This window comes from Pelodiscus sinensis, chromosome 25, assembly GCF_049634645.1.
Source record: "Pelodiscus sinensis isolate JC-2024 chromosome 25, ASM4963464v1, whole genome shotgun sequence".
Lineage (NCBI taxonomy): Eukaryota > Metazoa > Chordata > Testudines > Trionychidae > Pelodiscus > Pelodiscus sinensis.
In genome coordinates, this window is record NC_134735.1 from 9,860,981 (window position 1) to 10,003,249 (window position 142,269).

The window sequence follows — 142,269 nt, forward strand, 5'->3', positions numbered from 1 at the left end:
TAGTAGCCAGAAAAGAGGAAATTGTGAGGGATTAAAGATTTTGTAAGTTTTTTTTTTTTTTTTTTTTTTAAATATCCACACAATCCATTCTTCAAGCAAAAGGTGCTGGGAACAAATCAGAGCAAGTTACCCTGTTCTTGGGATGGTGGGCTTGGTGTCTCAGACTATAGACCTTTGTTTCAGAACACAAAATCTTCACTCTTTCAACATTTTCACAATAAGCCCTCACATAGTTTCTACATCAACTTGTATTTTCTTCTTTGCCAAGGAGATTCTGTAAGCTGCATTCAGTCAATTTGATTCTCTTTCAGCCTTCAATATAGTTCTGCAAGAAGAGCCTCAGTTAAAGTACTCCTCATTTCACTACAGCCACACACTTCCACACCCATTGGGCAGTTCTGTTCAAGGAAGAATGCTTTTTTTTCATCCTGCTGTGTCTGTTGTTGCCATGATGGTACAAGAAGTTTTTAAAAAGGATGTTTAAAACCTTAGCCTGAAATTGCCCATGTGACATTAAACATTGCTCAGACTCTCTCCAAATTCTAAGAAAGGCCAATTTGATTAGTCTAGTCCCTGCTACCCAACTGTGTATTGAATAGTGGCAGAAGTCCAACACTGAAGACTTCAGTCTCCTACAGAGACTTCCATTTTGTGAATGACCTAATTAAATAGTATTTCCTGTTATTGCTTCAGTTTTTCCTTGCTCATTTTCAGCCTGAAACTTAATTTATCCCAGGCTCATTCCTTTGCCAAAATCACTCTTGGGGACTCAGCAGTCCTAACAAGCTGAAGTGTGGTTACTCATTCCAGCAAGAAATTAAGACAAGGGATTCAATTTAAGTAAGAGCAGGACCCACTGATTCTATAGCTTCAAAGACACAAGAACACTTCCAAGGTATGTCACATGCATGATGCTCAAGAGTTGTGGCTGGTTGAATGGCCCAAGAAATGGACCAGTGTTTGCTTTTCACAGTTATTAGAACTCCCAAGATAACCTTGCACATGCAGAAGTGAGAATTTTCAGCTTCACTGCAACTTTACACCATGTCTTTGATGTTCAATAAAGATCAATTACTGCCATTTCCAGGGGCATGATAATTTGTTACTCTGGAAAGCAGCATCTTATTCTGGCAACAGCACTAGAACACAATGTAACTTACATCCCACAATGAACATAGTTCTTATTAAATAAAATTCATCTGGTTAATAATGGCTAATAGGCTGGAAGCCCTGTGAATGTACTCCTGCCCCAGGCACATGTTTCCAATGCCTCCCCATCTGCCATATCCCTTCCCAATCCCCCAGGTCTCTTAATAAGCAGTTGTGCAGGACACTGCCTAATTGTGTGGTTGTTTCATGATACAGAGATATGACTTGCAGAGTAAGAGGCAGTTAATGAAGCATGACACGCTATTTATCAGGAACACATGGCTAAACTTAAGTGAGGAAGAAGGCTCAACCTATGGCATGAATGCAAGCAATCACTTCCACTAGTCTGATGCTATATTGTTTACTGACTAAGGCACATACAGGAATCTTCATCATTGAAGATTCCAAGAGCAGGTTAGACAAACATCTGAAAGGGACAATCACGACGGTGCAGTATCCTTCATGAGTGGAGGGGACTGCACTTGGTGACCTCATGAGGTTCTCCTAGTTTTATGATACTACACCACGAACTGCAGCTCTTAACTCAATTCACCCCTTCTCCAAAACAACTTTGTAATTTGTTTCTAGGTTTAATTTAGTGCTAGATCACAGCATGAACTAATGTCAGCCAGGTGTGTTTACGCATAAAAAGCATTAAAATGAGTATGTGACGCAAGTGTGATGCTCTCTCCCACCAAACCAAGATCCATGGCTGGGCTTCAAGTTTAGAACTGCATGTTGTACATGAAGAAAAAACTGCGAACTAAAGGCACTGGTTATGTAAAATTTAATAAAAGCCCCAGTTATTGTTTATGTTTAAATTTTTTGTGCTTTGATCTCTGTCCCTCTGAGTCACTTTTCTTCTTGTTCCGGTTTTTATTTTTCACGTTGTGAGTTTCATAGTATCGGACCCCAACTTTCTTGGTGTGCTGCTGCCTCTCAGCTCTTCTCCTCTGCAAAGAGACAGGCACATAGTAAAACCAACACATTCCACAGAGCTCTTTGGTTTGGCTTTCATCATATTGTTCATTTTCAGGTGAAATGATCAGAAATAAATTCTTCACCATGAGCTTGAATAAGATATTGCGTATAGATTTTTCTTGCACAGATCTCAAAGTGCACAGCAAAGATGGGTAAAAGATCATCCTATTACACAACAGCAGAAATGGAGGCTTGGAGATCCAACAGGCTTGTGTAAACTTGTGGCAGAGCCCACATCAGATCACCTGGCTCCCAGTTTTATTCCCTATCAACTGCAGCAGGTTGTTTCTCATAGCAAGGCCTTGAAGGGAGATTTGATACATCAGTCATTGAAACAACTGTGTTTAAGGCCTAGAATTGCATGAATGGGGTTGATATTTATGTTAAATCTGGATGGTCCTTTCAGGCTTTACTGCAATACCCAGGAAAAAACAGCTCTAGAAGTTATAGGTGTGGCGGTGAGGACTGACCACACAATAGAACATCCATTGCCTATTGCCTTCTGAAGGCCTATTCAAGCCCCCTTCTCTCAGCGCACAGACACCTGTACTGACATCAGTAAGACAGACCATCCAGAAAGGAGACTTCACCCTTTCAACCCCCTTCTCACAGATGTAAAGCAGGCTGCTCATCTGTTTCCAGGATGCCTGGTCACTTGTGAGCACAACACTACTCTTACTGTCTGCTAGCCATGTAGACTGACCATGTAGATTACCAAGCATTGTGCATTGGTCACCCCAATTGAACACCACTTCCCAAGACCATCCCCAAAGCTTCAACATTCAGGAAGCTGAAAGGAGCCAAAGCATCCACTCCCTGCCCTCTGCAGCTCCGATTAGAGGTGGTGACACTTACCTCTTTGGATGTAAGCTTCTTGCAAGGCTTTTTACCCTCCAGGGCATCATCAACCTCCTCTTGTATTTTCCTTTTCTTTCCCTTTTTTGTGCACCCTTAAAGTAGTATTTTAAACAGTTAGAAACACCTTCCAGCAATGATCTCTGTTTGCATAGGTCAAGGCATCTGGTTCCATGCCAATCCTGCCTTTCAGCATGTGGAACAATGCCAGTGTTGAACCAGCCACATTTTAATACATATGGTCTGTTTTGTCAGCAATCTATTTGACATTTGCTATGATAAAAGCTGCTATTAAAAGGACAGACTTTTGAAGCAGCTGTGCAAGATTCAATTTAATGGGACCACCTCATGCACATCCATAACATGTCAGGGTCAAATCGCCATCTGTTGATTTGAAACCCTGACTCCTGAATAGAGTTCTCTCAGTGGCGACTGCAAAGAAAACAAGATCTTGGAAGTCATCAGCACAAGGCTCACCATGTTTCCCTGGGAAGGGAGACTGCTAGGCCATGACTATTGCCAAGCATAGGGAGTGCTATGCGAGCCATTCATCACTCCATCCAAGCCTGAAATACACCAAGACTCTTCCACCAGCCCTTAGCCCTCATTCACACGGCCAAAGGAGGCAGAACATTCACAAGCGGGACAAACCCAGTGACAGCTGACAGCACTGCAAGGAGCCCTCAAGTCACATTAACTCCTCAGCAAGTTTTAAATAGTTTTAGGGAAACTAGGGACTAGAAGTAGTTCCTGCACTAAGACCGGGAGTATCACTAGACCTTTTCTTATTACCTGTGGTCTCTGGTTCTTTGGTTTCCTCTGACTTCTGCTCAGATATTCTGAATACCTTTTCACTGAGCCCTCTGGGGATTCTGCAACAGATAAAGCAGGGAGACATTTTCATGGGATTGTATTAGTCCTATGCAGCACCATGGTATAGGTCTCTCCCGCCTATAAACAAACAGTGCCCATAGTGCCCAGCAGAAAGCCACTTTGAAATTAACAGTCTCATAACCAATTCAAACAAGGCTGCATGATACCCAAACTGTGTACAAAGTCATGGTTTTGCTGCGGCATTCTCAGCCCTCTGGGTAAGACCCACAAAGTCCATTACTGCCAGATAGCGTAGCCTGTCCAAACTTATCTGCATGCAAGAAAACAGCAAAGAAAGTAGCACAAGAGAGCAATAAAAATTATTAAAGCTCTAGAAAACATAGTTCATGAGGAAAGATTGAAAATATGAGGTGTGTTTAAGCTGGAGAAGAGGAAACTTAAGGGGGACAACAGTTTGTAACAACCTTTTAGGTGCTTTAAAAGAGAGTGATAAATTGTTCTTCTTAACTGAATACAGGACAACAAGTAATGTACTTACATAGCAGCAAGAAAAATTTAGGTTAGATTTTAGGAAAAATTTCCTTTCAGGTAATTAAACACTTGGACAAGTTACCTAGGCAGGTTGTGGAATCCCTGTCAGGTTTCTAAGAGCAGGTTAGACAAGACACCTGTCAAAGATGGTCTAGAACTCTAGATAAAACTTCATCCTGCCCTAGTTCATGGGACTGGACTAGATGGTCTATTGCGGTGCCTTCCAGTCCTGGATTACTAGGATATTATGAAGGGACTCCATTAGCAGCTCTGAGAACTGTGTTAATTCCGCCACAGATCCTAGCAGCCTAAACACCAGCAAAGCCATAAACTTCAACCATGTTCAGGAAACAGATGCTCAAATAATCTTGTCTCCAGGGCTGGTCACCTTGTGCAGTGCAAGGAGAATGAAAACATCAACCCTGGCACCAGAGAGGAATTATAGGTGGTGTCTACTGCCCCAGGAAAAACTAGTTAATCCCAGTTTAAGGAATTTTCAGGTTTAAAAACTTTTTTTAAACTGCATACTGCATTAGTTAGTTTTAGTTACACACTGAAATGGTGGTTACATAAGGCAGATTCAGAGATTACTTAGGGTTTACAAATAAAGCGTAAAACTGCAATGGATGTTATAACGATATATGTAACACTAGAAGATTTACCGGCATTACTCGGGTCCCTAACTCAGTTTTTGTTTATCTTCATTTAAATCATTGCTCTTGGGTGGGGGCTGAGGACAAGAGGATCAGTATGCAAGCTTCTCCAGGACAACCCCAGCCCTCTCTCACCACAGCAGCCAGCAATATTCCTGTATGAATGGGAATGCAGGAAGCTGCAGTCCCTCCCTTCCGCCCCAAACAAATCCCTACCTTGCTTCAAGTTATGGTAAGAGGAAGCTGAATACCAAATTCAGTGGTCCCAGGTCTTACCATTTAGGAGTTTTAGAAGAGAGAGGAAGAGAGAGAGAGAGACAGACAGACATATGGACAAATAGACTCGCTTGCTTGCTCACAAACTCTCTCAGATATATAGTAGATCATACTAAACATAGAAATGTCTGTGCTATTTGATTCAGTATTTTCCTCAAGGAAAATGTCAGGGTTTGTTTCAGTTTTCAATATCATATGCATTCCAAAAAAATATTTAGCAACTGGGTAGTTTTTCAGTAATGTCATTAGTATATTGAAACCCACCCCCCGCCCTCTTTTTTTTTTTAAACCCCTACCAGTTTCCTTGTTTAAACTGCGTTGAAACCAGAGCCCTGTCCTAAACCAGTTTTTCTGGGCAATTGCCAACCCTGCTCCCATCCCCTTTGTCATGCACAATGTTGGTGGGAGACCTCCAGATATCCCTGCAGACCTAGTTATGCCAAAACTGGGCCAGCATTATCTACCAGCCATGTCTCAGGGATGCATGCACGTCCAGGGGATACATTAAGCTACAACCACTGTCCTTACTACATCAAAGATCAAACAAGATTTCAGCGTTAACTAGGGATGTTAGAGAATAGCTGACCACTCGACTATTCACTCCCCCTGCTTGCTGCCTGAGTATAAGAGGCAGCGGGGGTGCAGGTCGGGGGGAGGGGGGGAGAGGGGAGAGAGAACAGGAGATGGTGCTGGGGAGAGCCCCTGCTGCCTCTATTAGAAGCAGGTGGGGGAGATAGGGGAGGCTGCTGCAAATTAGCCTTTGCCTGTGAAATTCAACTAAGTAAATGATTAGTTCTGAGAAAAGATTATTCAATTAAGGTGAATAGATTGCCCTACAACAGAAATCCAAACACACAGAAGCAGCTGAATAAAATGTGACTGAGTGAACCCAGTAACAGGACTGAATTCAGCCTGGTGTTTTCTCTGGTACAATTCTTCTCAAAACTGAACAGAATGCGTTACCTTACTGCTGAGAATCTCTTGGCTTTGGCTTTGTCCAGGAATTTTTTGTATTTTGCAATTTTTTCATCCAAAACTTTAATAACTGCCTTGGCGCCCTCCCTGGCACCTTCTCCACGGGCACTGGAGTCCTCTTCTAAGTTTTGTTGCTCTTCCTCCTCCTCCTCCTCCTCTCCCCCAGAAGGATCACTGTCCATTTTGTCAATATCTGAGGTATCTACAGGAACCAGGTCTTCTTCCAAGAACTCAGTTGCCACATTAATCTTCCCGAAGTTCTGCCGGACGCGAGACATGAGTTGCTTCATTTCTGTCTCTGCTTTGTTCTCCTCTTCTACTGCTTCCATGTTCAAAGCTACAGGCTCCGAGCTCTGCTCATCACTGTCAGGTTGCCTTGGCGCTGGAGCTACTTCTAAAGATGAGGGCTATAAGCAAGAGAAAGGAAGGTGAGTTGCACCCCAGGCATTTCACCCTCCAGGCAAGATCTTAACAGCCGTGACCTCATTACATTCAAATGCACTTTGACCAACATTCTGTACCAGATCATTCATGTGACCTGTCTTCCCGCCATGCTGTTGGGTAGGGACAGGCTAGGGCAGTAAACTGACTCAAAAACAATTAGTATAGTCAGATAATTTGCCTTCAGTTACCACGTCCTATAGACGGTACCCTCTCTTTTGCATATCATAGCAGTTCACATTAATCTACATTCCTCAAAAAACAAGTAGTCCTGAAAGAGTGCGCACAATTCCAGAAACTCCATCAAGGGTCTCAGGTCTATATGCTGTGACTGACTATATATGCAACCCCCTAAAGAACAGCTAGTGGTAAAAATATCTACTGTTGCTACTGATTGGCAAAAACTTGAAACAATCCAAGAGTCACTGCAATCCAAGAACTACTGAATAAGTAATTCATAGGCTATTCTTCAGATAAGGGCTTTAAAGGGCCATTTGAAATACAGTGAACTTTCAAAATGACATGGTTTTCCCAGGAAAACTCTAAGGCAAGGTGGATTGTGCACACAGCCCCTTTCATTGGTAAGAACTCAGCCTTTTGAAGCTTCATCCTGAGGAGCCCGTTGTCAATTACCTATTCCCAGATCAATGTTCCAACTCTCATAAAGAAACTAGCCAATTAGCCTGTCATAAGACAGGATTTTCAGGTCTCTCCTCCACATCCGTCTTCTCTCCTGAGCCTCCAGTCTCTCGCTCCATCTCTCAGAGCTATTCTCCGCCTCCTGCCTCCCCCTCTCTCTCAGCTATTCTCCGCCTCCTGCCGCTCTCTCTCTGTCTCTCTTTCACTTCTCCTCCCCCTCCTGCCTCTCACTCGGGGGACCGCGGAGCCCAAATGGCCGTTTGGGCTCCGCACTCCCTGTGCTGCATGGGGGGCACGGAGCCCACATGGTCGCTCCCACGTGGTAGCCTGGCTGAGCAGCGCAGAAGTCAGCCGAGCATCACAGCGGGAGGTGAAAGGGGGGCGGGGCAGTGACGTTCACAGCCAGGGGGCAGGGCCTAGAGCCGCTGTCACGCTGCACGTCACTGCCCCACCCCCCCTGCGCCTCCCGCCGTGGCACTCGGCTGACTTCTGCGCTGCTCAGCCAGGCCGCTGCGGGGGAGCAAGCGGCGCAAGTGGCCGTTTCAGCCCCGCACTCCCCATGCAGCATGGGCCACCCAGAGGGAACAGCCAGCATTTCGGCGTTACAGACTCTCAGACACTGGGCTACTTTAGAAAGAAATGACTCTCAGACCCACGGGGGTGCCTGTTCTAAGCTAATACCTGTTCAGAACTTGTGACCACAGCAAACCCCTTGGTGAGGGTTGAAGGACAAGTTACTTGCCAGAGCCCGCATGATCTCTGGTAAGGTTCTTCACATGCGTGTAGGTTATTTTATTATTTTTTGTGTTTTCTCTTTAGTGCTTTTATCTTAAGAAATAGTGTGCTTATCTAGAAAGAACTGTGTGGTAACTTAACGGTGATAAATTATGCTGTTTATAGCCTCTGCAGAGAAAAGCAGAGCAGGCCTTCTTAGGCAGCGTGACTTGGCCGGGAATTGACAATGTAGGCAAGGGAACAATACAGCCTGGAAATACCCTACTGAGGAAGGAGAGATGCAGATCCCCAGGTCAGAGAGGTGATGGCCAAAGAGGTAATTGTCTTGAATGGTTAATTACTACAAAAGTTCTAATCCTATGCACAAGTTTAAACAAACAAATTTCCAATCATCTCTTTGGAAAAAGAGAATTTATTTCCACCCATATTAAATACCAGTTAATGCTGTGAAAGTTACCAAAATGTCTGCATGTTAACCAATATAAACCATCAAAAAACGGGTCAGGACATTGCTATATTCCTACTACATGCGTTTTCTCAGGTCTATGAATTCAAAGGAGCATTACCTGAAACACTAAGGGAAAGCCATCCTTAGCTATGCTAGTGAAGCTACTAAGAATAGAATCATAGAATCCTAAAACTGGAAGGGACCTCAAGGTCATCAAATCCAGTCACTTGCCCTTATGGCAGGATCAAGCACTAGATGTCTAGATCATCCCTGACAGATGTCTGTCTATCTTGCTCTTAAATACCTCAAGTGATGGAGATTCCACAAACCCCCTAGGCAATTTATTCCTTGTTTAAACCACTCTGACAGTTAGGAAGTTTTTCCTAATGTCCAACCAAAACCTTCCTTGCTGCAATTTAAGCCCATTGCTTCTTGTCCTATCCTCAGAAGCCAATTTTTCTCCCTCCTCCTTGTAATACACTTTTAGATACTTAAAAACTGCTATCATATCCCCTCTCAGTCTTCTCTTTTCCAAACTATACAAGCCCAATTCTTTCGGTCTTCCCTCATAGATCATGTTTTCTAGACCTTTAATAATTTTTGTTACTCTTCTGTGGACCTTTTCCAGTTTGTCCACATCTTTCTTGAAATGTGGTGCCCAGAACTGGACACAATATTCCAAGTGAGGCCTAATCAGTGCAGAGTAGAGCAGTGAGAGTAGACTTCTCATGTCTTGTTCACAACACTCCTGTTAATGCATCCCAGAATCATGTTTGCTTTTTTTGCAACAGTGTCACATTTGTCTCATATTTAGCTTCTGGTCCACTATGACCCCTAAATCCCTTTCATCAGTACTCCTTCCTAGACAGTCACTTCTTATTCTGTATGTGTGAAACAGCATGCAAAAGGGAAATGGGTTACCTTGTCTGCAGGAATAGAAGTGTTCTCACCTGAGGACCTGGTTCTGCATTCGGTGGTTTAACGAAGAATGGTATACGGCCTCTCTGCCAGTCATTAAGGACCATTTTGCTCACGGTCTGCATGTCAGGTTCTCCACCCTGGAACAGCACAGAAATGATTTGTGTCTGCTCTCGCTATGGGAAAAGGTAACCTCTTCCACATCACCTCAAAGTAACTTGGTGATTTGAATTCCCAATGAAGAATATGGGATTTTACATGAACACTCACTACTCACACATGGTTACACAGAGCTGTAAAGATTCAGTGTTTTAATCTGGCTCACCTTTAACAGTTTTCCAGTCCTGAAGGCTAGTTTCTCAAGGAAATCCTCTGCATTTTTCCAGGTATCAATTTTGTATGTCTTGCTGATGTACTCTGGCTTTGCTCTTTCAAGCACTGCACTAATATGGTCTTCTGGGCTTCTTATTTTTTCAACTTGAACCTAAGAACGAGGGAGAAACAAAGGGCCAGCCCCTGTGAGCATCCCTGTAGGTCAGACCAAATTCAAAGTCTCAGATGCTCTGGGCAAGCACAATTGTGAACTGATTTCAGCCCCAGTAGCTCCTCTCCAACTTCCTCCTGCCATCTACAGTGGAAACTCTTCGAGCTTGATTTTAAAAGGAAAAGTGGCAATTTTTTACACTCCATTACTGCAGAAATTCTACTAAGTCCCAAGCAATGCAGAGATTCTAATGAAAGATCAAACACGTGCCACAGATGTATCACGCTGGTTCAAATGCATAAAACTGCTCTTTACTCTGCACATAAACTAAGATATCACATGTGCATACTGCTTGAGCTCCTAGAACTCTACGCCATCCTACGGTCGGACCAAACAGCATGGTTCCTGCCTCATCCCCTTTCTGAAGTCTGCTATGTGTACAAATCGCAAGCTACCCCTGGAGTGAGTGAAATCAGCATTCACGTCTTTTCAGCTGGATCAATAGCAGGATAACACAGGCCTTCCCAGCATTGTCTGCAGACACTCACCACTCCCTTCAGCACAATGTCAGTTTCTGTGTCTCCCGATGGGTAAACTACACCCGGGCAGTCGATGAGGAAAATCCGCCGCATCAAAGTGATGTACTGCCAGACCTGAAAGAGATCAAAGCTTCTCCTGCTTTACCCTCCTTCACAAGCAGCCTCAAATTCTGCATTGTCAAGGTATGAAGCTTCCCTTAAAACAGGCATAGCTGCTGTGTATGTGCAGCTCATGCACCTGAGGGACAGACACGCACAGCTAAGGACACGTGGCCTGCTATTGCTCATCCCCAGGAAGCTGCGCACTATGTGGAAGTCCTACCTTTGTTTCACCTGCAATGGGGGCCACATTGCAGACCTTCTTGGATCGTAATGTATTAATCACTGAGCTCTTGCCAACATTTGGGTAGCCAATGAAGCCCACACTGATCTGTTTCTTGTCCATGTGCAACTGTTAAGAAAGTACACATATTTACAAACGCCTTGTGTAGGAAAAACGTGGTTGTTATTAAAATTCCAAAACATGGATTCTCAGCAATTGATTTTAGAAATGGAAAGCAAATACAGTCCCAAAGCAGACCTGAGCACAAGGACCAGGAAGAGGGTCCCCCTAATAAGAGAAATGTATCACAGCTAACAGGCCTTCAAAGAACTCACTTCAAGGAAACAGTCCATAACCCTTGCTTGAAGAGTAAGAAATGAATCATTTGCATTTTCAGCTGTTGAAAAGCTACTCACTGATGTCTTAAGTTACTGATTTGCAAGGCATAAATGAGCCTCAAGTATATTCTTCCCCTCAACAGCTATGTCTACACTGCCCGTTTTGCGCAAATATGCAAATGAGGTAAAGCATGGAATATTGCCACGCATCATTTGCATAATTAATGAGGGTCCATTTTTGCACAAGAGCCGTTCTTCCTGAAAAAAAAAAAAAGTGTGGATGAACGGCTCTTGTGCAAGAAAGGGTTTTTGTGCCAAAACGGAGCCTCAGTAATTATGCAAATGAGGTGCGGCGATATTCCACACTCTGCCTCATTTGCCTATTTTTTGTGCAAAACGGGGGCAGTGTAGACATAGGAATACATGAATATGTTGGCTAAGTAGTATTAATGGGAGTTTATTGAATGCCCTAGAGATAACACCCTCTGGCTAGTAGGTATCTGGGTCAGACAAGGTTTTGAGCCTGCCTGGGTTGTGCTGTACAATTCTCAATATTCCTAACAGAGAGCACGCACATTCCAATCACTCCTCAAATGAGGGCTCTTGACACCTACCGATATGGATAGCTCAGTGTCTAGGCTGCTACAGAAAGACGTTTTCCACCCTGAAGCCAAGAGGGAAAAAAAAACAAAACAAAAAAAAACAAAACCCTGTTACGTACCTTTCCAAACTGCCGTAACAGTTGTATGAAGGCTCCTTTGCCAAAGGGATTTGTGAGACTAGCGTGGAAAGCAAGTGTCGGGTAATCCTGGGAGAGGACTGCAACCCAGCGTTTCTAGAGAGAAAGCACACAGATGAGCGAGGAGGCTTGTGCTACAGACCCAGAGAAGCAACAAGCTTATTTGTGGTAAAGTGCAGCGATTTAGCTTGATCACACAACTGGGTTTTAAACAATCTTCTAGGAATTTAAAGATCTTTTAATTGTTTTCTCAAATCCTACAGCAAATGCTTTAACTTCCATTTTATACATTCATGACAATTCTCCAAAAATGTTTCATTGCTAGCTAAACCCAATTAGCTGATTAACTAGCTCTTAAGAGGGCTAACATTTAGCATGAGAGGGGAAAACCAGAACGGTTACAACCAGTTAGAGGTAGTGGAGTTTGCGGCTGGTAACTTGATCAGCTAAATACAACTTGGGTGTATTTGCAGTGTAACTGTTACTTCCATGGCAGGAAGTCCCAGAGGAGAAGCTCCCACTGACCAGTTACATCGTACCTGGTTTGACAACAGTAGCATAAGGACCGGCACGTGAATGAGAGCAGAGGCTACAAAAAACCCCAAAGAAAATCCAAGGCACTGCAGGAAGGACAGTACTTACGGTGGCCCAAGTAGGGACAAGGTCACATTTGTTCAAGACAAAAATGAGATGTTTCCATGGTTTCTCCTTTTTGAGATAAGATTCGACATGTGGAGAACGAGTGCCTACAGGATCTCTAGCATCAAGAACTTGCACAATAACATCAGACGAATCAATCACCTGAAAATCCATGGAGAGAGAGAGAGAGAAGTTTGGACCTTCAGGCTGAAAGCTAATGCAGCACTTGGGGGAAATGGCCAAGCTAAAAACCTTATGATTTCCCTTGCTCCATGTGCAATTCACACGATCTCTTTGGTTAGTCAAACTAACATCCAAGGTGTTTACTTTTCCCACTGAAACCTTGGCTGATATTGAAATTGTTCTGTATGTACAGACTGCCATGTGCTTCCTGTGCACAAGGATGATGTTGTGGCAGTTTGGCTGCAAACACTTCAAGGAAAGGCTCTAATTAATTACCTTATTAGACAGAATCAAAATGATGCTGCATAAAACTAGAAGAGTCACTTTGATTTTGTAAAATTCACACTCAAGCGTGGCACATAGGCCATACGATCAAGTTCCTTTACTGGCACTGTTTTCATCAATCAAGTTGAAGAGCAATCGTTTAACAGCAGAGGCACTAGTAAAAACTTGAATGGAGTACAAACTAGAGATGTTAAATTTAGATTAATTGGCTAATCCAATATTCAATGCAATTTGCATCGACTATTCAATCAGTCGATGAGGGCGCCTCTGTCTTCAAGGATAGCAACAGCCCGAGGCGCAAGAGTTGCGGGAGTACAGGGCAAGTCAAGCAGTCCCCCACTGGCCCCATGCTCCCTGAGGCATTTCAAAGCAGCTGGCCCTGTGCTGCACGTTGTGTTTCAAAGCAGCAATGCTGTGTGAAGCCCAGGGTCTGGCCCCAGGCTCCTCACAGCGCTGCCACTTTGAAGCATGTCTGATAAAGGCAGCAAAGGGGGTGGGGAAGTGACTAGTGTGTCGACTATCGAATAAGCATTTATGGGATAGTCGACTAGTCACTCGCATCCCTAGTACAAATGCAGTTCAAATGCAAATTTCAAAATCCCTGCTGCCATTTTATAGATGAACATGATGCAATAAATAAATAAATGAATAAAATTTCTTGCATCAATATTAACACACAAGAAACAAGTGGAAACCTGCAGTCAAGTCAGCTAATTACCTTCAGCAGGGAGCAGAAATTTTATGGCTTGATTCAGGCCAAGTGAACTTGTCTCACACCTATTTTTGCATTTTTGGCACCCATTTAATTGAAATCTGTTCAGGTTGCCTTTTCAGTCTCAGCACCTTTACAAGATCTCTCTGAGGAGAGGAGGCTGTATGAGTTATAAGCTGCATTCACAACCTCAGAGCAAGAAGCAGATGAGCAACGTCACATTAGTTTAACAGTCACTAGGAGATCTCAGAGGGGCAGCCGTGTTAGTCTGTAACTTAAAAACAAGGAGCAATCCTGTGGTACCTAAGGGTATATCTACACAACAGCATTGTTTTGGAGCAACGGACAGTATTCCAAAATAACAGTGTGCATTTATACTACAAGCCTTTATTTCAAAATAATGTCAAGCTGGAGGACTTCTTATTCCGACTTATGGTAACCCTTATTTGATGAGGAGTGAAGGAAGTCTAACGAAGAGTGTTCTTCCATCAACTTCCTGCAGCGTAGACAGAGCCAAACGCTGAGTTAAGTTACTTTGACTTCGGCAATGCAATTAACGTAGCTGAAGTTGCAAATCTTAACTTGACTTTGCCCTGTAGTATAGACATACCCTTGGAGACTAACCAAAATATATAGAATTATGAACTTCATCAGATGAATTGGAGTAGAAATAACAGAAATCAAGATTTTTTAAAATATATGTATGTACACACACACAGAGCAGAAGTACCTGTCAATTTTAGGACCCGTTTTAATGAGGCTAATTAAATGGACTGGAAGTGTCCCACACATAACTTTAAGAGGATAAACATCTGGTCCTGATATAGATGTAGCCATGGCTCTTTCCCATTCCTCTTACAGTGTGATTAGTGGGATTCAGAGGGAGCTGAAGAGCAGAGCTTTCTAAACTCTGCCAGAACACTGGAATTTGATGTTTTAGCCTCAACAAACTTGACACCATCTGAATGGTTTATCTTTGGTGAACACTCAAGAAAGGTTTCGTCTTACCCCTGACTTGGTTATGTGCTTATGAGATCTGTCTCTCTATGGTAGGAATTCAAGTAAATAAAGACTGTGGGGATCTCTATCCTCTCCCATTTTTCCCAGGTTCTAGCTGCTGTTGCACAGCGGTCCCAGATGTCGTGATTAAGAGGGGTCATGTGGCAAATGAAACAGGCTGATGAGAGAGCAGGCACACAATCAACTTATCTGCCACCCTTCCTTCTAAGGGAAACGATCACTTATGTTATGGCTCCAGTGAGTTTCAACCATGGGAATGCCAGGGAAGTAGGGATGTTAGGTATTGGGCAATTGAATAGAATTCACACAGTCACTTGACTATCAGAGGCAGCAGCATGGGGTGCCAGGTGGGAGCTGGTCTGCAAGGAGAGCTAGTTTGAAAAAACAGCTCCCATGCAGACAGAGGCCGCCGCCACCCTGCGCTGCTGCTGCCTCTGATACAGAGGCAGAAGCGAGGGGTGGCAGCAGCCCCTGTCCGGGGGGGGTCCGAGCTCCCTGCGTCTGAGGCTGCTCTGCCTCCCACGGAACAGCCTCTGTCTGAGGGGAACTCAGACTCACCATGGACAGGGGCTGCTGCCAGGGACCAGCTTCTATCTGCAGCAGGCCCAGGTTCATTGCAGACAGAGGCTGCTCCATGGGAGGTGGAGCAGCCTCTGTTCTACAGCAAGCTCAGGCCCGCTGGACAGAGGCTGCTTCATGGCAGCCTCACCTACCCTGCCCCTGTTCCCCCTGCTGCTGCCTCTGAAAGAGGCAGCAGTACAGGAGATGGGAGGCAGCACTGGCTCCTGCTTCCCCACTCTCCACATTGCTGCCTCTGATACGCCTAGGCTTATCGGTTAATCATATATTTTACTACATGTCAACATCCCTACGTGGGAGGGGGTGTACAGCAACATTCATGTCATCCTACCCATCAGTGCCTGGGTTGGGGAAGTTAATGATCCACCCAGCACACCAAATTTGGTGATTAATTCTGGCCACATGCCACCTGAGGCATGTTGTACATATGCTATGAAGAAGTCCATACTTGGTTTTTACCATCCAGCTCCATCAACAAAGGGTCTTCACAAAGCCATCCCAATCACTGTTCTGTAGAGCTACTAGTTTGCACAGGCATGTGTACTGCTGCACTGGGCTGGGTGATAGCAAATTTAACATCTGTCTCAGCGTCTGCACTTACTTTGTAAAGCTCACCCCAGATTCTTTTGGACTGTCCCTTCTTGTAGATCTCCTCACGTGCTTCATCTCTAAGAAGTGGATTATCAAACATACGTCAGCAGCTGAAATACCTGGATGATACATTCTCTGACATCATCTACACATGCAGGAGATGAGGCCAAAGTGAAAAATACTTGGGTTTTAGACTGTCCTGATCAGCCTAGGAATATGCAGAAAGAATACTTTTAAAGAGGTTACAAACGGATATGCCTTTTTATGTGCCTGTATTTGTGCACTTACTGGACTCCTATTACTCTCACGACACCATTGGTGGATATTCAAAGATGCTACATCATAAGTTATACTTGTAAGTAGAATGGTTACATGCACACAGAAGCAACCACTAGGGTAACTATGCAAGCAAAGAGACAACAAGAGAAAAAATCCAAGTCAAATATCGACCATGATGGACACTTTAAATAGTCTAAGTTCTCCTCAGCCTCTTGTATTCTGTAGCTTCTGCCCCTCCCCTCCAAAAAAGTGTGTAATACTAGGAGCACAGTGGACACTTTCAAGGGTAAAGCTAAGTTGCTCTGTCCTTTTTACCTTACTCCAGTATCTTCCATCACCAGGTCTCGGTCCTTGCCCTGGTCGTAGGTCCCTACAGAGGCCTCAGCATTCTCCAGCAGAGACTGCACATCATTTACAGAAAGATTAGGTCTTTTCCTTTGCGATTTGGGGCCAAAGGTCGTTTCAAAAGCTTCTGTGTCAAGAATGTGGACTTTGGAATTCTGAGGGAAGATAGGTTGGCAAAAAGGAATAAAAACATGCCTTAACATTGCCATGGCTCAAAACATACAACATACTACAGCTGAGTTACGTTCCAAAGAGCCTGTCACAACAAGAGTTGTATGCATTTTCCGTGTGAGTCTTGAGTTTTTCTTAACTCCCTTTGAGAAATACGAGAATAAATATTTTAATAAAAAGCAAAGCAAACAAATTGTGTTACACTTGCCAAAGAACTGTGTTTTAGTTCTTTTATCATAAACTTAGTCAAATATGTTTAAGACTACAAGGATGAAAATTAAACTGTTATCTTTGATCAGTCCTTTGTTTTTCTAACAAGTGCACAAATCTCGCCAAATTCACAGATTCTGTCAAGAATAATCATGCTCAAATTCATAGTTTTATTTTAGACCAACTACAAATGCCAATATTTTCTTGGAAATGAATCTACTTCATGGCTGAAAAGAATCACTCATTTTCAATGTGCATTTTAGTTTCAGATAACATTTCCCTTAATTTAGGTAAAATTTTTTATTAGATGCACATGTAAAGTCTTTATATGAAAAACTCTAGCAAGAATCCAAAATAATGGATAAGAGAAACTTAATCCTAACTAAAACTTGATGTGCCTGAGAGAAAGTTATATGCACAAGAATTTTTGACTCAGAATAAAAAGACTCTAATTTGAGTTAGGCTCTAACATGCAACAGGAGGAAGAAGGGTGAGACCAGCACCCTCAAGAACTCATCCTCAGGTTCTCTTTTGCCATCACAAGCACTAGAACCAGAGACAGTATGGGAACATGCTGCCACAGCCATCCTACCCTGTGGCATTTTAACATTAACTGTTTTAAGGCAAATTTCCTTCCAAAAGAGATAAGTCCCAATGGGTAATACAGACCTTCTTATTGGTTACAAGCAGCTAATACACTTGTTTCATTTCATTCATATTTATTGTACAAATCTTCCCAATCCCTAGGAAATATTCTAGTGCAGTAACCCACTCGAAGTACTGCTAGCACCAGCCTGAGTTCACAGCACTGTAACCCACCAAGAATATTCAAGGGCAAAGAAGCAGCCCAACAAGAACCTAGCCCCAGGCCTTCTCGTGTCGAACAGGGAACCAAACTCTTACCAATCACCGAACCAAGAAGCCCAGCAATACAACCACCTTTGCCTGCTCATAAGCAGGAGCCCAAAGCTGCATTTAACCTGAAATCCAGAATATGGGGTATTGATTTACTCTCTATTGCTGACTGAATATGAGGCAATATCTGTGCCTTAATGTCTATTTTGTGCTAGGAGGGAAGTTATTTGAACTTGTTTGATTAGTGTGTCTGGTTTCTGCTAACAGAAACACTACTAGTAACTACTCTGCGAGGGTATGTCTACAGTACCACCCTAGTTCGAACTAAGGTGGTTAATGTAGGCAACCGAAGTTGCAAATGAAGCCCGGGATTTAAATATTCATTTGCATCTTACCAGGCGCCGCCATTTTTAAAGCCCCGGTAGTTCGGACTCCGTGCCCGCGGCTACACGCGGAACGGAGTAGGTAGTTTGGATTAGGCTCTCTAATCCGAACTACCGTTACTCCTCGTATCCCGGGCTTCATTTGCAACTTCGGTTGCCTACATTAACCACCCTAGTTCGAACTAGGGTGGTACTGTAGACATACCCCAAGGCATGTGAAAAGTGCCCCACCAATTTCGCTGGTAAATATCAGAAGTGGCATGGCACAGCCAGTTCTGAGAAAAGTGGTGATAAGGACTTGGAGTAACCAATACCTTATTAGACAAGAGGGCATCTTGCTAGTAAAATTTACACCCTCGAACATGCTAGATCTGTATTCTGTTAAATACATTTATTTTGCTTTCCTCTGTTCAAAAAGCCAAGTGCAGTGTATTAAGCAGAGCTGTGAGCTATAGTGTAACTGGTAAACTAGAGAGTAGTGTTCCTTTGGGAACAGAGGATCTGGGAATTCTGCGAGTGTTCAGTAGATTAGGGGCTAGGAACTCCAGAGGGACACCAACAGGACTCAAGAACGTGAGCACATCTATGCACACATGTGAGCACATCTCTTTGCAGGTTTGCAATAGACTGAGAGGCTGTGGCTGATGAAGTCAGGGAGCTGACCCCGGCAGGCAGACAAGACTCTCTCACGTTAAGAACAGGTGGTAATGAGGTGCCTCACTGAAACAAGTATTCTTGGGGAGCGGCACGTCCTCAGCTCAAAGTACAGACATACCTGAAATCAACATCAACACTTTCTGCAGCACTCTGTACTTTCCCACCCAAATACTGATAGCAAGATACACTGCTTAGCTTAGGGGTGGGGAACCTTTTTTGGGCTGCTGACCCACAAAAAAAACCAAACAAATAAATAAATCAGTCGGGAGCCGCACACAAGTGAAAAAAAACAACAACATACCGACAAAATAAAAAACCAAACCCTCACTGATGTGGCACTTGACTGAGAAGGAGAAAGACAGTTCCCACATTCTCCTTGAACACCAGAACCTTGGGGGGCCCAGGCTAGTAGTTTTTGCCTGCTCCACCCCCATGGGGGGATGGTGGGAAGGCTGGAGCACCAGCGTGGGCTCCCCAATGCTGAGGGAAGGAGGGAGCCCCCGCATTCAGCCCCCAGGTTTTAGGTTTCCCATCCCTGGCTTAGCTTATGACAGCCCGAGAGAGTAAGCTGCTAGGAAACCTCAGATCACTGAGATTCCTTCAGGCTGACACAATGGTACCAGCAGGCACCCAAAGAACTGCATCCATCTTTCCTCCACCAGAGAAGAGACCTTGATACAGACTGGGGGAGACAAGTTTGCCACCATAGGACACCACACAGCTCTGCACCAACTGAACAAATGCAATACGGCCACTCATAGATAATACTCCAGAAAACAAACCTAGGAATTAAGGCTCCTGCCCAGAACCATCTTAAGAGGTCTTTTGTGTGAGGAGATGCACAATACTCACATGAGGTGTAATTCGATCATGGAGAAGTGACATCGGCAGCTTGCTTTGCTTCATGACCACTTTGTATGGATCCTTCATAACAGTCTCCATTTCCTCTTGGAATTTCTGCAGGGATGACTGCTTGATCACACGAGTATTTCCTGGTATGGAAAAATAAACTTTGCACCTTCACATGTTCCCACACTGGGCAGAAAGCACATGCAAACCTAGTGTTTTTAGACTTCTTTTAGGAGTCAGAGTTGGGAACCCATGCTCTGAAAACGAGTCCTCTTTAAGGCATCTCATGTTGGGCCCCCAAAAATCAACCACCACATTAGAATCTTTTGGCTAGTGGATTTTGTTCCCCAAGTAACAGGGTCATACTATCCACATCATCCTTAGAATACCTAAATTACTATTATTTAAACCTTGCTGAATTGTGAGATAGAAACACTCACCAAACCATTTAATATTTGGTTCCACTCTTGCCACTGTTCCTGGTGCCACTGTGGACTGGTACTGCAAAGGCCTAATCACTTTACCACGATTGTTTCTAAGAATGAAAAACGAGAGCTTGTGTAAACACATAAGCAGCAGAGCCACACAGCAAGGGTCATAGTTCACGCCTTCCAATACAAAATCCACGTGATGGTCTGTCTGAACGAAAGGCCCTAAGGAAACAGATGCTGTATACAAAAGGGCACTTTTGCCGGCAACAGTACTGTTTGGAATGGCAAAATAATCTTTATAACTGAGACAACAGAAGAATTTAGGTCAAGCAGCATGTTCTCACCCAGACTGGAATTTCACCAGGATGCCGGGGTTATTCTTGCAAATATGCCACAGGGCCCTGTGTGACCAGGATATCAGTTTGCCATCCATGTACTGACCAGGACCAAATCTGTTCAGTTTATGGAGAAAACATATGACCTCTGGCTTTAGGGCAGCCAGTTTTACTGCACAAGGCATATTTGGAGGGAGCCGTTATGTCTGGCAGCATGTGCCAGTGTCAATGGAACAAGCGCACACAAACATTTGCTCCCGCAATGAACCTTTCCTCCCACATAAAGTCTATCAATACCAGTGAACAGCTGGAAACAATAACTGCCTATGGCTCATAATCAGATTAGGAGATGTCTGGGTTACCCAGGCAGGAGACAAGAATAAGAATTATCAATGAGTCTTTATTGGCATGCCAAGATATACAAGTGCTGCCAAGCCCCATGAGGTTAGGGTGGTGAGTTGGGAACCATCTAAGAGACCTGCTGGAGAGTCACTCCTGCTCCACTGGTGCAGGAAAGCGGTGGTTCTTCAGAGCACAGGTCTGTCTGTGTACCTGAGGGTCTTGACTCAAGGCTGCCACCTCGAAAGTTTTTATTCTGGGTTCAAATGCACAGGCAGGATGGGGACGCTAGAATTCCCATTGTCCTGGCTCCACTGCAGTGGCCACCCACTGGAGATACTCAGCTGGCCCACCAGGACAGCTGCCAGCCTCACCTGCGCTCCTTCTGCCGGTACATGTTCAGCCGCCGGATGGTCGCCCTGTCCCGCACATTGTGGCCCCCAGCGCCCAGCACCCGATCTAGGGAAGCAGGGCAGAGTCAGTGGACAGTGAAAGGTCTCACTGGGGGGGAATGGGCCAGGGTGAGGGTCTGGGGGAGGAAAGAAGGTGGTAGCACTATGGGAGGGGGCGGATGAGAGTTGTGGCACTATTGGGGCGTGCAAGGGGTAGGGTTGCAGTGCTGTCGTGAAGGGAGGGGCGAGGACTGTGGGGGAGGGTTGTGGTGTGGGGGGAAGAAGGGGACGGGGTGGAGGCGACAGCTGGGGGGGGAGAAGAGAGGACAAGACACGGGCGGAGGGCACTGCCAGGGGGGAGGGCAGGAGACCGCCACAGGAGGCAGCACTGGAGGAGGGGGGGGAAAGGAGATGGGACGGGGGCGGAGGGCGCCGCCGGGGGGGGGGGGGAGAAGAGGGGACGGGACGGGGGCGGAGGGCGCCGCCGGGGGGGGGGAAGAGGGGACGGGACGGGGGCGGAGGGCGCCGCCGGGGGGGGGGAAGAGGGGACGGGACGGGGGCGGAGGGCGCCGCCGGGGGGGGGGAAGAGGGGACGGGACGGGGGCGGAGGGCGCCGCCGGGGGGGGGGAAGAGGGGACGGGACGGGGGCGGAGGGCGCCGCCGGGGGGGGGGAGGGGAGGAGACGGGACGGGGGCGGAGGGCGCCGCCGGGGGGGGGGAAGAGGGGACGGGACGGGGGCGCCGCCGGGGGGAGGCGGTACCGGGGTTGGTGCTGGCGCGGGACGGGTTGATGCTGCTCCGGCCCTTGTAGCGGGGCTTCACCATCCTGAGGCCGGTGTCTGGCCGGGGCGAGGGAGGGGCACGAGCGCGGTGTCTCGGACCGGGCGCTCTCGCGTCTCTCGCCGGCGGCCCCACGCGCGCGGGCAAAGCCGGAAGCGGCCCCACGAGCACTTCCGGCGGCGAGCGGGACGTGTTTCCGCCGGCTCTTAGGCCCAACCTCGGCTCCCGGTCACCTTGGCAGCCGCGGCCCCGAACAGCGCGGGGGGCGGGATACTGCAGCGTGACGTCACCGCGGGCCGTGGTCACACGGGCTCATGACATCACCCACTCCCCTGGCCTCACTGTGCCGTGGTGCCATCACCACCAGCCGTGGTGACACGGGCTCATGACATCACCCCGTGCTCTGCTTAGGTTGAGCCATCCCGTGACCTCACTGTGTGGCTAGGAACCTGGGGTCATGACATCACCATATGCCAGAATCACTGTGCCGTGACGTCATCACAAGCCTGCTGAATCCGGGTCATGACATCGTTATGCTATGACATCACCGGATGGTTGGGTGGCCTGTTAATGGTGGTTTTAAAGCTGCTGCCTGTTAATTTCTTGTGCTCGGGGAGGTGCTAACTAGCACTTCCCTGTTCACTTTCCGCACACCATTCATGGCTGTACCAACCTTGATCCTATTCTTCCCTGAGTCATGGCTTTTGCAGGGTGAACAGTCCCGCCACCAATGCAACTGTACTAGGGTTGCCAACCCTCCAGGATTGGCTGAGAGTCACCTGGAATCAGCAGCAATCTCCCGGCGACTCTTGAAAAAGTCATTTTAATAGGCTAGTTTAAGAAAATGACATTATCTCATGTTGGTTAAAAAAAATCCCGGGATAGCTTCAGTCAGCGTTGGCATCCTTAAGTTGTGCTGCTGTCATTCTTTGATGAAGAAGCTCTAAAAGGAGGGAGAGTTCTTCCATCAGCTTAGTTACTTCATCTCCACAAGAGACAGTAGGCATGTTGGCAGGAGACACTCTCACATCAGCTTAGTGCTGTGTACATGAAGGATTAAGGTCAGTATAAATACGTTGCTTAAGAGCATGGATTTCTCACGCCCCTGAATAAGCGGGTAGTGTAGACCTGGCCTCTTCTCTTTACTCTCTTCTCATATGGAAACTGTTACATATCCCTACTTATTTTTATTGCCTTTTTCTGCACTTTTTCCAATCCTAATAAAGCTTTAGTGAGATGGGGCAGCCAGAACTACACACGATATTCAAGATGTGGACATACAATGGATTTATATAGTTGCTGCATGGTATTTTCTGTTTTATTATCTAGCCCTTTCCTAATGGGTCTAAGATTCTGTTAGGTTTTTAGACAACTGCTGCACATTAAGTGGACATTTTCAGTGAACTATCCATGATGATTCCAAGATCTCTTGAGTACCAACAGCTAATTTAGAACCCATCATTTTGGATATATGGTTGGGATTACATTTTCCAATGAGCATTATTTTGCATTTATCAATGCTGCGTTTCATCTGCCATTTTGTTCCCCAGTCATCCAGTCAGACTCTAAAAATCCACAGCAGGCTTCTATCAAGCCGAAATATGCCTTTGCTCTCAACATCTCTAACTGCATGCTTTTTCTTGTTATTTAACCATAGTGCCATTTTTTGATCCTCTCACTGTTTTTTTGTGTTGTTTATACTCCCCTGTCAATATCCATCTGTCTTATACCTAGATTGTATCGTTGGGGCAGGAGACCCAGAGGTGTAGCCAGGGTGTTATGCAGCCGGGGGCAAAAGCAAAATTTTCCCCTCCCCCGCACTGCACAGTGGGGCCCTGAACCTGGCACATGGCTGAACCCGACCCTGGGGGGGAGGAGGGGGAGGTTGTATGGCGTCTTCCCCCGCCCCCTCCAGTTTGGGGCCGGGCCCCCGCACGCACTAACCCACTGGCGGAGATAGAGGAGGGTGGGGCTGGAAGTGGAGAGGTGGGGAGGAGGCTCCAGCTGGCAGCAGTAGGCGGAGGAGGAGCAGGGATGACTGGGGGAGCAGAGGGAGACTAAATTGGTGCCCCCCTAGCATGGCACCCAGAGGCAACTGTTCTCCCCCTGCGCCCCTCGCTACGCCCCTGAGGAGATCGAAGTTGACTTTGCTCTGTGTTTGTAATGCACCTGGCACAGCTGAGTTCTGGTCTATGGCTAGGGCTCCTAGGTGCTCAAGGTAATCATTTATTATTAATTATTATTATTATTTTATTATTAATAATAATAATAACAATATTGAATTACAAGAAGACACAGAGTGTCTTAAAAGAGTATCCAACTCTGGAGACTGGTAAAGGCCAATAACAAAAACAATTGCAGAAATCAATGGGTGAGTTCATCATCCCATCTTAGAACAGAGGCTAATTTCATTATGAATGGAGCTGATGTAAAGTCCAGCCAAATCTTTTAATTTTTCCATATGATGTGGTATATTGTTTCTTTCAAATTTTCCTGAGCTTGCTGGGTTTAGCATACTATTGTTCTGTCTACTTTTAGTTCCAAAAAACAGAGCCATTTACTCTTACTTATATCTATCAGAGCCATTAATCTTTTGATTATACTTCATGGAATCAGACAACCAGTTAGATTACTAGATGGCTGATCTTTAATTTACTGATCTCAAAATAAATCTCACAGCATTTTCTTTCAAGTATTTTTATGAATAACCTGCTTTCTAAACAGACAAAACAAAGGAACAAAACAATCTTCCAAGCCAACTGAAATGGAAACACATTCTTTCTTGTCATGTAAAATGAGAATAGATTCCTCATTTGTTTCTCTGGTTTTGCGTTCTCTTCCTTGGAGGAGCCATGTGCTAGTCCAGATGTGAAGTCACCTCAGGGGGAGATGGTGTCACTAGATGATGGAATTTATTTGTGAAAATACTTGGCTACACATGATTTCTGTTGCAGGAAAGGGTTGCTCTATTTTGGGGCCAATACCATTCAACAGGACCCTCAGTCCTTGCTCAGGGAAAACAGCTCTTTGAAGGTTATGGAGATGTGGCCTTAATAGCGACTTCAAGATGGAACTATCCATAGGTTTGTAGTTCTCCATGCAAAAGGGATGGAAAGCCCAGGAATCTATTTGCTCTCAGAGAACCATTCAGGCATGGTCAGGGGGAGGTGAAGGCCTGGTTTGGGGAGGCAAGCCCTGTCCCTTTTGTGCCCACCAGAGCCCAGCCCCCTGTTGTTGTCACTGTAGGGTTGCCAGATGGTTTAACAAAAAATACCGAAACCTCCTCTCCCCCTCCCCCCCCAAAAAATGGGAAAAAATTCTGTTGAGAAAAAGAAAAAAGGACCCCAAGACCCAGAGAGCTGTTAAGCAAACGTCCCCTCCCCCCCCCCAAAAAAAAACCCCAGCGTGGCCTCTTTAAGAAATGCTTTGCTTTTGAGGCTTTTTGCCTTCCTGTGCCAGGCTGGACAGCTCCGCTGTGGAAAGCAGTAAGCACCTGGGATTTTCGCCTCCTGGCCAGGAAAAAATCAGAAAATCTAGACATTTTAGGTGTCCAGTATTTCTTGAATTTTTTACTGGACAGGAGGCAAAAATACCAAACTGTCCAGTTCAGTACCGGACACCTGGCAACCCTAGGTCACTGGCCCTGTCCTGCACCCCCAATCCACTCCGTTATGGGGGCTGGTCCAGCACTCACTGCTAGTGCATCCCCTCCCCCCAGCTCTGAGCAGCTGCCCAGCCCCAGTTTTGGTCCCAGGAGCAGCTAGGCAGCTGCACTGTGGCCCAGCCTTCCTGGCCAGCTGGAGCACGGGGGTGGGTGTCTCTGGGAAGGCAATGCCTTCCCTTGGTAATGTTACCTGCCGCCCATACATTCAGGGACTGACCTCCCCACATCAGGGCTGGAGACAATACAGTACACAAACGACGAGGAGTCCTGTGGCACCTTATAGACTAACTGAAGTGTAGGAGCATAAGCTTTCGTGGGCAAAGACCCACTTCGTCAGATGCATGTAGTGGAAATTTCCAGAGGCAGGAATAAATATGCAGGCCAGGATCAGGCTGGAGATGATGAGGTGATCCAATCAAGGAGGATGAGGCCCACTTCTAGCAGCTGATCTGGAGGTGTGAATTCCAAGGGAACAGAAGCTGCTTTTGTAGTTAGCAAGCCATTCACAGTCTGGGCTCGTCTACACTGGCCCCTTTTCCGGAAGGGGCATGTAAATTTCATGAGTCGTAGTAGGGAAATGCGCGGGGGATTTAAATATCCCCCGCGGCATTTAAATAAAAATGTCCGCCGCTTTTTTCCGGCTTTTAAAAAAGCCGGAAAAGAGCGTCTACACTGGCCCCGATCCTCCGGAAAAAGCGCCCTTTTCCGGAGGCACTTATTCCTACCAGTGACAGTATGGCTGATCTGGTTAGGTCCTGTGATGGTGTTGCTGGCGTATATATGTGGGCAGAGTTGGCACCGAGGTTTGTTGCAAGGATTGGTTCCTGAGTTCGAGTTATTATGGTGCGGTGTGTAGTTGCTGGTGAGAATATGCTTTAGGTTGGCGGGTTGTCTGTGGGCAAGGACCGGCCTACCTCCCAAGGCCTGTGAAAGCGAGGGATCATTGTCCAGGATGGGTTGAAGATCACTAATGATGCGTTGGAGAGGTTTTAGCTGGGGACTGTAGGTGATGGCCAGCAACACCATCACAGGACCTAACCAGATCAGCCATACTGTCACTGGTACATTCTCCTGCACATCCACCAACGTAATATATGCCATCATGTGCCAACAATGCCCCACTGCTATATACATCGGCCAAACAGGACAGTCCCTACGTAAAAGAATCAATGGACACAAATCTGATATTAGGAATGGCAACATACAAAAACCTGTAGGGGAACACTTCAATCTTCCTGGACACACAATTGCAGATCTAAAAGTAGCCATCCTGCAGCAAAAAAACTTCAGGACCAGACTTCAAAGAGAAACTGCTGAGCTACAGTTCATCTTTAAGTTTGACACAATCAACTCTGGATTAAACAAAGACTGTGAATGGCTTGCTAACTACAAAAGCAGCTTCTGTTCCCTTGGAATTCACACCTCCAGATCAGCTGCTAGAAGTGGGCCTCATCCTCCTTGATTGGATCACCTCATCATCTCCAGCCTGATCCTGGCCTGCATATTTATTCCTGCCTCTGGAAATTTCCACTACATGCATCTGACGAAGTGGGTCTTTGCCCACGAAAGCTTATGCTCCTACACTTCAGTTAGTCTATAAGGTGCCACCGGACTCCTCGTCGCTTTTGCAGATTCAGACTAACACGGCTACCCCTCTGATACAGTACACAGTTTACTAGATAGTCTAAACAGGGTTGTCCTTCCTGGCCTAAAGAGAGGGCACCACAGTCACCTGCTTTTGATATTGTATAGTCTCTGTGGTCTGGGGTATTTATTTAATTTCTGTAGTGCTCAGAAGTGATTTGTAAGATGATGTTAACAGCCTCTACTTTTCAGTCTGTTTTGGATAAGCCTACAATTTCTGTTTTTCTCTTCATGGAATTATCTGAGCCTTAAGCATTTACAAAACACACATTGATGTGGGAATTATAAAAATTAATTCCAAATTGTAGATAATTGTTTAAGCTATCAGACTTAAGGCTTATGCAGAAGAGTTTTCCCAGGACTGGTGTGTTTTCTATTAGAGGTGATATCAATCTGTCAAATGATCCTTTTGATTTTCAAACTCTTAGACTAAATAGTTGAGTAATACTTGTCTCCTTTCCCCCTCCCCCCATTTCCCTCCCTTTTCCTTAGGAAAACACTTTTTTTCTTAACTAAAAATCTTGGAATGCTTCCAGAAAATTAATGCTCCTTTCTTTGAAGGAGCAGAAAAAGTCAGTTTCATAAATGTAGCTTGTGTTATGGAGAACTGTTATAAAATGCCCAATGAATCCTGAGGGCATTTGGATTGGTTTCTGGGGAAATTTCTGCCTTTCAAAGGAGTTGGCACAGAGGCCAAAGTGCTGATCTACCTAGGTTCAGAACTGGAAGTCCTGTCCTTCAAATCCTGTCCTTCAAATTAGAAACCTTCTGAGGATACATCTAAATAGCAGTATTACAGGCAGTTCCCGACTTACGCGGATCCGACTTATGTCGGATCCGCACTTACGAATGGGGCTTTTCTCGCCCCGGAGCTCACGGGCGGCGGGTCGCCGCCCATGTCCTCCGGGGCGAAAAAAGCTTTTCCCGGTCTCCCTGGTCTGTTGGGGGGGGTCCAGCAAAGCCGCTGGACCCCCCCCCCCAGCAGACCAGGGACACCCGAGCAAAGCCGCCGCCTGGGCGGCTTTGCTCCTGTCCCCCTGGTCTGCTGGGGGGGTCCAGGAGGACAGGAGCAAAGCCAGACCAGGGGGACAGGAGCAAAGCCGCCCAGGCGGCGGGGGTCCCGCTGCCTGGGCGGCTTTGCTCCCGGGCAAACGAGCAAAGCCACCCAGGTGGCAGCTTTGCTCGGGTGTCCCTGGTCTGCTGGGGGGTTCCAGCAGCTTTGCTGGACCCCCCCAGCAGACCAGGAGGACAGGAGCAAAGCCACACGGGGAGCGGGGTCCCTCCGCCTGTGCGGCTTTGCTCGGGTCTCCCTGGTCTGCTGGGGGGGGAGGGGGCACAGCTAGTGCGCCCCTCCCAGCAGACCAGGCTTTTGTTGCGGGATGCCTTGGGTAGAGCAGCTGGGGTGCTGCCAGGTTGGTCCTGTGGGAACCTACTGGGCAGCGCCCCAGCTGTTCTGTCCCAGGCTCCAGATTCAGCAGCTCTTGAAACTCTGCCTCCGGCTTCCTGTAGTCAGCCCCTGGTCAGTTTCAGTGGCAGCAGCTGAATCTGGACGCCAGTTCCGACTTACATACAAATTCAATTTAAGAACAAACCTATAGTCCCTATCTTGTACGTAACCCGGGGACTGCCTGTATTTCTAGCATTGCGAGATAGTTTCATAAAAAATACCAAACATGGCAGGGAAAAAAATTGTTTGAGCAAAAAAAAGACGGGGACCAAAGTTGTTGAAAAAAAAAAACCTGCACCAAAAAAAAATAAAATAAAAATCACAGCATCTTTAAATCCCCCACTCGCCGCCTCTACCCAACATGGCAGGGGAAGAATGTCCCAAACTGGCCAATACCAGACACCTGGCAACCCTAATTATTTCAGAATAACTGATGTTGTTTCAAAATATTAAAGAGTATGACTACACAGCAAGCTGTTATGTCCAAATAATGTCAAGATGGCGCACTTCTTACTCTGACTACTGTAACCCTCATTTCATGAGGACTAAGGGAGGTCAAAGGAAGAGTGTTCTTCCATTGACTTCTTGCTGTGTAGACAGCGCCAAAAGCCAAATTAAGCTATTTCGAGGTCAGCTACGCAATTGAGGTATCTGAAATTACGTATCTTAATTGGACTTTTGCCCTGCAGTGTAAATATGCTCTGAGTGGACTGCACACATTTATCCTTCCACTGGGCAGCAAAGGGTGAAATACAGGGAGTTTATTGACATTAATGTGCATTCCTTTCATTGTCAAAATGCAACATCTTTGAACATCTTTAGACATTTTTAAATCAGCAGATCCAGCTAACTTGCATCCAAGATTTTTAAAAAAGCTGGCCAGGGAGTGAGCATTGGACCAGTTACATTGATTTTTGATAAATCATGGAGCTTTGGGGAGGAAGAAGGCTAGTGTTGTGCCAATTTTTAAAAAGGGTGAACAGAATGACCAGTTAATTCTAGGCCTCTCCACTTGATTATAGGCCTCTACTAATTATAGGCCTCTCCACTGGGCAACATAATGGAGCGGTTGATATGAGACTTGATTACTAAAGAATTAAAAGAAGTTAATATCATTAATGCAAATCAGCATGGGTTTTGGAAAACAGATCCCGTCAAGCCAATATAATATCTTTATTTGATGAGATTACAAGTTTGGCTGAAAAAGGCAAAATCGTTGGTGTCTTAAACTTAGACTTCTGTAAATTGTTTGATATGGTGCCGCACAACATTTTTTATTAAAAAACTAGAATGATGTAAAATTAACATGTCACGCACCTGGATTAAAAACTCGTTGATAGCTTTCAAAATGTATCTGTAAGGGAGAATTACCAATCTATTTCCAATGGGATCCCCTGTAGGGATTGGTTCTTGGCCCTACACTATTTCATATTTTTAGCAAATGACCTGGAAGAAATCATAAAGTAATCATTCATAAAATTTGCAGATGACATAAAACTTGAGGGACAGGTGGTAAATAATGAAAAGGCCAGGTCACTGATTGATAGTGATCAGGACTGCTTGGTAAATTGGGTGGAAGCAAACAACACACATTTTAATGAGGCTGAATATAAATGCATACCTTTGGGAGAAAGAATGTTGGCCATACTTGCAGGATGACTGAAAAAGATTTGGGAGTCTCTCAGTAGATAACCAGATGAACACGAGCCAAAACAACTAATGTAATCTTAGACTGCATAAACAAGGGAATCTCAGATATGAATAGAAAGGTTATTTTATCTCTGTATTTGGAATTGGTGCAACTACCGCAAGAACACTGGGTCTAGTTCTGGTAGACACAATTCAAGAAGAAAGTTGATAAACTGGAGAGGGTTCAGAGAAGAGCCATGAGAATGATTAAAGGATAAGAAAACCTGCCTTATTAATGATAGACTCAGGGGCCTGGTATATTAGAACAGGCAGGTCATCTTCAGGTACGCAACTCCATCTATACAAAATGTGTAGCTGGAGTCAGCTTATCTTAAGCCGAGCCGTGGTGGTGTCCTCATAGCGGAAAGCCGATGGGAGCAAACGGTCCCATCAGCTTCCCTTACTCCTTGCAGAAGGAGAAGTACCAGCCACCGGCAGGGGCTGCCCTCAGCATCTGATTTAGGAGTCTATACTAGAACCGCTAAATTTAATGCTAGAAGATCAACTTCCGGAGTATTGATCTTCTTGAAAGTATAGACATGCACATGGAGCTCAATCTATTTATCTGAACAAAGAGAAATTTAAGGCTTAAGTAAGTATTTACAGGAGTATTTAACAATGGGTACTTCAATCTAGCATGGGCCAATGGCTGGAAGTTGAAGTCAGACATATTCAGATTGGAAATTAGATGTGAAGTTTTGATGATGAGAGTCATTAAACATTGGAATAATTTACCGAGGATTATGGTAGATTCTTCATGTCTGAACATTTTTAGATTAAGATTGGATGTTTTTCTATAGAATATGGCCTAGGACTGTGCCGTATTGAGACATGCTGAGGCACTAAGATAGGGCAAGTTTAAAGGCCTCCTAGCATTACCAAAATTATGTATTATTCTAACAGAAAGAACAATGAAAATAGAAATAATAATAATATACTGGTACATTGGTGAAGATTCAACTAATTTTTTTTTATGTAAAGGCCCTTCATAATCTGAGGCCCTAAAATGAAGTTTACTTAGTTTGTGCATAAATCCAACACTGGTCTAGGAATAAGTTTGGGGAAGTTCTCTGGCCCATGTTATGCAGTAGGTCAGACTGACTTTGGTATCTAATATAATCTAATTCAATCTAATCTTATCTATTCTAGTTTTTCATGACATTAAATATATTTCTGAAACTACCTTTTTCTGTTCTTTCAAAGAAAGTGACATAAGTTATTTGTAAGGATTCCAAGATTTTTCAGAACCCTTAGCATTCTGAACTGAGTACTTGTGCATTTCCCCTAAATTGACTAAATATCACATAGGGGACTACAGATTGAACCTTGCTAGTCTTGCACTCTTTGGCCTGGTACCATCCGTGATCTGGCATGATTTTAGTGAGCCAGATGTCTACTTATCGTGGGTGTGGCCAAGTTTTTTCCACAGTCCCATAAAGTTTGTTTACAGCCACCAGTCCTGTCTCTCAGTGATCTGTGCTGTTATTGAGCTCTAATTTACCCCTCGATGTTTTCTAAGAGCCCAGTAAGCAGTAGAAGTGTTGGTGATGCTGCTAGATGACATTGACTTCCTGTGGTTTTGCAAATTCTCTGGTTCGGCAAGAAGGTACCAAGGGTGCTGGACTAGAGAGGTTCAACCTGTATGTAGCCTGCCATATTTCTTCAGCTATGAAAAGACTCATTCTCAAATTTAGTCTGGCAGGAAGAATTCCAGCATCTAAGGTTACTGAGCTGATGTATCTAATTATATGTGATTCAGACATTTATACTTGTTGCCCTGCAGAACACAAGCTTGTTCATTTCAATACTGATACATACTGACTTTGTTTTTCTAACCCACTCTCTTGTTTTTCAAATAATTAGAGTGGTGTGTTGCCCACCATCGTTCCCAGAACAGGAGAGGCAGGCCAAGCCTTCATGCCAGGCTGTTAGAGCTGCCAAAAGCCTTTCATTTAATTGACAAGATTGGTCTGACCTTTGCTGATGTTTAGTAATTTTGAATTTTGCTCAGTTCTTTGTGTTATGGTTTGATTGCTTTAACCCCCACCACACACAATGTATACGGCCATATGATTTTAGCAGAATGATTCATTCCCATAATTACATATGTAAGGAATAGGGGGAATAAACAGGAAGAACTGGAAGTATTAGCACATAACCTAAATTATGATTGAATTGGCACCACAAAGATATGTTGGGTTAAGTCGTATGATTGGAATACAGGTGCAGATGAGAATTGCTTGTTCAGGAAGGAAAAGCAGGATGAAAAGGGAAGAAGTGTTGATATTATACATTAAGGCTATGTCTACACTGGCATGATTTTCCGAAAATGCTTTTAATGGAAAAGTTTCCATTAAAAGCATTTTCAGAAAAGCACATCTAGATTGGCAGGATGCTTTTCCACAAAAGCACTTTTTGCGGAAAAGCGTCCATGGCCAATCTAGAGGCGGTTTTCCGCAAAAAAGCCCCGATCGCCATTTTTGCGATCGGGGCTTTTTTACGGAAAAAACTACCGTGCTGTTTACACTGGCCCTTTTGGGCAAAAGTCTTTCGGAAAAAGACTTTTGCCCAAACAGGAGCAGCATAGTATTTCCGGGAAAGCACTGACGATCTTACATGAGATCGTCAGTGCTTTTCCGGAAATTCAAGCGGCCAGTGTAGACAGCTGGCAAGTTTTTCCGCAAAAGCAGGTGATTTTGTGGAAAACCTTGCCAGTCTAGACACAGCCCATAGGAAAAGTACTGGCAGGTCGGGGGAGTAACCCCAAGTTTGACAAACTAGTGAAAAGTTCAACTTGCCAGTCTAGACACAGCCTAACTGTCTAGACTGGCCAGTATTTCCGGAAAATCAGCCGCTTTTCCGGAAAAACTTGCCAGCTGTCTACACTGGCCGCTTGAATTTCCGGAATAGCACTGACGATCTCATGTAAGTGCATTTCTGCAAAAGCACTGACTTCCTACTGTAAGAAATCAGTGCTTCTTGCGGAAATACTATGCTGCTCCCGTTCAGGCAAAAGTCCCTTTTGCGCAAAGATTTTGCGCAAAAGGGCCAGTGTAGACAGCTGAGATTTGTTTTCCGCAAAAAAGCCCAGATCGCGAAAATGGCAATCGGCGCCTTTTTGTGGAAAAGCACGTCTAGATTGCACGGACGCTTTTCTGCAAAAAGTGCTTTTGCGGAAAAGCGTCCATGCCAATCTAGACTCTCTGTTCCACAAATGCTTTTAACGGAAAACTTTTCTGTTAAAAGCATTTCCGGAAAATCATGCCAGTCTAGACACAGCCTAAGAGTATGAACACTTGTTCTGAGGTCCAGAAGGAGGTGAGAGGCAGACTAGTCCCTGAATAAAGCTAATAGAGGTAACAAATATGAGTGATATCTAGATAGGGGGGTTCTACTATAGTACATGAAATTAGGAAGAGGAGCTAGAAATAAATAACAGAAATATTCAAAATACAAGACTTGGCAGGTATGGGGGACTTTTAACTACCCAGGCATCTGTTGGAAAAGTAATATGGCAAATAACAGAATTTCCAACAGGTTCTTGGAATGTATTGGAGCAAGTTTTTGTTTCAGAAACCAAGGGGAAATTATTTTAAACTTAGTTCTGATCAACAGGGAGGTTTGGTGACTTCTTAAGTGAGAAATAAGAAAGACCCTAGATCTCACTGCCTTTGATTTTCCCTTCCCTCAGCTGCAACTGAAAACAGCAAAGAAAAGAGAGCAGGAGGAAGAAGAGGGAAAAAAGGAGATGATGGTAAGAAGATAGGGAGAATGAAGAGCATGAGCAGACTGACTTTAATGGCACCTGGGGCTGCTCAATACCTTGCAGGATTGAATCCTATGAAAGCAGGGCTTATGTCAGACTCAACCCCCTGCAGGTCACTTAGATTTATAAGGCCTGACTACCTCTGTATCATTCCATTGAAGACTGTGGAGTTACAGCAGCATTGTGAATCAGGCCCGTGATGTCTGTCTTATGTATAAAGTATTCATTAGGAACAGGGCCAGACCTATCCTGAGGCAAATTGAAGCGGCCGCCTCAGGTGCCAGACAGGGAGGAGGGGGCACCACTAGGACCCAGGGTGTAGAAAATTGTGTCTGCTGCTGGTGCAGATTTATTCTCTCTGCTCTAGATGCACAGAGATGGTGGAGTAGCTGTGCTGAAGGAAGGAGGGCACAAGAGACCTTTCAAAGTTTTGGCCCAAGTGAAGGGGCATGGGGGCTCCCCGCCTCAGGTGCCAAAATGTTGTGGGCCGGCTATGGTTAGGAATTTGGAATATAAAGTGTTTACACATAAATATTCCTTCTGAAAAATAAAGTAAGACAGCAAGCTTCTGTGACCTAAATTTATTAGGCATAAAATGTGATTTATTCTCCAGAAAGCTATGCATATCACATGCTGCATTTTACCTTCTAGCAGTCCACATCCCATGATTTTGCATACAATTTTTTCATGTGTGATGGATGACACCCAAGAATCTAGCCAATCTGCTTTGCACTAGTTGTAAATAATTCTATATAATCTACCTACAATCCCCACACTCCACTATTTGTTCTCAACAGAGCTCTGCTGCTCTTCAGCTATGACTGGGGTCTTGGCAAGGTGGTAGTGCAGTATTTAACTGGGCACACTATATTATCCTGTATATAAATACCATCAGAATGATTTATTTGGTGTGACTGGTTGTATAAAGTTGGGATTTTTGTCATTTAAATGGAGATTTTTTAAGAAATAAAGTGTTCAGTTTACTGCCCCATTCTGTGGGGTCCATTGATTTAATAGAATCTGTCAATATATACCCAATCTTCCTTCAGATCTCCTTTGAAAATGTAACCCAGATAACAGCATCCAAGAGCACCCAGTGCACCATGCGAATAGCCTTCCTTTAATCAAAGCCAGGACTTCAGAGTGAAACATCATTTTAATGTAAACATGCACTAAAACATGTATACATTCTCTCCATTTCTATGGGAGTAAAAGGCTAGTAAATTATTATTTGAAGAATTGGTATATGCACATTTTAAACCTAGCTGTGGCAGGTGAAAATGTAGAATTACATTAAACACAAAGGGTGAAAGCATAATACTTACAGCCAGTCTGTGTTCAGTGAGATAAGTCTGTTTCGGCACCTAAATCTCAGCAAATGAGATAAAAATTAAACAATTTCAAAACTGAGGGTTGTAGAGTGATGATATTCTGTTCCTTTTCCTTTGTTTCAGTTGTAGCAGAACTGGGAAAAATTACCCAAATGCAAAGCGGAAAAATCTGGAAGCTGTATGCAGATTTTGAAAAGTAATCTGTCCACTGAATTGAAATGTGATTTAAAATGTTTTTGTTTCACTAATATAAACAAACATATCTCTGTCCACGGGAGCGTCCAAGAATGTCCATGATTCTATCTAATCTAATCTAATCTAATCTAATCTAATCTAATCTAATCTAATCTAATCTAATCTAATCTAATCTAATCTATCTGAATTGCACAAAACACTCCTCCAGCTAGCCATTCCTGAATCTATCTGGAATCGTGGAGAAAAAACTGCTGCATATAAGAGACATTGTTCTTCATTCTGTATATATTTTTGAACCACTAGTTTAAGACACTGATTTTTGTGAACAATACAGTGAACAAAAATTCTCAGCACCCAAACTTGCTAAAAACATGTTTTTAGGGGATGGCAGATAGAGAACACCACAGTAGGGCTATGTCTAGACTGCAGGCTTCTTTCGAAAGAGGCTCTTTCGAAAGATCGCGTCTAGACAGCAGGCGGATCTTTCGATAGAGGAAATCCGCTTTTTCGAAAGAGAGCACCCAGCGAGTCTGGATGCTCTCTTTCGAAGACGGCCTCTTTACATTGTAGAACGCCTTCTTTCGAAAGAGGAACTTTTGAAAGAAGGCGTTCTTCCTCGTGAAACGAGGTTTACCGCCATCGAAAGAAAAGCCGCATTCTTTCGAAATAATTTCGAAAGAACGCGGCTTGAGTCTGGACGCAGGGGAAGTTTTTTCGGGAAAAGGCTACTTTTCCCGAAAAAACCCCTGAGTCTGGACACGGCCTAGATGTTTTGTTGTAAAAGGAAAGAAAGCGTGCAACATGCAACTGAACTGAGAAGAATGAAGCCCTTCTAATAAATTCCAAAATTGGGACCAGTCTCACCGCTCAATCATTACTCCTCTTCTTGGAAACATGTTGGCTAAAAGCAATGTGCTTTTAAATCCCCAAACACAATCAGCTGGAGGTGGAAATAAACACCCACAAATCAGAAAAAAGTCATGAACATGTTTTTAAAAATTTTGAAAAAATCTCCAGTCAAAATTTTCTAAAAGAATGGATTTTAAATAATCACATTTTCATTGAAAAATTACAAAATCCAAAGCTTTTGTTTTGTGTTTTTCCATTGGTTCTCTCATTTTGCTGTTGAAAAAGGGAAATAAGGAGAAAGAAGAAACAAAAACCCAGACAATTTCACAAAATGAAATACTTTTGCAAAGTTTTCGGAGAAAAAAAAGGCAATTGAAAAGTCTGGACTAGCTTTAAGTGGATCCAAACAAAACTTTAGTGTTGAAGCTGCTTAGACACACCTGACTCTGATATGTGAACCCTCCCTGCACTAGCTATGAAGCAGAAAGAGCTGGATGACATTGGAGTAGAAAGTTCTGAGTGTCAAACATCTATTTTGAAGGTATTGCTGCTTTAATTTCCAAAACAACCCAGTGGAGAGGATTGGAAAATTGTGTCAAAAGCCCTTGGTAATGACAGGGGGACCCACTTCAAGTTAGCAAATTTGAAGTGAAAATCCTCCCTGGCAGAGGATTAGCACAAGGACTATTCACCTAAGTCCCATTTAAGACATCAAAATGGGGCTGAGGTGGAACTGAAGTGTTGCCTAAGTCCCTGCACAGTTCTCTGAAATAACAAGTAACCGACAAACATGACAACAACAAATAAAAAATGCTGCAGCTCCACTTGTGCTTGGCTGATTTACCTTGATGTGCTGTTTAATTTTTAAATATGGATGCTAATATCGGATATTATTTAGGGAATCCTTTATGGTACCAGTCAGGAATATAAAACCCCACTAATGCCCTCTCTCTCTTCTTTTCAGGCCCCAGGAATGGTGATGGAAATTAATAACACCCTGCACAGATATGAAATTTATATCTGTATCCATATCCGTAAAAATGAGCCGCGGATATCCCTATCCACATCCATGGATATAGATACCCCCAGATATAAAACAGCTATCTGCAAATTTGCAGGGCTCCAGATACACAATTTGTCTCTGCAGCTGCTTCCATTTCTTCAAAAATGAGCTGCTAATATCGGCATTTACGTTTGTGGATACAGAGACCTGCACATATAAAGCAGATAAATTGCAGGATTATAGATACAAAATTTGTATCTGCAGCCACAAAATGAGCTGCAGATATCCACATTTACGTCCAGGGATGCGGATAGCCTTGGATATAAAGCAGCTATCCATGGATTTGCACAGTTCTAGAAAGTAGCCAAGTGAGACTCCTGAAAAGGTTACTGGATATTGCAGCTGAACAACTGGAGGGGAAAAGGTTCATGTTAGGTACAAAGCCTCAATACAAACAGATGACTTAGCTCACAGCTTGCTGACAATAGAAAATAAAGTGAGACCCCGTCTTTCAACTGGGGAGGTCTCCTCCAGAATTTATCTAAACAGGATCTATAAACAGTTGAAAAGATGAGTTTTGAGAACCTCCCTCTTGCTCTCTGCCTGGTATGCTGCTCATTTATCAATGTGCTGAAATGGAATCCCCTCTAAAAGATATAATGGCTGCTTGTTTACTTAAGCACAAAGTGGATGACGGGCCCAAAGGCCTTGCTGTCAGCACGGCAGGCCCGGAGAGCTTGGCACAGCTCTGGCACTGGACCAGCTGTGCAGCTCCCACATTCTGAACCCTGCCAACTCTGCCCCAGAGCAGGCAGGCCCCAAAGAGAATTCCAGGAGCTTTTCCTAGTATTGCAACGGCATGGACTTTTGTTTGCTGAAATACAACAAGCATGCTTCCCAGCCAGCCAACACAACGGGCATGTGAGGAAATGCAGCCAGTCAGATCAAGTGGCTCTATGTGACCTCTGCAAATATGTGCAGCAAGAGATGCACACTTTGAAGGCTGCCAAAAATACGTGTGCTACTTCAGTCTCTTGGAAGGCCTGCAGGCCACAGGCCTTGTGCTGCACAGGAGTAATGTCACCCGGGGGATTAAATCTTTGCTAAGTGGGGAGATCCAGAGAGTGCTGGTGTTAATTCTAAGACAGCCCAACTAGCGACATGCAGATTAATGGCTTTTGAATGGATTTAAAAGCTCTGCATATTTTTCCCACTCCGGAGACTTAACTACATGGCTTTTTCCTTCCTCAGTTCAGCACACAATCCTTCGCACTGTGACTATCGGCAGAATCACAACATCAAACCAATTTGCGGTTTGCTGTCACCTCTATTTCTCAACTTGCTGCATGATGGGAAACTCCCCACGGGGCTTAATGGACATGGACAGGGATTGTAAAAGTGAATGATGACTGATTTGTGGCTAGGATGCAGCTGGCTACATTTTCTGAAAGCTCTTATGAGTTTTCCTTCTGCAAGCGAGTCCCTCCCCCATTGGGACACCAGCCTCTTTGGGGGCTGAGCCATGAACCACACAATTGGAAATTTGGAGGTCATTATGTTGGACTTTTTTTTTTAATTTTGAAATACATTTTTGAAGCCATTTCAGGGCAGACATCTCTGACCTCTTCTCACAAAGGTTTAACATATATTCTCATACAGCTTAGAACAAAGGAAGGGGGAATAGAAACAGGCCACTATCTTTGCGCGATTCCAGATCCTGTGATTCTGAACAATAGCAAATCAGTTCTAGTCTCTGGCTGAAGCTGTGTTATGCTGGGGTTTACATGGCTGACTTCTATTTGAGTCATTATATCAGGAATATTGGCACCACTGCCTTCCAGTCTGGTTCATACTTTCTCCCCAGTTTCCACAGTAAACTCCTTAGCATTTAAACTTCATCTCTTATATTTTCTTACTCCTCTTCTTAGAGGTTTGCACTTTACGGTCCTATGTTGCGTATGTGTGTGGTCTCCGTCTTTGTGTGTGGCAGTGGGGGTTGGTTCTGTCTGTCTGAATGTGTCTGTTATGTAGCAGTGCTCTGGTTCCATAAAGCTTTCATATACATAGCAGCAATGTACTCTTGCCATCATGTGACTACAAAGGGGCAGCTATTGGGCAGGGCTAGCAAGAGTCATGGGGACCACAGTCCCTCTCTGCTGGCTTTTCCTTTTCTTGGTGCCAGATTTGGCCTCTTTGGTGTCTTTCTGGTTTCTGTTTCCATTCATGTTATCTCGCTTTTCTTGCTCTTCCTTTCGTTTCCTTTTCCCTGAAACCAAGCAAAGGAGCAACAATGAGACTATCGAATGGAAGGCTGACTCATCTCAGAGCTGAGTGCTGCCATTGCCTCCTGGCCACTGGCCCGCTGGCCTGCTGGCTAGTGAGCACTGCCATTTCACAGGGCCTGCCGGCACGCTGGCCTAGCTGTCTAGTGAGCACTGCTAGTGGGTGGGGGAAGTTTAGGTTGGATATTAGGAAAAACTATTTCCCTAGGAGGGTGGTGAAGCACTGGGATGGGTTCCCTAGGGAGGGGGTGGAATCTGGTTTTAAATCCTGGCTTGACAAAGCCCTGGCTGGAATGATTTAGTTGGGGTTGGTCCTGCTTTTGCCAGGGGACTGGACTCAGTGACCTCCTGAGATCTCTTCCAGCCCTCTGAATCTATGATTGGTCAGGGACTGCTGGCACAGCTGGTTAGTGAGCCCTGCCATTGCTCCGGGACTGTTGGCATGCTGGCTCACTAACGTGACTCAAAGTACAGTAGGAAGATATTTAATACTTGTCAATGGAATGGCCTGGGCCTGGCCCAGCTGAGAGCATCTTTCTCCCCACGACGTAGTGCCACAACTGATCATAGAGTTGTGGATGCTGGAGCCTCCTGGTATAAAGCAGAGGACGTGCTGGCAAACTCTTCTCTGTACAGCTCCAGGCCTCTCACACCTGCTCTAAAACAGCTTCCATGGGTGACCATCCCGGCCCACTGCAGGCCTGTGTTTCTCCTCTCTCTGAGGAGTCAGGGTGGCTGAAGTGCGCTTCTAGGAGTCTGGTATTATTGATGTTCACAGAAGGGGTGAGATGACTGAAATGTGAATTTGAGATTGTAATTTTCCATCACTGGCAGGGCACTCAGAACCTGCGTTTCCTGGGGCTTCCAGCCTGGCTCCTTAGCATGGCTGGAAATACAGTCTGTGCATTTGAGAGCCACTACACTCAACATTTGCCTTTTCCCCACTGTTCCTTATTGTCTTCTGCATGCACTATTAGATGCAATTGAGAACTGGGCACCCCAAAAGCAGCCACCACACCTGCATCCTAGTGCAACCACAAGGGGAATGAGCAAGCCACCGGCCTCCACATTTCCAGCAGAGTGAAGGTGAACGGTAGTTTGCAGTGACAAGAAGGAAACATCTTCCTGTTCAGAGAACGGGAATCCACTGGGAACTGCAAGCAAACTGTCTGCAAAGGTGGGCTAGAGTGAACGAATACCCCAACATTGGATGTTGGCTCCGCCCTCCCACCCTCTGCTGATCTGCCTTGTCACGATCTCGTTTTTCCCTGACAAAGCTAACAAACAACGAATACCAACATACAGCAGACAGCAAGCAGTGTCCAGGGACGACTTTTAAAGCTTGATCCTATTAGAAACTAACCACTCAGTGGCTCATTCTGGTTTTACGGTCAAGTGTTCTTTCTAGCTGTCATGGTGCACGCCACATGCTTTTGGCAGGGCTGCATTCCTATGAAAGTCACGCTGGAAACGCACTGTAAAGAGCAAGGCATGAAGCACAGGGCAGCTGCTCACATGCCAGTTTGTGTTGTGGCTAAGAGAATCAGGCAGTGCAGATGTGTCTGTCCTGCAGAGGTGCAGCACAGAGCAAGGCTTATTTGGGGGCTGTAAGGCCCAGGGGGTCTCAGCCCTAGACTCAGAGCTGCCAGGCCGTGAGGCATCTCCAACCAGCACCAGCCTGCACTCCATTACTCATGACCCACAGAGGACCGAGACCATGGGAAGTCCCACCTTAAGGGGTCTGACAGGTGGCAACCTCATGGTTCCTGATTGATTCCCTGCTCTATATAAACCCAATGAGCATTCCAGGAAGTCCAGGTTACACCATAGATCTCTGGCAGTGTTTCCTGTAAGCCGGTGAAGGGCAATCTAGTCTAGTGAGTGGGCCGCATGAGTGGCTCTCCATCATCTCGGCAGGCCGCAAGATTGTCATGGGCTCTCTCAATACGGTAGTTTTGCTCTCCGCTCTTGCGTACGGAGAATTTGCAAGGAGTGCCGATTGACCTGTAGCAGTGCTTTGATTGGCTGCAGAGGGAGTGTACGGCTCTCCCAGTGGTGAATGCAATCCACACACCCTGTGTGGCAAGCCTGTGCATGGGCAATGGTAAACAAAGTATCCTGTGGGCCATACATAGAAATCCAATGGGCTGCATGTGGCCATTGGGCCAAAGGTTGCCCACCACAGCTGTAAACTGTGGGCTTGGGCAGCCACCCAGGAGAGATTCAAATGCCAAGCAGAGCACCCACAGTCACCCACAGCTGGCAGCATGTATTTATGCTGCTGGTGTACATCTGCCTCTGTGCACACAACAAAATTTATTCTGCACGTGGATGGAAAAACAATAGAGGGAACACTGATCTCTGGTAGCTTCCATGACAATCCTTGCCCCTTGCTCCTGTATGCCTGGTTTTGCCTTTGGCTTGATTTGGACTTTTCATCCTCACTTGAAGCCTGAAACCAGGTTCTGACCCTCAGTATCAACCCTGGCCTGGAACCTGACTGCGAACTTCTCTGCTACTCCTAGCCCCAGGTTTGCCCCGCTCTGACCCTTGGTCTTGACTACGCCTGTCAGGTTCCTGACAGGGCCTTGTTTGTTACATCCTAGAGTTAAACTAGTGATAGAGATGCAGCCATGTTAGTCTGGTCTTGCTGAAACAAAAGACAGGACTATGTAGCACTTTAAAGACTAACAAGATGGTTTATTAGGTGATGAGCTTTCGTGGGCCAGACCCACTTCCTCAGATCAATATGTGGAAGAAAATTGGCACAACCATATATACCAAAGTGATACAATAAAAAAAAAGAACGCATATGATTTGTCAATTTCACATGTGTTCATTTTTTTGATTGTATCACTTTGGTATACATGGTTGTGCCAATTTTCTTCCACATATTGATCTGAGGAAGTGGGTCTGGCCCACGAAAGCTCATCACCTAATAAACCATCTTGTTAGTCTTTAAAGTGCTACATAGTCCTGTCTTTTGTTTCAGCTAGAGTTAAACTAAATTTTCATCCCAAGCAAACAGAATGGGTCCCCAATGGGAGAGGGTGAATGCCCTGGCATCAGCTCACCTTCAGGGCACTGGTTCTTCTGCACTGTGCATTTCCGGACCTCGGTGGTGGCAGGACACACAGACACATCTCCAGAGGGAGCCAGCAGTACCTTCCGCGATCGCTCTTCATTGCCCTTCTTGAAACCACACAGCTTCCTTTTCTTGGAGCACGGGCCCCAGGGACCCCACTCGCTCATTTCACATTGTGCTGCCAGACAACAAGAGAGTCAAGAGGGAACTCCACTTTCCCCAGGGCTCCTGACACATCCTTGGAGTCCTTCCCTCCCTCGTGCCACCGCCTGCCTGCCATCCCAGCCCGACGTCTGTCTCCCTTTGAGAGATCACACATATGTGTGGGGGCGAGATGCAATAGTCCCCATGCTGTCCACCCCAGCCAGAGCGCTAGGGCAGAGTCTATGACACCAGAAAAATCTCTTGTGAGGGGAATTTTCTGGGCCCGTTCCGAGCGGCTCGGGGTCCAAATGTCAGCTCTGGGCTGCACCACAAAGGACTGTGCTGTTCAAGGGCAGGAACTTTAACAAGCCTAGGGAGAAGGCTGTGACTGCACCTGGCATCAGCCCAAAGGCTCAATGCATCACTCCCTAGGGGACAGCGATCCCCCATGCCAGTTCTCTGCTCCACCAGGGTCCCGGAGGCCCAGCCAGGGAAGGGAAGCCTCCTATGGAACATGCTGAGCCTGTACTCAGTCTGTTCAGAGTGCGTCACATCTGCCTCTCTGAGCAAAAGTCCCTTCTTGGTTTGGATACATGCTCATGTGGGCTTTTCCTTTCCGCAACCCCAGACGTGGGTCACTGCAACCTGTTTCCTCACCCTTGTGAAGGTGGAGACCAAAAAGGGGAGGGGAGGGGGGTCTAGACTTTTTGATGTCTGCCTAACCCAAAGATGAAAAAGCTTCAGAGGGGTAGCAGAGTTAGTCTGTAATTGGAAAAACTTAAAAAACAACGAATAGTCTAGCAGCACCTTAAAGACTAACAAAACATGTAGATGGTATCATGAGCTTTCATGGGCAAAACCCACTTCTTCAGATGACTGGAGTATTAGAAGTCTAGATCCAAGAATAAATAAGGGAAGGCCGGGGGTGGTAAGAGGGGAGTAGGGGAGGAAAAAAAAAAGAGAAAAAATAGTGAATTGGATTGTTCTAGTAACAAGTGGCTGATAAGAACAATTTGCACCTCTATATGTGCCCATTGGTTGGTTGGTTGGTTAAGTCATTAGTATGTGGAAGGGTATCTTTATTCATTCCTGGACACAGACTGGCTAATCTTGTGAGGAGGGCTTTAAACTAGGTTTGTTGGGGGCAGGTGAACAAAGCCCACAGGTAAGTGCTGCATGTGCGGGACTGGGAGATGGGTTGGAAATGGGGGGGACTACGGCCTATAATGGGAAGGAGAAAGGAGGGTCAGGGCACAACAGGGAGGCAAGATCAAATCAGTATCTTAGATGCCTATATACAAATGCGAGAAGTATGGGTAATAAGCAGGAAGAACTGGAATTGCTAAACAATAAATACAACTATGATATCATTGGTATTACAGAAACCTGGTGGGATGGGACGCATGATTGGAATGTTGGTATGGAAGGGTACGGCTTGCTCAGGAAGGACAGACAGGGAAAAAAGGGAGGAGGGGTTGCCTTGTATATTAAAAATGTACACACTTGGACTGAAGTGGAGATGAATGTAGGAGATAGCTGTGTAGAGAGTCTCTGGGTTAAGCTAAAAGGGGTAAAAAACGAGGGTGATATCATGCTAGGAGTCTACTACAGGCCACCTAGCCAGGTGGAAGAGGTGGATGAGGCCTTTTTTAAACAATTAACAAAACTATCCAAAGCCCAAGATTTGGTGGTGATGGGGGACTTCAACTATCCAGACATATGTTGGGAAACTAACACAGCGAGGCACAGGCTATCCAATAAGTTTCTGGACTGCATTGGAGACAACTTTCTGTTTCAGAAGGTTGAAAAAGCTACCAGAGGAGAAGCTGTTCTGGATTTGGTTTTAACAAATAGGGAGGAACTAGTTGAGAACTTGAAAGTGGAAGACAGTATAGGGGACAGTGATCACGAAATAATAGAGTTCATGATCTTAAGGAAAGGTAGAAGGGAGACCAGCACAATTGAGGTAATGGATTTCAGGAAGGCAGATTTTGATAAGCTCAGAGAACTTGTAGGTAAGGTCCCATGGGAAGCAAGACTGAAGGGAAAAACAACTGAGGAGAGTTGGAAGTATTTCAAAGGGACGTTGTTAAGGGCCCAAAAGCAAACAATTCCGCTGTGTAGGAAAGATAGAAAATATGGCAAAAGACCAGCTTGGCTTAACAAGGAGATCTTGCACGATCTCAAAATAAAAAAGGAGTCATATAAAAAATGGAAACTAGGACAACTAACAAAGGATGAATATAGGCAAGCAACACGGGAATGCAGGGGCAAGATTAGAAAGGCAAAGGCACAAAATGAGATCAAACTAGCTACAGGCATAAAGGGAAACAAGAAGACCTTTTATAAATACATTAAAAGCAAGAGGAAGACCAAGGACAGGGTAGGCCCACTGCTTAGTGAGGAGGGAGAAGCAGTAACAGGGAACTTGGAAATGGCGGAGATGCTCAATGACTTCTTTGTTTCGGTCTTCACCGAGAAGTCTGGAGGTGTGCCTAACGTAGTGAATACAAGCAGAGAGAGGGTAAGTTTAGAAGATAGGATACACAAAGAACAAGTTAAAAATCACTTAGGAAAGTTAGATGTCAGCAAGTCACCAGGTCCTGATGAAATGCATCCCAGGATACTCAAGGAGCTGATAGAGGAGATATCTGAGCCTTTAGCTATGATCTTTGAAAAATCATGGCAGACAGGGGAAATTCCAGAAGACTGGAAAAGGGCAAATATTGTGCCCATCTATAAAAAGGGGAATAAGAACAACCCAGGAAACTACAGACCGGTCAGTTTAACGTCTGTCCCAGGGAAGATAATGGAGCAGGTAATTAAGGAAATCATATGCAAACACTTGGAAGGTAATAAAGTGATAGGGAATAGCCAGCATGGGTTTGTGAAGAACAAGTCATGCCAAACTAATCTGATAGCTTTCTTTGATAAGATAACAAGCCTTGTGGATAAGGGAGAAGCGGTGGATGTCATATACCTAGACTTTAGTAAGGCATTTGATACGGTCTCGCATGATATTCTTATTGATAAACTAGGCAAATATAACTTAGATAGGGCCACGATAAGGTGGGTGCATAATTGGCTGGATAACCGTAGTCAGAGAGTTGTTGTTAACGGTTCTAAATCCTGCTGGAAAGGGATAACAAGTGGAGTTCCTCAAGGGTCTGTTTTGGGACCCGTACTGTTCAATATCTTCATCAATGATGTAGATATTGGGATAGAGAGTACGCTTATTAAGTTTGCAGATGATACCAAACTGGGTGGGGTTGCAACTTCTTTGGAGGATAGGGACATAATTCAAAATGACCTTAGCAAGTTAGAGAAATGGTCAGAGGTAAACAGGATGAGGTTTAATAAGGAGAAATGCAAAGTGCTCCACTTAGGAAGGAACAATCAGTTCCATACATACAAGATGGGAAGCGACTGTCTAGGAAGGAGCATGGCGGAAAGGGATCTAGGGGTCATAGTGGACCACAAGTTGAATATGAGCCAACAGTGTGATGCTGTTGCAAAAAAAGCAAATATGATTCTAGGTTGTATCAACAGGTGTGTTGTAAGCAAAACTCGTGAAGTCATTCTGCCGCTCTACTCTGCACTAGTTAGGCCTCAGCTGGAGTACTGTGTCCAGTTCTGGGCGCCACATTTCAAGAAAGATGTGGAGAAATTGGAAAGGGTACAGAGAAGAGCGACAAGAATGATTAAAGGTTTAGAGAACATGACCTATGAAGCCAGGCTTCATGAACTGGGCTTGTTTAGTTTGGAAAAAAGAAGATTAAGGGGGGACATGATAGCGGTTTTCAAATATCTAAAAGGGTGTCACAAGGAGGAAGGAGAAAATTTGTTCCTCTTGGTTTCTGAGGACAGGACAAGGCTTAAAGTGCAGCAGGGGAGGTTTAGATTGGACATTAGGAAAAAATTCCTAACTGTCAGGGTGGTCAAATATTGGAATAAATTGCCAAGGGAGGTGGTGGAATCTCCCTCTCTGGAGATATTTAAGAACAGGTTAGATAGACATCTGTCAGGGATGGTGTAGACGGAGCTTGATCCTGCCTTGAGGGCGGGGGGCTGGACTCGATGACCTCTCGAGGTCCCTTCCAGTCCTATTATTCTATGATTCTATGATTCCTCTCTGATAAGAATCAAACTTGTAAATGAAGTTAAGTTCCAACCCTTCCCTGTGTATTTGGCTTGTGGAATTGGCCTGAAACAACACTGTGACTTTGAGATCCATTAATGAGTGCCCAGGTAGGTTAAAATGTTCTCCAATGGATTTCTGTATGTTGCCTGTTCTGATATCTGATTTGTGTCCATTAATTATTTCCTGTAGAGACTGTCCAGTTTGTCCAGTATACATGGCAGACGGGCATTGCTGGTATTTGATGGCATAAATCACATTAGTGAATGTGAAGTTAAATGAGCCTCTGATATGGTCGCTTATGTAGTCGGGTCCAGTGATGAAATCACTTGTGTAGATGTGTGGACAGAGTTGGCACCAGGGCTGATCGTAGGGGAGAGTTCTTAGATGATTATGATGTTGGTGTGCTGCTTGGTTTCTGGAAAGAAATGTTTGAGATTAGGGGGCTGTCTGTAGAGAGGATTGGACTTTCCCTCAAGGCCTGTGAGAGTGAGGGGTCATTTTCCAGGATAGGTTGTAGATTGTTGGTAATGTGCTGGAGGGTTTAAGTTGTGGGCTATAGGTGATGACAAGTGGAATTCTGTTGTTTTCTCTTCTTGGCCTGTCTTGAAGTAGTTCATGTCTGCGTGCTCTTCTGGCTCTCTCGATCTGTTTTTTCACTTTTCCGGGTGGTTAGTTTAGTTTTAAGAATGTTTTATATAGGTTCTGTAGGTGTTTGTCTGTAGGTGGAGCAAATCCAGTTGTATCTTAGGACTTGTCTGTAAACAATAGATTGAGAAATGTCTGGGATGGAAGCTAGAGGCATGAAGGTAAGTGTAGCGGTCAGTAAGTTTCCATTATAAAGTGGTGGAAATGTGTTTGTTATGTAATTGTACTGTAGTGTCAAGGAAGCAGACCTCTCATGTGGACCGATCCAGGCTGAGATTGATAGTGCGGTGGAAGTTGTTGAAATCCCTGTGCAATTCTATCCTGGAAAATGACCCCCCACTCTCACAGGCCTTAGGGGAAAAGGCAGTCCTTGCCTACAGACAACCCCCTAACCTCAAACAAATTCTTTCCAGGAACCAAGCAGCACACCAACATCATAATCATCCAAGAACCCACCCCTGCGATCAGCCCCGGTGCCAACTCTGTCCTCACATCTACACAAGTGATTTCATCACTGCACCCGACTACATCAGCCACCATATCAGAGGCTCATTTAACTTCACATCCACTAATGTGATCTATGCCATCAAATGCCAGCAATGCCTCACTGCTATATATATTGGACAAACTGGACAGTCTCTATGGGAAAGAATTAATGGACATAAATCAGATATTGGAAAAGGCAACACACAGAAACCTGTTGGAGAACACTGTAACCTGCCCAGGCACTCATTAATGGATCTCAAAGTCACAGTGTTGTTTCAGGCCAATTCCACAAGCCAAATACACAAGGAAAGGTTGGAACTTAACTTCATTTACAAGTTTGATTCTTATCAGAGAGGAATGAATAAAGATATCCGCTGGCTCACACACTGCCTTCCACATCCTAATGACTTAACCAACCAAACAAACAATGGGCACGAATAGAGGTGCAAATTGTTCTTATCAGCCACTTGTAAAGTGAACAATCCAATTCACTATTTTTTCTCTTTTTTTCCTCCCCCCTTTTTTTTCCCCCTGCCTTCCCTTATTTATTCTTGGATCTGTACCCATGAAAGCTCATGATACCATCTCCATGTTTTGTTAGTCTTTAAGGTGCTGCTAGACTATTCATTGTTTTTTAAATTTTTCCAAAGATGAAAGTAAGCCGGTGCATCCCAGGGCAGTGCACTGGTAAGAGACTGGCCACCTGGGTGCGGGACTCTGGATGCTCCAGCCCTGGTGCTCTGGTGGCTGCCGCAGCCAGACCTAGGGATCCAGCAGCTGAGCAGCAGTGGCTGTGCTCTCAGACTTAAGCTCCCTTCACATCCCCCCACTCAGACGTGATGCTCCCTCATTGTCACTGCCCAACATTATTTATTCCTCTGGCGGGAGCGAGGTCATAGGAAGAGCCTTTTGCGTGAAGGGAGGGGAGCCAGTTGCTGTTTAAGTTTCCTGCCTGGATAATTTTTGTGTGTGCTCATTTGGGGTCTTTGTCACTCACTGCACCCCAGCTCTGGGCCTTTATTCAGGAGTTTCCCTTGCTCCTTCCTGAGGCCTATTTTATCTTGGAGTCCATCATTTAGGTCATGAGTCTCAGAAGCAGGTGTTTTCTGAGAAGCAACTAACAAACAATAAACTGGGACAGTGTGCTGGATTGTGCCAGAAGGCTTTGCACTCCTCCAGAGGGTTGAGTGTCTGGCTGTACTTTTCCTCATCGGAATGCTCCTGCAGCTAGCCTTTTCCACCCGCAGGGTCTATTGGCATCTTCCAAACCACAACTACGCTTTAAAGCAACCACAAATGGAAAGCCGATCAGTGATCACCCATTTTACAACCAACAATCAAATTGCCAAAGGCAGAGAGTTTTCTGCAGAGTTAAGCCCTGGATTGTTGTTGTTGTTTGGGGTTGTTGTTTTTTTGCAGAGGCAAATATGCAGCTGCAGACAAACCAACGAACTGGTGAATGTTTGCCTGGGGTTGCTCAGCACAGCAGGTATGGGGACAGGGGGAGTCCAGGTTATGTCTTACAGGGAAAACCTGTCTCCAGGCAGCAAAGGTTACCGAGACACACTCTCTTTCCTGGGAGGAAACACTGTAGCTCCCCCCAGATTTACTGTGATGTTCTCCGAGGCAAGAGAAAGCTTTTCCACAATGTCAGCTGTAATTTCTTGGCTGTTGCCAAACCCTTTGAGTACATCCAGGTCTTCTGAAGCTGCTGTATAGATGAAGGGGCGAGAATGTACCTTCTGGGCTGCTAGAATGTATTTTCTGCAGAGCCCGCCCTGGCACTCAGCCTATCTCTGCTGTTAATGGGATATCGCTGCATTGGAGGAGCAGCAGGGAAAGTAGGCAAGTCTGAGGATGCCATCGCACAGACAAGCAGCACAACGCCGAGCCGGCAGACAAAGCAACAGCTAGAACAGCTCTATTGCCACTTACCAGGATTGCTGCACTCCATAGTGCCGTTGGCAGCAGAGTAGCCTTCTGGGCAGGTGGAATAACATCTCCCTTTGTGCAAGTACAACCCTTCCTTGCATTTTGTGCAAAAGTTTCGGCTGAAACAGGCCTCACAGTTCTCAATTTTGCATTCTGGGGAGGAAAAAGGAAAAAGCGGAGGTTACCCACACACCTGCGGGGGGTGGTGCATTGTCCCGTTGAGTGGCACTGAGACCACTTACAGAGAGCGTTATGAGTTTGCTCTCCAGCCTTAGCTGAGGGACAGCTGGCTTTTAGCTCAAGCTGTAGAGGCCCCTGCACTAACCTCCCAAGGTCTCAGGTTCAATTTCACCTGCAGATGAACAGGGTCTGCCGGCATTACACAGACAAATGATTTGAATTTGGCCCCTAGGCCAGATCAGCAGGTCCATGGATATGATAAAAAAGCAACCCTCAGCAGGCTTCTGTGGCCTTTATACACAGAAATTGAACAGTACGAATTACAGTCGTGACTTCTCGCGGCAGAGACTGGGCATCATCCATTGGAGAAGGGAGGCCTAGACACTCCACTAGAGAGGCCCCCTGATCCCACGAAATCTGCAAACAGCCAGTGTATGCCTCTGAGTACTCATCAGAATTCATCTGGGTGTGCTACCAAGAAGGAAACTTGTTTCCTTCTGCCCTTGCCCCTTCTTGCAAGACAGAGCCATTCTGGGAGGTAATCCTGTAACCAGCAGCATCAGCAGCCTATGCCGGCTTGTATCTCCGCAGTATGAATGCAAGAGGCTTGGGCCCAGGGGCTCAGCCTCATGGACAATCAGCCGAAATGGAAGAACGCAAGGAGCTCAGTCTGGTTTCAGTCACTCCTGATGGAGCTGCAGTGAGGGCCACAAAAGCTTGCTGTGGGCACCAGGGTCTGTGAAGCTGCTAATAAAATGACCCCAGGATTGTTCACAAGTCCAGCTTACTCGCTGGTGTTCCACCTGACTCCTCCTGCAATAAGGAGTAACGGTAGTTCGAATTAGGAGCTTTAATTCGAACTACGTAGCCCGTGCCGCGTGTAGCCGCAGGCAGGCAGTTCGAACTACGGGGCATTTAAAAATGGCAGTGCCCGGGAACATGCAAATAAAGCCCGGGAAATTTAAATCCTGGGCTTCATTTGCAAGTTTGAATGACTACATTAGCCAGCCTAGTTCGAACTAGGGTGGCTAGTGTAGACATACCCTAACTGATTATAGATGGGTAGACAAAGGAAGAGGCACCAGCTCCCCAGGTACCACACAAGACCCTGGGAGTAAGAGCCAGATTCCAGGTAGGTACCCACACCTGCAGCTACCCCTGCAGCTACCCCTGGATTACCTTGCGAGGACAGCTATGACATCAGTACATAACCATCACTTGGACCCGGTGAGAAAGCCAGACCATTCACACAGCAAAACCAGAAGGGCCCAAATTAGAGATGGTCTCTAATTCTTTGTTTGACAGTTCACGCCCTCTCCCCCCACCCCCGCCTGCCCCATGACCATCTTATAACATTCCATGCTAGCAAACCGAATCTGGCTGATGGGTCCCTGAGGATATTTTGTCTACTGCCAGCTGAGGCACTCAGTGGGTTTAAGCGCATTTTGTTCCCAACACACGTGGGACCAGACGTTCTGTTGGTGTAACTGGATGTAGTGCCACTGACTTTTGCAGAGTTGTACCAATTTATACCCTCTTGCAATAGCTCCATGCCACATTTCTGCACCTCCCACCTAATTGCTGCACCTGGCTGTTCATAATAAGACCCTGATCAGAGTCAAAGAAGCCAAACTGCAAGTCAAAAGCTGAGAGGAGAGGCAGATGTCCAAACTAACAGAGGCCTAATAGTCTGTGTGTGCTGTTTCCAGCTCTAGGTCAACTCATTTCACTGCTTCTACTGACCCCGGCTTGTCAAGAGCCATCCGGGGGCACTAGGAGACCGTAAGGCTCCCCAGGCATGCTGCTGCTTTCTAATCTGTTTGAAATGATCCCCTGTGGGACATTGCATTTGTGGGTGGAAACGCAGCCACCTCTGCAGGGGAGAGAATTACATTCCCATCTCAGGTCCAACATGAGATAAATCTCTTTTCTGTTCTCATGCCTTATCCAGGGCTACAAGAAGCCAATCAGAGAGGGATCCCTTTATGTGGGTATTCTCTGGGCAAGTCACTTTCCCTCTCTGTGCCTTAGTCTCCTGATCCATATAATGGGGATATTACCATGTCTCCACCTCCCAGGGGCAGGCAAGGGTTAACTCACTGCAGGCCTTGGATGAGAGGGCCCATAGAGCAGAATATGATTTTGTAGCTTTCTCTCCCCCAGGCCCTGGCACTTACTGATGCACTTGTTCATGTCTGGATTGCGAACGCCGAAGTAGCCCAGTGGACAGGAGGGAAGGCAGATCCCGATCTGTCGGATGTCATTCCTCTCCAGCAGGATGAAGAGTTTGGGGGAACATTTCAGGCACCCGTTGAACTCGGAGCACAGGTCGCAGCCCTTCGCACAGCCCTGACTCACCTCGGAACTGACTGGAAAGGGAAGAGAGACACCCGCGGATTAACATGCATGTCGCAGAGCACGACGGTCCAGGGGGACTGGTGGCAACAAGAGTCACTGGTTACACAGCTTGCTCCCGCGCTGGCTTCCATCTGCTAGTCAGGGTCATAAAGCCTGTTTATGTGGCTAGTGGGCTCAGCCCTTGCGGCCATGAGTCTGCCACACACTGTTTCTCCCTGGGCTGGATCAGCAAGAAGACCGAAGCCCCCACCCAGATCAACCCGCTCTTCTCTCCAGGTTGGCAAGGGGTAGCGCATGCAGGAAGCTGCCCCTTCTAAAGAGAAGTAGGAGACTTTGCCTTTCAGGGCAGCCCAGCAGGCATGGGATTCCTGAAGGGTGGGTCTGGCCCAGGGTCCGACGATAAAAGTGTCAAAATCAGCGGACACGCACCGTGGAATTCTTTGCGAGAAAAATTACCAGGCATTACAGACCAAACGGCTCCAGCCTGGGAGAAACTGGTTGCTCAAACCCTGACCTCCCAGCCCCCATTTCCAGGCTGCCCCCTTTGTCCCAGTCTCCTGTTTCCCTCTCACTTCTTCGTGGGTCAGCAGGCCAGGAGCATTTCAGGCAGGAGTGTTCCCTGGCTCCAGCTTTAGATCTGCCAGGTGGTGAAGCACCTGGCAGAGTTACTGGGAGTGACATTGCAGTATGGATGGAGCCTTGGCCAAACCAGCATGTGGACAACAGGGGAAATGGGGCAGAATTATGATGAAGTAAGATGAGGGGAGGCTGTTCCAGTGGGTGTCAACAGGCACGGATTTGCCCTACACAAGAGTTATCAGAAAGGAGAGATAATGGGAAATCCCTTAGCTTCCCTGTTCCTGAGCTAACCCAAAGTATCTTATCTTTGGTGAAATCCTGCTTTGTAGCAGCCTGTCAAACAAATCAGAGCCCCCCCCCCTTCGCTCCCCCAGCCAAACTTTACCAGAGCTGCTGCCCTCTGGCCAAATGTAACTTCAAAACATTGAGAATGCAGCCTGAAAAATGCAAGCCCATCATCGATTTGGTCAGGATCCAATGATAAACTTCCATTGAATAAAGAGGATGGGAAACAAAAGAAGCCCCATGAGATGAGGGAATCAGGCTGAGTCTTATTGTCCCATCTAACCTGATGTTCCCTCTTGGCAGCATTCCCTGTAAGCTGAGCACTTGGGCGGCCACCCAGGAATGATTTAGAGGCCTCCCAGCTGATTAGAAGAGTGCCCACAGCCAGCAGCATGTCTTTCTACGGGTGGTGCACTTCTACACATGCTTTGGTGCACATGACAAAATTAATTCTGTATGTGGATGGAAAATGTTAGAGGAAACTCCGCTCTCCCTGTTGTAGCGTCTCCTTTGAAATTTGCCCCATTTTAACTGGGAATGACTCTGCCTGGGTTTTGTGTTAGGACGTTCTCAGCATCATGAGACATCCTCCCTGCCAACAATGTGACCCAGTTCAATCTGGCTCCTGAAGAGCATATGAAATCTCCGCTTCCAAAAGCCCCCGTGAAGAGAGCTGAGTGTTTCTTGCCAGCAAGCAGCCCTATGCCTTTGGTCCTAACCGCTCACACATCCTCCCAGGGGAGAAGCACAAATGTTCCTGCTGCTTCGAGATGGTTTATTGCCATGGGGAAATGCTCCCTTGCCCTGGCTCTTAGGTTAAAACTGACCCTTGCTGGCCAATCAGCAGCATCATGGAAACACAGCCCTCTCTCCGGAGACCTGCCATTAACATTTGATGCGATGAGTGAGCTCATGGCACAACTTAAATGTTGCCCAGAGAGAATGAGTCAAACCCGGATAAATAATTGATTGTTCCTGTGACCATTACAAGCGCTGTTATTCTTTGCGGCCAATGCACATCTGTTGCCGAGGCCCCTTCCAAGTCTGGTCTGCATCTTCTTCAATGGGACACGAGCATATGTCCAGGGCAGGCAGATTTAGCCAGCTTTGTGATCTCAGGATCCCCTCTGCCATAGTCAGCTCGGGCCTTCTGATGAGCTTCTGTGAGAAAACTACGTTTGGCCCTGAGAAAGGTGATGGGTACAACACTCCTCTGTCTTCAACTTGTAGCACAAGGGAAAGAGACTTGAAACCCTGTTCTTGCCCATTATTCCTCTCCTATCCTTCCAGCCCAGGAAGGCTGTATGCCCTGCTCCCACCAGAGCTAGTTTCATGAGGCTGCAGAACAGGCACCCCCACACCATGTCACTGAGTGCCCGATAAATGACTGGATTAGATAGAGAGACAGGCTCTCTGCTTCCCTGTCCCCAGGCTGAGCAGGCAAGAAGCGATGCCCTGGGAAAAAGTGATTTGAACGTGAACCTGCCACTCTTCTCAACCTCATTTCATGCAACAGCAGCAATATCTGGGACTGGTGCCATCACTCCCCACGTGGAAGAGATGGTATCTTGCACGCCCTCTTGGACCGCACTGATGCACAGTTGGATGGAATCACGCACCCACATCGAGCTGGGTGGGGAGGGAGTGGGGGTGTCGCATACCTGGGCTGGTTGGTGTGATTGCTTTGAGCATGGAGATCGGTATCATTAAACAACAGCCATTTGGGCCAGAGTCCAAAACCTGTAATAAACCCTGAATAACACCCACCTCAGCTTCCATCAGCCCCACCCAGCAACTCCATCTCCCGCTGGAAGTAACACTTGGGCTGACTCTGGCTACCACTCCTCTGTGGGTCCCCAGACATGCCCCTGAAAAGGGCTTAAGTGGGGAGAGTCACATGCCTGGCTTGTCTTCTGGGGCAACTTGCTCAGCCCAGTCACAAGCCGTCATCCGCCTACATTCATATACCTCTCGGGCAGGTAGCCAGGTCAGCCGAGGACCAGCCCCCTTAGTGAGCAGGGTCCAAATAAGCCAGGGTCACATGTCTGCAGACTCCGAAATGGGACACCCAGATGAGCCCAGAAAAAGGGAAATCTGCCAAATACGTCTCCACTCTGCTTGGCGCAGATTCAGGTCCCAAACCTCCTTTCTATGTCAGTTACATCAGGGAGATTCTACTGCCTCCCAAACTGAGACCAGTTCTCAGGCCCTGACCTCAGGCCAAGAAACTTGTCCACTTTCATGTCTGCCCATCTTCTGCTTCTAATTATCGTACAAACTCTGCTTTGTCTTGAAAATAATATTTTTTGCAGGCTAGAATGCAGGTTATTTTTATTAGTTAATTATGTAAGATTGCCTGTGTTTAGAGAAAGTCTACATCTTTTTTTATTTTAAATACTGCATTTATTATGCCTCAAAAGCAAGCACTGGAACAACAGACTCTTTAAATTCCAGGCTAGTAACTGAGGAGCAAGGACATGGATTCACAAAGGAAAAGAAAAACCTCACGCTTGCTCCCAGAGCAATCTGCAAACCCCACAGATCCCTTCAGTAGCCCTTGTGCTCTGCCTTGTTAGAACCGCACAGCTGCTGCTGGCATCTGCTCTGGTTGGGCTACGCAGGCTGTTCGAAGCACGGAAAATGAAACAACAATCGGAGCAGAGTCCTGATTCAACAGAACAAATTCTAATGACCGGTCAGGACTGAATTCTTGCTAACTCTGGGACTTGAGCCTCTTCCCCATTAGGGCCAAGTTCCTCCATGGATTCATCTAAAGGCTCCCCTGAGTAGCATGGGAGGGAGCCATTGGGGAGGGCCTGGAGGCAGAATCTAGCCCGGGGTGGGCAATAATTTTTGATGGAGGGCAACTCCAAGAATGTCCACGATATTAATGGAGGAGGTGCCAGGTTTGAGATGGAGGTTGGCTACAGAAGGAAGCTTGAGGTACAGGATTGGGGTGCAGGATCTGGGAGGGAGTTTGGGTTGTGAGCTGAGGCTCCTGCAGGCCGGATCTGGTAGCTTGGTGGACTGGATCCAGCCCGCGGGCCATATTTTGCCCAGCCCTGTTCTAGCCTTCGGTGTGGGGGAGGAGGATGCACTGATTTCACTCTGGCTTTGTGCCTACTCAGACAGGACAAGGAAACATTTTGAACTGTTTTGTGAAACTGTTTCCCTGTGTTTCGAGCAGGCCTGCTCCTCTGTATGGGGCTGGCTGTGGGGATGGATAGGGGTTCCCTTAAAGCTGGGATACACCTGCCTTTGAATCTTGTTTCCCTGCCACTCCGCAGAGCAGTGGAGCTGCACTGCCCTCTCGGGGAGAAAACCACCTTCATTTTCACTCTTAGCAATGAACCCACCCTTTGCCTTGGTCCTCTGGAGAGGGGCCACAGAGCCTGCAGCCCCAGCCTCAGGCACACACCCGCTCCTCTCGCCACAGACTCCGAACGCAGGGCTCATTTCACAGCCCGCTGGGAAGCAGCTGGAGGCCACGGTTTTAATCCCCCCAGTCTTGTTTGCTCCCTATTAACACCCTGCTCTGCTCCCTGAATGGAAACCACATGATGGGTTATGTCAACCAGCCCTATGCTCCACAGACGGGGAGCTTCAGTGCGACGGAGCTACAGCCCGGGACATCTCACCGTTCCATGTGGCTAATGGAGCTGTTGGAATCAGGGTTTGGGGTGCATTGTGCTAGAATTCAATATCTCTTCTGTATCTTCACAGGCAGCACCACTGCATGCTTCTCCCACAGCCCTCACCAGTCCACTTCTACTCTCCGCCCTCACCCCCAGGGATCACCTCTGGGGCTAAGGGGATCCCATATCTTTGTCCATTATTGCTACTTATTATTATAGCACCTAAAAACTCCAGCAAGTTCAGGGACCTGCTCCCGGATGGTCAGAGACCGGCCTAGAGACTAGACAGGCAACGGTGGGGAAGAAGCAGTGACTTGAGTAGTGACTTGCCTCCTACTCCCCAGCAGGTCCATCCGGCCCTTGGGGTCTGCGCTGAGCCTGGCACTGTGCCTTGTCAGCATGGTATCTGTGCCCGTGCGGAATGAGTTCACCTCATTGCAGATGGTGGCGACTGCTGACCTAGGTCTGGACTGGAATGGGTGACCTGGTCACATCCCTACTCCTGGAGCTACCTTCCCTGACTCTCCCATCCGAGGCTCAAATTTTGCAAGGTCCCACCCCGGTCTCAATTGCAGAATTTCACTGCGAAAATGGTATGGTGTCAGGGTGGAAACGGCCCCATCCCAGGCTCTAGCATGGCCGTGGCACAAGTGGGTGTGCATCCTGCATGAGTGAATAACCAAGCACTATCAGTTAAACGCCAGTGGATCACCAGGACAAAATCAACTTCACATCTCTGGTGTATATTGTCACCCTGACAAGGCTTTGAGTTTAGTGCCCAACCCAGCCTGGATTCAAGTGGGGTGCAGGAGAGGGGTGGTTTGTACCTGTGACTTCTCCTAACTCTTGGCCAGTCACTTTCAGTACCTGGCTTATTCCATGCAATACATAAAGGTCTCTGTGTCAGGTATCAGGTTGTAGGACCCTGCATGTAACCAAGTCTGAGGCTATCAGGTAACCAGTTATATTCCTGCCTTAAGAGCTGTTCCTTAAAGACACAGGTGAGATTCTGGAAGGAGGAGGTAGAGAGTCGGGATAACACATCCCCTCAGTCTATGCTGGGTTAGGCTCGGAATTGGGATGCTCCACTGAGAGCAAGATCTCTTGTTTGCTGCAGTCCTGGGCTTGTCCTTCATGTCCTGTTGAGCAATGCTGGTGCTGCACCAGGTTCCTCCCAGGAAGATCCAAGGAGGCAGGTGAGAGCATGTGACAAGACTGAGGAAGCAGGTGAAATCCCTGCATGCTGGCATGGGAGGCTGTTTCCGAAACAGAAACCCAGAGGCTGAACACAAGCATCCATTCTCTGGCCACAACACCCTCTGCACTGCCCAAGAGGGGGTGTTTCAGGAAGCTCATCCTGTCTGTTTCTCAGCTGATATGCCCGGATTAACAGCTGAAAAGGGGAACTAATTCCCAGCTCCGCTGGCAGTGCGGCGACCCCGCTGAGCCCTTCCTGAGAGATTACAGCTTTCATTCAGCCAGCCCTCGCTCATGCAAGAGAGGCACCGAGCTCCAGAGGCAATGTCCCGGGCTGGCGTTGCTCTCATAAGCCATTGAGTCCCAGGCTGTCTGTAACAGGAAGATAGTTATTCTACCTGGAGAGCAAAGGCTACTTATGTCAGAAAAGGAGTGGTGCAGAGGAGCACAGGGTCCCAACACATCCTATAGGGCAGTGGTTCTTAAAGGGTGGTCCACGGCTGGAGTGCCAGCACCGGTTCTTGCTGTGGGGGAGGAGCCTCTCGTGCTGGATCTGGCTCTGTGTGCTGCCACGCCCTCTCCCCCTGGCTTGGGAAACAGCAGTGCAGAAAACTGCTTGCCTGGCAGTTTTCCCTGCAGCTCCCATTGGCTGGAATCATGGCCAATGGGAGCAGTGAGGGGCAGTGCCTGGCAGCGGCAGGAGGCATAGAGCCAGGAAAGCACTCCTCATCCCCTCATGCCCAGACCCTGCATCCCCATCCTTTTCAAGCATGCCCCTCCTGCCGAGATCCTGCAACCCCACTCTGCTCCTGCACCCTCCCTCCTGCCCAGACTTCACACCCCCATCCTGCTCCTGCATCCTCCCTCCTGGCAAGACCCACCCCCCATTCCCAGACCTCTCCTGCACCCATTTTGTCATCATGGGTGGTTGGCTGGTGGTCCGCAGAAAGGTCTGTATTTAGCAGAGTGGGCCACAGGCCAAAAAGTTTGAGAACCACTACTCTAGGGAAGAGTTTATTAATAGGGATGCTCTATATTATAGTAAAGAGAATATGGAAGTTGATAAATTACAGGTAGGAACTGAAGAGAAACAGTCAAAGAAACAGAATCATATTCAGTTATGTCCCATGAAGGCAGACAACTAAATTTTGACACTTTTATAAGTGCTTGGACATAAATGCAGGAAGTCTAAGTACTAGGATGGGTGTATTTGAGTGTTTGGTATTAAATGAGGATATTGATATCACAGACATCACAGAACTTGGTGGAACAATGTTAATCATTGGGATATGGTAAGTCCTGAATACAAAGGATACAAGTGCTGGAAGGAGACTGCAATTATATGTGAAGGAAAATATAGAATCAAATATAATTTAAAAAAAGAATAAAAGAGTACATAGAATCTCTCTAGAAATTCCATGCTTGAATGAGAAGAGTCCAGCAGTCAGAAAGTACTACTGACCACCTGGATGATGACAAAGATTGTGAAATACTCAGGGGCTACGACTACACTGGCCCCTTCTCTGGAAGAGGCATGCTAATTTCTAACTTTGGAATAGGGAAATCCACAGGGGATATTTAAATATTCCCCACGGGATTTAAATAAACATGGCCACCACTTTTTTTCCAGCTTGGGGAAAAGCCGGAAAAGAGCATCCAGACTGGCACGATCCTCCAGAATAAAGCCCTTTTCCAGAGGATCTCTTATTCCTACCTGAAGTATATAATTGAGACCCATTTGTAATTTGTAACATTAACCACGCAAGCACTTTTCCCTCATAGCAAGCAATGCTGAAAGCAACCCAGGGTTCACAGACACAAGCTAATTGTGCCAGTTTAACTTAAATCAGTTGAAAAGCCAGCATGGTTAACTCTGTGCATACCCCTGCATAGAAGCTCTTCTTTCCATTCAAAACTGGAGACAGAGTTAACTTGCACCTGCCTATTCCCTGGTGCTGCTGAAGTCATCTAAGAGCGCTCATACAGAAAGGAGCACCCATGTCAAAACCTCAGTTTAAAATGCCCAGTTCATTAAACTGGAGCCACTTTGGGAAGAGAGCAGGCTGCAAAGCAAGAACCAAGACCAGCTACATCAAACAGCAGCCCCTTTGCATGCTCCACACTGACTTGCTCTAAAATAACTACCTGGGCTTGGAGTGAACCTCTTTGTTATTTCCATGAAGGCTACACACATAGCAGTCCTCCAAGCCTATAGGCAAGACAGCCACCCCCCACCCAGCACAAGGAGGCCCAGCTTTTAACACCCCCTTGAAAGGCAGGGTAATTACTGCTGAGTCATGCTGGCAGGTGGGCTCAATTGATTTTCACTGGGCTATAAAGAGGACGTGGTGTAACTTGTTGGTCTTGAGAGGAGGAAGGGGGAGGGGAATGGATTTACAGGAAGGACCTGGAGCAGAGGGTTAGTAGTGGCCGGCATCCCTGGGCTCTGCTAGTCTGAGGCAAGCACTTTAGGTTGAAATGCAGGTGGTTGTAGCTTTGAGTTACCAGTGCATCTGCAAAGTTTAGTCACTAGCTCAGAGCGTGTGTGCTTTGTTAGAAAGGGGCTCAGGGCTTGAGCTTCTCGTAATTCCTAGTGCAAAGAGTAGAGGGGCACCTCCCTTTTCAGTTTCTGTGCTGAACTCACCAGTCCTGGGCACAGTGAATTTTCCTGGTACACCTGCAGCTTCTGTGACTTCTCTCCCTATATAAAGCCAAGTGCCTGTGTTGTGCTGCTGACCTCTTTGGCACATGGCTATAGCTGCCACAGCCTCTCCCTGACCCCCGAGTGCAGGTTTCTTAGTAGAAATCTGGAACTGGCCTGCAGGTTGCTACCACTGCATCACTTCTGTGGTGGAGGAAGAGTGGAGCCCAATAGGCCTCCCTTGAGCTAGGGGGCAACTTGGAAGGGGGGGGGGCACAAGACTGTGCTGTCCCTCGCAGGGACAGGCTGGAGGAACCAGCTCCTGTTCTGTTCTCAGTAAGGGACTGGGGACAAGGGTGCTGTTTATGGGGGGGCTAGGGAGGCAGTTGCTGCTCCTAAAGTTTGAATACCTGGATTTCATACTTGAGATCTTCTCAAAGCCTGTGCCCTGACTCCAGAGGCAGCTCTTAACTGCAGCAGAGTTTGAGCTGCTTGCACCTTTGACTTTGGGGCAGGGAGTTTGTTACAAACAGAGGGGCTGTGTCTACATTGGCAAGATTTTGTGCAAAAGCAGTTAGTTGCTTTTGTGCAAAAACTTGCCACCTGTCTACACTGGCCGTGAGTTCTTGCGCAACAACACTGACATTCTAACGTAAGAAATCTGTGCTTCTTGCACAAGAACTATGATGCTGCCGCTCAGGAATAAGCCCTCTTGTGCAAGTGTTTCTGCGCAAGAGGCCAGTGTAGACAGGCAACATTAATTTCTTGCGCAAGAAAGCACGATGGCTAAAATGGCCATCGGAACTTTCTTGCGCAAGACAGCGTCTACACTGGCATGGATGCTTTTGTGCAAAAGCACATCTCTTGTGCAAAGGCACGTGCCAGTGTAGACGCTCTCTTGCGTGAATACTTTAACGCAAAAACTCTTGTTAAAAGTATTTGCGCAAAATCTTGCCAATGTAGACGTAGCCAGGGAGGCAAGGGATTCAGAATAACAACAGGCTGGGCAGTCAAGTTGTCGAAAGATTGTTAGATCATCATTAAAGCATTGCTGGGTACTCCACTTGAAACAGAGGTGGGGAACCTTTTTTGGGTCAGGGGCCACTGATCCATAAAAAAACCAGTTGGGGGCTGCACATAAATGAGAAGCAATGTGAGCAGCCCCTGGCTGAGAAGGAGAAAGACACTCCCCATATTCCCCTTGCACATCAGAGCCTGTGGGGTTCAAGCTGGTAGATTTTGTGATGCCCCAGCCCTGCGGGTGGGTGGCAGGGGGGCTGGAGCCCTAGTGCTGAGCCTCAGGGACCAGATCCAGGCAAGCCGTGGGCAGCATCCGGCCCCTGGGCCGGAGGTTCCCCACTCCTGACTTAAAAGATGGGAGGGGGGGGAAGAATTGGAATGAGTGTGTTGCTGGGATCTGCATTTGGACCACAGCTGTTAAACTTATAAATGTTCTTGAAAAAGGAGTAAATAGTAACGAGTCCAAAGTTGACTGCAAAGAGCTACAAAGGGATCTCACAAAACCAGGCACGTGGCAACACAAGGGCAGACAGAATTCAGAGTTGATAAGTGCAAAGTAATGCACATGGAAAAATATAATCCTAACGGTAGTTACACAAATGGTGGGTCTAAAATAGCTGTTGCCATCAAGAAAAAGATCTTGGAATCATTGTAGATAGTTCCCTGAAAACATCTGTTCAGTGTGCAGTGGCCATTTTAAAAACTAAAAATGCTAACAATGTTGGAAGTCATTAGGAAAGGAACAGATAAGATAGGAAATACCATACTGCCTCTATATAAAGTCATGGTATGCCCGCATCTTGAATACTGTATGCGGATCTGTCACTTCATCTAAAAAGAGATGTATTTGGAAAAGGTACAGAAAGGGCAACAGAAATGATTAGGGGTAAGGAACAGCTTCCACATGGAGAGATTAACAAGACTGGGACTTTTCAGCTTGGAAAAGAAATGACTAAAGGGTGGGGAGATACGTTAGAGGTGTAGAAAATAAGGAATGGTGTGGAAACATAGAATAAGGAAATGTTATTCATTCCTTCACTAATATAACACATGAAGCTGATCCAATTCAATTCATAGGCAGCAGATTTAAAACAAACAGAATAACTTTTGCACAGTCAACTTGTGGAACTCTTTGCCAGGAGATGGTGGAAAGGTCCAAACTATAACAATAAGAACAAAATAAGTTCAGGGAGGCTAGGTCCACAGTGGCTTCTAGCCAGGATGGGCAGGGATGATGTTCCTAGCTTCTGTTTGCCAGAAGCTGGGAATGCATGACAGGGGACGGATCATGATGATTACCTCTTCTGTTTATTCCTTCTGAAGCACCTGGCATTGGCCACTGTTGACAGACAGGATACTGGGCTAGAAAGAGCATTGGTCTGACACCGTATGGCCTTTCTGATGTTCTTATATAAAGCTGAAATGTATCTGCCCACTGCTGTAACCCACTAGACCCTCCACCCCTTCCAGAGCTGTGAGAGCACCCAGTAATCCTGACAGGGTTTGAAGGTCTCCACAGAGTTAGTAACAAGTAAGAATATACATGTCTAGACTGGCCAGTTTTTCTGGAAAATCAGCCTCTTTTCCAGAAAAACTTGCCAGCTGTCTATACTGGCCGCTTGAATTTCCGCAAAAGCACTGACTTCCTACTGCCTGAAATCAGTGCTTCTTGCGGAAATACTATTCTGCTCCCGTTCAGGCAAAAGTCCCTTTTGCACAAAAGGGCCAATGTAGACAGCTCAGATTTGTTTTCTGCAAAAAAGCCCCGATCGCGAAAATGGCGATCGGGGCTTTTTTGCGGAAAAGCGCGTCTAGATTGGCACGGACGCTTTTCCGCAAAAAGTGCTTTTGCGGAAAAGTGTCCGTGCCAATCTAGATGCTCTTTTCCGAAAATGCTTTTAACGGAAAACTTTTCCGTTAAAAGCATTTCTGGAAAATCATGCCAATCTAGACACAGCCAAACATTTTAAGGCTAGCCAGTGTCCCTTAAGTGATTTACCACAAGATGTCAGAGTAGAGCTGAGTGGGTCTAATTTGTATTTATTTTTATTTCTTTTGTATAGGAATTAGATACAGTGCTCATATCAGCTAACTCCTAAGTCATCTGCCAAAAAAGTAGAGTTTTCCAGTGCCGTAGAAGCCCCTGGTGATGTGTGTTGGGGGAGAGATGAGTGGATGGGATTGCTCCTCACCCCCATTTGTTGCTTGGCTCAGTAACACTGCTGAAGCCCCTGTCCTTAGTCCATTCCCCCATGTTATCACTCTCTTCCCCTCCATCATGGCATGCACAGGTTGCCCTCCCCTACCAAAATCTGAAATGGCACCCCTGACTAGGGAACTGTTGTGTGCAGCAGAAGCAAACTGGAGATCCTTAGAAATATTCTGTTCCTGAGAGCAAGGAAAAGGGATTGATCCTGCAGGCCAGAATCCTTGTGGGATTTGTTATGCTTTGGGAGTGGTAACGATCTCATGCTGCCACCCTCTTCTGTGCTACTTCCCCTGAGACAACTGTTCCTCCCCAGCCCTGCCCGTTGGGTGCCTGCGAACCACGGGGGCATGTTATGTACAGAAGTTTACATTCAGCACTGCGAGAGGCAGTCGGGGGAGAAAAGCATTTCATACATACTTCGTCTTTGCCTCTTGCCCTTCACCACCTTGCTGCTGCCTGCTAGATCCATCAAGCTTAGAAAAACCACCACCAGAAATAGTCCAAGCTGCATAGTAACTTCCCAGTGCCTAGAATGCAGGGTGGTTGGAAGAGTCCGTTGCACAGCGTGGTGTCTAGCTTTGCTCCTGCTAGTGCGACTTGGGCCGGCTCAGAACAGAAAGTCTGTACACGGTGCCTGGTACAGGACCATCTCCGCACACCATAGTAACAGCCACAGAAAACTTAGGTAGCAGGTAACATGAGTCTACCTTCAACCCCATAAGGAGCAGAGGAGCTTGGATCTAGTCCCATCTGGGGGCCGGCACTCCGTGAGCGTTAGCTGCTTGTAGCGTCCGAATAGACACACCCAAACTGGAAGGGAAAAGGAAAAGATTAAGCTGGTGGTAATAATAAATGTTATTGTATGTCTTGTGCAAGAACGGCTTGGCTGGACGCTGCAAGAATTGACACACAAGCACCGACTGAAATAAGGGGCAGGGAGGAATAACAGCATCACAGAGCCTTGGAAGGGCAGAAAGAAGGGCCCAAGGAGGAGACTGACAGGTAAAATTACTTCACAAACATATCCTCAAGTTCCCATTTGCTTAAGAACCAATGGCAGCCTATTTCCTTTGAGAAAGTGAACATGACTAAGTATAATAAGGGATGCCCTGTTTCTGGCTAGAATTTCCTGACGACGCTTCGGAGCCTGAGCCTGTCTCATCAGCTTCTAGAGAAGCCCTTGTAAGCTGCCAGATGCAGCGTTGTCAAGTGGCCTTGCTGAATAGTGACTTAATGTGGGCAAGTGGCCATTTATCTGATCCTAGCTCACTGAGGTTTCACGGCTGCATGGAGGAATAATGCTTCTTGCCCTCCCTCACATGGAAAAGGGACAATTGTCCCTCAGGCAGATCAAAACTCAAAGGTTCTGGTCCCCCGGAAATCACATTTTGAAATGTCTGTTAATCCCAGGTCAGAATTACAAGCCAACATTTCCTGCACAACAAAATTTAACTCCCTCTTAACGTGCAGCAAAATGACTTTTACAGCACACATCAGTCAGCTCTGCCCAGAACGAGGTCCAACGTTTTCCTAGAATTAAAACATTGTCATTCTCTGGTTCTGGTGGCAATTTAAAGGAGCTAGGGCTTTGAAAACTGCCCTTGCCATTGTAGGGGCAGCTCCCCCAGCATTGATGTGCCTGGGCACGTTGTAAGAGAGCCCCTATCCCAAGACATTAAAACCTAAATAGACAAGGCAGAATTATGATCCCTGTTTTGCAGCTGGGGAATCGAAGCATTGAGTGATTAAATGACTTGCCTGAAGCCATGAAGAGCCTGTGACAGACCTAAGGAACAATGCCTAATCACCTTGGTCCAGGACCAGTGTCTTAACCACAAGAAACTTTTCCACTCCGGTGATACTAACCTGCCCCAGAGCAGATTCATTCATTCATATTTAGAATGATTTCAGGATCATGGAATTGCCAGGCTACATCAGACAGGGATCAACACCAGCTGCTGCAGAGGACAGGGTAAGAAACCCTGCAGTAGCAGATGTGAGATAATTTGTCCTTATGATGGTCTCATCCTAACTCCTGAATGCTTTAAGCCCGGAAGCAGGGAGTTTTACCTCCCTTCCAATATCCTTCTTTCATCATTAACTGTAATGTCTCTGATTATTCCTGCCCTTGAGGTAAATGCCTAATTGAGCCTCAGATCTTGTTAAGTTTCTAGTCTCAGTGGCATCATGTGGCAGTGAGTTCCATGGTCACACACAGAAGATCTTGATGATCCTTGAACAAAAGATTTTGAGGAAAGCAACAGGTTTTCATTATAAAAGCAGCTTCCTTCCGGCTCTAGCACGACACTTCCTAGACTGAGCAAAGACAGATAAAAGGGGGGTACACTTAAGGATAGGAAATGTAATCAACAGCTACGGCATTTGATAGTAACTGCAGAACTAGCAGGCTTGGCTTAGACTCCAGACACATGCACACTGCCCAGACAGTGCCACCCAGGGAACAATTGGAAATGATTGAGGAGGTGTTTTTTCCCTCTGTGTATTGTGTGTCTGGGAGGAAGCGAGACATCCTGGCTAAATAGAAAGCTCTGACACAGCTCTTCTGAAGGCAGCTGGCAAAGCAACACCCTTCCCATGGCTGCTATTGTGTGGGTCTAAAGGGGATGACATTCAATCTGTGAGGTCAAATGAAACAGAAAAGGATTTTAATCCCTTTAAAATAACTCCACTTCACCGATGCTGCCAGGGCCCGTCTAGACAGGACAGGCATTTGGTGGGGACAGCAGTTCTATGGCACAACAGGAAATGGGTTTATGCTGACTCTAAACCACTAGGAGCTTGGGATGGTGAGGGATCTCTCTCACGCTGCGGGCAATGGGCTTTTGGCAGAGTTTCTAGACTAGAACCCCAGGTGCCTGGCTGGCGTAAATCAGCGCTGCTCCATTGGCCATTTGCATCAGCTGCGGAGCTGGCTGGAGGCCTCCACAGTGACTCTGTAATCAGTCCAAGCCAAGCGCCATGCTGCTAATCTCAGGGGCTGCCTACAGTTCAGGGAAGCAGCCTCTCCCTCCCTCGGCTGGGAGCAGCCAGGGGGCTGTGCGCAAGCTTTGGCTTCCTACCAGCGCTTGCAAATGCAGCCTCCAAGATCACTAGCAGGCAGGTACCAACCAGCCACGCCGGCCCGGAGAAGAGGGCCAGGCGGAGCTTTCAAACCCATGCAGCCATAGAATCATAGAATCATAGAATCATAGGACTGGAAGGGACCTTGAGAGGTCATCGAGTCCAGCCCCCCGCCCTCAAGGCAGGATCAAGCTCCGTCTACACCATCCCTGACAGATGTCTATCTAACCTGTTCTTAAATATCTCCAGAGAGGGAGATTCCACCACCTCCCTTGGCAATTTATTCCAATATTTGACCACCCTGACAGTTAGGAATTTTTTCCTAATGTCCAATCTAAACCTCCCCTGCTGCACTTTAAGCCCATTACTCCTTGTCCTGTCCTCAGAAACCAAGAGGAACAAATTTTCGCCTTCCTCCTTGTGACACCCTTTTAGATATTTGAAAACCGCTATCATGTCCCCCCTTAATCTTCTTTTTTCCAAACTAAACAAGCCCAGTTCATGAAGCCTGGCTTCATAGGTCATGTTCTCTAGACCTTTAATCATTCTTGTCGCTCTTCTCTGTACCCTTTCCAATTTCTCCACATCTTTCTTGAAATGTGGCGCCCAGAACTGGACACAGTACTCCAGCTGAGGCCTAACTAGTGCAGAGTAGAGCGGCAGAATGACTTCACGAGTTTTGCTTACAACACACCTGTTGATACAACCTAGAATCATATTTGCTTTTTTTGCAACAGCATCACACTGTTGACTCATATTCAACTTGTGGTCCACTATGACCCCTAGATCCCTTTCCGCCATGCTCCTTCCTAGACAGTCGCTTCCCATCTTGTATGTATGGAACTGATTGTTCCTTCCTAAGTGGAGCACTTTGCATTTCTCTTTATTAAACCTCATCCTGTTTACCTCTGACCATTTCTCTAACTTGCTAAGGTCATTTTGAATTATGTCCCTATCCTCCAAAGAAGTCGCAACCCCACCCAGTTTGGTATCATCTGCAAACTTAATAAGAGTACTCTCTATCCCAATATCTACATCATTGATGAAGATATTGAATAGTACGGGTCCCAAAACAGACCCTTGAGGAACTCCACTTGTTATCCCTTTCCAGCAGGATTTAGAACCGTTAACAACAACTCTCTGACTACGGTTATCCAGCCAATTATGCACCCACCTTATCGTGGCCCTATCTAAGTTATATTTGCCTAGTTTATCAATAAGAATATCATGCGAGACCGTATCAAATGCCTTACTAAAGTCTAGGTATATGACATCCACCGCTTCTCCCTTATCCACAAGGCTCGTTATCTTATCAAAGAAAGCTATCAGATTAGTTTGGCATGACTTGTTCTTCACAAACCCATGCTGGCTATTCCCTATCACTTTATTACTTTCCAAGTGTTTGCATACGATTTCCTTAATTACCTGCTCCATTATCTTCCCTGGGACAGACGTTAAACTGACCGGTCTATAATTTCCTGGGTTGTTCTTATTCCCCTTTTTATAGATGGGCACAATATTTGCCCTTTTCCAGTCTTCTGGAATCTCCCCTGTCTGCCATGATTTTTCAAAGATCATAGCTAAAGGCTCAGATACCTCCTCTATCAGCTCCTTGAGTATCCTGGGATGCATTTCATCAGGACCTGGTGACTTGCTGACATCTAACTTTCCTAAGTGATTTTTAACTTGTTCTTTGTGTATCCTATCTTCTAAACTTACCCTCTCTCTGCTTGTATTCACTACGTTAGGCACACCTCCAGACTTCTCGGTGAAGACCGAAACAAAGAAGTCATTGAGCATCTCCGCCATTTCCAAGTTCCCTGTTACTGCTTCTCCCTCCTCGCTAAGCAGTGGGCCTACCCTGTCCTTGGTCTTCCTCTTGCTTTTAATGTATTTATAAAAGGTCTTCTTGTTTCCCTTTATGCCTGTAGCTAGTTTGATCTCATTTTGTGCCTTTGCCTTTCTAATCTTGCCCCTGCATTCCCGTGTTGCTTGCCTATATTCCTCCTTTGTTAGTTGTCCTAGTTTCCATTTTTTATATGACTCCTTTTTTATTTTGAGATCATGCAAGATCTCCTTGTTAAGCCAAGCTGGTCTTTTGCCATATTTTCTATCTTTCCTACACAGCGGAATTGTTTGCTTTTGGGCCCTTAACAACGTCCCTTTGAAATACTTCCAACTCTCCTCAGTTGTTTTTCCCTTCAGTCTTGCTTCCCATGGGACCTTACCTACAAGTTCTCTGAGCTTATCAAAATCTGCCTTCCTGAAATCCATAACCTCAATTGTGCTGGTCTCCCTTCTACCTTTCCTTAAGATCATGAACTCTATTATTTCGTGATCACTGTCCCCTATACTGTCTTCCACTTTCAAGTTCTCAACTAGTTCCTCCCTATTTGTTAAAACCAAATCCAGAACAGCTTCTCCTCTGGTAGCTTTTTCAACCTTCTGAAACAGAAAGTTGTCTCCAATGCAGTCCAGAAACTTATTGGATAGCCTGTGCCTCGCTGTGTTAGTTTCCCAACATATGTCTGGATAGTTGAAGTCTCCCATCACCACCAAATCTTGGGCTTTGGATAGTTTTGTTAATTGTTTAAAAAAGGCCTCATCCACCTCTTCCACCTGGCTAGGTGGCCTGTAGTAGACTCCTAGCATGATATCACCTTCGTTTTTTACCCCTTTTAGCTTAACCCAGAGACTCTCTACACAGCTATCTCCTACGTTCATCTCCACTTCAGTCCAAGTGTGTACATTTTTAATATACAAGGCAACCCCTCCTCCCTTTTTTCCCTGTCTGTCCTTCCTGAGCAAGCCGTACCCTTCCATACCAATATTCCAATCATGCGTCCCATCCCACCAGGTTTCTGTAATACCAATGATATCATATGGATACCATTACCTAGGGGAGGGGGGGGGGTCACCTCGCTGGTCTCCCCTCCCCCCAGGGACTTCTCCTGGGCACCTCTCCTGGCTTGGAGACACCAATGGCTGACGAGCCTTCTGATGGGCATTCCTGTGGCTGCCCCCGGCTCTCTCAGAGGTCTCTTTTGCACTGTCACCATAGTAACCAAGAGCTTAAGAGAGGGGAACCTAAGGCCCGGAGGCCATATGCAGCCCCCGGCTTGTCTGGATCTGGTCCCCAATGCTCTGGGCACACCCCCCAGCATTAAGGAGCACACGCTGGTGCTCCAGCCCCCACGCCATTCCCCCATGGGGCTGGAGCATACAGAGTCTACTAGCCTGGATCCCTCTAGGCTCTGGTATGGGGGGAGTGTCTTTCTCCTTCTCAGGCGGGGACCACGTCTCTGACAGGGGGGGGTTTTGTGCGCTTCTCACTTCGGCCCCAACTGATGTTTCGGTGGGTCAGCCCCAAAATGGTTCCCCACTCCAGTTCACTACGCTCCTCTGTGCACTAAACCTACTTTAAAATATCACGTCTTGGGCAGTCCGACTCCTCTTACTCAGCTGGCAGTTCCCAGGCTGGCTTTGGTGTGCAGAGAGAACAACAGTTCCCCAGCCCCAGTACATGCCCTAGTCCTTTGTCCCACCTGGTGCCCAGACAGCAAGGTTCTCATCCATGATCCTGAGACCCAAACCAAAGCCCAGTACAGCCGTCGGAAGCCTCTCAGGCCACTGAAGGCCTTTTCCTCCTTGCTCATTGTGGCTTGGCCTGCTTCCATCTGGAAGGAGCAGATTCACTCTGACGCAGCAGCTGAGGGTGGGAATGTGCCCCAGGGTCAATGCTGGGCAAAAGCCAACTCCATTGCTGAAGACCGGCTCTAAGGCCAAGAGGAATTCGGGGCTACCTACTGTGGCAGCTCAGCATGAGAAGAAAGAAGGAGGTCTCTAGCAATGCCCAGAAAGGGGGAGATCTCCTTTTGTCACAGGGCCAGCACCGCACAAGCCCGAGGAAATCTGTGCAAAGGAGCTGGATTTGGGAAAGTTTCTGTTCTGAGGCCTGGTCTGCACTAGTTTAGATAGAGTTCAGCCACTTAAGGTTGGTTTTCTAAACAGGGAGTCCACACTACCGAGCCCGTTCCGTCGCCTCGAAGGGTGCTGAAGTCCGTGTCGGTTCTCCTCCTTTTCACGAGGAGTAATGCAACATGCAACCTGGCATGGTTGAATTCACAGTAGTGTAGACCCAGCGTAGAGAAAGTCGAGCTTCTTGGCCTCCAGGAAGCATCCCCCAGTACCCTGCTCTGACCAGGACTTGCACCTCTACTGCTCTCCAGGTGAACAGCAAGGCTACGTCAAGACTACCAGCCTCTTTCGAAGGAGAGCATCTAGACTACAAGCAGATTTTTTGAAAAGGCGAGCCGCTTTTTCGAAAGAGAGTCTAGACGCTGTCTTTCGAAAAAGCACAGTTTGCATTCAATAGCGCCTTTGTTCGAAAAAGCACTTTCGAAAAAAGGCATTATTCCTTGTAAAATGAGGTTTACTGCGATCGAAAAAACTGCCACGTTCTTTCGATTTACTTTTGAAAACGTGGCTGCAGTCTAGGCGCAGATGACGGTTTTTTTTTTTTTCGAAAAAAGGCTACTTTTTTCGAAAAAACCCTGTAGTCTAGACACACCCTAAAAGCCCTGAGAGAATTTGAATTTCATTTCCCATGTGGCCAGCGTTGTGAGCGCACCTCAGAGCAGGCATTACACTGGAGCAGCACACGTGGCCATGACTTCAAGTTCCATGGGCACAAGTTCCCAGGGGCGCAGAAGAGTGCCAGCATGGAGCATGCAGGAGATCTTGCATGCTTGTAACAATCTCCAGCACCAGCTTGTATCAACCCCCCAGCACTGTCTGGCAGCAGATTTGAACACAGCACTAAAGTACAGACCTCTACTACTTGAGCTGGAAGAGGAAGTCCTTTAGCTGATGGCAGTAGTAGACCATCATCCTTTATTGGATCAGCTACTAGAGGGGAGCACAACTCCTGTATCATCCAGAGGTTGTGGTGTTCATGTTAAAATGGAACACCAGGGGCTGTTTCGGTTGCAGAACAATGCTGAGGGCAATGGACCATTACTTACATCCCGTGCCAAGGGCCACTGCCACCCCGCTCTCCTCACAACTTGGAACTTTACCACAGCCCTGTTATGCTCCCTCCCTCCCCAAAAAACCCTGCCCTGGCAGGAGCGCAGTGCTCCCCATGGGCTTGAGTCGCTTCTGTAAAGACCCACCTGTGCTGGGCTTTGAAGGCTGTTTGCTGCCTGCTGCTATGGAGACACTGTCAAGTGCTCCAGCTCCCCATAGGAGTGTTTACTCAGGCGGGGGAAGGAGGGGTGATCCTTGTGCTAAACTAGCCCCTTCCCCCAGCCTGCCGGACACACCTATGAAGGGAGGGTGCACAGGGACACGGGGCGCAAGCTGGTCTGGAGAAGAGACTTGTTGCAGAGGGGGATTGAGGCTGAGTTTGGCCCCTTCTGCAGCAAAGGGCACGCCCTGTGCACTTATTCTAGTCTGCAATACCCTTTCCAGCATCAGCAGCCAGCAGCTCCTAACAATGGCTTCCCATGCCCAGTTATCATTGTACTCCACTGGGATTCACAGAGCTTGCCAGAGAGACAGCCTTTGGCGTGGGGTTGGGCACACCTGGTACCCACCTCCTCGGGCTCTGTCCTCGCCAGAGGGAGTCATCGCCCTCCACTGAGGCGCCGTGGGAGGGAGGCAGGGCTAGTGAAGGCAGCAACAAGCATTCTGCTCCAAACAAGCATTTGGGGTTCCAGGCAGGATCCCACCTGCTGCAGGTGGCTTCTGGGTCCCTCCACCCCCAACACAGAACATAGCTACAGGGAAGGGGCAGTTGTCTCCCCACTCACAGCGGGGTTCATATTGGAGCAACATGCAGCCGGGCTCTGATCACAGTCGGGGCCAGTGGTTTTCAAACTTCTTTTCTCGTGACCCAGTTGAAGAAAATTGTTGATGGCCAAGACCCAACATAACTGGATTAGAGTGCGGGCTCCAGGATGGGGCTGAGGGGGAGAGCTTTGGAGTGTAGAGGGGGGCTCCAGCTTTGGACAAGGGTTAAGGGCTGGGGCAGGAGGGGCTTACCTTGAGCAGCTCTTGGTCAGCAGTGTAGCAGGGGTGCTAAGGCAACTTCCTGCCTCTCCTGCCACCGCCGACCATGCTGCACCCCAGAAGCAGCCAGCAGCAGGTTCCCAGCCAATGGGAGTGCAGAGCTAGTGCTCAAGGCTGGGGCAGTGCATGGGGCCCTGTGCTCTCTCCTCCCCACCCCACTTAGGAGCTGGGCCTGCTGTTGGCCACTTCTGAGGCACAGAGCAGTGGGCGGTGCCAGGACAGGCGGGGAGCAGCCGCACAGGTCACCTGATCCCCCTGCAGCAACCCCCTGATCCCCTAGTGCCTGGCATTCTACCACCCAGCACTGGGTGATGACCTGTCCTTTGAAAACCACTGGACTGGGCGATACTGACTTGTGCATACGGCGGCTCAATACTTCCTGACAGTCACAGCCGCCCCTTGTGTGTGACTCAAGCTAGATGGTCATTTGCTGCAGGGAGCATTTTTGCTCCAATTCCTCGACATCTGCACTGGCTTTCCGCTGCAGTTTTGTGTGTTGCCTTTGATCCAGAAAGCCTTGTATGGCTTGGGACCTGACTGTGAAACCCACTCATCTCCCCATGTGTGCCCCACTGCTGAGAAGATCCTGGTAACATCTGCAGGCCAGAGACAGGGAATATGCAGGGAGAGAAGAGGGCTGGATTCTGGGCTGCATTTCTCTTGCTGCTCCAGCAGACTCTGAGATTCAGAAGAAAGGTGAAACACATGGCGGGGTGGAGCAGCTGGCACGTCCTGCCTCCCTCTTTGCCTGTAGACAGGGTCCAATTTTCCCAAAAGAGTTGCCAGTGCAAAATCAGTCACCGAACCCTTTCTGCATGCTGTTAACCTCTCACAAGGTCACAAGGTGCTCCTGCACCTCTGGGCTTGCCATGTCAGTAAAAAAATTGCTTGAGCCCTGCTCCTATTCCATTCCAAATGAAGCCCTGCTTCATTCCAAGTGTTCAGTATTGGAAATTCCAGCACCGTTCCTTTCCAGTGGACACACAGGTCCCTGGGTTGCTTTCCCCTTGCTGATTCTAGCAGGTTCCTGGTTCAAATACTCAGGGTTCTGGGTTCAAAATTGGCTTCTGAGAGCTGTCTCCAGTCCTGCAGAGTTAGCTGGCGAGGCAAGCATTCCTAGCTGTAAACACAGCTGCTAGAACTTTCACTGGGAAACCTCCCCGCACGCAGAGAGCTAGCAGCATGTCTATCTATGCCCTGCTTACATGCCCCACTCAAACCCTCCAACTGCGCCTTCTTCCATGCACAGGCCTTGACATTTCACCGGAAAGCAACCTCAGAGGATGCCAGCACACTCAAAGCGCATTCCTTTCACAATGCAAAAAATTTTTTTGCAGCATTTTCCATGTTCTCCCCCATACTAAACCTCAGATGCCAGGGCTGGCTGCCGGCCTAGCTGAGCAAGCAAGTTTGTGTCCTGACTGGAGATGGGGCACGCTGAGAGAGTTAGCTAAAATATTGCTTTGCTGCAGATACTCCAGAGATTTGAAACCAAAGGGACCATTTGAGCCTGATCTCCTGTGTAATGTACGTCTAAAATACCCAGGAGAAGTCAATAACAACAGATTCCAGTGTTTCCTGAAGGCACTGGTGTAGGTTCTTGAGGTGCTTTCATCCGTCACACAGCGAAGGAGGAATGTCAACGGATGGGGTAGGAGGGCCTGTCTCCAATGCTTCCTCCCAATCTTGGGCCATCCTTCGGGCTACTGAAGACCTCCATCAAGCCCCGGTTGTTGCAAACGATTCCCATTCTAAATATTGGCAGGGTGGTAAGAGATGTATGTCGTTCTCCCATCAATGGGGAGAATTTAACATAAACTGAATTGCTGTATGGTCATTTTGTGGAGAGACTTGTCCTGCCATCCAGGATGACAGCACTTTCTTTGCAATTGTGTCAGGATAAATTGGTACCTAAGAACCCCATTCAAACCAACTAATGTAAGCCACCTCCAGAATTCACCACTAGCCCTCTCCACATAAAATGAAATAGGCCCACGTGATCTGCTGGGAAGACTGAAGAAATAATTCATAATACCCAAGTTGCTGGTCTGTTGCCCATGGCTGAACGTATCAAGCAACGCATAATGTGAATGAGCTCTCCTGAAGGGTTTCTAAGTCTGAGAGAGAAGGGCTAGAGGACTGTGTGAGGACTGGAGACAGGACAAAGGAGATAATATTCCAATGGCACCATCATACAACCCCCTGGGGAGATCCATCCGCCGGCCCACTGGTTCGCAAACACAGTCCCTTCTGGATACACAATAGGAATGTTTGAGGGAGGGGAAGATGGCATCAGGGCTTGGAGCTGGCTGAATAATTTGTAATTTGTAACGGATGATCTATCTGATGAATTTTCCCGTGTTGGCTCTTGGTGTAAAGGGCAGATTTCTGGAATTTATTCATTTTTTCCATGTTATTTCCCAAATAGTTTCACTGCTGCTGAGCCGTTCTGATTGGCCATTTGGGTGACACAGTACAGCCCTTTCCCGACTGCATGACTGTAACGCTTAGTGTCAGGTTTGCCACGCAAATACTCGCTCTTACACATTCAGAATTTGCCTTCCACTAATATTTTGCAACTTTGATTTAAAATTCAATGTTCCAGTGAGAATTCTTGCCTGTACAGCTCAGCCACTGGCTGGGATATTTGGAGGAACGAAGGGAACACAGTCCAGGAAAATGGCTGATGACTGGAACAGACGGGTGAAATTCTTCCCAGGCAGAGAGGCGCCGGCATCATGCGTGTCGGACACGGGACAGACCCAACACCCCCTAGAGAAGTGCTTTTCAAACTTTTTTTTCTCATGACCCAGTTGAAGAAAATTGTTGCTGCCCGCAACCCAACATAATTTGATTGGCTCCAGGGTTCCGGGGTGGGGCTGAGGAGGAGAGCCTTGGAGTGTAGGAGGGGCTCCAGCTTTGGGGGTGTCAGGGCTGGGGCAGGAGGGGTGATCTTGAGCAGCTCCCGGTCAGCAATGCAGCGAGGGGGCTAAGGCAGCTTCCTGCCTCTCCTGGCACCACAGACCATGCTGCACCCCAGAAGCAGCCAGCAGCAGTGGGAGAACGGAGCTAGTGCTCAGGGCAGGGGCAGTGTGCAGAGCCTTGTGCACTCATCCTCCCCCCACCTAGGAGCCAGGGCTCCCATGCAGTCTGCGGTGCTAGGACAGGCAGGGAGCAGCCTTAGCACCCCCACTGGTGACCTGATCCCCCTGCAGCAAGAGACCCGGTGCCCAACATTCCACCACGCAGTCCTGGGTCACACCCTATAGTTCAACAACCAGGGTGTGTCTAGACTACATGCCTCCGTTGACGGAGGCATGTAGATTAGCCAGATCGGCAGAGGGAAATGAAGCCGCGATTAAAATAATCGCGGCTTCATTTAAATTTAAATGGCTGCCCCGCTCTGCCGATCAGCTGTTTGTCGGCAGATCGGGGCAGTCTGGACGCGCCGCGCCGACAAAGAAGCCTTTCTTGATCGGCACAGGTATGCCTCGTGAAACCAGGTTTACCTGTGCCGATCGAGAAAGGCTTCTTTGTCGGCGCGGCGCGTCCAGACTGCCCCGATCTGCCGACAAACAGCTGATCGGCAGAGCGGGGCAGCCATTTAAATTTAAATGAAGCCGCGATTATTTTAATCGCGGCTTCATTTCCCTCTGCCGATCTGGCTAATCTACATGCCTCCGTCGACGGAGGCATGTAGTTTAGACGTACCCTCACTGAACTAGAGCACTAGCCTACCGAGTCCCCCTTTGCACACTCCCTGGCCTTGTTTTTAAAACAGGAGCTTTGGCTATCCCAGCTTCTCCCCACCCCCCTCTCTCTCCCCTCGCTCCCAGCACGGCACAGTTTGCTAGGTCCATGATGGTGTCTTCTGCTTTTCTGAAGCATGAGGAACTGCCTTGGTGAAGGCTAAAGGCAGGCGCCAGGCTGGAGAGGCCTGCACAGGGAAACCAATGTTCCTCTGCACGTCAGCTTGCACCAAAATAGCCAGCTCAGACCTTTGCTGTTCGGGGCCAGGCTGTAGCAGGTTGCTGCCTTGGGAGGGGTTTGTTTTGCCCTGTGTTTGACAGGACTCTCCACTTTGTGGTCTCAGTCCAGTTTTGCACCATTAGCCCCCTGGTACTGACAGCTGGTCAGCCAATGGGAGTCGACCAAACCCTCTTCAGCATAGCCAGACAAGCCTCCATTGCCTGCCATGCCCAGGGCTGCGGTGGAGAATGAGTTCCAGCGGGCAGCCAGACTGGGAAGTTGAAGACGGACAATGATGGAACTTTCTGCCTGGTACTGGGTGGACTCCCCAGTTCACAAGTGTCCTGGAAGGCCACCCCCCTGGGGCTTGTCCTGCTAGCGTTGGGCACAGGCCGGATCTGAACGTGCTGTCATCCTGGCTTGGCTGCGGGGCACCTCGCGCACTATGTGTAACCCACACACCTACAGGGTGGGGTGCACCGTCCCAGACAGTGGCACTTCGACCACTTACAGAGAGAATAATGAATTTGCTCTACAGCCTTAGCTGAGAGCCAGCTGGCTGCTAGCTCATGCGATAGAGGCTCCGGCACTAAGCTCCAGAGGTCCTAGCTGGGGGACAACCGGACCTGTCATTTTCATCCTACATTTGCCTCCCTTCTCTATAGCACAAACGTCTGTGTCTCCCCCTGTGAAATGTTCAGATTGGATGCCTCAGACCGGACTATTAACACGCCAGGCTGCAGACTGTGAGACCTCTGGGGCAGGGACTGGCTTTTACGTTTCTTTTTACAGCCGCTATTGCAATGGGGCCCTGGCCTGTGAGGAGGGCCTGGATGTCCTACTGTCCAATAGACAGTGAGGAATAATAATAATGAATGGGGTGGTGGTGGGGGAGGGGGGTTCCTATGCTGCGGCTACACAAGGACAGTCCCTTACACCCGCAGTGCAAAGAACAACACTCTTTCCCAGGAGACAGACACTGGTGTGATGGGACCAGGAGCCAGACCCACCCTGCAAACCCCCGCACAAAAAGCAAGCAGCTGCATGGGATTCCCTGAGGAAACAGGTTGTGCTATCCTGGGTGCCCCCTTGCTACAGTACTGTGCACCTGGTGATGAAAGACACTTTCCAAACATGGACCCCTTGTAAAAGGAGGCTGCCTAAAACACTGGGCCAAGTTCTCCACGGGTGTATACTGGCCTGCCTGCAAAAGTGCCTCCTTCCACAGGCAGCTTGCTAGGAGATTGTCCCCTTCTCCTGGTCTTCGTCAGGTTCCAGTAGCTGAGCCGGGTGGCCGACTGATCCAGGGCCGCCTGACACTGCACAGATCCTGGTTCAGTAGCTCAGAGGAGTAAGTCCTGCCCCACTAAGCTCCAAATCCTAAAGACGGCTGTATCAATGTCCTCGTCTCTGGCTGCTTTGCTGCTGCCTGTCCGAGCTGGGAGATCCAGGCAATGCACTTTTCCTGAGCCAGGGGGACAGAATCAGGCCCAATAGAGAGATATTATGTCCCCCGACTTTAAAATGCAGCCACCTCTTGTATGGAAGGATTTTGAATAACACTCAGACAGACTCCACCATGGCTCAGGACGAGCAGGGGAGCATTGCGCTGCCTATGGAAGCTGCAGGGGGAACTTGGGGAAGCCAGATGCCATTGCAGGAACCTGAACACTGTTATTGGGAGCACTGCTGGGGGGAGGGATAGCTCAGTGGTTTGCGCATTACCCTCCTAAACTCAGGGTTGGGAGCTCAGCCCTTGAGGGAGCCATTGAGAGAGCTGGGGCAAATCTGTGAGGGTTGGTCCTGTCATGAAGGCAGCAGACTGGACTCAATAACCTCTCAAGGTCCCTTCCAGTTCTATGAGATAGGGCCATTCACAAGTGCTTGGAAGCTTGTGTCCCAGTGGCAGGGCTGGCTGCGCCTCCACCCCTCGTCTTGTCTTCCTGGCTGTGACTCTTCAGGTCTGAGGTCTTGAGTCTTTACCTCACTAGGGGGACTGCCATGGTTTGCCAGGCTCAGGCCTACAGCTCTGTGGGTCTGGCACTGGCAGCACTTTCTTCTGGGATGGTGAACAGAGAGACCCCAAAACAGCCTTCTTACACAGAATAGCATTTAATCTGAACAGTGGGAGCACAGCAAGGGAACCTCCAGCCCAGCACATATCTCTTGCCAAAGACCTCAGCCTCTGGCAGGCAGGTTCTGCCCCAAAAGCACCTGACCCGTTGCTCCAGGAAGTGTTTGTCTTTACACCCCTCGGTGGGTTTTTGATCCTCATCCCATCACAGGGAGTGAGCCTTCCTGGGGACAGCGCTCTGGCAAGCCCAGCAGGGAACTGAGGCAGCGCAGAAAAGCAAACGTCCCCAGCGTTTGCCAGCAGCTGAAATTCAGGAGCCACCCCTCTCTCCTGGGTGTTTTCCCTGACAGACCCCGAGAGTGAAGTAACGCTATTGATGCAGACAGCCCACAACACAATTGTGACAGGCTGGATCACAGAAGTCCCCAATGTGCTGGTCAAGCCACTGATGCCCACCTTCTGGGACTCCTCACCACCCTGTCCTGCTGGAAGAGGAGCTCTGGTCTCCCTCAGTCAAGGCACAGAGTTGGGGTTACCACCTCTCCTGCAGAGAAACACAAATGCTGAACCAGCTCAGCTCTGGGAGGACTCAGCTATAAGACCACTAATAGAACCCATGAAACCACCCCCCAAAAGGGACCAACTCCTCCCAAAATAAATCCGTCTTACCCTGTCTAAAAGTTTTGCACAGAGAAAACTCATAAAATGTTTGTCCCCTTTATCAATGAAAGAGAGAGATGCACAGTGGTTGCTTCTCTGCCCCCAGTAACAAATATAATAATACTGGGTGTGATAAAGTGTTTTTATCAAGTATAAAAAGAAGGATTTCAGTGGCTGTAAGTGAAAACAGTCAGCTCAAAGTAAGTTACTAAGTTAAAATTAAAAAAAAAAGATGCTAGCTAATTCTAATATACTAAGAAACTTGCTACGTGCAAATTCTTACTCTAAAAACAATTGAAGCATTTTACTTGAAATAAGAACAAGTCAGAATTGATTTTTACTCTGGTCTGGGTCTGCAGCTTTTCAGATTTCTTTAGAGTTTTTTGTTTATAGGTTTCTTCATGTGGGAAGTGTGGTATGGTGATTTCAAAAGCCAGCTGAAGACAAAGACCTGATTAGTTTCCGTTCTTTACATAGACTTTCCCCTAGAGCAGGAACCCTTTGTTAAGTCTCTCCTGTGGAAAAGTACCAGATTCAAGACAGATTCCAGTACCAGATGTCATGGTCACATGTCTTTCTAGGACCGACCACAGTTTGGGCTTACAGGAAAAAAATCATTCACAGGCCATTGGTTTGAGTACTGAGCCATTAAGTTTCTAAAGTAGCATATTTAGAACAAAAACTGGCTCCACACTTCATATTTCTAACTTCACATACAAGAATGATACATGCACAAAAATTGAATATACCACTCCAGCAGATAGTAAACTTTAAAAATGATGTGTTCCATGGCTGGTTTTACATAAAACATCTTCAAGTTATGCATATTGCTATTCATAAGCCAATTTTCATAAAGCATGGGGGGCATGACAACAATGTGTGGGGGGAGAAGGGCTCCTAGGTGGAGCAGTGGAATGAAGGAGCTGTCTTTGAGAGGAGACGGGAAGAGCTCGGCTTGTTTAGTCTAACATAAAGCCGGCTGAGAGGGAATCTGACTGCTATAAATACAGTGGGGGTAAATACCAGGGAGGGCGAAGAGCTATTGAAGCTACACAAAAGCTGGCACAAGAACAAATGGGGATAAACTGGCCAAGAGCAAATCCAGGCTGGAAATTAGAAGGTTTCTCACCACCCGAGGGAAGAGGTTCTGGAACAGCCTTCCAGTCAGAGATAATGGGGGGGAAAAACAACTTAATTAGTTTTAAGAGAGGGCTGGATAAATGTATGTGTGTGATTGTATGGTGGGTTCTAATGATGGTGGGGATAGAGCACAACAGCCCTTGGGCTCCCAGTTTGTCTTGTAATCTTCAAAGATCATGCTTCAGGGTTTCAGGCAGCCAGCTGCAGGGGTCAGGAAGGGATTTGTATTCTGGGTGTTCGTTTTATCTCCTTCCTCTGATGTGATGGGCCACTGGATGGGATGGGGTGAGCCAGGCTCTGAGCTGTCATTGAACATTCTCTCTTTCTGGTGCTTGGCAGCAGGGCTGTCCTTGCCCATAAGCAGAATATGCAGTGGCGTAGGGCACCTGAAAATTTGGGGCACCACTGGGTTTTAATGTCCACCCGCCTGCCTCTTCCTATCCCTGTCCTGTGGCTCTGCTTCCTCCGGAGAGGATCCAAGTTAACTAAGGGTGCATCTACGCTGCACCCATAGGTTGAAATAAGATACAGTAATTCCTCATTTAACACGTGCCCGCTTAACACGTTTTCACGATAGCACGATTTTTTTAAAGGAACGTTTTTTGAATTACACTACCGTCTCTGGAATAACATGATTTCCTCAGCCGGCCCATTGCTGGCAGCTGCGCGGGGCTTCCCCCACCTCCCTGCAAAGCGACGGAGGATTCACCACTTGCCGCGCCGTTCCCTGGCGACCCACCCACGCCGGACCTGTCACGGGGCATACTTACAACCCAATTCTCCTCCCCTCTCTTCCCCTCCCCTTCCCCAGAGCCAAACACTTCCCCTCCCTGCTGTAACCCAGTCTCCTGTCCCCCCCAACCTTATGTCCCGTCCCATCAGACACGACCGCTTGAAATGCAACCCCCACCTTTTCCATTATTTTCAATGGGAAAATTGACCCCGCATAACACGTTTTCACTTAACACGATCATTTTCTGAAACATATCTATAGTGTTAAATGAGGAATTACGGTACGCAATTTGAGCTATGCAAATTGCATATCTTATTTCGCTCTAATTTCAAAATAAACTGCTATTCCAAAACGTCCCTGTATCCTCGTGGAATGAGGGTACAGGGAATAGCGAGTCTGTTATTTCAAAGTCTATAACGGGCTGGTTCAAAAGACGCAGAATAGCTGTCCCGAAATAGCGCCGCAGTCTAGATGTGCCCTAAGTGACAACGCCTGCTGGACCTGCCAGCAGAACGCTGGACCTTGTGAAAGAGCCATTCCAGTCGTGATGAAGCCATTTAATAGGCATTTGCCAACCCCAAGTCCATCCTGTCCATTTCTGAATTGACTGTCAATCGACAGGATCTGGGTTTAAAATTTGCTTTAAAAATATTGCATTGGTGTGTTGCTGAAGATGATAAAATCACAGCTCTGAAAAATCGTTCCTTCCTCAGCTGCCGTCAGGCAGAAGGGCACCGGTTTAATGGTATTGCGTGGGGCGCCATACATCCTAAGGACGGCCCTGCTTGGCCTGCTGGTTCTTGCCCCATGCTCAGGGTCTCACTGATTGCCACATGTGGCGTTGGGAAGGAATTTTCCCCTAAGTCACATTGGCAGTGCCTCCCCATTGGGAGTGGGGTTGCTTTCCTTTGTAGCATGGGATGCAGCTTGCATGCCAAGACAATATGGCTATGTCTACACTGGCCCCTTTTCCGGAAGGGGCATGTAAATTTCACCAGTCGTCGTAGGGAAATCCGTGGGGGATTTAAATATCCCCCGCGGCATTTAAATAAAAATGTCCGCTGCTTTTTTCCGGCTTTTAGAAAAGCCGGAAAAAAGCGTCTACACTGGCCCCGATCCTCCGGAAAAAGCGCCCTTTTCCGGAGGCTCTTATTCCTACTTCAAAGGATAGTTGAAATTAACATGCCCCTTCCGGAAAAGGGGCCAGTGTAGACGTAGCCTACGTGTGTGTATGTCATGTAATCATCGCCTTGCCATTATAGGGGCCTCGGCTCCTCCTCTTCTCCCCTTGGGGCACAGAACAGTCCGGTCTCTGGAGCGCTGTGATACTTTGGGCTCATTTCAGTCGTTGGGTTTAGTGTGCGGGTGCTGGCCTGACACATACAGGAGGCTGGACTTGCTTATCTGGTCCCATATGACCTTAAACCAGTGATGGGCTCACTGGGGTTTCACCTGTGGCCCACGGAAGTGTGGAGCCCCAGTGCAGAAGAGGTGCGTGCAGGAGGGGGCATACCTCTGGCCCACTGAGACGAAGGAAGGCCATTCATGTTACCAACTCACTTGTCTTGGTTGCCCATCACTGCCTTAAACTCTATGCCTCATGCAAATGTAGCATCCTTAGGCCCTGATGCTCTTTACAAAGCTTGGGTAGCTTCCCTTACCCCCATTTTATGGATGGAGACACGGACACAGACACCTACCAATGGCCACCTGGCAAGTGGGGTGGGCCTAGAAATTAAGCTTCCTACATTTTCTGCTTCTGCTCCATCTTCCCTCCCATACTTGGAGCTGCTTGTGCAGTGCTTGGAGTCACTTGCCAAGAGCAGCAAAGCCCAGATATTATAAACTTACAAATCTTGTCGGGAAGCTCAACTAATCATTGGAGAAATTTGGTGTGGACAGGAAAATCTTTTTCTGCCAACGGCGCCTAGTCCTCAGCTTTGTTAAATAAACCTAAATACAGATTAAAATAAATCTTCACTAGTTAAACAAAGCAAAACGACAGCCTTTCACGCAGTGATTCAGCCTGTGTTTATATTACACCAGCTCCGGTTTTGCTCCACCTGCAACCCACTGGCTACCACCTCCCCCCACACCTCGTGCGCACGGAGGCACCGGAGCCCTGCCTTTACCTGCTCCTCTCCCCTTCCCTCCCTCCCAGGACTTTTGGTGCACACAAATCACCTGATTCGCACTCTGTCCCCGCTCCTCCCCCTCCCTCCCAGAGCTGGAACACCGCAAACAGCTGATTCACCACATTCCGGCTCTGGGAAAAAGGGGGAGGAGCAGGGACGGAGTGCGAATCAGACTCCTCCGAAAGTGCTGGGAAAGGAGCAGGTAAGCGTGGGGATCTGGTGCCCCAGTGTGCAAGAGTTGCATGGGGGACCACAAGGTGGCATGTGGCGCCTCTATGGCAGGGGTGGGCAAAAGCCTCGCAGAGGGCCGGATCCAGCCCGCCTAGGGCTTTGATTCAGCCCACGAGGCAGTTCCAGGCCCCGCCCCCTAATGCATCGCCTGGGAGCCGGAGATGTATGAGCCCTTTGAATTGCTTCTATTCAAAGGACTTGTGCCTGCCGGGCGGCTGCCAGGCAACAGGTTAGCAGAAGGGCCAGGAGCTGCCAGCCATGTTCTGTGAATTCTAAGCCTCCACCCTAGACAGCTCTGGAAGGATGCTAGCCCCCTGCACCCTGTCATCTGCTCCAGGTCCCTTCCATTGGCCCGAAGTCAGGGAACAGGGACCCCAGGCCAAGCAAAACTCCCAGTAAGGTAGCTCTCATCCCCGCCCCTTCTGCCCAAGGCCACGCCCCTTCCAGGTTGGCCCGCGTCCACTTCTGAAATTTGTGAAGTGGCCCCCTTTCCAAAATTATTGCCCACCCCTGCCCTATGGGCTGAATGCCACAAGTTGCCCACTGCTGTGTTAGGTTTGCTTTAAAAGGTGAAATGAAGCAGGTGATCTGGCTTCTAGCTCTGACGCTGCCCCTGCATTGCTGGTTTCTCCTCTCCAAGCCTCAGTTTCCCCATCTGGAGAACTGGGCGAAGGCCAGCACCAGCACAAGAGACGTGCTTTTAAGCTATTCCAGTGAAGAGTGCCATGTATATTTATAGCTGGATCATTTAACTACCAGAGGGTGCCTGGCATGCTTCTGGCCAGTAAACATCCGTCCACATCCACACGCAAAGCCACTTTGTTCTGCTTAATCCCTCAGGCAATAAAATCGGCAGCGTTAAGTCAAATGTACTAACCAGAAGGCCTTTACTTGATATTATATTTCAAAGCCAAAGTTCTGCCAAAACCATAAACCATCAAGCTAAGCAATGAAAAAAAAAGAAAGAAAGAAAGAAAGAAAAGAAAAGAAAGAAACCTGGCAGCAAAATTTTTCTCAGCATTGTTGCGGGCTGAGTCCTTCCACCAGCTCCTGCAAAGCCCTCACATCGGCTCTGCACCGTCTGTGCTAGATACACCAACAGGCAGTGGGTCTAGAACAGACGCCTGCCTGCCAGTGGTCCCACCTCCGTGCATGTACCTTGCGTTAACCACCTCACTTTCACATCCACCCACCCCCTTGAGCTGGGTCCAGATTCGCCCTCCAGGCGCCTGCTCACTCTGTCACTACGTAGCAGCTTTGGACTCAGATGCCACCGCGCTGATGAGACTGATGAGGAAGGAGGCCCGCGTGGTGAGGGTGCTAGACTGGGCCTCCATTCCGTCCTTGCTTCTGCCACAGACTCACCGGGGACCTAGGGCAAGTCACGTATCTGTGAAAAGAGGGTGACAATGCTCCATTTCTTCCACCCTTCCTCTGCCCGGCCTATTTAGACCAGTGGTTTTCAAACTAGACCAGTGATCCAGGACTGGGTCAGGCACTGGGTCTCATTCCTGCAAGGGAATCAGGTGACCAGTGCGGGGGCTCAGGCAGCTTCCTGCCTGTCCTGGCATTACAGACTGCGCTGTGTCCTAGAAGCGGCCAGCAACAGGCCCAGCTCCTACATGGGGTGGGGAGGGGAACATCGCACACTGCCCTTGCCCTGAGCACTAGCTCCACGCTCCCATGGGCTGGGAACCTGCTGCTGGCTGCTTCTGGGGTGCAGCATGGTCAGGCCAGGCAGGAAGCTGCCTTAGCCGCCCTGCTGCACTGCTAACTGGGAGCTGCTCAAGGGAAGCTCCCACTGCCCCAGCCCTGACCCCCCTTCCAAACCTCAGAGCCCCCTTCTTGCAGCCCAAACCTCTCCTCCTCCTCCCCACCCCAGAGTCCACACTCCCGTCACATTATGTGAGGTCATGGGCAGCAACGGGGTCAGGAGACATTTTTTTTAAACTGCTGATTTAGACTGTACGCCCTTGAGAGCAGAGACTGCCCCTCACTAGGCGTCTGTGCCACCTCTAGCAAGCAACATGGTACTGCAAAAATAATCATTAGAATCATTACTACACGTACCAGTGCTCCAGGGTCGCCTGTGATGCCACACAATATAAACCGCCACCTAAGACTCCCATCATCTTCTCTGATTGCTTTCATGACGGCAGCAAGAACAAAGACAGCAAGTGTGGCAGGCATTCCCCCTCCTCGGAATCCAAAAGGGAGCCCTGATTCCGCGAGTGGCGCCGCAGTTCGGTGCGTGCACCTGCATTCCTCCTTTTGCACCTTAGCTTGTCGCCTGGCATCCCTGCACACACGGTTACATTACATGGAACTGGGCAGTTTAGGAGAATGCATGGGGATTTTGTTTGGCACAGGACCAACTCAAGTGTTACTTATTACTTACACACACACACACACACACACACACACACACACACACACACACACACACACACACACACACACACACACACCCTGTTTTTTGCACAATAGCACATTACATGGCATTGTTTCAGCATCATCTACAGTACACACACTGGCCTTGGGTTACATAGCGCACTCACAAAACACAAACTACAGATGAAAAGCAGATGCCCAGGGGAAAGGTGGAGCACTCAGAAGAGGTGTTTTCAGCTGAGATTTCCAAAGGGCTAAACATGTGGCTGTTCCCTTAAGCACCTGCTGAATATTTCTGCTAACCTCAGTCCCTGAAAGCCAGTCTTGCCTTCCTCAGAGGTGCTAAATGTTCTTATCAGCCTCTTGAAGTGGGCTGTGCCCAGGAAAGCTCATGATACCATCTACATGTTTTGTTAGTCACTCTATAAAGCGCTACCAGACTATTTGTTGTTTTTTAAGTTTATCCTGTACAGACTAACTCGGCTACCCCTTGAAGAATCTATTCACTGTCTTCTTTCTCCTTTTTTCCTCTCCTCCTTCCTCACTCCCCCTTCCTTTATTTATTTTTGGATCTGGACTTTTAATATTCCAGTCATCTGAAGAAGTGGGTTTTGCCCATGAAAGCTCATGATCCCATCTACATGTTTTGTTAGTCTTTAAGGTGCTGCTAGACTAGTCGTTGTTTTTTAATTTTTTTCCAGTTACAGTCTAATTTTCAGCTACCCCTCTGAAGCTTCAGAAATACTTAGCAGAGTTAAAAACAGAAAGACAAGAGGCACCTGCCCATGCTCATGGGGACAAAATCCATCCCCTCTCCCCCGGGACCAGAAGAGAACTAGGAAGGGTGCAAAGTTTTCAAGTGTTTTCAGGTGCAAAGCCTGAAACAATTCTGAGCAAACTGCCCAAGGCCGCAGGCCGGTCTACACGCAAACACTCACCCCTTTTGTTAAGTCGCTGCAAGCTCCTGTTCTTTTGGGGTAAGAGCATCCACACATCGCTTTGCATCAGTTTAAATATATCCACACCAACCCGCCATGGCTTGGTCCAGGCCTCCGTTAGGAGCAATTCGCTAGAAGAGGAACATTGGCATGCTCCATCGCAGCAGTTCCCAACCTTTTCCAGATGGGGACCCATTTTGACAATTCAGGAAGACTTGGTGACCCAGAGCAATTAAAAAACGGGGGGAGGAGAGGGGGCAGAGCCACCTGGGGAGCCACTTGGCGACCCTTTTGAAATGTAATGGCGACCCATATTTGGGTCCTGGCCCATAGGCTGGGAAACCCTGTTCCATCAGCAAGGTGCTCTGAGTGTGGACGTGGCTTATACCCCAAAGCTGCCTCTTTGCTGGTATCACTTATTCCAGCCCCCTGAGCAAAACACAAGCACAGTCGTGCTGCTCTGGTTGCATCTGTACAAGGGCCTTTGGGAAGCAGCACGATGCTGGGTAAAATTCACTTCTCCTCACTCCCCTGACCAACAGTGCCTGCTGGCAAAAGTTTGCAGTATAGACCTACCCTGAGAGAAGCCAGCGTGAGTCAAAAGCTGATGCGCTACCTGCTCACTGAGCAAAGCAGGGATGAAATAGAGAACTAGGAATCCCGGGGCCGTGTGCCGCACCATCTGGGCAGATGACGAAGCCCCGTGCCAAGGACGCGTCTATAAACACAAGCTCCCGAAAAGGTTCCCACCACTCTTGTCTAACTGGCCTCCTGGATTGCACATCTGAACCCCACAGAGCCCCGAAGTCCTGGGCTGCCCCTCCAAAGCCGATAGAAAAACAAGTTTCTCCAGCTTTGTTTGGGGGCAGGACAGAGGATAGGGGTGAGGATGGGGGACTTGTGCTTTATCTGATCCAAGAGTTCCAGCAAGCTGAGCTGTGGACTAATTTGCAATCTCTCTTCCACAGTCACTGGAGAGAGGGATCCGGAGGCTAGAAAGGGCTGGGACAGGGACAGGAGAGATGCAGGAAGGACTCCAGCCGCACAACCCTAGGGCATGCTATCGGCCTGCCCCCACAACCTGGTGCTGCTCCGCTGCTCACACAACGTGCCCCGGTGGGGCTGTAATGCAAGGTTCTCTGCAGCATATAAAAGCGACTTGGGGAAATTAAAATTGGGAGGTGTCCTTCCCAAGAGCAGGGCTGTCTGTGTTTGGCAAAACGTGATTATTCTGTCTGATTTGCTTTACCGAGACCCCGAAGGTCTGGGTAAACCTCCAGAGCCTGAGCTGAGAGCAGAGAATCTGGCCTTTCTTGAGAGCATATTTTACTCCCTGTTGTTTAAACTTTCTCTCTCTTTGCCCCATCCCTCCTGTCTCCCTGCTGGATGTTCCATTTATGCCCCCGGAATTGGTTTTTTTTTTTTTGGAGGGTGGGGGAGCAGAGGTCTATCTGAGTGCAAACCTGTGCAGCCTTTTTCATGCTCTGGTGTTTTACCCAAATGGTCCCATGGTCAGGTGTTTGCCTAGGCTGCAGAAGAGGTAGATTCAGTTTCCTGCTTTCCTACAGATGTCTGATGTGAGTTTGGGCAAATCCCTCAGTCTGTCCGTGGCTCAGTTTCCCCATGTGACAAGGGTGGGGAGAGCCCTGCCTCACTAGGGCTACGTCTAGACTGCAAGCCTTTTCGAAAAAGAGCATCCAGACTACAACCAGTACTTTCGAAAAAGCAAGCCACTTTTTCAAAAGAGAGCACTCAGGCAGTCTGGATGCTCTCTTTCGAAAAAGCACCGTTTGGATGACATAGCGCCTTTTTTTGGAAGAGCACTTTCGAAAAAAGGTGTTATTCCTCGTAAAACGAGGTTTTCCGCGGTCGAAAAAACTGCCGCGTTCTTTCGATTTACTGTCGACAGAACGCGGCTGCAGTCTAGACGCAGGTAAAGATTTTTTGAAAAAAGGCCACTTTTTTTCGAAAAATCCCTGTAGTCTAGACACATCTTAGGAGTGCTGAGGGCTGACTCAGTAAATATCCCGACCTGCTCAGGGCATAGATAAATACCGTAACAATAGGAATCTTTTATAATAATAATAATTAATAATAAAATAATAATTATTAATAATAGGAATAATAGACTGACCGAAATAATAGGAACCTTTGATACCCCAGTGCAAGCCGGCCATCTCTCAGGGGTCTCAGCTGGCAACAGTCACAGACCAGCTATGCCTTTGAGCAGTCCTGACTCCTGGGAGTTCTCCCGCGGAGCGCATGGACCCGCAGGCAGGAGACAAAGGTTTCCAGCGGTTCTCCATGCAAACAGCGATGAGCCTACCGGCGCCAGGCAGGGAGAGAACACTCCGTGCCCTCCACGTTTGCCAGCAGCACCGTACTTCACATGCCCACCTGGCCCAAGCAGGTTCTCCCAAGGGCCTGGCTCTCCATCCCAAGGGAATCCCGTAGCCCTAGGTTTGCAGGAGACAACAGGACTCTGCGGGGCAGAAAGTCCCCAAACTCCCAGAGTTCTGCCCTCGTCTAGCCGTAGGCAGCTGGCACCGAGAGCCTTTTGTGCCCTGCACGGTGGGCTCTTTTCTCCACATTCTGAATTAGCCATGGCAATGTAACTATGCAAATAGTTTCCTACTCCGTTAACTATGCTCCTGATTGTTCAGCTCCCCATGACGCTTGCTACCGTCTTTCAACATCAGGGTGGAACTGGCAGTGGCAGTACCGACCAGTTGCAAAGTGCTAGGCTCCTGCGCTGGAGCTGGTGGGGTATTGTGGCTGGACCAGCAGCAGCAGTAGCAGCGGCTGACTTTAAGAGCCTATTATCTATATGCTGAATAAACTCTCTTGGTGTCCTACCCTAAGATCTGTCATGCAAAGCACAAGCAGAGAACAGAACACAATCACCTCCCTTCCCCGTAACGCTTCTCCCAGGTCAGTGGTTGGGGGACTGAGGAAATCCCACCAGGGTTTGCCGTAATTCCTTACAGCTTTCCATTGTCCGAATTCATTAGCCATATTGCATGAGGCAAACCTGCAAGTCAGAAGCGGACGAGGCTCTCAGTCCTAGCTAGGAGCCCGCCGTACGAAAGCTTAATCAAACAAACATGCACGGTGAAACCCTTACCTCTCAGTTGTCAGCCACTCATGACTGCTGAAGAGACTCTTCGAGTGTCTCAAAATACTTGCACAAGAACAATCTCCAAAACCCCTCTGTTCCTCCAGGGAAAGTGACACGCGAGTTTCTGTCCAAAAAAAAAAAAAAAATTCCCTGCGAGTTCACTGGGAAGTCTGGTGCAGCGGGGCTTCTGCGGGTTGTGTGGCTGGTTGGTTTTGAAGCAGATTTCGAATAGCCCACAAACTCTGCGGAGAGAAACGGTCCCTTCTGGGATGTGCAGGATTTCAGCTCGTAAAGATTGCCCAGGCTGGTTTACACTCCATCAGCCCCCACTGCTCCCTGTCTATGTGATCAGATCAGAGCAAGTGGGACTTCCATACCGCCTGCCCACAAGGCCAGAGACGCCGTCCTCATTCAAGGAGTCTATGGTGGCGGGGCTTTTTAATTATTATTATTACCAGAGGATCCAGCTTTGTGAAAGCATCTTGTGCAAACTCCAGCATGAGGGAATTCCACCCTACTAGTACCACCTCCTAAGACAATATCCAGCCAAAATATTGTGACTGTTGCAAAACCCGGACTGGAGCGCGCCAAAGGACCATCCGATGTAACATCCAGAGCCAAGAGTGTCTCAGTAAATCGCTGCAGAGAGGGCTCTTTGTAGTCTGGTTTATTTATGACGCCTTACTTACATTTCAGTGGTAACTGGCAGGGGAAGTCTTCAGCCGCCGCTATTGCATCGGTTAATAAACATGACAAATATTAAAAGCAGCTTGTTATCCTCTCCGGGGGTGTGTGTGTGTGTATGTGTGTGAGAATCTAAGCCGACGAACGTAAAAGCCTAGTTATTTTTCAGCCTGCAACTGGGCAACAGGAGGAAGGAGTCATGCGTAGGAAGTTAAAAAAGATTTTCTTAGGAAAACAACCCTGCTGTTGCGGGGAGCTGGGCCTCCATACCTGTGGGCCATGAAATCGAATCTGCACCCATTGCTGCCTTTCCTCCGTTCCTCCTCATTCCTCCTCCATGCAGTATCCCCTTCCTTGCCTCTCATTTACATGGACCGAGAGCAATGGCTAACCTCTATTTAGCATCACGGATGAATTCCATCATGCTAGGAAACCAGGGAGCACAAGTGTCCAATCAGTTTTCCCTGCCTCCGTTGCTGCATTGCCCAGGCATCTACGCCCAGTGTCATCCGTGGCAAACGCCCCCCTGGCTTTGATGGCAGCAGGGTCGTGCCAAAGGCCGGGCTATGGTGCAAGGATGTGTCACGGCATGACCGGCAGCCACCCTGCGCTGGGCTGCGTGAACCCATCGGATCCTGCAAGGCTGGGCCTGCCTGGACCTGGACTGGGAGCTCTCCAAGAACACACAACCTGGAAGCCTGGGTAATTTGTGCTCATTAAAATTGTCATGTGGGAGGTTATCCCCTGGGCCCTGGCCAGCTTTCACATTGGGCAACTGCATTCTGCATACCTAACGCCTCCGTGCCCTTTTCCTTCCATGCAGAGTTCTCCTCCGCTCCCTCTCCGACTCTGCAAGGGTCCCACCCAACAAGGGCCTTCGTTTCCACAGTCTGGGGGTGGGGAAGGCGGGCGATCCAGCTGGCTAGAAAACGGGCGTCGAGTACTTTGGGAATGTTTGAGAGCAAGGAGATTCTTACTGCCAGCACTGCAGGCCAGTGTTTCCTGTAAGCTGGGACCTTGGGCGGCCAATCCAGAGGGATTCCAGCGCCCCTCAGCTGATTAGTGGAGTCCCCCGCAGCCCGGTGTTTTGTTTCCATTGGTGGTGTATATTTGCTCATGCCCCGGTGCAAATAAAATTATTCCGCATATGAGTGGGGAAAAAAATCTGCACATTGCTGGAAAAGATTAAGGGGAACATTGCTGCTGGCCCCACATGACGCTCTCCTCAATGTGTCGGCGTCACCTCCCAGCACTGTGTCCTATGCGGGGTGTGTGTGTGTGTGCGCGCGCTGTCTGTGTTGTACTATATAACTTAAATGACCCATCCAGTCTAAATGAAACCCAGCAGCCGTAAAGCACCTGTCTTTCCCCCTCCCCTACCAGCCAGCAGAGGAGCATAGGCCAATGAGCTGGACAGGTTCTTTGTTTCATGTTGGGGGAGCAGCCCTGGCAGCAGCTGCCCGATCCTCTGGCCCTAGTGGGTTAAAAGTCGCCTGCCCCAGTGCTGCTATTTCTAAACTGCACAACGCTCTACACAAAGTGTTTCCCTGGCACCAGCGAGGCGGGATGGCTGGCGGAGATGGGACTCCCCTTGTGGGTCCATTTCCTGCCCCGCATGCACAGACAACATCAGCCCCGTGGGGCGGGGACCATGACGCCTGCCGTGGGGAGTCCAATACCTCCAGGAGCTGGCAGGAGTGCTGCTCTCGGAGAACGGAGTCCCCCACGTTTCAACCACCTAGAGCAGCCATGAACATCCTGGCCTGCTTGCGGGCTGCTGGGGAGCCCTCGGTAGGTCAGTCACCCTCGCGGGGCACTGTGCCCACGTTGCCCCCTTTGGAGCCAATAGCGTGAAATGGGGGCAAAGCTCCCAGCAGAAGGCAGTGGCCAGCGAATTGGCTTAGGTCAGTGGTCCCCAACGCGGTGCCCGCGGGCGCCATGGCACCCACCGGGGCATTTGTGTGTGTCTGCCGACAACCCGGGCCAGCCCCACCCCCGGCGCACGGGAGGCGCCGGCCCCAGGCGCGGGACACGCACCGGCGCTGGGTGTGCGGTGCTCGGGCGGCCCCAGCCCCGGGCCACATGCGGGCGCTCGGGCACGCAGTGCTCGAGCGGCGCCGGTGCCAGCCCCAGGTGCGTGGCTCGGGCGGCAGCGTCAGCCCCGGGCCCACGGCACAAGGCGCTCGGGTGGCCCCAGTCCCGGCCCTAGGGCACACGCCAGCGCCGGGTGCAAGGGCATCCCAGTCCCCTGGTGTGCCCCAGGATGCACGGTCCGGCGCCCGGGAGCTTCTAAAGGTTGGGGACCACTGGCTTAGGTGCCTGCGTGTGCCCTGCGCTCACTATAGGACACTCCCGGGACTGACAACGCAGCAAAGCTCTTGTCAGGGAACTTGTCCCTCTGCAGAGAGCCTAAGGCCTGGGCACCACTTCGGCTCCACTTCAGCCTCAGAGCCTGTCCGACGGCTGCTGCTCACTGCATGGAGCAAAATTGTCCACCTGCTACCAATGTTCCCTCTAATTTTTTCCATTGGCGTGTGTGAATTAAATTTTGTTATGTGCAATAAGGCATGTGTTTATGTGCACCACCAGTAGATGCACATGCTGCCAGCTGTGGGCATTCTGAAAATCAGCTGGGTGGAATTTGAATTGCCCCTGGGCAGCTACCCAAGTGCTCAGCTTACAGGGAACACTGCCTGCTACCTTGTGTCTCTTTGGTTGCTTGTATCTGCCAGTGATTTCTCCCTTTACATTAAACTGCCCACAATCCTCTGCTCAATGTATCTGTGCAGTGCCAAGCACAGCAGGGCCCCAATCCCTGACTGCAATACACATAGCCAGAAATGATAGCTACCGTGGCCTGCGAGGATGGGAAACTCTGGTGATAGGAGGCCCATAAGATAGAGATACTAGTAAAAGGGCTGGGTCATGCTCCCTCAGTTCTTTCCCTTTGCACAAGAGCAAATGGTCAGACTTGGGAAGACACACTGTGTGGCTGTTCGTTTTTGCTAGGCAAGGTTCCATGTAGAGGGGATGAGTTCTCAGGCTGGAGCAGTACAAGGAGCTGGAGAATTTCTGTCTTGATCACTAATGGGAGCCAATTCCTGAGCTGGGCTTGCTGTCTAAGAACCAGACCCTGGTGCTGAACTGAGTTTCCAGTAGGGATGTTAAATTTTGATGAACTGGCTAATCGAATAGTCGATGCAATTTGCATCGACTATTCGATTAGTTAATAAGCCTCTGCCTTTGAAGTGTAGCAATAGTCCCTGGGCTGTTGCTACACTTGAAAGGTGAAAGCACTGCGGGGATCACGGGGCCAGCCTGTGTTCCCGTGGCACTTCAAAGCGGCAGCGTCGCATGGAGCCCAGGGTCAGCTGGGGATTCAGAATCCTCAGCTGACCCTGGGCTCCATGTGGCACTGCCGCTTTGAAACACCACAGGGAGCCTGGTATCAAGCTCCACACGGCATTTCAAAGCAGCAGTGCTACATGGGGTCAGCGGGAAGTCCCCAGCTGACTCTGAGCTCCACCAGGCACCGCTGTTTTGAAATGCCTTGTGTAGCCCAGGGCCAGCTGGGAGTCCAGTCCCCAGCTGGCCCCGGGCTGCACACGACATTTCAAAGTGGCAGACCCCCAGGCTCCACGCTGTGCTGCCACCTTGAAACACCTCATGCAGTCTGAGCGCTGTCGCTTTGAAGCACCCCCTTCTTTTCCTCCCTCCTTGCTGCCTCTTTCTGATAGAGACAGCAATGGGGGAGGGGAAGCGACTAGTCAACTAGCATGTCAACTATCCGATAAGCATTTGCTTATCGGATAGTTGATTAGTCAACTAGTCGTTTACATCCCTAGTTTCCAGGCGGAAGGTCCCTGCATGCTCTTTGTGATTGTTGCTGTTCCAGGACAGGTGCTTGCAGGGCGTAGAAACTGTTGTAAACATGAGTGGCACTTTATGCTGTGTCTGCACCATCCTCCTTTTATCTTCTGCTCCCTGGTTGTGTTCCCTTCTATGCTAAAACAACAGGTCCCAAGGCTGCTCCTGGCGGCGACTTTTCTTATCTTGGAAAGAGCGGCATGGAGTTCACCCAGAGATGCACAGGACTGCCCAGCGCCTGATACCTGCTCAGAAAAGCCACCAGCTGAAATGTGGGAGGGAAGGCCCAGCGTGTGGAGTGGAACATCTACGGACCCGGGGAGGATGAATGGCAGCGACAGCAGCCCTGGATGCTGCAGGGATCATGGCTGTGGTGTGACATAGGGCAGGCTGCACTCTAGGGAGTTAGCAATGGCACCGCAAGGAGGCCTTGAATGTGGGGATAACCCTGCTCCCAAATGCCTTTGTCCATGTGGTTGACTTAATCACAGAACACTAGAACTGGAAGGGACCTCGAGAGGTCGTCAGGTCCAGTCCCCGGCCCTCACGGCAGGACCAAGCACGGTCCAAGGCAGCAGCCAGCCTGGGTCTGAGGACACCAACAGCTGAGGGATCCGTCATGTCCCTTGGGAGCTTGGTCCAACTGGACCAGGACTCCTCGGCTCTGCTAAACATTTGTGTCTAATTGCTGTTGTGAATTTGTTTGACTTCTGCTTCCTGAATTCCCCTGCCTTTCTCTGCTAGATTAAATGTACCTGGGATTTTCTCCCTGCCGAGGCTCCGGGCTGTCCCCCGTTGGTCTTCTCTCTGATGCGCTCACTGCACTGAGCTCTTTACGTCACTCTCATTCTCTCCAGCCTGCCAGTCGTTTTCCTGCCCCTCTCCAATTGTTCAACTTCCTTTAAAAAATGCAGCCTCTAGAACCGGATGCGGTATCCCAGCCTGATCTCTGCTATGCCGCAGAGAAAGATGAAACCACCTCTCTGCTCCCGCTCCCTTGTTCATACATCCACCCATCGCATGGCCCCTTTCCTGCCCCAGCGTTGCCCTGGAAGCTCATGTGGCATTGTTGGCTGCTCTGACTTCCCAATCCTTTCTGGAGTCTCTGCTTTCCAGCACAGGGCCCTGCTCATGAAAGGCAGGGAAGGCACCTGATCACATTAAGACATTAGGAGAAACTTCCTAACTGTCAGGGCGGTTAAACACTGGGATAAATTGCCTGGGGAGGTTGTGGAATCTCCATCCCTGGAGATATTTAAGAGCAGGTTAGACAGACACCTGTCAGGGATGATCTAGATCAGTGTTTCTTAAACTGTGTTCCGTGGCACACTGGTGTGCTGCAAGGCAGTTGGAGGTGTGCCATGGAGAACAACAGAATTCAAAATGGCCGCCCTTAAAAGGGCAGGCGATTTTTTTTTTTTTTTTTTTTGCTCAATAACTTTCCCCTGACCCTTTTTTCCTGCAGTAACTTTTCCCCTGACTCTTTCCCCTGCCCCTGACCTTTTTTTCCTCAACAAAAAATCCCTGGTGTTCCTCATAAAAAATATTGTTTTGTGTTCCTCAGTCTTAAAATGTTTAAGAAACACTGGTCTAGAGGGTGTTTGGTCCTGCCATGAGTGCAGAGGACTGGACTTGATGACCTCTCAAGGTCCCTTCTCATTCTGTGATTCTTTTGTGGTGCTTACCTGGATCATTTGCCCCCCTAACCCTGAGTGAATGGCCTTCCTTGTGAGGGGGCTCAGATCAGCACATAGGCACCTGACCCACGCAGTTGGACACCCATCCCTGCACCAGTAGCTTGACTCTGGTGCTCCTCCCCTGAACCGCCTCATTCCCCTCCTTTGTCTGGCCTGTTCCAAAAGAGCCAGAATCCTCATCATTTCTTCCCATGGCTTGGATTCGTCATCACATTTGTCATTGAAGGGGCAGTCCCCTCATCAGCTGGAAAAGGGATTCCCTGCAGTCCTCTTCACTACCTTGTAGATGGTGGAGGAGCAGAGATTAGCAGCCTGTCTCCAGGCTTTGACCATCCCCTACACTCAGCCTGGCCAGTGTTTTTCCCTGTGCTACTCATGTGGGGCGGAGGCGTTTTCGCGCGCGCTGTCGGCATGCCATGCCTTTCGGTGCCGGAGGGTGATTACCCCCCATTCCATTAGCTGTGATAACTGTCGACTCCAGCTGGCTCTGCTCTTCCCAGGGAAGTGAGCTGACATTTTAGGCTGTCTGGACACATTTGGGTATTTATTTTAGGTCTAAGATCCACTTAAGCAGAGGCCATAATTCTTTTTTAATGAGCAATGCTCCGTCTCCAGCTCTCCTCGGGATGGCGCAAATGCTGGTGACCTATTAGCAGAGCCAAGCAGGGTGACTCACCGAGCGCTCGGAGAAAGAGGCTGGAAAAGAAGACACAACATTGTCTCTGTGTGCTTCTCTGGGCAGGGCAGCCCTCAGGCCTGCTCAGAGCTGTCAGAGTGAGAGCCTGCGGGGGCATCATCTGCTGGAGGTGGGGGAGAGGTGAGACATGGCTGCCTGAGGTGGTGCAGAGGAAAACTGTGGGGCGAGATGACTGGGAGTGAAATGGGAATGTCTTTCCAAAATGGCCACCCTGAGAAGACTCAGACAAGCTGGGAAATTTTGAGCCGGGTTGCGAGGTTCCTTTGTTGTTCTCATTGCTCTGCTCCCGTTAGGACAGGGGTCTGTAAGAATGAGGCTTCACAGGATGGGGTAGGCCTACACGTCTAGTCAGGCCTTCATGAAGCTCAGTAACTTAGAACTGTGTGGATTCCCATGAATCACCTCACACCCCAACCCAGGGCAAAGGGCTCCTCTCAAAGTGGCCAACTTTTCCACACAACAGACATCCTGAGTTGGCCAGAGTCTCCCCTCAAACACTGACCTTTGTGCTGAGGGACTTAGCGCCAAGGTCCCCCAAAGCCCATCCAACAAAACCACAGCCTTGGTTTGCCAAAAATGTGTGAACTGCGGCAAAGCTGGCCCAAGGAGCCAAGTGCAGAGCCTTTAGGTTTGTTAGAGGAGTTCTGCCAGTTGGGCTTTTCCCCTTGTTGCTGAAGTGTGTGCCATTGGCTGGCTGAAGCCAAGCCACTAGAAATAACCACAATGGGGTTCTTATTAATTCCAAAATTGTTTTCTACTGTCTAAAAATCTTATATTTTCCCCCAATCATGTTTCTTGGAAGGGCTCAAGAAGAAACCTCCAAAGGCCCTTTGCAGACACCGCGGATCCAAGTGTCAATCCAAACCCACAGACGTCTTGAAACATCTCTCTCCACCGTGCTTCAGACAGGAAGACAAGGGGACTGATCAAGAGGAATTTGTGTGACTTTTCCTTTGCCTTATAGTCCCTTGGATATCCATCAAGACTGCTTTTCGAGAGGCAGCCGTATCCAATGGACTAGCTGAGCATAAGACAGACTGGAGATGAAAATCACTCTGTGCAAAGGCACCCACCCAAGACCTCTTGCTGGCCCTCTGCGGAGGGGTGAAATTCCTCCTGAGTTTGAGGGTATCACCTACCTTCTCTAGGCGGGACTTTTCCTATCAGTAAAAGCAGGTAATAAGAGCTACCCCACAGGCAGGTTTGTTAATGTAAAGACAACTGCCAAAATGCTATATGCTCATTGTTATGGTTTTCTGTGTTAAACGGCTGTTCTGCTTCTTTGCCTATCCAACATTTTTGGATGACATTTTTTTAAACTTGCATAGAACAATCAAACTTGTCCTCTTCTCTTCTCTTCTCTTCTCTTCTCTTCTCTTCTCTTCTCTTCTCTTCTCTTCTCTTCTCTTCTCTTCTCTTCTCTTCTCTTCTCTTCTCTTCTCTTCTCTTGAAAATGCTGCAGTTCCCAGCCAACCACACTAGATCAAGTTTCAGCCTGGAGCAAATGTTTACAGCTGAGCAATAAACCCCTGAAGACAGAGCTTTGAAGTGGGAACTCTGACACTCCAGCCCTAGGGACCCGGCTATTGGATGCCCCAGGAATTATGAGCAGTGTAATAGAGCCTGTCAAAGGCAGAGACAAGCTCCCTGGTCCCCTTGCTTTGGGACACACCCTTGCAAACAGCAGTATGTCGCACTGACGTTGCTGTCAAAGCTTGTCTAGCTGCTACACATTTAGAATCAAGTCCCACATTTCTTCTCTCTCTGATAGGAGGCTACTTTACAGCTTTGCTTCCCTACAATGAATGACTGTTGAGCCTGATCCTAAATTGACCCTAAACGACCTGTTTTGTCCAGGAAGGAAACAACACGTGATTTTGCAGATAGCTGGGTATAAGCGTCCAAGAGGCTACTGTGGGAAAGTAGAGCTGCTGGCCTGCATTGTTGTACTGCAACCAACAGAGGTCCTCATGGAGCCAGTGAGGCCACAGCCACTGTACCTTGTCGGGTGCCTCTGGCCATGAGGCATCCCCCTCTCCTGGGAGTGGCAGGAATTGTTCTCCCATGAGTTTCCAGACTGGGCATTGTCTCAACAACCTTATTACATGCATCCTGCTTCAAAGGGACTTTAACACCAGATTACAAAGGGAAGCCTCAGAACTGTCATTCATGCTTAAATTTGACACTTTACGAATGGGCTTTAACAAAGATGCTAATTATCTTACCCATTACAAAGATAGCTTCCCCAATTATCACCCCTAATATAATTATCTCACAGACACCAACCTCCCTCCCTCCCTCCCTCCCTCACCCCCCCCCCCCCCCGTTCTAAAATCTGATTTGTCAAATTTATATCTGCTCACTTTTTTTTTATTGTATCCCTTTGGTATGTATGGTTGTGCCAATTTTCTTCCACTATTTGATCTGAGGAAGTGGGTCTGGCCCACAAAAGCTCATCACCTAATAAACAATCTTGTTAGTCTTTAAAGTGCTGCATAAGCCTGTGTTTTGTTTCAGCAAGACCAGACTAACACGGCTACATCTCTATTACAATTCGAGCAGGCATTCCCTTCCCCAACTCTCCCACCATGCATGGAGAGGGCCCTGCACGAGATGCCTCTGCGGCCAGGACTCACCCGCTGCTGCCCAGTCCCAGGGTGACTGAGAGCAGTAGGCCACGCTGCTGGGGAAGGTAGCACAGCCAGTGCCTAATTTGTAATGAAAGAGGTCCTGGGGCTCCGAGCTGCCAGGCCCAGAGGGGCTGGGGCCCCGAGCTGCCAGGCCCAGAGGGGTGGGACTCTGAGCTGCCAGGCCTGGAGGCGCTGGGGCTCAGCCTTAGCCATCTCTGGCACAAATTCAGCACTGAGCACCAAAGCGCCAAGCCAGGCTGAAGGGCAGGTCATTCCCCCCACCACCCAGGTACCGTAGTAGGGCCAGCGCCTGATCACTCCCCAGTGCTCGTCTCAGCCTAGGAGGTGCACTCCCTGGATGGGGTGGCTGCAAAGCTCCTTTGCTCCCCCACCAGGACTCTCGGTAGCTAGGGCTGGGCAGCAGGTTCTTCCTGGCTAGGAAATGACTTAGCAAGCTGGCTCTAAATGATTGAAGGTAGCCCTGTCTCAGCTGACCCCCACCCTGCCTGAGACAGCCCCTTGTCAGAGAGAGAGAGACTCATGGTTACAGAGTGAGAAATAGGAGGGGAGTAGGGACAGTGGCGTAGTGAGGGCGGATGGGGGGGCAGTTGCCCCCAGGCGCCATGCTAGGGAGGCGCCAATTTAGTCCCCCTCCGCTCCCCCCGTCATCCCTCGGCTCACCTGCTTCTCCTCCACCCACCGCCGCCAGCTGGAGCCTCCTCTCTGCCCCCGGCCCGACCCTCCTCCATCTCCGCCAGCAGGTGAGTGCATGCGGGGGCCCAGCCCCACAAGTGGAGGAGGTGGGGGAAGATGCGGTACAAGCTCCCCCCCACCTCCTCCCAGGGCTGGGCTCAGCCGTGCGCCAAGTTCAGGGCCCCGCCACGTGGTGGCGGCAAATGGCGGGGGAGGCACAAATTTTGCCTTTGCCTCCGGGTGCATAACACCCTCACTAGGCCTCTGAGTAGGGAGTTCTAAGGACAGACAGGGGAGAGGGAGGAGGGGCTTTGCCGGAGACACACCACCGGGCTACCTCACTTCTGAGGGGCAGGCCGACTGCCCCGACACGACAGACAGGAGGTGCTTTGCCTGAGGAGAGGGGCAGAGGAGCCAAGGGGCAGAGGAGCGCTCGCCACAAGGGATATTCTGCACTCAGGCAGGGGAGAGGCCCGTCTGGCACAGCAGGCACAATCCAGGCAGAGCTCAGTACCGGCTCGTGTCCCTCTGTGTAGCCCGGGGGAGCAGCCTCCCTGTCTTCCAGCAAGGTGGTTCCACCGACTGGAGGGAGCCATCTATGTCTTATGGGGCCAAAGGTGGGCTGAGCCCTGGGGAAGGATCCCTGTTCTGCCACAGACCCCATGGGACAGTGACAGTCCCTCCAGGTTGGACCCGACACCTATTGGGTAAAAGCAGATGCTGGTATTCCTACAAGTGCTGGGCACAGATATGGTAGGGAGCCTGTCATGAGGCAGATGCCAATGGGAGTTGGGTACACAGCCAGGGAGAGAGGCAGCTGCATGGAGCACTGTCCAGGGGGCTAGAAGAAGAAGAGATGGGAGTGGAATCATGATGTCTGGGCTCTCTCATCCCAGCTTTGTCTCAGGGCAGTTCCCAAGGGCTCAGCAGCCATGGATGAATTCAGCCCCGTCCTCTTCTTCTGGAGATGCAGAGGTAAAGGGTGTTTTAGAGCTGGCCATCAGGTTCCAAAATTTGAGAACGTGACAGTTTTTAATGTTGAGAATGCAAACAAAAAACCATCAAAACCCCCAGACTAACAGCAATTTCTGCCAGCAAACCACCCCCGCAAGACAAACAGCTGCCAGCCCCACCAGCAACACCCCCCCCAGACTATCAGCTGCCTGTCCCTCCCAGCACGCCCCTCCCCCAGACAAACAGCTGCCCCTGTGGCCTAAATTCTCAATAAAAGGTGTTTGGAGTTTGACCATAGAATGGAGCTGCTCCCAGTTCTATGAATCTCAACATTTGACTATGGAAAGCAGCCTAAGTCTGGACATTTTTTTCCCTTTCCCATCAGCTTGTCCCTTTTTTGTGCTAATCTGAAGGGTCCAGGGCCCACCCGGATCACCCTTCCATCAGCTCTGCCCTGCATTAATTCTGTTGACTTCAGCAGCGTTCCTTCCAGTGATACGCTCCAGTCACACTGAAAAGAAACTTACCCTTGTACTACCAGAGCCAAGCGTTGCCTCTATAAAGATCTGGGCTTCGCTTTTAATGAAGCCAGAGATTCTCACCTCCTGATTTCTGCATCAAACCTGTAACTTTTGGTTGACCTGGAGCATGTTGTTTAGAAAGAGGCACCTGCTTGTGATTTAAAGGCCCCAAACAGAGAATACACCATGTCACCAAATATGCTGTCCCAGTGATTAATTCCCTTTCCTGTTCAAAATTTGCACCTTGATTCCAGCTTGCATTTATCTAGCTTCAGCTCCCAGCCACTGGTTCTCGTTCTGAAGATCCCGGTGTTATCAGAAATCTTCTCCCATGCAGGTGCTTGTAGGCTGTGATCAAGTCACCTCCTCACCTTCTATTCGTAAGTCTTTCATTGTAATCCAAGGCCAGAATGGACTGCTCCAGCTGTCGAGTCCAGGGTGGGACAATGATGCAATGGTGGTTTGCTGCTATATTACCTGTGCGGCTGAAGGTACCGGCGATTGCAGCTCCTATTGGCTGCAGACCGCTGTACCCGGGAGCAGCGGGAAGAAGCATGAACCAGGACACCACTTCCCGCAGCTCCCGTTGGCTGGGAACAGCGATCTGCAGCCAATGGGAGCTGCAATCGCCGGAATCTACAGCCGTGCAGGTAAATATAGGGGTGGTGAGCTAACCCTGGTGGACCAGATCCATCTTGCAGGCTGGGATTTGCCCACTTCTGATCTAGTCTGACCTCCTGCATAGTGTGGGCAGTAGAATTCCACCCACTGCTTCCTGCTTTGAACCCAATAAACTTCTGATTGCACTACAGTCCTAGAGCTATGGAAGGGTCTATCAGCTTATCACATCTGTCCTGGACCACCAGCCTCTGCACCCTCCACCCAACAAGGCATATTGTAGCATAATTTCAATCCATTGTGTCCAGGCATGCACTAGCACTTACAGGTCTTTGGCTAGCAGTCCATCACTGGCAGAAAAGATGTATTACCCATCCCCAGCTCCATGTCCCTCTTTGATAGCATCTGTCAAACTATAAGCCAAATAGTCCTCCAAAGGGAAACCAGGTGGCAAGGAAGAATATGGCTCTAAAAGGATGCTCTTGAAAATAGCTGACCCGGTTGGAAACTGACACTCTTGCATCTGGCATTTCTTGCATGCCTTTTCAAAATGATTATCTCACGGAGAATGATTGACAGGCGAGGCATTTGTTTTTAATAGAGCTGAACACCTGCGGTCTCCGGTCCCCAGCAATACAGTTATCCGGAATGCCTGACTTACTACACAAACAACAGCTCCAGTTGCAAAAATAACTATCGCATTCTTAACACAACTTGCACGAGCTCCGGTAGAGGGTCATGCATGGGGGGCAAACAGGCTGATGTCTTAGACATGAATATCTGTGAAAAAGAAGGCCGGAGATTCGTATCTCTGCCACACAGCCACAGAGGCAGTTTCCTCTCTTTCCAGCTCCTTAAGCATCTGAAATGGGTTATTACAAATATGCTTTTTGGGTTTTGCTGTGAAATGTATCTTTCCTGCAATTTCAAAGTGGCTTTTGCCTTGGAGCGTTGCACTAATAGGTCAGTGAGGAGGGGAATAGGCTGTTTTTCTTTGCCGAGACAGAACTGGGCTAAGCTGTTAGTAGCAGTGGGGTGTTGGACTAGTAAAAATTGCCTCCAGACAAAAGTCTTTCTTGTAGAACAAAAGGTTCAATCCTTAGCTGGTGTCCTCTGTTTGTAATGCTCCTATTCTTCAGAAAGCCGACGGTGTCTGTGCATAGCCCTGCTGCCTGGGGACATGCAGATCTGGATTTGGGGTGCTGTGTAGAACGTTGTGGCTTATTTCTGCTGAGAAAGTTTCTATGCCTGTGTATTGATGTAGAGCTGCAAATCAGTGCTCAGGGGAGCAGCTCATGACTGTGGGCACTGGAAAAACAGCAGTTTCCTCTCTACATCTCAGATGCAATGCAGTGGGAAGGACATGCAGTGTTTTTTGCAGGGGCACCTTCAGAACGGTGCATCCCACCCTGAGGTATTTGGCTGCATTGGCTCAGTGCTCTGGGTGTCCCTGGGTCTTGCTGACTCTTTGTAGTTCAGAAAAGGGCAGTTTGGAACAGCTGCTGTATGAGGAGAGATTACAAAGACTGGGACCTTTCAGCTTAGAAAAGAGGAGACTAAGGAAGGATATGATAGAAGTCCATAAAATCATGACTGGTATGAAGAAAATAAAGAAAGAAAAGTTATTTACTTGTCCCCATATCATGAGAACTAGGGGTCACCAAATGAAATGAATAGGTAGCAGATTTAAAACAAACAAAAGGAAGTTTTTCTTCACCCAACACACAGTCAACCTGTGGAACTCCTTGGCAAAGGATGTTATGATGACCAGGACTTTAACAGGGTTCCGAAAAGAACTAGATGGATTAATGGAGGGTCCATCAATGGCTATTAGCCAGGATGGGTAGGAATGGTGTCCCTAGCCTCTGTTTGTCAAAAACTGAGAATGGGTATTAAGAGACAGATCACTTGATTATTCCCTGTTCTGTTCTTTCCCTCTTGGGCACCTGGCATTGGCCACTGTTGGAGGATAGGATACTGGGCTAGGTGGACCCATGGCCTGATGCAGTATGGCCGTTCTTATGCTCTTACGAAGGGCGGAGGTTACACGTGGAAACTCTGATTTTCTAGGAAGGCCTGTCTCCCCAGTGCTTGAGGAATACTGTTTGATTTGATTGCAAATAGCCCCTTTATTTTCCTTTCCCAATGTGGAGAGGCTTCTATTCTCTTTAGGTTGCTGGATTCACTGTGGTATTGAACATTGAGCTCAGGGAAGCTAATTTAATCTCAATAAAATTGCCCATTGTGGTGGGATGGATCTTGGCAGATTCCTTGAAGCAAAGAAGTGCTTGGCTCTGGGGACCTCTCGCTGTGGGGACTCCCCTCCTCCCCCGCTCCACTCCCCAGGAAACATGCTGTCCTAAAGGGGGACAGCCTGTGGGACCACCAAGCTTTCTCTGTCCTGACACCAGAGAGGAGGAACAATACAGCTGACACTGTCGCTCCCTGTTCATTCTTCCTTCCTCTGATGCACCAGCTCCGGGGGGCTGGGGATCTGAAGGCTATTCATTCCTAGGCCAAGGAAACCCAATATCCTCTCAGGTACTGTGTTCATTACTGTGCAGTGCCTCGTTCTGTCACAGGCACCTGGGGCACTGACATGGGGTGACCCTAGGCAAGTCACCTCCCATGGCTTTGCCACCTGTAAAGCGTGGGGTCATGGACTCCCCCACCCACAGAGGGATGGGCAGCGGGGAGTTTATCTAGTGTCCATGGGAGAGGTTATCGGAGAGTTAAGTCTTGTCATCATGGCTCCATTTGCAGCGGGTTCATGGGGGCTACTGGCTCATATGGTTGGGCTGAGGCCATGTTCTCCTCCTGGCTAAGGGCCAAGTGAGTGGGTGCAGGAATTGGGGTTTGGGCAGGCCTTGTGAGCAGGGCAATGTTGGGCATTGTATAATAGTTCAGCCTGTTGGAAGGCTTTTATCACTGCGAGAGAAATGGCTGACCCATCTGGGCCCTGTTCCTCAATTGCTGTCATTGGTTGACTTCCCGTAGAACAATCCCAGATTACGTCAGCGAAGGATCTGGGCTGTAACGGATAAATTGACAAAAACGTACAACCCAGAAGGCACAGCTTGAGTGTGAGCACTGCGTGCCAAGCGTTGTCTAGCTGGCATGTTGCTACACAACCTGTGTGACCCACAGGGATAATACCCCCGATGAGGGGAGTGGAATTTGAAGATACACAACACAGCTAGGAATTGACTCCCAATCAAAGTGAATGGGAGCTGTGTACCTCACTCCCCTTTATGCCACTGAACCCAACCCCTCCACCTGTGATTGAAAGCATGTTGCGTGTCGTTTTCATGTGTGTGCCGATAGAGTTCTGAGATGTGTGTGCACAGGGGCTTGCTTCTCAGTGTAGCAGATTGTTGCTTTGTATCATTTCCCCCTATGGAGGAGCAGGATTTCACGGAACAAACTTCATTTATGGCACTGCAAACTATATCCAAATTTTGTTCCCGTGGAGTACACAGATATTTTGTTCCTCGGGGTTGCCTTTGGGTTTCTGAGTGTGGAGGAGAATATTCCAGTGACTATACTAGTGTAGGGGCCCTGCCTTGACCGCAATGTCTGCCTTGACCACAGTATGGATCTCTAACAAGCAAAACCCAGGCCTATCTCAAGTCTGGTGCATATAAGCACGCAGGCAAGGTTGGGGGAGATTTGAGAGGCAGGAATGTTTTGCGTAACAATGCAGATTAAGCAGGGGACAGCGGGACCACGTCAAAAACCGTGTACAGGTTCTTCTGTTCCTGATAAGCAAAAAATACGGAATACAGCTATAAAACTGTTAACTACTCATGTAGTTTTTGCGACATCCTGAGTAGCAGGATGTACCCCCAAAATGAGCATAATAGGTTCTTTACACAATGGCTGTGTCTACACTGCACCCCTTTTCCGGAAAAGGGATGCAGATGAGACAAGTCGGAATTGCAAATGAAGCGGGGGATTTAAATATCCCCCGCTTCATTTGTATAATCATGGCTGCTGCTTTTTTCCGGCTCGGGGCTTTGCCGGAGAAAAGCGCCAGTCTAGACGGGATCTTTCGGAAAATAAAGCCTGATTTTAAGAGGAATAAGGAATAAGGGATCTTTCGGAAAAGGGTTTATTTTCCGAAAGATCCCGTCTAGACTGGCGCTTTTCTCCGGCAAAGCCCCGAGCCGGAAAAAAGCGGCAGCCATGTTTATACAAATGAAGCGGGGGATATTTAAATCCCCCGCTTCATTTGCAATTCCGACTTGTCTCATCTGTATCCCTTTTCCGGAAAAGGGGTGCAGTGTAGACACAGCCCTTATGTAATCGATTGGTAGATATGATTGGAATAACTAAGTTGAGTATAAATATAGGTGTAGGAAACATAATCAGTGGATGGGATTCGGTAAGGGGGTCCCCACTACCTTACTCAGTGCAATTAAAAAATTGGTGTCTGTTCCTACCGGCAAATGCATTGTGGACATCTCCACACGTGGGGAAAGAAAGAGGTCACAACCTTCCATCTGACAAACTGCTAACGGTGGAACTGCGTGTGTGATTTAGAGAAATAAGTACATGTCTGCTTATCTCCTTAAAGTTAAATATCTTGTGTACTGTCCTAGGTGTAGGTGTTATCATGTCGCCTGTGCTACCTATCTCATTTGTTGGAATGGGTTTATGTAACTCTGCATTGATTTCCTTTACTTTTCTGCAGAGTTGTTGACTCGAGTCCCACAACTTGAACTTGAGTCCGACTTAAGTCACCTAGGTGACTCGACTTGAGACTCGACTCAGGTTCATTGTTTGTGACTTGAGACTCAACTTGGGTATGTCTACACTACCCTCCTAGTTCGAACTAGGAGGGTAATGTAGGCATACCGCACTTGCAAATGAAGCCCGGGATTTGAATTTCCCAGGCTTCATTTGCATAAGCGGGGAGCCACCATTTTTAAAACCCCGTTGGTTCGAACCCCGTGCAGCGCGGCTACACGGGGCTCGAACTAGGTAGATCGGACTAGGATTCCTATTCCGAACTACCGGTGGAACGAGGTGTACCGGTAGTTCGGAATAGGAATCCTAGTCCGAACTACCTAGTTCGAGCCCCGTGTAGCCGCGCTGCACGGGGTTCGAACCAGCGGGGTTTTAAAAATGGCGGCTCCCCGCTTATGCAAATGAAGCCCGGGAAATTCAAATCCCGGGCTTCATTTGCAAGTGTGGTATGCCTACATTACCCTGCTAGTTCGAACTAGCGGGGTAGTGTAGACATACCCCATGAGACTTGCTAATTTTGTTAAATTGACTTGGTGAAAAAATTGCCCGAAAATGCCGATATTGATGGCTTGTACAAAAGTAACTCGACATTTTTAAAATTAAGTCTTGAGACTTGACTTGGGACTTGACTTGAAAGTGACTTTAGGGACTCAAGACTCGACTTGAGACTTGAACTGTAGTGACTTGAGACTCGACTTGGACTTGACAATGACAACTTGAAGACAACACTGCTTTTCGGTGCATGATAAAGTCAGAGAGAGAGTTTATTCTTGGTGTTTCCTGGCTCCTTTAGTATCTAATATCCCAAGCACACAACAACTAGCAGCTAGAAATCTACTGCAAGCATGAAAGTATTTCTCAGTGCCTCTGTCCTCGGAGCTGCGGAATTGTTTAGTTTTTATTGACCTTTTCTTGCATTGCAGAAAGGAATTTGTTGGGAGATGGAGCCGCTTTTGTCTAACAGAAAACACGCTTTTCGCTGCTGCGCTAGGGCGGGGACCAAGGGCTCCACTATTAAGAGGTAATCTAGCATATCTCGTGTAGTCTGTGATGACTAGGGCACGCTCTTGAGGAGAAATTTTTCCATTATTAAGTGTATGTGTTGGGAAGCTGAATCCTGGCTTCCTTTGATAACCAGATTTCGTTCCCAACCTGCACTATATCCATCATGGTAAAAGCGGCTGCCAAAGCCCTAACTCAAGCCATCCTGTCTGGCATATTGTGAAACGAATCAAGGGAGAAAACACATGATGCTCTAGTTCCGTCCTGGGGTGTGTTTTTTTTAAATCTGTTTCCAGGAGGTTGGTGTTTTGCTTCAAAAGGTAAACAGCATGAGCCCTATCACTTTCCCAAGGTTAAACCAGAGACAAGTGGCTGTTGGAAACTGTGGTGTATTCTCCAGGACCGACCCCAGGCAGCTTCCAAATGAGGTTTAAAAAAGCTGCCAGATCTCTGGATGCATAAGAACGGCCATATTAGGACAGATCAAAGTCCATCCAGCCAAGTAACCTGTCTTCCAACACTAGCCAATGCCAGGTGCTTCAGAGGGAATGAACCGAATAGGTCATCAAGTGATCCCCCCTGTCACCTGTGCAGGAGGGTTAGCATCTTCCCACAGATGCTGTGGGGTAGCTAGCCCCAGTCCTCAGCTTCATAAGAACAGCCAGGCTGGATCAGACCATCTAGCCCAGTATTCTGTCTTCCAACAGTGGTTAATGCCAGGTGCTCCAGAGGGAATGGACAGAATAGTGATCCCTCCCCTGTCACCCATTCCCAGCTCTGAAAAACTGAGGCTAGGGACACCATTCCTACCCATCCTGGCTAATAGCCATTGATGGACCTAGCCTCCATGAATGTATCTAGCTCTTTTTTGAACCCTGTTATAGTCTTGCCCTTCACAACATCCTCCGGCAAGGAGTTCCGTAGGTTGACTGTGCATTGCATGAAGAAATACTTCCTTTGGTTTGTTTTAAATCTGCTACCTATTAATTTTGTTTGGTGACCCCTAGTTCTTGTGTTGTGGGAACAAGTAAACAACTTTTTCTTATTCACTTTTGCCACACCAGCTGTGATTTTATAGACCTCTGTCATATTCCCCCTCCCCTTTAGTCATCCCTTTTCTAAGATGAAAAGTCCCAGTCTTGTAAATCTTTCCTCATGGCTGCTATCCCCTGATCTTTTTTGTTGCCCTTTTCTGAACTTTTTCCAGTGCTAAATACAATCAGATGGTACAAAGATTGCTCTGGTCCTCTATGTCCTTCCCCCATGATGGGCTCCATTTTACTGATGCGCGGCACAGCCCTCTACAGGGGATGGTGTCTTTAGTCCAGCACTAGCAAGGCTTATGGTGCAGCTCTCTGGCCTATTCAATGCAAGGAACAGACTAGATCATAAGGGTCTCTTCAGACCTCTATGAATGTATTAAGCTGGAAGTGTTTATAGGTGAGGATGTGACACTTTCCACCAACTCTGCAGGCACTAACCATCCCCGCAGCCAGAGAAGGCAACAGCTTTTCCTCTCTTGTAGCTGGACCAAACTCAGCGCCTGTGGAGGTGGGCATGAGAAGACCTGGCTCTGCCACTGCCCTACTGGGTGGCCTTGGGCAAGTTCCTTCCCTGTTTAGTGCCACTGCTTGTCCTAAAAGGAGAATGGTGCTGATTGACTGGGTGGGAAGCAAATTGAAAGCCTGACCCTGGACCACATTCTGCTCCCACTTACTGCTAGGGCTTCTGAGTGCAATACAATGTTCCCTCTAATCTTATATCCATGTGCAGATTTTTCCCATTCATGTGCAGAATACATTTTGTTATGTGCACCAAAGATTGTACAAATGTGCACCACCAGGATAAACCTAGCTGTGGGCACTCTGCTAATCAGCTGGGTGGCATTTGACTCTCTCCTGGGCAGTTGCCCAAGCGCTCAGCTCACAGGGTACACTGGTGAGGAGCTGAGGCCCAGAGAGGCTATGAAACTTGCCCAGAGTCACACAAGATGTTTGTGGCAGAGGAGAACTGACTGCAGGTCTCCCACAGTCCAAGACAGTAACCCTAACAATGGGAGCATCTGTCTTCTGTTGCTGTTAGACTTCCTGGGAGACTGGCCAGCTGTACATATGTAGCTATCTGGACAACACAGCTGCCGATGAAGCAGATTAAAAATCTGCCTTTTGGTTTGGCTCATCCTTTGCATAGCCACCATGCAAAGATGGAAAATGCTTCCCAGCTCACCTCAGCAGACTCTTCCCTTCTGTACCCACTGGAAGAGCAGTCTCTTTTCACCACAGCACTGTCATGGTGAAAGACAAGTGGGTGAGGCTCCCACAGCCTCCTACAGCTGGCCTCATGTGTTTCTATTGGTGGTGCACATCTGCACATGTCTTGGTGCATATAACAAAATTTATTCTGCACGTGGGGTAGAAAAATTTCAAGGGAACATTGCTCATCACTGGGGACAATAGCACTACTCTGCCTCGCTAGGGCTGTCATGAGGATAAATTCATGAAAAGATGAAAGGACGGCTAGAGTCTATGGTCAGGGAACCCAAATATGTACCCTAGATCCATGGGTAGGGGACTGGAGCACATGGCTTAAGAGGAGAGGCTGGGGGATTTGGGCTCGTTTAGTCTACAGAAGAGAAGAGTGAGGGGGGATTTGACAGCAGCCTTCAAACTACCTGAAGGGGGGTTCCAAAGAGGATGGAGAGAGCATGTTCACAGTAGTGACAGATGGCAGAACAAGGAGCAGTGGTCTCAAGTTACAGTGAGAGAGGTCTAGGTTGGATATTAGGAAAAACTATTTCATTAGGAAAGTGGTGAAAGCAGTGCAATGGGTTCCCTAGGGAAGGGGTGGAATCTCCATCCCTCGAGGTTTTGAAGTCCTGGCTTGACAAAGCCCTGGCTGGGATGATTTAGTTGGGATTGGTCCTGCCTTGGGCAGTGGGCTGGACTCGATGTCTCCTGAGGTTCTTTCCAGCCTTAGGATTCTATGGCTAGGTGTCTATCACCGAGTGCCAGGCATTTCCAGCCTGAACCAAGCAGTGGATCCTCAACAGACAGCTAGCAAGAGAAGGCAACTGGTGGTCTGAAAATGATCCCAGAAATGCCCTGGCTTGGGTACTCTTGAAGTTGCATAAATCACATGTAACCACTGAGACAGGAAAGTAACATCAGCTCTGTAGCCTTAGCTGAACATCTGTTGGCTTTTAGCTCGTGCACTAAAAGCACGTGGCTTTAGCCCCTAAGATCACAGGTTCAATCCCAGCAGCCCTGGTCCATCGGCTTTACACACAGTTAACCCTAAATCCAGGCTTCAGCTTCATTGTCTGGAATCCAGGTGTGAACGGGGACAAACCGACCTCCACGAGGTTAAGCTGAGACAGCAGGACTGTGGAAAACGTACAGAAATCAGTTTGGATTTGCAGAGACTTCTTTGCCCTGCATGCCTGTCAGCAATTATTTAATAGCACAGAATTTTCCAATAGCCTATCAGCTTTCTCTCACTCACATCCTAATGGCGTTATTCAGTGATTTCAGGGACATTATTCACTGCTTCAAGGGACCTCCTGCTGGGCTGAAACCTCAGCTTTCCCATCCTCTTCCTTTATAAACCTGGGCCCCAATTCATCCCCAGCACAAGCGGGACATCCTAGAAAAAGGGAGGATTTCCAGGCCTATGGGGTGCAGAGCGCCTGTTCCCGCTCTGAAGCCAAAGAAGGTGCTCAGCAATGTTCCCTCTATTTTTTTCCATCCATGTGTGGAATAAATTTTATTATATGCTTCAAGGCATGTGTGGTTGTGCACCACCCATAAAAACACATGCAGTGGATGCTCTGCTAATCAGCTGGGCAGCATTTGAATCTCTCCTGAGTGGCTACCCTAGCACTCAGATTACAGGGAACACCAGTACCCAGCGCCTCCCTGGCCATCCCTTTAAGAACAACGCGCCATATACAGCATCTCTGGTATTTGTCCTTTTCTAATGATTTACCCCCAAACCCACTGGCAGGAGCCTTTTTTTCTCTCTCTCAGGTTGCTGATACCGCACCAGAGGTCAGCCCGCAGAACGAGACGTGTACTCAAGGGGGTGATCTCATAGACTCACAATGGTAGGCTCCATGGGAATGGAAGCAGTTCAACTCCAATGTACTCAGACCCTCCAGCACTTCTCGTTAGTGACAAAGGGAAGAGCTGGTGATGTTTTCCCAAAGTGCTTATTTTGGTGCTAGAATGACAGTGTTGGAGACCAGTGTTCCTGTACGTTGTGCATGTGTGTGGCCACCCAGAAGAAATTAAAATGCTGCCCAGCTGATTAGCAGCATACCCACAGCTAGTTTTTTGTTTACACTGGTGGTGCACATTTACACATGCCTTGGTGCGACAGAGAAAAATTATTCTGCACATGAACGGAAAAAATCTGCATGTGGAGAGAGAAGATTAGAGGGAACATTGCTGGAGATGAAACCTTCCCTTACCTCAAAATACAGAACCCCCATGAGCAGTGTCAGAGAAGCCACCCCCCACACAATGGTCTTGGGCCCACATGGCAGGAATAGCCCTCAGAGACGGGTATGTGTGTAACACAGGTGCCTGGCTTCTGCTGACATTGCCAATGCTGACAATTCCTGGGGAGTGTCAGGAGGCTCTTGGAAGGTGGATATCACTGGATTAATCTTTGGTGGGCCTGGCACCTGGACTGTGGCCCTGCCCCCCCGCCCCAAACTCCTGCTTGGATTGGCCTCCTCCTGTTGAGGCCCTGCCCGCGGCTCCCATGGCAGGAAGCGAGCATAGAGGTGGGTAGGGCAGGGCCACAGTCCAGATGCCAGGGTCCCTTCTGCGTGTGGGCCCAGCGTCACTGTAAACGCGGTACAGAGTACGAACACACGTCCAGTAGGAAATCAGTCGAAACCACCCACTTATTTCTCACGGGTGACGGCTCAGATGGCAGACACAAGTCACCACAGCGCGAAGCCGCGTCTGGACCAGTGACCCAAAGGCTCTCAAGCCATACCATCTCCTTCTGGGCTTTCCCGCTCTTTCCCCTTTTGCATGAGTCTGAGGCGCTCTCACCTCTGCGTCTGAGGCAGTAACATGGCGCTTCCGTTTGGCAGAAGCCATTGCTCACACGCAGTGCAGCATATCGGGGCGTGCGGCCGGTGGGCTGGTAGCACGAGGCTTCCATTGCGTTTATTCCATTTCTCTCTTAATAGCGCGGCAGCACAAAGAAACCTTCGCGCTCTTGTGGCTGAAAAAATAGCCCCGGTGTAGAATCTGCAAACCGCTCTGTATCCTCATAAAAAAACCTTTTCTGCAGCCTGCCGCCTCTGGGGTGCGACAGCCCTTGGATCCCTCCTCCCACCGAGGGGCCTGGCGGTTCTGGGAGCCTGGTCTGAGATGCTGCCAGCTTTCGGCCCTGCACGGCTCAGGTATCTCTCCCCAGCTGGCCGGCCTGCGCGCCAGCTTGTTATCTTGTTTATGAAAGTCGAAATGAAAGCACATTTTTGTAGGTCAGAACCTTGCAGAAAGCCCCTAAATATTTGCTGTCTGCCAGGGGAGATAAGGCCGAGATGGATAAGACAGGTCCCTGGGGTTAACTGGCAAGAAGGGCAGCTTCGGATACAAAGTGAGAGGGGAAAATGGGTGGTCTCCATTTCCCCCATCCGGAGCCCAGTCACCTAGGAGGGGAGGGGAGACAGCTGCATTTCAGGCTGCTGAAAGGTGAAGTCCGTGTTTCTCATTCTTTCCTTAAAAGCCCACCTCCCCGCCCCTCTCTTTATTCCTAGGACATAGTTCCTGCTGGCTGGGCTCGTGCTGAGAACCTGATCCAAGCTGCTGCTCTGTCCTGAGATGCCCTTTCCCCTCCCTGTCCCGTGCTTCTGCAAAAGCGGTGACCCCCTGTCCCCATGTCCCAGTTTTTCCAGGGGCCTGTCCTCACCTCTTGAAATCCCTTTCGCTGCTCCTCTTCTGGCTGCTCTGAATGTCACCACAGACATGCCTGTACCGGAGCCAGGCTTTTGCAAGGCTCGTGTGAAGTGTACTTGGAAACAAGCGAGGTCTTGCAATTTGTGAAACAAATCAAAGTGTCCAGTTGTTTTTACAAGGGGGAAAATGAGTCAGGGAATGGCACAGTTCGTGTTATTGGCATTTTCTGATTGGCAGAAGTAGTGGTTGAATTAACCCGGGCTGGTTTTTGTTAGCAGACACCAGATAGTTCCCAAGGATTTGCGATCTTTTGCTTGGACAGAAACACAACCCCTACCCAATGTGCCTCATGCACAGGGTGATTTTGAGCTCTCCTCCGCTCCTGCTGACTTGGTTTCAAATACATCCCGATGGACTGCAACGTACATGACACTCGGTCAATTCACTCAGCCACGGGAGGCAGTCTCTACTGATTTGGCTGGATTGCTGCAACAGCCACAGAGCCAGAGGAAGTAAAGGAAACACGCTGGACCATTTTGTCACATGCCGCTGGACATCCTACAGCCTACCTTCTACACCAGGGGGTTTCAAACAAGGGGGTGCGACCCAGGCTGGGTGGTGGCATGTTGCTGGGACTCGCTGCAGGGGGATCAGGGGAGCAGGAGGGGTGCTAAAGCAGCTCCCTACCTCTCCTGTCACCCCAGATTGCGCTGTGCTCTAGAAGCGGCCGGCAGCAGGCCCAGCTCCTAGGGGTGTGCGAGTGAGGGGGAGCGCACAGGGCTCCGTGCACTGCCCCTGCCCTGAGCACTAGCTCTGCACTCCCATTGGCTGGGAACCTGATGCTGGCTGCTTCTGGGATGCCAGGAGCCAGGAGAGGCAGGAAGCTGCCTTAGCCTCCCCCCCCTCCCTCCCGCTGCATCGCTGAGCAAAAGCTGCTCAAAATAAGTCCCTCCTGCCCCCATCCTGACCCCCCAAAGTTGGAGCTCCGTCCTACGCCCCCAAGCTTCCCTCCTCAGCCCCGCCCCAGAGCCCAAACTCTAGTCGCATTATGTTGGGTCGCCGGCATCAACATTTTTCTTCATGAGAAAAAAAGTTTGAGAACCGCTGACCTACACGATCCCCGTTAAAGTCGTACTGAGCCTGCAGAAAGTGCATTTCTGGCCTCGGATTTTTCCTTGCTAAGCTGCTGCTCCTTGCGGCACTTAGCAAAGGAACCTGGTGTTCCCTCCTGGGAAAGGCTGATGCTTTATCCATTAGGCTATAGGGACCTCCCCCCCCCCATTCAGCTGGTGCTAGCTCCAGCCCTGGGGAAGCTGGTGATGGCTGACCAGCTGGAAGGGAATGTGCCTATCATGGCCTACATTTCCAAAAGCCACTGACAATTTTGGGACACTTTAAATACCAAAATTCCAGGATGTGCTGAGCCCTCCCTGCAGATCAGATCCTGCTTGGGTGTCTCAAGGTGGGCTCCTAAAAACAGAGGTGCTTAAAATTGCCAGAGAACAGATGTAATTAAACATTTGATGCCTTTGGGCACCAAAGTTCCCATTTCTTTGGGCCTCATGGCGTTCGGGCTTTGGGGGTGCATTGTCCCATCTCATTAATTCCATCAGGTGGTTTCACTCTGAATACCTGGGTCTCTTGTTGCAGTGAGATGTGCCTTCTGTGTCTTGATAAACTGACAGAGTGTGTTCCTGCTGGCTTCATGCTTGTCCTTCTGGATGCAAGAGACCCTTTTTTTGAAACGAGCAGTCATGAGCTTTCTTGGGTGAAACCCACTTCATCAGAGGAGCTGGACTGCAAATGACAGAATCCAGGGAATATATAACAGCAAATACTTTGGATTCTGTAATTCCGCTCCAACTCATCTGATGAGGTGTGTTTTACCCATAAAAACTCATGGCCTAATACATTTGTTAGTCTGTATCTTTTAAAACATTGAGCAGCCCTGGGGCACCTTAGAGACTAACACGAACAGAGTCTTCCTTGCCACCTGCCACATAGTCACCTGCACCAAACCTCTTCATTTTGTATCCCAGTCATAGCCCCAGGTGAAGAAAATGGCACATTTTGCTCTGCAGGAGAACAATCAGTGATTTACAGCAAATAACCCATTGCCTGTGACTTACAGTGAGCTGCATCATGCTATCAGCACCCCTCTTCTCTCTAATCATGTCTATCCATGTGCAGTTTTTCTCTCATCCATGTGTGGAATAATTTTTTCTATGTGCACCAAGGCATGTGTGAATGTGCACCACCAGTAGAAACACAAATAACCTAGAAGTGAGCACTCTGCTCATCAATTGGGTGGCATTGAAATCTCTCCTGAGTGGCCACCCAAGCGCTCAGCTTACAGGGAACACTGCCCTGGGTGCTTGGTTACTCTCAAGGAAGCTGAAGTCTTTTTGTTTCTGTTGCTCTGTTCTGGAGATCGTGCTGAGTTTCTGAAAAAAAATATTATGAAATCTCAATCCATGGGGCAAAATTAAGCTATTTTCTTCCCAATATGGCAAATGCCCTGCTGGCCAGCAGCTACCTAGCAATCCCATGAGGATTATGTTGGCCTGGGGGTTTGGCTCTGCCCTCTCATGCTGCATATTTGTAAGATAAAGGTCCCGGTTCAGCAAGCCAACCCAGGTCAGCAAAGTCCGAGTTTGTGTCTGGAAGCTTTGCTGAATAGAGACAGACACAGCCCTGTGCTTAAAAGCTTTGCCGACACCTTATCTCTGCTTCAGCCACGTAGATTGGGGACCCACTCTGTCCCAGAAGCCCAGGTCCTGGGGTCTGCAGTGTAGTGGGATCCTGCTGTAGAGATCAGTTGCCCCCACCAAATCATTTCATCTCCGGCCTGGGTTTCCAGCATTCTGCAAATAGCCCCTCACGACATATTCAAAGATGCAGAACTTTCCTCCGTCTGCACATTTTAGCTGGACATTCACTGTGTCCCAGTGCAGGGGGTTCAGCCATTTCCAAAATCCGTTCCCGTTTGCCCTCCTGGTTTTCAAAACTTTCCTCCCTTCCTTCCCAGCAGAGTCCGCTGGATCCTGGCCCTTGCTTTGTCTCTCCAACGCTGGGGATCTGTGCGCTCTCCTCCAGAAATCCTTCCGTCTGCCCCTTCTCAGCTCCTTCTCTAGAACCGCTGCACAGGCCGGAACCTGGCTGCCTCATTCACATGATGTCGCCATCTTTCCGCTAGCTGATCGAAGGGAGGTTTATTTTGTACAGGCAGAGGCTATCTAGCTGGGAAAAACCAGGGTCCCACCTGCAGGGCAGGAGTGCATCTCTGCCATCTTCCTTCCAAGCTCCCACAAGCCTAGAAATATTTTCACAAATCTCTTCTTGTATTCTTTACTCGGGGTGGGGAGTTGGCTGTATGGGCTTAGAGCAGGGGTGTGTGCCCAGGCTCTACAGTGCTAGTCCCCAAACTCTTCCAAAATCCCTGAGTGCAATCTGGAGAAAGTCATTGCTCTGTGCCTCAGTTTGCCCACCTGTAAACCAGGGCTAGCAATACTGGACTGGGAGTTTGTGAGGCGTAGCGAGTGCTTGTGAATTGCTTTCAGATCCCCAGGCGAAAAGAGCTGCAGAAAGGCAAACCAGGACTCCTGCGGCATGAATTTCATCACCTTGAATTAGCCACAGATGGGGAAGCAGAAGATAGCGCTGTTAAATGCACCCGCGAGCCTAGAAGAATACCCTGCTTCCCTGCAGAAGTTCTAGTGTGTGCGAAGAGGACGGGAAGGTGGTGGGGAAATGATGGACTAACCCTGGGGTGGGCAATACAATGGGGCAGTTTGCAAAGATTAGCCCCTTGAGGGTTGTCCCCGCTCTGTTTGCCTGCATCTCTGCAGGTGCGGGTGATTGTAGCTCTCATTGGCTGTGGATCACCATTCCTGGCCAATGGGAGCTGCGGGAAGCAACGCGGATACCACTTCCCACAGCTCCCATTGGCTAGGAACAGCGATCCACGGCCAATGGGAGTTACAATCGCTCATACCTGTGGAGGTGAAGGTAAATATAGCAGCAACAGCCTGCCTGTGGCTAACCCTGGGGAGCCACATCCAGTCTGAGGGGCCAGTATTTGCCCACTCCTCAACTAAGCGGTCCATTTGCTGGTAGTCTCCCACCCACCTGTGCCCAGAGCTGGAGTACTCCCGAGGGCTGACCCCCTGCCAGAGGGCAGCCAAAGGAGCGTGGTAACATCCACGCCAAGTGCAGGGCCCTCCCCTTGCAGCTAGTTCCTGCTGAGGGGTTACTCACCAGGCCAGAAGTCCTCTCCGGAGCTTTACATTTTCACAGTGCTCAGGCTGCCTAAGATTCCCGGTCAATTTGGAGAAATAACACCGAGGACTCAGCTACAGCTTGGTGTCTACCCCGTTCCACGGGCCAAGTGCAACTGTGGTGATAGCCAAGCGAAAGGGCCTTTGGAAGCGAATTCAATGGATGGGCGAGGCAACATGGGACGGAAAACAAAGCAGAGACCGAACTGCCTGACAGGGAGAGTGAGACTGGGAGCTAGGCATCTTGGAGTCTACCTCCAGCTCTGCCTCGTCTCACCATGTGGAACGGAATTGTTCCGTGACTCAGTTTCCCCATCTGAGAGATAATGGTCCCCACAGTGAGAGCCTGCTGGCATATCAATTGGTTTTTGGATCTGACTATCAGGCCTGCCGACAGGGGAGCAAAGGGAGCAATTGCATAGGGGCCCAGCATTTGAAAGGGGCCCAGAGCACCCAGCCGTTGCCACTGCTGCAAGACGGGGAACTCTGCCACTGCCAGGAGCTCTGGACCCCTGTGAAATGCCATGAGATTGCCACTCTGCTGCTCCGCGTGGCTCTGAGGACTGGGAGGGCCCTATGCTGTGCTCCAGGTGGCGCTAAGGGATGACTGCCTTCAGTCCCGCCCCTTCCATCCAAACTCCGCCCCTTCTGGGGGAACAGAGCCACTCCCCCTACACCTTGCCCCAGGGTCCGTGGTGGCTGTTGGCCCCGCTGCTGAGTATTAGCACAAAAACATGTGGCTTGTTCTCCTGTGCTCCTCCCTCCAGTTTAGGTGAGGACAAGGCCGGCATCCTCTGCAGCCAGCTCCAGGAATGGCTCCCTGAAGCAGCCAGAGTTGCCTGACTTTACTCTCTCCCGCAGCCCCATTCCAGCACTTCTGACCATGGGACGCCAGCGTCCTGGTCGCGGGAGACTTACCAGCTGATTCCGCAGGATTCTGCACATCATGGGGGTCATATAATAGGGCAAACGGGCAGCTGCGCAGACAGGCTAATCCCTGGGCGATTGTGTGGTGTTTCGGGTGGCGTTGGTAGCTCAGGGAGGGCTCTGCAACCTTAGCAAAACCACTAATCTTCACAGAAGAAAACTGACCATTATTTCATGTCCCAGTCGGGCTTTGGAACCGGGTTAACAATGCCAACGAGGCACAGTGTTGTGCAACTGGTTGTTTGCATTCTTGGGCCCCTGTGCGTGCTCTGTCCCACTGAGATGTGCCGGCTTCTCAGCTGTACCCTGCCCTGGTTAGTGAACCAGGAAATGGGGTGCAGGTTGGACCTTCCTTAGTCTGGCAAGGGAGTTTGCTCAGCCAGGGGAGGTCGTTTCTGGCCCCGCTGCCATCAGCCCCCACCCTGGCTCCGCTCCTGGCCCAGCCGCCATTCTCCTGGCTGGCTACCCGCCTCCGACACCTGTCCAACTGGGCTCACAGCCACAGCGGGGCTGCTGGCTCCCTGCCTCCAGCCTCCATGGCAGCTCCCTACCTACCGCCAGCTCCACTGCCCTGCTAGCCCTGCTGGGCTCCTTGCTCTGCTGGCAGCCCACTGCCATGCTGGCCTCCTGGCTTCGCCGGCTCCACCAACAGCCCCCAGAACCTGCTGATGCTCCAGCCATCCTGCCACCACCAGGCTCCCATAGCAGGGCTCCTGGCTGCTGGCCCATCTTCAGCCAGCCTGGCAGGGCCCCCGGCCTCCGCAGGGCACCTGCCGGATCACGGGTGTGGTCAGACCAGAGAGTCCCGGTTTACAGAGGTTCCACCTGTCCCATGTGGTTGACCAAAGGAGGTAGGATGGCAGCCAATCAGATTGCTGTCCCTACTCTCTCTGTTATGTGAGAATGAAGCCATAGCATGCTGGCTGCCCTCTGAGTGCTGGGATCCCTCATGTGTCTCCCCTCCCCCCCGCCCATGCACACACGCTGTGCTGATTCTCTGGGGGTGCTTTCCAGGAGAGGCCAACCGAGCAACCCTGCCCATGTAGAAGCCTTCCCCACGTCACATGCCGCAGAGCTGCCAGCCTCCGGTTTGTGAGCTGGAGGCAGAAAAATCCAAACCAACGCTGGGGGCCACCCACCTGTTCTGTGCTGGAGGAGCAGAGGGTCTAGCTCTGTCCCTCCCAGGGCATCTCCCCAGGATTCAGGGGAGAGCACTTTGCAGCACCTGGGACTCTGGGAGACATAAGGGAGGAGACAAGGGAGAAGTCTAGGAATGATCCAGGGCTGACTACAAGTGTGAGGAGTGCGGTCCTGGGCAGAATGGGGTGCTCTTGTAGCCATGAAGGCTAATGGCAGATTGGGGTGCATTAGGAAGAGCATTGCCCACAGATCTAGGGAAGCGATTAACTCCTTTTCATCGGCACCGGGGAGGCCACAACTGGAGTATTGCATCCAATTCTGGGCCCCCCGTTACAGAAAGGATGTGGACGCATTGGAGAGAGTCCAGTGGAGGGCAACCAAAATGATGAGAGGGCTGGAGCACATGTCCTACGAGGAGCGGCTGAGGGATTTGGGCTTGTTTAGTCTACAGAAGAGAAGAGGGAGGGGGGATTTGACAGCAGCCTTCAAACTACCTGAAGGGGGGGGGGTTCCAAAGAGGATGGAGAGAGGCTGTTCTCAGTGGTGACAAATAACCAAACGAGGCGCAATGGTCTCAAGTTGCAGCGGGGGAGGTCTAGATTGGATATTAGGGAAAGCTATTTCCCTAGGAGGGTGGGGAAGCACTGGGATGGGTTCCCTAGGGAGGGGGTGGAATCTCCATCCCTAGAGGTTTTGAAGTCCTGGCTTGACAAAGCCCTGGCTGGGATGATTGAGTTGGGATTGGTCCTGCTTTGGTCAGGGGGCTGGACTCGATGTCTCCTGAGGTCTCTTCCAGCCCTGTGATTCTATGACATGTCATGGCCAGGAGCTCAGTTGAGTTCCTCCCTGAGTCATTTCACCTCAGACAAGGCCCTGTGTGGCAAGGTGCCTTCCCTTCCCTTGGGGTCCGGACGCTGGGATAGTGCAGTAGAACATGGGAAATCCCGTGTGCAGCTTCTGTGTTCACTTCCAGACTCTGCCCTGCATCTTGCACCTTTCCCTCCCACACATTCTGCAGCTACGGTGGCTCTGTAGGGCCTGCAGCCCAGGCCGAGCGGGCCCACAGAGTTCTAGTCTTCGAGAAAGTTCCCCTGAACATGACTATCTGACATGGAAGGTGAGCAGATGGCAAACCACCAGACTGCCAACCCAGCCCAGAGCCGCTGGGTTTGAGACAACTGGATGCTTAAGAACCCAGGACTGGACACAGGAGGCTAGCAGCAGCGCCCAGGTCTAGGAAAGCTCACCATGATTAGAGTTTTAATTAGGGTCCTGATTAGAGCTAGGCAGCACTTTTGACCACGTTTTCCCCCCCGAACACTGTGGATTTGGCAACACTGCAAAGCCTTGTGAATTCTTGTCACTTTCCCCAGGTTGTTTTGGTTGGGAAAAAAAACCGGAGCAAATCAGACTGTTTCCTTCTGAGATTTCTGCAAATGAAACGTTTCCATGATTGGCACTGAAGAGGCTTTTTGCTTATTTATTTTCTTTTGGTTTAATTTTAAAAAAATGTTTAAACGTGAAAAGGTGTTTGAAATCTAACCACATCGTTTCAGGCAACTCCAAACTCTCTCTCTGAAATTTTTCATAACGACCCATAAACTGAAAGAAAAAAAAAGTCCTTTCTGCCATTCTGTTCCCAACCTGATTAAATTGATGGAAAAGCTCATTCCTGGGAAACATGACTTGGATCAGCGGTGAAAATAACATACAATTTCTTACAGGCAATCCGGGTCCCGCCAGCTCTTTAAATAGCTCCCTGCTGGCTTTTGCCGCAGCTCACAATTTGTGTACCTTTTTCTGTTTTTTTTTTCCAGAAGAGGCTTTTCCGACATTTAGCCCCTCTACATAGAGCCAAATGTGGGGAAAACCTCCTCTTTTGGAAGATCCCTTATTCCTCATGAAATGATGAATACAGGGCTTCTGAAAGAACACTCCTGTGGAAAAATTCTGCAGTCTAGACATAACCTGAGTCTTGTAGCCTACTTCTGTTTAGAGCCCTGCACAGATACAGGATTAGTACCCGCATCCATATCTGCCAAAATGAGCTGTGAGTATCTACATCTGTAGGGGTACGTCTACACTACATGCCTCCGTCGACGGAGGCATGTAGATTAGCCAGATCGGCAGAGGGAAATGAAGCCGCGATTAAAATAATCGCGGCTTCATTTAAATTTAAATGGCTGCCCCGCTCTGCCGATCAGCTGTTTGTCGGCAGATCGGGGCAGTCTGGATGCGCCGCGCCGACAAAGAAGCCTTTCTTGATCGGCACAGGTATGCCTCGTGAAACCAGGTTTACCTGTGCCGATCAAGAAAGGCTTCTTTGTCGGCACGTCACGTCCAGACTGCCCCGATCTGCCGACAAACAGCTGATCGGCAGAGTGGGGCAGCCATTTAAATTTAAATGAAGCCGCGATTATTTTAATCGCGGCTTCATTTCCCTCTGCCGATCTGGCTAATCTACATGCCTCCGTCGACGGAGGCATGTAGTTTAGACGCACCCTAGCTGTGCATGTGGATACCTGCAGATAGGAAGCGAGTAACCACAGATTTGCAGGGCTTAACTCATCTTGTCCTGACTTTCACCTCCCAACTGCACATCCCTATTCAAAGGACCCCTTCCTGAGCATGGCAGGGTCCTGTTGGAAAACTGCTTCAGGGAGGACCCGGTAGTTACTGAGTTTACTGAGTCCTTGGGCCAAGAAGGAGGCAGTAGAAAGGAAATAATATCCCATTCCATTCCTAGGGTCCTACCCCACCCCTCCACTTCCAGAAGGAATGGCACTGACTAGCTTCCAAAAAGGCTTTCTTGGACAGAAGGTGTTTGATTGCAGTTGTGGTCCAGCCAAGTGCTGGGTCATGTATTACCACCCATACATATGTAGTGTGGCATGCAATGGGTGTATGGTGTGTGCCCAGTCCGTATGTGTGGGAGTGCTCGCAGTGTGTGTATTTTCCTGTGCAGAGTGCGGAGGGTGTTCCCACAGTCCATATGTACACACCTAGTTTCGGTGACTGTGTCTGTACAATGTGTCCATGCATTGGCGGGTGCCCACAATCCTTGTGCATGCTCATATGCACGTGTGTGTCTGTGCGCATGCACGTGTGTGGCTGAAAATCCTCACGGCCCGTGGATTTTAGGGACCGCCGGCAGCAAGTGCAACCTGCATTCTGCTAACACGGCTTTTAGCAACACAGGGCACACTGCTCAACCCCCGCCTCAGCTGGGGAAGTGTGACCCACATGCCTAGTGGGTGTGGATCACTGTCCCATGTAGTGGCACTCAGACCACTTACAGTGAGAGATAAGAACAAGGGAGCTCTACAGCCTAAGCTAGGAGCCAGCTGGTTTTATAGCTCAAGCTGTAGTGGTTCCTACACTAAGCTCCAGAGGCACCAGGTTTGAATCTGCCTGGTGGCAGCTACAAGCAGGGATGTGGGGCTTGTGGTTACGGAAGCACCAGCAATATCCCAGCTATTTGGGCTGAGTGCCCTGGAGGTGCAAATTCCAGGGGTGCATGTGCCTGCCAGGGCAGGAATTCCAGCTGAGATTCTTGGCGGATCGTCTCCCCCTGGGAGAGGCGCACTGGGGATTTGCATGAGCGATACAAACATGCCAGTTGTACTTAGGGTTGACAAATAATGTAAACCACACAATCTGGTTTGAGGGAAGCGACTTCACCACAATTTATTTTAGCGCTTTAAACATCACGCCAAACTCTGTCGTGAATTGCTAAATTAATGCCGGGCTGCCATTTAAATGGACATCTTCAGATCACAAGCATGTTCTGGGGCGAACGGTTTCCTTTGAAATGGTTCCCACCGCTTAAAGGCTGCGCAGAGAAAAAATGTGCCCAGATCTCTGTGGCTGCCAACATGTGGAGGCCACATGGCTCGGCTGCGATCGGCCCCGCTGAAGCTGGAGAAGCACCGTTTGAGGTGAATCGATTGCCCAGCTAATTGCAGCGCGCTGCGCAACGTGCGGGCCACTAGCTCCTTGCTTGACGGGAGGGGGCTGAAGCAAAATGGAATTGTGTTCCAAGCTATTTGCATTGCGGGAGATGGACGCGTCCCAGGAAGGCAGCTGTTTGTCCGTGCAACGTGTTTTCCGAGCTGCTCCTGAGAGAGCCCAGCTGTGCAGTGGTGCTGGGGCAGAGGAGGAGTTTGTTCAGGGGGGTAATTATGCCAGCTGTATAGCCCTCAGCGGGTGGAAATCAGGACTGCTGCTGTGGAGGACACTAGGGCAGGGCTGAACCCCTGACAGAAAAATCAAACCCAACAGATTCACCTGGCCAAGGTGACAGGGCTCCCCATCGTAAATCTCCCTGTAATGTGGGACATTGCCCCAGTACTGCAAGCTGGTTGAGTGCGTGTGTGTGGATGTGGGTAGCAGCTGCACGGGCGGAGGAGGGGGCGAGAGTCTACGTGGCAGAGAAGTTGCAGGCCCTGTGCTGCGGCACGGCTCTCTGAGGAAAGGAACCCGATGTCCAAAGAACAGCCAGCCACTGGCTTTGTCCCAGGGGTCCCTGGCAGCCCTGGTCCTGCCCTGCCCACACCACCCCAGGGGCTGAGAGGCGAGCCCATTGTCCACCTCCCTTTCAGAGCCGGGGGTTGCTGTGCTGAGCCCACCATCCCGGGAGCCACTTAGCGCGAATAGTGAGGGGAGCCGTCAACCCGCCGCCATGACCCCACCCTTGTCGCACCCGGGCTCCTTCGCGGCGTGGGAGCTCTCCTCCAGCCCGGTGGCCAGGCCGCGCGCACGCACTGCCAGCCCACCAAGGAGCCAAAGGGAAGGGGCCCCCCAGCCGCAGCACACCACAGGCGAGGTCTCATTGGCTTCCCTGTCACCGGCCGGAATGCCAGCTCTCGTGGCTCAGCCTCTCCCTTTATGGTTCCTTTCAGCTCGGCGGCAGGAAGAAAAAAGAAGCGTCAGGGTCCCAGCTTCTGACCGGGTTCGTGAATATGTCTCTGCCTAGAAATGCAAAGACGAATTAACCCGTCAGTATGTCCTGTCCAAAGCCCTGGGAAAGAACCTCTCCCCTGCCCCGGGGAGGCCAAGATCCCCTCGGAGTCTGGCCTAGCAGGAGGCACTTTCCCCAGGCCTCTCCGGCAGCCTCAGCACAGCTGACCTGAAGTGGACTCAGAAAGCCAGGGGGAGGCCAATGCTAACGAGCCTCTTTGCGCTTCCAGCGGTGGTTGTCTCTGGCGGCGGCGGGGACATTTTGAAGAGCGGGGGGTGCCGAAATCCAGTCCCCTTCCCCCGTCCACCACTCGCCCCAGCTGAAACCAGGAACAAAGCCTGGCACATGGGAATCCAGGTGCAGAGGCTAACAGGGCCAGCGGCAGAACCCCTGGTGCGCAGGACAACGGCCGGGGGCCTGGAGGTGCTGCAGCATCCCCCCCTCGCATCCCTAGAACTGTTTGTTACAAAGGCCATAACGTGGAGAGGGCCCAGGGCTGTCCCAAGGGGCTAGTGATTCAGGTGCACCTGAAAGGGGGCGTGAGTGTGAGAGAGCCCCGAGCACCCATCCTCTGTGGTCGTCCCGTGCTGGGCACCCACAGTCATCAGGTGCTTTTTACACTCTTGGGCAGGACGGTGGCTGCAGCCCTCCAGCCCAGCCCAAGCCTGAGGGGCTAGTGCACACTCCCCTGAAATGTCTGCCTCCCCGCCTGCTGGTAGCAGGGCAGCTCAGACAGTGTCCTGCCCCCTTTCTCTCCCGCAGCACGTCCCCTCTGGAGTCCTGCGGGCCCGCCTTTCTAGCGTGTCCTGAAAAACCCACACACAGACAGTGCGTGCATGCACGTGCACGTGTGTGTGCATGTGTGTGCAAATGCGCTCTCCCCCTATTCCTTCAAAAACAAACCCTGGGCTACTCTTTTGCCAGGGGGCACAGGGCTCTTGGGCAGTTGTTGAGCAAGTGAGCCCTGGCCAACATCCAGGAAGCAGCTCCCAGGATAAATGCTCCCACGTCTCCTGCAGCTGCCCCTCCCTTTCACACAGGCGTCCCAGCATGCAATGCCAGGGTGCCCAGTCCAAGGCAGAGCATTGCCTGTGGGGCCTTTGCCATGGGCCACGCTGCCCTGGTAAAGATGGGGGCACATGCAGCACCCTGTTCTGTCCTTGCAGCTGGCTGCTGCAGGCCCCAGCAGGAGAAGGCTTGAGTGGCCTTGCTCAGGGGAGAATGAGGTTTACACGTTGCAGAGGGTCGGGCTCCCCAGGGCTCCCCGACTGCCAGGCTCTGAGAAGCAGGATCTTCCAGGAGTCGATCTTCCCTCAGCAGGCTCAGTGCAGCGTTTGCGAGACACCATCCACCGCCTGTCACTTGCCACCTGTTATGCCTTCTGCGAGACACCATCCACCGCCTGTCACTTGCCACCTGTCACGCCTTCTATTATTATTATTTTTTTAAACAAATACAACCTAATTGGGTGCCGCAGGGCGCTGTGCACGATGCCATTCATCACCCGTAATGCGGCTTCTTGTGTGGTAAAAATGTTATCACCACGGTGCAGCACTGGCAGGCCGGAGCACGCCCAGGCCTCTGGTGCAAACTGCCAGCTTTCCCCTGCGGCCCCGTGGGCGGCTGGGGGCGTCCCCGCCGCTATTAGAGATCAACGGGAGAACAGGCCCAGGATCCTTCAGCCCCGTTGCCGTGGCATCCCAAGCTTGGGCTTGGAACAGGAGGGTCTGAGGGACAGCGCCGCACCGCGCAGGATGACAGAGTCAAAGAAGCTGGAATTGATGCTGTTCCAAGAGCCAGTCGCCTCGGCACAGCCCCAGGGAATTCAGAGCTGGAAGGAGGCCCCTTTCCATGAGGTAATGGCTGAATGACCCAGTTGAGCCTGGCTCGTCTGACTGGTGGGAACTGAGAGGCATTTCCCTGAAGCTAGCAAGGGGAATCGGCCCCTTGTCGCCACACACAGCGACGTGACTCCTGTTTCTGACGGTACGGGAGTCAGTAACCTTGCCCCAAGCAGGACAGTGCATTCCTGCCATGCCAAGCCTCCCCTACACCTCCTGGGCTAATTAATTCACAACTCTGAATTAATGGATCCTTAAGGAAAGAGAGCGCCCTTCCTACATATCCTCCTTTTCTGATAGGGGGTGGGGTGGAGCCCCGTGGGGGTTAAGTTGTCTGCACAACTGGGCTGCTTTTGGCTATTTTTTTCTTTTGGTTTAAAATACATTTTGTTGTCCGTTTCAATGAAAAAACAGAGCCTTATAGGGACTTCCTACAATAATAAACAGGAAACCATCATACATCCTTAATATAACTGTACCCATGGGCTACATCTACATTGGCATCCCTTTCCGGAAAAGGGATGCTAATGTGACGAGTCGGAATTGCAAATCCGCGGGGGATTTAAATATACCCCGTGGCATTTGCATTTACATGGCTGCCGCTTTTTTCCGGCTTGGGGATAAGCTGGAGAAAAGCGCCAGTCTAGACGCGATTCTCCAGAAAATAAGCCCTTTTCCGGAGGATTTCTTATTCCTACTTGAAATAAGAAATCCTCCGGAAAAGGGCTTATTTTCCGGAGAATCACGTCTAGACTGGCGCTTTTCTCCGGCTTATCCCCAAGCCGGAAAAAAGCGGCAGCCATGTAAATGCAAATGCCACGGGGGATATTTAAATCCCCCGCAGATTTGCAATTCCGACTCGTCACATTAGCATTCCTTTTCCGGAAAGGGATGCCAATGTAGACGTAGCCTTTGAGTGGGAACCCCTTGCAGATATCAATGCCTGCCTTTTTAAAAACATGTTTCTTTCACGTTAAAGTTTTGAAATAAGATGGATGTATCACAAGTATAGTAAGCACCCTACAAGTACCCATACCTTTTAAATGGCTGACCATTTTAAACTGCCATTGCTTGTTCTAAAATATTATAGAGATTTGTGAGCCCTTGAAACATTTCACTTTTGAGTTAGACCTTTGTGGGTGTGGTTTTTTTGTAACTATATTATTTTAAACTTTAATGACTCTGAGTTGCTAGAGTGACCCATGGCATTCAGCCAACTCCTGACGTTTTATTTAAACTGCCCAATAGTGTTCTACAAACTCGGGAGATTTTATTTCATTTCATAGTAATCAGAGCTCACCATCCTCACCCACCCATGGGCTACGTCTAGATTGCATCCCTTTTTCGTAAAAGGGATGCAAATTAGACGTATCGCAATTGCTAATGAAGTGGGGATTTAAATCTCCCCTGCTTCATTAGCATAAAAATGGCTGCCGCTTTTTTTCGGCACGGAGCTTTGCCGGAAAAAAGCGCCAGTCTAGACGTGGATCTTTTGGAAAATAAAGCCCTTTCCAAAAGATCCCTTATCCCTTATTTTAAGAGGAATTATTTTAAGAGGGATAAGGGATCTTTCGGAAAAAGCTTTATTTTCCGAAAGATCCGCGTCTAGACTGGCGCTTTTTTTCGGCAAAGCTCCGTGCCAAAAAAAAGTGGCAGCCATTTTTATGCTAATGAAGTGGGGGAGATTTAAATCCCCGCTTCATTTGCAATTGCGATATGTCTAACTTGCATCCCTTTTACGAAAAAGGGATGCAGTCTAGACACAGCTTTGTGTTAAGCACACTTTCTGGTGGGTTGGCTCATCCTACAACCCCAAGAGTCTACCACAACCTTTCAGAGTTTTTTCTGTACATGGGACCCTTTGCACAAAGTCACAAGAGCTAGCTGGGTTCTCACAAACTTTATTTTGTACTTATTTATACGGTTACATCTACACAGCCATATTTGGAATAATTTACTCTGCGTCGACACAGCAGGCAGTTATTTTGAAATAATGTCGAAATACTGTCGAGCTGGAGGACTTCTTACTCCGACTCCTGTAACCCTCATTATATGAGGAGTAAGGGAAGTCAGAGGAAGAGAGCTCTAGTTCAAAATAAGTGCTGTATAGACGCTCCCAATTTCAAAATAACCTATTTTGAATGAGCTACACCATTGGTGTAGCTCAATTTGCGTCACTTATTTCGAGTGAAGCCCTGCATACAGACCTTGAAAACAAACCAGGATGTTTCTCCAAAACATTTACTCATTTAAGGGCCACACAAACAGTCACAAAAGCCCTTTTCAATAGATTTTTATATGTACAGCGGCCTACGTTTATATAGCATATTTGTCGCTCTCCATTCTCTGACTTAACCCCTTTAGATTTCTTACAAATAGTCTTTTACCTACGCAGGGTTCTATAACGTTTTGTGTACACCGGACGGTCAGTATAATGCTCTAAGCAGGTGTCTTCTGGTTTGGTCAATTTCTTTAAAATGCTGTCAGGGTCTTCACCATATTGCACTGTATTTACCTTGCGCTCAATGTTCTTGGCCTAAGCACAGACAGTGCATAGCACAACGTATGGCAATGAAAGGTGACTGGTCCCCAGTGGCAGAGGCAGAGAGATCAGGTCTCTGTGTAGGACAGGGTTAAGAGTCGCCTTTGTCGAGAGGTTGTCAGACTTCCCAGCCCATCCTCTACACTCAGCCTGGCCAGTGTTTTTCCCCGCACTACTCACGTGGGGCAGAGGCGTTTTCACACACGCTGTCAGCATCCTATGTCTTTCGGTGCCGGACGGTGACTGCCCCCAATTCCATTAGCTGTGATAACTGTCAACTCCAGCTGGCTCTGCTCTTCCCAGGGAAGTGAGCTGACATTTTAGGCTGTCTGGACACATTTGGGTACAGGCAGTCCCCGGGTTACGTACAAGATAGGGACTGTAGGTTTGTTCTTAAGTTGAATCTGTATGTAAGTCGGAACTGGCGTCCAGATTCAGACACTGCTGAAACTGACCGCCAGTTCTGACTTACATACAGAATCAACTTAAGAACCCCAGGCGTCCCCAAGTCAGCTGCTGCTGAAACTGATCAGCAGCTGATTCCAGGAAGCCCGGGGCAGAGCAACTCTGCCTGGGGCTTCCTGTAGTCAGCGCTGGTCAGTTTCAGCAGAAGCTGACTTGGGGACGCCTGGGGCAGAGCAGCTGGGGTGCTACTGGACCAACCCAGCAGCACCCCATCTGCTCTGCCCCAGACGTCCTGATTCAGCCGCTGCTGAAACTGACCAGCAGCGGCTGAATCAGGACCTGGGGCAGAGCAGCTGGGGTGCTGCCGGGTTGGTCCAGTAGTGCCCACGGGCGCTGCAGGACCAATCGGCAGCGCCCCAGCTGCTCTGCCCCAGAGTCCAAAACAAAAGCCTGGTCTGCTGGGGGGGGGGGAGCACACTAGCTGCGCCCCCCCCCCCCAGCAGACCAGGGACACGGGGAGCAGAGCCGCAGCGGCACCGGCACCCAAGTGGCAGCAGCAGCGGTTCCCGCGCTTCCGAGGCTTTGCTCTGGCAAAGCCTCAGAAGCGCGGGAACCCGCCCGGTGCCCCTGGTCTGCTGGAGACGGTCTCCAGCAGACCAGGGGCACCAGAGCAGCTTACGAACGGGGCTTTCTCGCCCTGACTTCCGGGGCGAGAAAGCTCCGTTCGTAAGTGCGGATCCGACATAAGTCGGATCCGCGTAAGTCGGCGACTGCCTGTATTTATTTTAGGTTTAAGATCCACTTAAGCAGAGGCCATAATTCTTCTTTAATGAGCAACGCTCCGTCTCCAGCTCCCAAGCTCTCTTAGGGATGACGCAGGTGCTGGGGACCACAGGGTGCTCAGAGAAAGAGGCTGGAAAAATAAGAGACTATGTTATCTCCATGTGCTTCTCTGGGCAGGGCAGCCCTCGGGCCTGCTCAGAGCTGCAGGAGGAGGGATTTCTCAGCATAATTCAGCACACGGCTTGTGGTTTGGATCCATGGAAGACCAATCACACTGTCATGGTGCCATGGGGCTGGTGTGTCTGACACAGCCCCCGCAGTCTTTGAAAAGCTTTCCCCTACGACAAGGATTAAGGACAGCGTAAACAGCAACATGCTCATTACGCTTTTACGCTCATGATGTGGTACTGGCTCAGCTAGTTCCATGCCAAGCCTCCTTCTAAACTCCTTATAGCCATCATCCTTGGCATCCTCTTCAACCATTTGTATCAGCATTGAGCAAAACCAAGGTGGGCCCGGTGCGTCTTCACAGTCTGCTGAAATGCTGTGCTGGGCCTTCGGGTTATCTAGAAAGGCATCATCAAGCTGTTGAGAGATTGTCAGGAAGAAACAGTGTAGGTCCCCCTGCAAGCTCAGGTCGGTTCCCAACGCCATGACACCCCATCCCTGACCTCCCCTGCTTAACCGTTCATTTACCTGTGCAACGTCTATTTCGCTCACCTTGTCTGACTCCCAGGAGCAGCAGTCATCTTCCTCCTCCAGGGCAAAAGAGACATTGTGTCCATCAGACTGTCTCAAAAGTGCTTTGGGTTTGGGGATCGGGTTCTGGAGTACCCATCAGCGTCTGGGCCAAAGGGCTCCCATCGGCTTCTCTCTCCTTGTCGGAAAGGTCACTGATGTAGCGTTTTCTCTACGGGAGGTCCAAGGCCCTCAGCACTAAAACAAAGTCTGAAGTTCTGATGGGGGTGGGGAAGGCATCCATGTTTCCTTTCAGTGTGTCCACGATTTCTAAAACACATGTTTTTGGAATGAGATGGCCTCTTCTGTGCACCACTAGGACTTCTGGGGAGGTGCTGTGCTCTCAGTGGTAGCGGCAGAAGGAGGAGGAGCTCTTAGAGGAGTCATACAACCCTCTTCTGGGCAGGTCACTCCGTCCCAGAAACCGTCCTCTTTGGTCAAATCCGCTCTTGGGGTGGTCCTCTGCAACCCAAACCAGTGGCATAGCGAGGGACGGCCAGGGAGGGGCAGTTGCCCCCGGGCGCCATGCTAGGGATGTCGCCAGTTTAGTCGCCCTCCATTCCCTCTGTCATCCCTCGGCTCGCCTGCTCGTCCTCCATCCGCTGCCGCTGGCTGGAGCAGCCTCCTCCTTACCTCTCCGCCCCCAGCCTGACCCTCCTCCATCTCTGCCGACAGGTTAATGCGTGCGGGGGCCTGGCCCCAAACTGGAGGGGATGGGGGAAGATGCGGTACAAGCTCCCCTGCTCCCAGGCTCGGGTTCATCCATGGGCCAGGTTTGGGGGGGGGAGCACAAACTTTTCCTTTGACCACGGGCGCATAACACTAGCTCCCCAGGTTCAGTTCCTCCTGTGGACATTATACTAGCACCTTGTTGTTTCGCAATGGGCTGCTTTGGTCTTTTTAAAGGTTATACACAATGCATGCTCTCCAAGTTCACACTGGCAAATGTCAGTCACCTGGTAGAGTCCCCACCCACCCTGATCAGATGTAGAAAATGGAGGAAGGGGCCGGAGTGTGCGGATAAACAGCTAGTTAAAACTGCATCCCACAGACCTTGCTCAAAGCCCGTTTTCTCCATCTCCAGAACCCAGGCGAGTATCTCTGACCTTCTCCAGGGGTGAGTCTGCAGCAGCTGTGAGCAGCTGTTCTGAACCAGGCCTTGAGTTGCTTGTGCAGGAAAGTGTGTCAGATGCAAACGTGCGGCGGTGAATTATGTGACGTCATGTCCCGCTAGGTATCATTAATAAAACTGGCGCAGGAGCCTATGGAGTTGTTGACGTGGACGCTGGGTGTGCCCGCTCCTCCCTCCGACCCCCAGCTGTTTGCTACAGGGTATGGCACTGCCCTTCTAATGCACCTCCGCATGCAGCACAATCTGCGCCTCGTTCCGGAACAGATGCCTCACTCTGGAACTTTGTTAAACAGAACTCCACGGTGTGTTGCTATTAGGTGCTGGCGATCAATTCTGGAGCAAGGTCAGCATTCCTTACATACATCCCAGGTGAGCTTAGTCAAGAGATTCCAAACGACACTGTTTCCTAACGGATCTCACAATGTAACGTTACGGAAATTCTTTTGCTGAAGCCAGGTCGCCATTAAAAATAGTCCATGGATGGATGTAAATTCTAGCCGATGCGCCCCATTATCTGACCTCCTTTCCAGGGAACTGTGTGGTCTTAGCACCAGATCAAATTCAGTTCTGTCCTAGCCAAGTTTTGCATCCAGATCTCCTAAAATTGCAGTGTGAAGTTAGGGGCACACGAGGCCCTAGAAAAGGTCTCCCAGAGCAGAGGAGCACATTCTCACTCCAGCTCTGGTGGGAGAGAGACCTAGCTGTTGGCTAGATCAAGATACCTTGGACAGAGAAGCGCTGGGGAAGGCAGGGTGAGCCAGGGGCACTCAGGCCTGAATAAATCCCAGGCTGAAGTCCTGCAACGGTTGCCAGGGAGATACTAGGGCTACAGAAGAGCAGCCAGGGCAGGAGAAGGCAGCAGGTCCACACTCTTGCCAATGATGAGTGGCCATTTCAGGCCGCGGTCTGCCTCTGAGTCAGGGGCTAACTGACGACTGGCAGTAGGGTCACTGAGGCAGGGTGGATATTAGGGGCTGGGGATTCCCTGAGGGCAAGGACCCCAGAGTGTGGGGCACTGTGATAGGGCAGTACCCTGAGGGAAGGGCGCCATATCTGTCTAACTTGCTCTTAAATATCGTAAAGTAATGCACATCGGGAAAAATAACCCCAACTATACGTACAGTATGATGGGGGCTAATTTGGCTATGACAGATCAGGAAAGAGATCTTGGAGTTATCGTGGATCGTTCTCTGAAAACTTCCACACAGTGTGCAGCGGCGGTCAAAAAGGCAAACAAGATGCTAGGAATTATTAGGAAAGGGATAGAAAATAAGACACAGAATATCTTACTGCCCCTGTGGTACACCCACATCTTGAATACTGTGTACAGATGTGGTCTCCTCACCTCAAAAAAGATATTTTGGCCTTGGAAAGGGTTCAGAAAAGGGCAACTAAAATGATGGAACAGGTCCCATATGAAGAGAAGCTAAAAAGACTGGGACTTTTCAGTTTAGAAAAGAGGAGACTGAGGGGGGATATGATAGAGGTCTATAAAAGAGACCTCTTTTATGGTGTGGAGAGGGTGCATAAAGAAAAGTTCTTAATTAGTTCCCATAATAGAAAGACTAGAGGACACCAAATGAAATGAATGGGTAGCAGGCTTCAAACTAATAACAGAAAGTTCTTCTTCATAAAGCAAATAGTCAACCTGTGGAACTCCTTGCTGCAGGAGGTCGTGAAGGCTAGAACTATAACAGAGTTTAAAGAGAAGTTAGATAAAGTCATGGAGGTTGGGTCCATGGAGTGGTATTAGCCAGGGGGTAGAAATGGTGTCCCTGGCCTCTGTTTGTGGAAGGCTGGAGATGAATGGCACGAGACAAATGGCTTGGTCATTGTCTTCGGTCCATCCCCTCCAGGGTACCTAGTGTTGGCCGCTGTTGGCAGAGAGGCTACTGGGCTAGACGGACCTTTGGTCTGACCCAGTACGGCCATTCTTATGTTTTTATGTTCTAAGCTCAGGGCTCAGGGTTGGGGTCTCACTGGACCACCTTGATTTTCATGCACACCTGCTCCTGGGTGGCCAGGCTGGCAGCTCTCCTGCCCTAGGCAGCCACTTTCCTGTGCCTAGTGTGGAGGTCGTGGACGTTGGAGGCTTCCCCCCAAACCTCGATGAGGTCCATGATGTCCACACTAGACCAGGCGGGTGCCCACCTCTTGCAGACCCAGGCAGGCTCCTGGGAGTGGCCAGCCTGGTCCTGGGAAGAGGCAAAGGGCTGGGTGGCAGCGGATGACTGGCTCGTGCTGTGCCAGGTGCAGGGTCTGCTGGCTGGGTGCTGGCAGGCTTGCACCTGGCACGGGCACCGTAGCCAGACCGTGCCCTTTTAAGGGCTTCGGGGCCGGGAGGGGGGCAGACAAGTTTCCCTGGTGGTGCCCAGAGTGGCCACCAGGGCAAGCTGGGGAGGGCTAGCCTCCCACTAGTTCGAATTAAGTGGCTACACAGCCCTTAATTCAAACTACTTAATTCGAACTAGGTGTTAGTCCTTGTAGAATGAGGTTTACCTAGTTCGAATTAAGCGCTCCGCTAGTTCGAATTAAGTTCTAACTAGCGGTTTGCCTGTGTAGCGCCTAAGAAAGTTAATTCGAACTAATGGCTGTTAGTTCGAATTAACTTTGTAATGTAGACATACCCTAACAGAGTTTAAGGAGAAGCTAGATAATTTCATGGAGATTAGGTCCATAAAAGGCTATTAGCCAGGGGATAGAAATGGTGTCCCTGGCCTCTGTTTGTCAGAGGCTGGAGAGAGATGGCAGGAGATAAATCGCTTGATCATTGTCTTCGGTCCACCCTCTCTGGGGCACCTGGTGCTGGCCACTGTCGGCAGACAGGCTACTAGGCTAGATGGACCTTTGGTCTGACCCAGTACAGCCATTCTTATGTTCTTATGTAATTGTTCTCCTTCGCCTCTGAGGATAGGACAAGAAGCAATGGGCTTAAACTGCAGCAAGGGAGATTTAGGTTGGACATTAGGAAAAAAATCCTGTCAGGGTGGTTAAACACTGGAATAAATTACCTAGGGACATTGTGGAATCTCCATGACTGGAGATATTTAAGAGCAGGTTAGACATTTATCTATTTATCAACGATAATCTAGATAGTGCTTGGGCCTGCCGTGTGGGCAGGGGACTGGACTTCATGACTTCTCAAGATCCCTTCCAGTTCTAGTGTTCTATGATTCTATGAAATTGCAGCAACAAAACAGCTCGAGGTATCTGGCTTGAGCCAGTTGCCAGTTTTTCTTTGTTGCGTAGCTATAGTCCGTGAGACCTTGACCCTGTGTTATGTCACCATGGATCTGCTCCAGGGCTCTGGGCTAAGGAGATGCTCCCTTTTCCTTAGTAAATGGTAAAAGGGACCATATGTACTAATGTGGTGAGAGTTTGACCCAACACCTCCTAGGCAGCCACTGGGTTCCTGCCCGGCCTGATGCAGCCCTGGAGCTGTTCCCTGCACACTGCAAGCCGCTGGCTGTCTTCTGTGTTTACCAGAAATTGCATGTATCTTGATTAATGATCTGAAGAAAAGTCAACTGACTGCCAGGACCCAGACAGATCTGGGCAAAGAGACAATTCACCAAAAATGCAGTTTTGAGGTGGCCAAAGCTTTTCGCAAAGTGGGGCCGAATCCTGCAAATAATGTCACCTGAATAAAAAATGGGGACTTTTTGTTTTAAGAGGAAAGGGCTTGTTGTGATACTTTCTGAAAGAACGGTTTCAGCATTTCATTCCAAACTGTGCTGTCGTTTGAGCGCAGCAAATGTTTTTCAGGTTTTCATTTCGACAAGGAAAAAAAATCGGTTTTAGTTTGAAACTAGGAGAATATTTTCCCCCAGAGCTTTCGGTTCCGTACCCAGCCAAAAACGCAGCTATCGGCTCGGCTATAGTCTTGGATGCTGAGTGCCATCCGACCGCCCTGGCATCACAAAGCCCTGGGTAAGTGTTCTGGAAGCAAAAAACTCTTGTTTCCTTTTCCAAAGAGCAATTCTCTCCCTTCGAAATGATCATAAGGTCTCCTGCCAACGAGAGGTCAGAGGGCATTCTATACACCAGCCGCCTGCCCCTGCTTTCCGGTGCTGTGGGACTCAGCATCTGATGAGCACTGCCCTGGCCTGGTTCCCAGCTTCCAAGTTAGCTCCCTTCTTTGCCTGCCTAGTGCTTAACCTGCAAACAGGGAGTCAGGGTTTTCTGTGGTTTTCCCATCTGCACTCAAGGCCCTGTGAGAATTCCCCAAGCAGCTGGGATAGGAAGGCCAGTGCTGTTAATGCTGGAAATAAAAAGTAACTGTGATGCCTTTGGCACCAAAGGGCATTCCTACGAAAGGTGCATGGGCAGGGTGCCAGCTTTAATTTCAGTTTAGCTTCAGGATTTTGCATGGTAAATTCTCCTTAAGGGAGGGGGAAATGGGAGCTTGGATCGTCCTCCAGATGATTAAAGGTCTAGAAAACAAGAGCTATGAGGGAAGACTGAAAGAATTGGGCTTGTTTAGTTTAGAAAAGAGAAGTCTGAGAGGGGACAGGATAGCTGTTTTTAGGTATTTAAAAGGGTGTTACAAGGAGGAGGGAGATTTTTTCCCCCCTTTAGGGCAAGAAGCAATGGGCTTAAATTGCAGCAAGGGAGGTTTAGGTTGGACATTCGGAAACATTTCCTAACTGTCAGGGGGTATGTCTACACTACCCTCCTAATTCGAACTAGGAGGGTAATGTAGGCATACCGCACTTGCAAATGAAGCCCGGGATTTGAATTTCCCGGGCTTCATTTGCATAAGCGGGGCGCCGCCATTTTTAAAACCCCGCTGGTTCGAACCCCGTGCAGCGCGGCTACACGGGGCACGAACTAGGTAGTTCGAACTAGGCTTCCTAGTTCGAACTACCGTTACTCCTCGTGAAATGAGGAGTAACGGTAGTTCGAACTAGGAAGCCTAGTTCGAACTACCTAGTTCGTGCCCCGTGTAGCCGCGCTGCACGGGGTTCGAACCAGCGGGGTTTTAAAAATGGCGGCTCCCCGCTTATGCAAATGAAGCCCGGGAAATTCAAATCCCGGGCTTCATTTGCAAGTGCGGTATGCCTATATTACCCCGCTAGTTCGAACTAGCGGGGTAGTGTAGACATACCCTAAATGGTTAAAAAGGCTCCGGGAGGGGTCGGTTGGCAGGGGCTGTCCAGGGGGACAGGCAGGCTGAGACAGGTGCTCTGTGGGGAGGGTCTGAAGAAGTTGGCCCCACCTGATTGACAATGGAGATGGGCGGGGGGTGGTAAACGCTCCGCCCATAGGGCCTGCATATGGACTCATTGGTCCCAAAGCCTGGCTCTGTGGCATTCCCAGTGCTACTGTGCACTGAAGTCCCAGCAGGCCTATGGACCTACTCGTGGGGGTGTCACTCCCTCCCCACGCTGGCACCACGGGCTTTCAGGGGTGCTCCACAGCAGGGGTCAGGGCCCTTGGGGAGCACAGCCCATCTGGCAGAGGGAATGGCTAGATGTCGGAAGCAGAGAGAGCCTGGTAAAGGTTCTGTTCATGCTACCAAGCTCTAGGCACCACGAGCCGCCTGGGAGTAACCCTGCGCCAGCTGGACAGCTCGAGTCCTCGCCGTGCCGTGCGTGCGCTCCCCCGCTCCCCTGACCGACGCTATAAAGAACAGAATGGCGGGGGAATTAAGTTCAGGTGCTTTGCCCGAAGCCCAGAGAGTGAACCCGTCCCCCGGGCAGGCTGTGCCAAGTTCTGCGGCTGGGAAGCGCTCGATTCTGCAGCGTCAGCCTGCTCCCTTCTGCGTCTAAGCAAAGGAAAAGCAACGCCGGTCTCCGGCGCTCTGGGTTCACCTTCTCCCGCTGGAGCTGTGTTTCCGAGAAGTGGGACAGCCGCCTTCCGGTTCTCTGCTGAGCTGGCCTGTGGGGGAGGGGACCGTGGCAGGAGCCCCTCCTGGGGAAAGCCAAGCAGGGGTGAGCACTTCTCTTGTCACAACCACGACCGACTTCGGCGTCCTCGCTAAGGGAGCTCTAACAAACCCAGGGCTCGTGGAACCGATTCAGCTTAAGTACAAACCAACGCAAACCTTTCCGTAAAACTTGGCTCATAGCTGAGCCTTCCACTGGGTATAAGCCATCTAGGTGTTAGGGGGAGGGGAAGATTTCAAAGGTCCATCTGGCCACTAACCAATTCCCCCTCAATTCCCTGCTCCTCCACTTTGCCTTAAACTTTCCTGGCTTCAGTCTGGGGCAGCTAGGAGTTGCCCCCACTTCCCAGACGGGTTTGTTCGGCCAGTAGCAGAGCTGGCCTGTCGTTTTTCCTGCTATGATCCCCCAGCCACGATTCATTTTAGGAACCCACAAAGCCTGTTTTTGTAAGACCCGGCTGCTTTGCTGAAGCTTCACTTGAAGCATCAGAACTTTGGGATGATCCGTCAAACCCAGCCAGCGCCCCGGGCGCCCGACGCTCACCCCTTGCTAATCTGAAAGCACCGTGGTTGGAACTGCGGGGCAGGGACGGTACCGTCCCATCATTCAAACAGCCCCCCACACAAGGCGCCTTGGTCCTGCTGGGGGCCTTTGGGCTCTGTTGCCAAATGCCGGCAACACAGCCTCCTGTCGCTCCTCACGTGCAAAGCATTCGGCTTTGGTCTAGTGTGTCCACAAGCAGCAAGAGGCCAGGGCAGGGCAGTGGGGAGGGATTGTAAGGGATCGGTGGAGTGAAGGGATCGGTGGAGTGAAGGGATCGGTGGAGTGAAGCTGTGGCAGGTACAAGAGGAAACCTCCCAAACCTGCCTTGGGGAGTGGGAGAGAGGCACATCCCAGCTTCAAGCAGCTGTGTTTAGGACAAGGATGGGGAACCTATGGTTGGCTGGATCCAGTCCTCGGCTTACTTTGATCCGGCCCACGACAAGTCTCTGCACCGTGGGCCATCAGTGCCAAGCGCGGCGTGTGAGTGCCAGCTGGCCCCGCTGCTGGGGGAAGTCCAGAGCCTCAGCACCGCCCCCCCCCCTTGGGGCTGGAGTGGGAGCAGAGTCCTGGTGGTCTGAGTTGAGTGTGAGTGAATTTCTTCCTTTCTTTTTTGTGCGTGGTCTCCATCTGATTTTTCTGTGGGTCAGGGGTTCCCCAGCTGAAAAAAGGCTCCCCCGCCCTGGCTTAGGAGTACACACATTCCCACCCTGCTGCCTTCTGCTTGGCACTGGAGCCTGCCTCCCCTTGCCAGTGCTGACAGGCACCTGGGAGCATGGCAGCGCCAGCTGAGCCCTTTCTGAGCCCCTCCCAGTGAGCACTCGTCCCAGTGCCGCAGCCAGCACCTTGGCCCATCCTGCCGGCGAGAAGCTGCATGGGGAGACGTTCGGCAGCACCGTTACGGCGCCAGTGGGTTTGTGCTGAGGGTCCAGGGCGGTCAGCTGATGATGCCACTGGGCCGGGAGACGTGCGAAGCCGGCGCTGATGCTCCAGCCCCGCTGCGGGGGCGGTGGGGGAGGGAAGCACTGAGGCTTGGGGCTTCCAGCCCATGGCCCAAAGATTTGCCATGGGCCAGATCAAAGTAAAGAGAGGCTTGGAAAGAAATTGTTGATGGCCTATGCTCCCATAGGAGCTAAGGGCAAAGAAGATCAAAGTAAGCCAGGGGCCAAATCCAGCCCATAGGCCGCAGGTTCCCCACCCGCCTTGTCCTAAACAGCAGCACACTGGCATGGGGCTGGGATGTGCCTCTCCCGCCCTCCAAGGTAGGTTTAGGAAGCTTCCTCTTGTACCTGCCATAGCCTCCCTCCATGGATCCCTTGCAATCCCTCCCATCGGAGAGGTGAACAGGGACAAAGAAGCATTGCATTCCGTCCCTGGTCCTCCGTTGGGAAACTCAGCTGTCCTAGGTGCTACTTAACAGCTGACGTGACCTTGGGCACAGGACAGCCCCGACTTCTTCCTCCATTTGCCTCGGCTCTTGGGGCCCTAAGCTGAGCCTTGCCTGAGCCTGCCTGCACCTCCCGTTCCCAGGTTCAGCATTCTTTCACATTGCTGCCTGCGCCCTGCGGCTTCCCACGAGGCGAGATTCCTGGGACTTTTCCAGGGCCCAGGCTAGGAAAGCGTGGCTGGAAACTCAGCCGCCAGGTGGGACTAGACCTACCGGGAGTTAATGATCAGGGAGCACGCAGCCAAGGCTTTCTCTTAGTCCATCTCCTCTGCCAAAAACTGTGAGCGTCTGACCACAAATCTAAATATTCGCCGTGTTTATAGCTGCTGTTAAATTCCAGGGACCCTGGTAGCCAGGAGCCTAGGGCTAGGGCTTCCCCAAGATATTCATGGCATGGTCCACCTTTTAATAGAGTGAACGTCTTTGCAATCACACAATCCCCCTTCCCCCGTGCATTCCCATAACACGCCCATGGCAGCTACAGCAATAAGAGATACAAGGAAACTAGCCAATGCAACTGTCCTTTCATGCAGTTTAGCAACTGGAAAGGAAGAGGAGGCAGCTCTCCATGCTCACAACTTGGGAACCTCTGCTGCCGAAACCACAATGATTGTTTTGTTGATTTGCAAGGGCAGCGCTAGGAGTAAGCAGGCCAAGCCATTGCTTAAGACCCCAAGCAGTTTGAGGCAGGTGTGTGTGAATGTGTGTGGGGGAATATTCCTACTTTGATGTGGGCTTGCACCGACCCTGATTGGTTGCACTGTGGCAGTGCCGACGAGCCC

General features: G+C 49.1%; 2 protein-coding genes and 2 long non-coding RNA genes across 7 annotated transcripts; 1 reads left to right on the plus strand and 3 right to left on the minus strand.

The window, feature by feature from the left end:
- Positions 1-1,920: 1,920 nt before the first annotated feature.
- On the minus strand, positions 1,921-22,088 carry GNL2 (G protein nucleolar 2). The gene is made up of 16 exons (XM_075908891.1): positions 21,873-22,088; positions 21,095-21,179; positions 20,056-20,150; positions 19,619-19,758; positions 16,461-16,645; positions 15,877-15,943; positions 12,500-12,658; positions 11,840-11,953; positions 10,781-10,909; positions 10,468-10,572; positions 9,761-9,919; positions 9,468-9,575; positions 6,243-6,661; positions 3,778-3,857; positions 2,986-3,080; positions 1,921-2,102 (listed from the first exon to the last, which is right to left on the minus strand). Exons 1-16 carry the CDS (start codon positions 21,934-21,936, stop codon positions 1,953-1,955), a joined length of 2,154 nt encoding a protein of 717 aa, XP_075765006.1. The 5' UTR covers positions 21,937-22,088; the 3' UTR covers positions 1,921-1,952.
- A 181-nt stretch (positions 22,089-22,269) lies between these two features.
- On the plus strand, positions 22,270-36,535 carry LOC142819934 (uncharacterized). The gene is made up of 3 exons (XR_012897619.1): positions 22,270-22,952; positions 34,027-34,089; positions 35,556-36,535. It is a non-coding gene; the product is annotated as an uncharacterized LOC142819934 (long non-coding RNA).
- Positions 34,109-91,842, minus strand: RSPO1 (R-spondin 1). Of its 4 annotated transcripts, none has more exons than XM_075908895.1 (6): positions 90,847-91,842; positions 64,716-65,108; positions 52,552-52,743; positions 50,198-50,347; positions 42,836-43,024; positions 34,109-35,465 (listed from the first exon to the last, which is right to left on the minus strand). In XM_075908895.1, exons 2-6 carry the CDS (start codon positions 64,807-64,809, stop codon positions 35,440-35,442), a joined length of 651 nt encoding a protein of 216 aa, XP_075765010.1. In that variant the 5' UTR covers positions 64,810-65,108; positions 90,847-91,842; the 3' UTR covers positions 34,109-35,439. The 4 variants fall into 4 exon arrangements, with proteins under 4 accessions (XP_075765010.1, XP_006134314.1, XP_006134313.1 ...); XM_006134252.4 differs by lacking the exon at positions 34,109-35,465 and adding an exon at positions 39,033-39,745 and having other exon boundaries at positions 65,006-65,108; positions 90,847-91,839; XM_006134251.4 differs by lacking the exon at positions 34,109-35,465 and adding an exon at positions 39,033-39,745 and having other exon boundaries at positions 90,847-91,834.
- Positions 91,843-124,987: 33,145 nt separating this feature from the next.
- On the minus strand, positions 124,988-133,667 carry LOC142819951 (uncharacterized). The gene is made up of 3 exons (XR_012897640.1): positions 133,534-133,667; positions 125,976-126,182; positions 124,988-125,942 (listed from the first exon to the last, which is right to left on the minus strand). It is a non-coding gene; the product is annotated as an uncharacterized LOC142819951 (long non-coding RNA).
- Positions 133,668-142,269: the final 8,602 nt, after the last annotated feature.

What these genes read in the sequence shown, in the direction of transcription:
- RSPO1 (XM_006134251.4), bottom strand. Translation starts at nt 64,809, where the DNA reads ATGCAGCTTGGACTATTTCTGGTGGTGGTTTTTCTAAGCTTGATGGAT. An exon ending in TATGGAGTGCAGCAATCCTG is followed by an intron (nt 43,025 to 50,197) that starts GTAAGTGGCAAT and finishes GTTGTCTGGCAG; the next exon opens with CACAATGTGAAATGAGCGAG. An exon ending in GAAGAACCAGTGCCCTGAAG is followed by an intron (nt 39,746 to 42,835) that starts GTGAGCTGATGC and finishes GCTTGGTTTCAG; the next exon opens with GGAAAAGGAAACGAAAGGAA.
- GNL2 (XM_075908891.1), bottom strand. Translation starts at nt 21,936, where the DNA reads ATGGTGAAGCCCCGCTACAAGGGCCGGAGCAGCATCAACCCGTCCCGC. An exon ending in TGTTACGGCAGTTTGGAAAG is followed by an intron (nt 10,910 to 11,839) that starts GTACGTAACAGG and finishes CTTTCTTAACAG; the next exon opens with TTGCACATGGACAAGAAACA. An exon ending in CAAAGAACCAGAGACCACAG is followed by an intron (nt 3,081 to 3,777) that starts GTAATAAGAAAA and finishes TACTACTTTAAG; the next exon opens with GGTGCACAAAAAAGGGAAAG.